The sequence below is a fragment of the Phoenix dactylifera genome, chromosome 3 (assembly GCF_009389715.1).
Source record: "Phoenix dactylifera cultivar Barhee BC4 chromosome 3, palm_55x_up_171113_PBpolish2nd_filt_p, whole genome shotgun sequence".
NCBI lineage: Eukaryota > Viridiplantae > Streptophyta > Magnoliopsida > Arecales > Arecaceae > Phoenix > Phoenix dactylifera.
Genome location: NC_052394.1, coordinates 5,659,582 through 5,783,983, shown reverse-complemented (window position 1 = coordinate 5,783,983; position 124,402 = coordinate 5,659,582). Strand labels below are relative to the sequence as shown.

The following is a 124,402-nucleotide window of genomic DNA, read 5'->3' as shown; positions in this document are numbered from 1 at the left end:
GCTCTGACAGATTACTAAGAACCTTTTTTTGTTCTCTAAGTATCGTCCTCGCTCAGGCATCGGAGAGTCTCCCGTCGGATACACCCTGGCACAGAGGACTTTTTTTATTTGTGCTATTTCAAATTGAAGTACGATCGTAAACTAGCATTCCAACAACTACTGCCCGTGTTAGGTCTCAACCCAGTCCAATTTAAGCAGCTGATCGCCGAGCTCTCCAACACCCACACTCCACTTGCTCAGGGCTTAGGGCAAGCCGGTTTCCAGCCGCAATAGGTCCCAATTTGATTAAATTTTTTCCTACTAATTAAGAGAGAAGAGACTTGGTGTGGAGGTATATGTATTTTTTGAGTTTGATATCTTAGTCCATGGCGCAGAATCGAGGACGACTTGGATGGGCATTAGTTATGTGCAACCAATCCAAAGAGTTGATTTCATTTGCAAGATAAATAGGGGTGGCAGTTACTCATCTTATTTTGCAAGACATTTAGACGATGGCAAGAGAGGATGCTTCTTTCTATGCTAAGTATATTTATTTAAAGATGAATATGGCAGTGACCTTCTTCATGATTCAGAACTCTAATGAGGTATCGTGGATCGAGTTAGCGGCAGCCCTGACAGCTCTTTATAATATTTTATTTTTTAATTTTATTAGATATATTTATACTAAATTAGTGTGAGCAGTCCGTTCTATATATTAAAAAAAAAAGGTTTACATACTTCTAAGAAACTGCCCTTTTAGTGTTTTTTTATTATGGTAAGTGGTGATATAAGCTGTAAAACTTCGTTTTCCTTTTTTTTATTTTCTGAAGAAAGAGTCTTGAGCTGCTGAGGTTTGTTCATCCTGGGAATGCAGCCAAATTTAATTTTAGTTTAGAGAGATTTTTCCATCTGTTTTATTCTCCTTCTTTTCCTGGGCCATCATGTCTCGCCAGGCACATACGTGGGTTGCCCGATTTGCAACACGTAGTGACCGACCGAAGCTGGCAGACAGGCTAGGCTTAATTAGCGGGAAACACATGCAATAGATTCGATTAAAAATGTCAGAATCTAGGGCTGAAAAGGATGGTGTTGGCGGAAAGCGGAAGAATTGGGTCCTTTTCGTGCTCAAATGCATCAGACCTACCTTCGAGCATGAGCGATTCATCGGGAAGAGATTGCGTGGTGAGCCCAGGATTTTGCCGTAATATGGGGAGAGCGAGGAAGTCCAAATTAAGTTAAAGCGGAGACAGGTTTGACGCGCCTTTTTTCTCTCTGAGAACTCTCTTATTAGAGACCTTCCCTGTTAAAGACTTGTGGTGCCTACTAATTGAATGCTCTACATTGAATCTTCTGTGCCTCTTAAATCCCCAGCAAAGGAACTTGGTGCCAAATAATAGTTTCAAGTCATCATCAAGTGTTGCTGGAAATGCCACAAAGAACTCGTTTGATTCGCATAGCAATACCAGATTTCATGTTTCCATATTGTGGCCCCAAAATCATTCGAGGGTCACTAAGTCAACGAGGGCGACAAGAATTTGATGACCAGAGTTTCCATAGCTTGTGTCTTCTATTAATTTTCTATATCTATATAGTGAACATCTAACCCTTACAAGGTCATTATTATTTATGAAACACAGGAAACAAAGTTTATAACAAGGCCTAGATTCTTCATTTCCATATTGGCCCCAGAACTGCAGTGGTCACAATACTAAGCATTGCAAATAGATTTTTGATGACTAATTCCCCTATAAAATGTCATTCTAATTTACGGCCCTTCTCCAAATATCTCTAATCCCCTAAGTCTTGGTGAAGGGTGTCATTTGGTCCAACTGCTAATGACTTTACCAGTTTGATAAGCGGAGACTTTTAGTATAAACTTAAATCAGGTCATTGCATGGATGTTTATAGCGGCATTCTTACTGGCAGAGTAATATATTTTACAAATTATAATTGCAAATATTTTTCAGCACATACAAAGAGCATTTCTCTTCTAGAATTTTAATTGCATTTCTTGCAAAGGTCGAAATACACATCAATCCTGTCATCGCAAGACATCAACATGGAGACGCATTTATTTGCAAATCCTTATATGATTTGATGCAGTCGCAGAACCTAAAGTCTTGCTTATGGAATTCTCCTGGCGAGTTATCATCCAATAGATGCATCATCTTGTCAAGAGGAATTTAGAGAACTGCAGTGAGAGACTAAATGCTGCGAATAGGCAGATGATCAGGTTCTCGAGGGAAGAGGCAACTATCGTAAAGAACAAAGGATGTTATCGAAATGTTTTAGATCATACAATACTGAATAATTAGGAGAAAGATTCCTTCTAAAAAAATGTTTAAAGTAAGTATACGAATCCTTTTAGGATTCCATGAGCCAAAGTTTCCTTATTAAGAAAATAATCTTTCTCCCACCCGTCAGCTTCTTCCCCACCATCTAAACAGGCAAATGTTCTTGTCTGCTGCTACATCTAAGCATATGATACTCCTGAAGAACACCTCAATACATTGCAAAGACTTGCATCCCTCTTAAACCCAAAATCTTAAACCATGGGTGAGGTATGGTTCCCAAATCTAAAGCATTCTCTCGTTACCTAGTCAGACAAGCAAATTTAGTCTGAAAATTTTTTGTTGAAAAAAAAAAAATCATGTCTTTTGCTAAGGCAAATGATTTGCTAAATATGTGAAAATCCTTTTGCATGCAATACATCCGAAAGAGAGGAGAAAGAAGAGAATCATCAAGGTCCAGAATTGGAATTGGAAGGTTGTTAATCCTGTGATCTAGTAATTACATCAACCTGTGCATATGCCTGAGATGGCCCCATGGGCGATATGTGTCATAGCCGACAGCCAACAGTGCTCTAAACTACTTCAAGATAAGAGATTGAGCTGATTTCTTATCTCAACGCCAGCACAAGTAGATGCTGAGAATAAATTATACATATTATGCATACCATTTGGAAAGCTAGAAGGTTATAGACCGCACTAAGATATAATGACCAAGCCCTGAGATTCACCTTTGATTCAGACATCAGCCAGTTCTCCGAAGTTGGCCTAGCAGCAGGGAATGTATTTCAGACGAGTCCCAACCACCAGGTCACACTGCAAGCCTTCACAAAATCCTGCAGATTAACAAGGGGACAGAATGATAGAGCATGAACAATGAATAAGTCGATGAATTGGAAATGAATCTTGATTCATCCATTCATGATTCCCTTGATGTCGACAGAGAGGATGCTGATACTGCAAGTCTCAAATGCCTTAGCAAGAATCAAAGAGGAAAGATTTTTCATGGCTTTTTTTTTATTAGATATTATTGCCAACATTTGGCACGAATACAAACACCAAATACAAGCTTGGTTATGCCGCCTATTTGGCTTGAACTCAACACCAGAACAAGATTTAGCATCGAAGAAACATGAACCATAAAAAAGAGGAGCTGGAATTTGCCATCTGACCGGCACTCGACACCATCCAAACAAAAATTTTGTTTCACAGAATAGGCAAAATCATAACTATCACCTCGACCAAAGTCATAAAGAATTTTCAACCCAAGACCATAGAAATGTCAGGAATGACGGTACCCGTGAGTTAAAAACGCATTAACAACAGGTATTTTCCTACCATTATTTCACTCATAAGAGGAAGCCAGGTTATTTATGACTAACATAATATGAAGACCAGAGTAGCGACCAAGAGGCATGACAAATGCTCCCCATATGAACAGTTTTGAAACCAAGCAAAGCCATAATTTTAAGCCTTTGATTGAGTGGAAGGTTCATCCTTAGGAGCAGGTTTCGAAGTAAGTGCCTCTAACGTCTTGTAGAACTCTTCTGGGAGTGGAGCAGGTCGGTGTTGAGGAACATGTTTCGGAATTGGAGTATCGTCTTCAATGACTTCACATTCAAAATCATCTGGAACACCCCAGGGATCCCATTCTGCATTCAGCATAACAAAATTTAAGCTGCAGCATACAAGTCTTATTACATTAGCAATGAAATAAACATGACTTCTTCCTTTCTGAACAACTTGTTTACCAATTATCACATGCACTAATCCACAGTAACTTGGGAAAAGTCACTTGCAGCTATATCCTAGAAGGCAAGCCGTCAAACTTTAAGGGTGAGACCTCTGGTTGTAGACGCTCAAAGCGATGCTAGTAATACAGTGGAAGCCATATAAGAACTGTAATACTTTAACAGTACCTATCTGCTGCCAGTCCTTGGTAGTGCACAATAACAACTGTCCTTGCTTTTTAATAGGCTGGGCCTGTGCTGAGAAACTAAAATGTTTTCTATAGACCTATCTCAAGAACTGGCTCCATATACCATAATATGCCTGCTGCCAGCCTGCTTAACAGTTGCACTGTTGCAGTCCGGGGCAAGAGTCATGGAAATAGGATTGCACAAACAAAAAGCTTTGGACTCACAGTCCCATTGCATATAAAATTCAGGCCAATAATCGGAACCAGAAAACCACAAGAAATCATTTCTCATGTTCTGTATAACTAAGTAAATGAATTCCCAAAAACAAGGGTGGTCCAATGCATAAGGCCCCTACCACTGCGAGGTCTATAGAGGGTCAGATGCATCCTCATAAATCATCCAATGTGGGTTCAAGTTCTATGACTCCTTCCCCAGGCTCTTAAGATTGAGCTCCTTATCTGGGTAGCTATCTCTCTGATTCTTATTCGCAGACTTGCAGTACATCTCAAAGCAGCGAACCCACCATCAGTTAATGTATCACCGCAAACAATATGACAGGTGACCCTGGCTCTTTTATTTTGGAGAAGGGAGGGAGGGGGGCGGGGCGGTACGGGAATCAAGCATACCAGGGTTCATTGCAATCCAAAACAGAGAACAGGCTTTTGGAATCAAGCATTCACATACTCTTCGAAGGCTGACATTTGAGCAATTCTTCCATCAACTGTCTCAAAAGAGCACTAGAAGCAGCTTACTGTTTTCAGGCACCCTTCAACATTTAGTCAGATTTGGGTCTGAGAAATTTAATTGGAATAATACCAAAAGAAAACAGGAGCCAAATACTAGCATAATCTGATTACTGCTTCTGGGAATCAAACACGCACATCCTCTTCTGAGGCTGACATTTGAGCAACACTTACTTTTAATTCTCTCAAAACAGCAATAAAAGCACCTTACTATTTTCAGGCACTCTCAAACAATTGGGTTAAATTTGGACCCGAGAAATTAGTCCGAAAGCTAAGCATAACTGGTTCAATAACTTCAAACATGCCAAAACTTAAGCAAATTATATGCCAAATAATCTACTAGACACGCCCAACATGAGCTATCCAAAATGATGGAAACAATTACTTGCCAAACTAAAGCTTGTCTACATTCATAAGAAATATCATGTATATACTTTAAATGACGATGAATATATAAACTAAGATTATTAATCAATTAGAATGTATCACAGAGAAGAAAAAAAAAATTCTTGTATGAAGTTCTGTCACAGATGGTAATATATTGTTAGAGAATTTATCTGTCCAACCATAGTGCAGTGATTAACACCCATAACCAGGATGTTGAGGCATAGTGGAAAGAAAATATTGAGTTCAAGTATTTGCTCCTCTATTTCATAAGAGTATCAAATGGTATTGCCGCAAATTTCATTGGTTATAACTAGTAGCAAACCAAGAGGTCTATGTGTTAATACATAAAACAACCCTCCATATATATCACAAATCCTCACACATGGTACATACTAATGCAACCCTTTCACGGAACTTTGGGCATCTCATTCCTCCAAGATCATCGCTCTGCAGACTTAGACAATATCTCCAAACTTCAAAACATGGGCTCAAAACAAACCCAAGCCAAGCTCTGGAAAGTAGTAGGGACTAGCAAATAGTGTGTCTGATCACACAAGTGAAAGGTCACAGCAATTCTACACATACACACACAGATGGAAGAGGAAAAATGTCTAGCCCATCAACGGATCTGGACAACAATGACAGCTACAAGTGTTCCCATTTTCAGGCCAAGCAGCTGAACTTGCAATACTTACTCATTTTAGAAATGTCTAGAACAAGAAGAATGGGATCCCTGATCTTATCTTCAGAATCGTGGTAATTCTCTTTATTTCAGGCACTCTAGCAAAAAACATGTGGTATGATACTCTTCTCTTTTGAGATATTCGGTCTCTTTAACCTATCAAGTTTTTCAAAAAGATTGATAAAATTTAATCATGGACAACCAAATAAAATCTAGGACCTCTTCCAGAACCCATCAAGTACAAGGGCCTAGAGCAAAACAATGCATCACATTCTCATTGATCTGCCAGCATAGTTAACATCCTTGGAAAGGTCCAGAACATAACACTATTGTTTTCCTTAGCCAAAATACTTCCATGTCTATTTCCACATGAAGACCTAAACACCAAAAGACCAAATCATTCTGCATGTCCCCGTCAAAAGTACAACATATTACTATCAACAAGGAATATTCTTGGACAGATATTGACAGCCTACCTAATTTCTTTTTCTTCGTTCAGTTTGCTCCTGCAATTCTAAGCAATTTTAGCAAACTCAGCAGATATGCTTCCTGCTAAGCCTCAGTAAGAATAGGACTGCTAATAATCACTTCATCTTTCAACTTCACATAACCAGAATAAAGGAATATTTGTCTAAAGGCATGCAGCAAGCTAGACAGAAGAAAGATAGACAAATCTAACTGCACTACGACATTCTGAAAGAGCAACACCTTAGCAGAAAAGTCCATTGTAGTCGGAATATCACTTTTTATATTCTCAGTATGTTTAACTCATCTTCTACTTGTTTCAAACTTGATGCTTTTCACTCTTACCAAACACCACCTTAACATTAACATCTTCAACATCGCCCACCTTTTTATCGCCTAACAATCCAATGGATACAACAAAGTGAATCCTACTATAGCCCTACACAGTTGCCCCTTAAGTAGCATACATACAACAATCACATTGCACCACGAAATCAACGCTTAATAATGTGTATCGAATACCACAAAATATCATATAGGCACTGATGCTAATTGCAATATGAATATTTATTCTCGTAATGATTTTTTCTTAACACTTTGCTTAAAAATGTAGCCTTTGACAAGAATGAATGGTTAAGATGTGTCACTAAGCTTAAATCAAAAATATCAAATATGGTAGTTCATTACAAGGCCCTCCATAATTCCAATTTTAGAATGTAAAATACACATACATTCAACAGTTCCCTTCCTGGTTCCAATTTAACATCAGAAAGTGTGGATATAATAACAAAGAAGAGTACAAGTAAAAATACTAGTTGAATATCTATGATTACTTCGTTGAACTAGAATTGTTATAATATATTGCCTCAGTGATGTTTAAAGATTATCAAGAATGACCTAGAATAATGAAAAGTTACCTGAACTTTGGCGCCCTAAGATAGTTGACCTTAAAGAGGCTGTTCTTCTCTAAATCTTAGCTAAAGACTACAATATGCAAGTCAAGTTTTGGTTTTTCTTGCTCCACAAAAAGATAAGATTCAAAGCTGTGTATGACTAGTTATATTGACCACTTGAGGAATCACAGAACCAACAATTCTCTCATAGTCATCTGACAATTAAACACAATCTCCACTCCTCTTAGTGCTAAAAAGATAATCATTATTTGCTCAAAATCTTAAGAAAACCAAACTTCTTACACTTAATGTGGTAAACAAGGTCACTATCTTTTTTCCCACATGCTTTATTACAGTGGTACTGTACACAGAAATGGTTGTAAGGTCGGAGCTTCAACCCATGTGCAGTAGTCACTACTTGGTGTTGCTTGATAATCTCCACCTTCTTTGTGAACATTATGGCACTACAGGCGGCCATCATCATCATGCCATGGTTGAAGATATCCAAACTTTAATGTCTCGATAGCATTTCCATTACATTATGTTTACTCATGTCAGTCATACAAGTACTGAATGCAAATGAGAAATGTGCCACCTTCCGCTCATCTTACTGAAATACAATTCATCTCAAGCACTTCACACATTAATGGATCCTGGGCTTTATCAGTCAAAAAAGGACATTTTAAATTTCTGTAACATTCTCATTTCCCAGGAACAAAAAAGAAAACCCGTTCATAATATAAAAATTCGGAAATCCTTCACTACCGATAAAGCCTATAATCGAGTAAAGTTCATTCATTGCCTCAGAGTTACCATCCAAAAGACAGTAATTTCTAACTTTCACCACTTCAAAGGGGGCCCAAAAACTCATTGATGCTACAAAGTTTCAGAAAATATGAAGGCCAGACAGAACCTAACAAATACAAGGGAAAAAAAAAGACAAGTCAAAATAAAATAATCTTCCTTTTTCTTCGAACTCTCCCAAATAAAAGTGCTTCCTTCCATTCTCAAATGAGAATACAAGGAATTCCATTTTCATACAATCTCTTAACAGAATTCCATGTGATGATCAATGATTTTTTTTTTTTCAAAGCTATACACGATCGAATGCACTTCACTCATTTCCACGACTCTAAACAATCAAATCCCTAATCCGCACAGCAACACCACTAGAAAAAAAATCGATATTTATGCTATAAAATACGTTCCTTCCAGAGAAAAACCTAACCAAGGGAAAGAAAGAAATCGACTTTCCAGATCAAATACTACTGCAAGATGGGTTTATTTTTTTTTTTGCATAATAAATGCAAAAATGAAAAATCTTTGATCAGATTATTAGAGGGATAGGGATGCATTCCGAGATGACGAATTCGGGTCTCAAAGAACAAAAAAATGCAAGCAATAGAAGGAGAGATTAATCTAATAAAAGTAGAAAGGAAGGGGTGGGGACCGATCATCTTGTCGATGAGCTTGAGCTCGTCCTGGGCCTCCTCGATGAGCTCCTCGACCTGGCCGCAGCCGATGCGCTTCTCGATCACCTCCCAGTCCTCCTCCTCGAGGCAGACCTCGAGGCGGTGCCGGGTGAAGCTCTCGACGGCCTTGCGGTAGCCCTCGTTCTCCGGCACGGCCTGGATCTCCTTCAGGGTCCGCCTGTACAGCGAGATCAGCACCTCCCGGGCGTTCGGCACCACCTCCAGCCCCACGATCCCCGTCGTCTCCTTCACCTTCGCCAACAATACCGCCCCCATCCCCCCCGTCAAGATCCGCCGCAGGAACATCGCACCGCACTCGAAAGAAGCTCTTTCTCGGACCCCTACCACTTCTCGCTCGCTCGCTCGCTCTCTCGGCAGGGGGAAGAGAAGAGGGCAGACTGGGGTTCAGGGATTAAGCGGCCGGAGAAAGCCACGTCGGCCGCGATTCGATCCCGATCCAACGGCCGACGATGGTAAGGCTCAGCTCCAGGGGATTCTGTTGAGATGAACTAGGATTCGCTGTTTGGCTCAAGACATGACTGACTGGATCTCATCGATCAGATATATCATTGCTTCTTTTTTTATGTTCACATAGATTTAGGCCGAATTCGATCGCACACTCCGCCCGAAAAAAAAGCCAGACTTTCCCTCAGCATGCTCTAAAACCTCTAACCAGCTTTTAGGACAGTCCTGGTTTGCATACCAGCCTCTATGGGTTCTCATAAATTTTTTTCCTCAAACAAATCCTCTCAAAAGCACGCTACGCGGGGGGCAAGCCCGGAGGGCTGGGCCCGAGGAGGGCAGAGATGCTTCTTTCTATGGCGTGAGATAGTGACATACTTGCCATTAGTGTCGAGTCACACCCGATGGCTGATAAGCGACGGACGTAGCATCGATGTAGCTGGAGACCCATGGGTCGACGGCCTCCCGCTACGGCTTTGGCCGACTATGGTTAGTGTCGAGGCTGGGGAGGGTCTACAGGTTTGTGATCTCATGACCCCCGGGGTGGCTGGCTGGGATGAGATTCAGTTGGCCCGTTTGTTCGGGCAGCATTTGGCGGAGCGGGTCCGCTCACTACCGTTACCACGAAGTGGCGGACTAAATGTACGTGTGTGGGGTTTCTCGACCAGATCCAGGGTCAGGATGGGCGATCTCTCCCATATCCTTCGGCAGGATTACGAGCATGGCCCGAATTTTGCCTGGATTTGGCGATTGGGGCTCCACCCGAGGGTTGCGTTGTTCCTCTGGAAGGTGGCCTGGGACCGTCTCCCTACGAGAGCTATACTCGCAGGTCGAGGTGTGAGGATCTCATTCGTGTGTGGGGCTTGTGGTGTGGCCGAGACAGTGGACCATGCCCTGTTTCGGTGCACATGGGCTAGGGGCACTTGGCAGCTGGCAGGGGTCCCATCGGTGGTATGGCGATGTAGGGACCTGTTCTTACAGGCCATGCGTCAGGGATCGGAGTCCCTGGTGCTTCGTCAGGAGGTTGTCCGAGCTACCTGCATTGCCTACCAGATCTGGTTGGCCAGGAATGCTCGCACCTTCAGCGAACGACGTATGTCGCCACGATTTGTTGTCGAGAGTGCCCGCGTTCAGGCGGTAGAGTTGTGTTACACTATCCCTGTTGGAGGGACCTTGATAGCTCGGAACACCTGGGGTTCCCACTCTGCTTCGGCAGTCTCTCGTACGGTGTTTTTCACCTGGGAGCCCCCACCCCCGAGTTTCCTCAAGGTCAACTTTGATGGGTCTGTTTTGGATGGTGGTATGCGGGGAGGCGCGGGTTTTGTTATCCGGGACCCGTGTGCCAGGGTTGTGGCTGCCGGTGGCAGTCAGTTATTTGACACTTCAGTTCCGAGTGCGGAGCTGACAGCAGCCTGGGCAGGCCTTCGCCATGCCCGGTGTGTCTTACGGGCTAGGTCCATTATCCTGAAGGGTGACTCAGCCACCGTTGTCAGTTGGATCCAGGGGGGTCCAAGGCGTGGCGGTTGTGACCATCCCTTGCTCCGTGACATTTGGGTTATGGCGAGGGATGGATGGCCCTTTCAGGCCAAGCATATTTACCGTGAAGGTAATGGTGCTGCGGATTGGGTAGCTGCGTATGTAGCTTGTCACTTCGGAGGCACCTTATGGATTGGCGATGGGGAGTTGCCCTTGGCACTCCGAGGTATTCTATTTTTTGACTTTATTGGGTGTATCCGGTCCCGTCAGATCCACCCGCATTAACAAAAAAAAAAAAAAGAAGCACGCTACGCCGGTCCAAAAAGCGCAATCAGAATGGTCAGCTACGGGTGGAGACTCTTAAGTAATGAACGCTATGTGGGATAATGTAAGAGATGAGGTAGAGTCCCAAGTGCTCCGAACTATCAAAGATTCTCTAGAAGAATATGAGTAGATGATCACAGTAGCTTAAACTTGAGTCCTCTCTAAGATGAACCTTGGCAGTTGATTGCTCTTCCTAAAATTCAGCCATTTTTGGCCAGCTATATATGATAGGTAATATAAGCAGCCATAGAAAATAGTATTTTTCAAGAGTCCTAAGTATATGAAGACAAATACGAAACATCTTAAAAGAACACCATAGCTCCCACCACGTCGTGAAGGCTTCACTCTATCACTTTGATAGAATCTAGCTTTACTCAGCCAACTCCTAAAATTCTCTTTCAAATAGAGTAAGAGAGCAACCGACTTGAGATAACAAAAGCACAATTTTGCAGATATAAACAGCTCACGATAAAGAATGGGGGCTCTCGAAGAAGTTTGTGCTTCTTTCACAGTGAGAGGGGTAACAAAGAGTAGTTGAGGAGGAATGACTTGACTTTCGATTTATCTAGTCCGACTGATCCAAATAGCCGTACCTTTTGATCAATGATCTCATCATGGTCTTACAGCAAGTCAGAGTTTCAAGCAGGGAGTACTTTGTTCAACCATCCGGGAGCACAGAATCGTCAATGAACAATACTGGTTCTCACAAAACTTCAGCATATGCGATGCAGATGGCTGATGAAATTATTTGATAAAACAGAGATGTATTTGATGAACGAGTAAATGACAATGGATTACTTTGATAAGTATTCCACCCAATAAGATTTTCTACACTGATGAAATCCAAAGGACAAGATTTGCCATAGTGGCCCTGCACCTGTTGGGCCATAGTATTGCTTCTGAAAGATCTAGCGTGCAGAAGAGTGGTTTAATTATCTTGTGCCAACCACATGAAAAAGTACAGACAGATATTACGACAAAATAAAGAACCTCCTTGGATAATGAGCGTTAGAAAAATACTTGCATTGTTTCAAAACTAAACGCATAGACCAAATAGTGCTTTCTGCCATTAACAAAAAGCAAAACTCAATCACATTCTTAATCAACAAAATCTGCTGATTAACATCCCATAGAAGGTATATAACATCCAAAACTAATAGCACTTTTGAGATGTTTACAGAGCCTACAGGACAACCATCCATAATCAAAATTCTGGTCATTAATCTTTTGCCAGCTGATCTCAAGATCCTGTTCTCTGGTCATATGCTCCATAAGATGCTGCTGGATGGGTCGACACCAACACTGCAAACAAAAATGCCCATCAGCAAGGTTAACAGACAAATCCACAGTTCATAATAAATCATCTTCATTGCAGCTGAAGCCTGCATGTTATGAAAGCATGCACAAAGCAGGCGCAACAAAAAAAGAGCAAAACTCCTCATGCGTAGCAGTCAGAATCTGCCTCTGCCTTTAAGTGAACAGGTTGTCAGAAAAATTAGGAGAAATGAGCTCTTGTATAGAGGAGGAACATTTCAAAAATCAGAATTTTTGACTGTTGGGATACCCTTAGAATGCAAAGTGGGCAACTTCCTCATCTTCACCCTCATCTTCTTCCTCATCCTCCTCTGAAAACCTAACATAGTCATCTTCTTCCTCTTCTTCTTCCTCATTGTCATCTTCCATCATCCTGCTAGCAGATTCCTTGTCCTTTAAACCAGTGCTTAGCACCACAGTTTGTCCTTTGGTTTTTTCCATGTCTATCCGTAATTTCTCCATGTTTTCCCTCCTGCGTTCTGCCTCCAGCCTTTCCTTCTCAGCCCGTCTCTTGTCAAGATCAGCTCTGCACAAGTAGAATAGAGAATGAATTTGCATCCTGAATTTAGATAAAACTAAAATAATGCAGCAAAACCAGCAAGAGGGTTGATACTTGTAGTTCTCCATATATTCTTTAGCACTTGCTTCTATCGCATTAAAGAAGGCTTCCATTCCAAAACCTGAAATGGCTGAAACTCCAACCGAGCGCAGATTTTTATAAAACTCATCAAGTACCAGAGAAAGGCTTCTTGTTAAAGTTGATGTATATGATGTATCAGTGTCTACCGCTGTCTGAAATGCCTCAAAATCTTCCATCCACTGTTTCAAAGACAATAAGCAGTATTTATTCATTGTGTGAAGAAAAGCAACGCAAAACTCATTAATTGCATGGATAACAAAAGACAAAAATTGCATAGTAACTACTGTATAGTGGCTTTGTTAGAATATTTTCTGACTTCTACCAGTCTTATTACTTTTTACCTGCAGTATGAACATGTGGATGTCCAGAAAATGGTCGAATATTCCTTATTGTTATGAAGGCGGCACTTGTAGCACATGAAGATAGCTAAAGAGCCACAAGCCTTCAAATCATATAGTTTTTACCCTACTCTCTTGAAAGCTGAAACCCTATTAGTCTATACTCGAGGAAAAACATACAGTTTTTCCTTAACACTGATTGTACTTTTGCATGGAAAAAACTTGAAGTTCAATCACATAAACATGGCCTCCAGGAAAGATATTGCATCTTTATACGAACAATGCAGCACTATACCTTATCTCTAAGATTTCTCCAACAGAAACTCCATCAAGAATATCAATGCAAAGTCAAATTACTGGAAATTTCTCCAGTTATTCAAAAATAATCATTTTATAACTCATTATTCAAGTTATTCATGAATTATATAATTATTCATCACACACAAGCTACTCAATCAGTTATGATCTACTCATGAAGTATGAAAATGTTTCTTAAATCCATGTCCCATAATGAAACCAAAATAGTTCTCATACAGGGTGGTCATTTTTCTTAAGCTATTCCATCATATCAAACTCAACTTCAAAGAATGGCTTGCACTTTTAATACCATAGGCCACAGGAAGAAGACAGTAGGTCCCGAGTGTACTCTGGTTCCTTCGAATGTTCCCTTAATGAATAAGAGTTACATCTACTCACCTATTTCTTTACCTGCATCTTCCACATGACTTTTCAAAACTTTGGGAAGAATTCCAAAGACTTAGGTTGGATTTCAAATTAGCACCTTCTATAATAATTCACACCTTTTGAAATAAGTCAAATATACCCATCAACTGTGAAATTAATTTGGTACTAATGCAAACACCAGTTTCCACCAAGACCTGCTCTTATGTGGGGATCTGTTCTTTAACCAGATAGCCACATCTTTCAGCACTACTTGTGGCAACAATTTTAAAACACCACCTCCCTTTATTTACCACACCTACGAGCCTTGAGATCTCACCAAAACTTCCTAGTCCTATAAAATTTTTGGCATCTATGACATTCGTTGCACAATGCAAAGTTATATAAGAAGATCAAATGACTCAAGAAATGGTGTTATTAATTTTAATACATACAACCTAGCAGCACAACAAGACTGTATATAGGGCAATTAGTCATTGGTGATTTGTAATAAACAAATGACTAGCTTATACATTTATGGAATTATAATTGTTGACAAAAAGAATAAAAAGCAAGCACATCAGAAGCAGCATATGTACTGTATTAATAGGGTAAAAAAAAAGTCATGGAAGAAGAAATAGTTTAATATTCTTCTAATACCTCCAATGCAAACTCATGCTTGGTCACATCAACCTTGTTAAATACCAACACTAAGGGCAACCTTGTCTTGTAAAGTATGCTGCACGCATAAAGCATGTTACTCATGAATGTCACCGGGTTTGCCGACCGAGGTGTGTCAACAACATAAGCAATGATTGTTGGAAATGTGGAAGCGAAAGCTTCAGTAATTATTGCTCCTGAAGCTGACCAAGTGAATATCTCAATCTGACCAGGTGTATCCACCAGAACATAATCAAGTTGATCCGCCCGCTTCTCAATGACAGATATAACCTAAAACCAGACAGCATCAGCAACAACCCAGAACAAAATATGAAGGCTGAAGAAATTAAAGAGTGGAAATCTTATCAGATGCTAAATCCACCTCATCAAACTTTGTGGAGAAAAGATTTAACGATGTAAGAATTCCACCATTGGGACCAAGATTGTACTCCTTCATCACTTCCTTGTAGCGAACAGTGTCTCTTATATCGATGTTGGCACCAAAAGGAAGCGTCATAACAGCTGGGTCAAGGTTCAGAACATATCCACGGATATTGGAGGATTGTGTGTGACAAACCAACCGGTGAAGAAATGTGGTTTTACCACTCCCTGCAAGAAACAAACCCCAATTGGAGAATTAGGTTGGAAAGAACTCAAAAGCTAACAATTTTTTTTCCCGAGAAGCATTACATGCCTGCCATCCCAACAACAATGATGATAACTGGCTTTCTTCTGAAGTTCCCATTTGAGGACGATTCAGATATGTGCAATTTCTCTATCGACTCGGAAAGCTCTTCCTTTTCTTTACCCTTTGAATTCGACTAACAAATACAAGATGATGAACAATAAGAAGGGCTACGAAGAAAACTTTATCCTCGAAAAAAATCAAGAAAATTGAATAAAAGCATACCCCACTCTCGCTAGGTTCCTCCAAATCCATTTGCACCGCCTTGCTTGAGCTCGAGCCCGAATCGATGTCCATTACAAGTGTTGGAATACCGCTCCAAGATTGCTAAACAAAGGGAAAATAAAAATAGATGCAATCTAACATAAAAAATCGCAAATAAACGGGAGAGAAATAAAAGAAATCACAAAACTTTTGAGAAAACCCTAAATTTCCCTTTGCACCCTCTTACTAGAATCGGAAATCAGGATGAGAAGGCCTAGGGTTTTGAGGAAGAGATGAATACCGAAGAATTAGAGGGAGGATCGATGGCAACACCAGGTAGAGTTTCCGACTCCAGAGTCTTCCTTCGTCTGTTGCTCGGGCTGGAAAAGAAAAGAGGTCGCACGTCCGCTTGAAAGCATCGCCACTTCAGCTTCAGGCAGAGGAGTGTCGCTGCTGCCACTGAGCCTGCGCATATATCCGCATGAATTCCTTTATACGGACTATACGATTCCCGCATAGAGACTTTACGAGCAGTCCGCACGGGAGACCTGTCTTGCCATTTCAACCCCAGCAAGTTCTCTGCCAGCTAACGTGCATGGGTCCGCAAAGAACTTTTATACGGATTATTTTCTGCATAGAAATATCCCTTGTACATCCGCACGAGTTGTTAAACCGTGTGCAAATAAACATCCGCATAGACATTTATATGCGGACATCTCCATCTGCAAGAATATTATATAAGCTTTATGACCTAATATAAGTTATATGCGGATATATCTCCCAAAGAAATTTATTTGTCTTTATGTATGTTTCCAATTGACAGATTTAGCAAAGCATGTTTTTTTTTATTTTCTTGGTACGGCATCTCACACCAATCATATATGAGTATAGCCAAAAAAAAATCAAAAAAAAATAAGTTGGCTAAATGAGTAGGTAACATCCGTCTAGTTCATCCAAAAAAAACTTTCAGAGTGATGCACTACGTAAGAGATTACCTAGTCAGCAACTGTGTTAGCCTTCTAATAAATAGCGGAGCATGGTTCGGGCTGGAATTATGGTTGTATAAGGCGAGTCCATGATCAAAGAAAAATGTATGGGAACTAAAGTGCATTTTGGTGCAACCCAAAGTTGTCTATGTTGGATTCATCGCATCCACCAACATCATCAAGGTTAGGGCCGCACGAAGATCAAGGCAATTATTGAGTGGACGAACGCTGCAATTATATATGAAATCAAAAACTTCTATAGGCTGGTTATGTTCTACTGGTTCATCCGTATCTTCAGCAGCATGATGGCTCCAATATCGAGTGCATAAGGAGAATTCAATTGGACAGAGCCACCGATCAAGCCTTCGGAGATATCAAGTAGCAAATAACTGAGGCTATGGTTCTACACCTACTTAGCTTTGAGAAAGTGTTCGAAGTCTTATGTGATGCCTCCCATGTTGGGCATGGATAAACCCTTAGCAAATAAGGATATCTGGTGGTTTATTTAAGTGAAAAAATCGATAATACAAAGTCGTTCTACTCTGCCTATGACATTAAGTTCTATACTGTGATTCAGACAATAAAGTATTGGAAGCACTACTTCATCCACATAAAGTTTGTACTCTACTCCAACTACAGACCCTTGCGCTATTTACACCCCTCGGATTGAGGTACAAATAGGTCTAGTCGACCCACGTCATAAGTGACTCTAACCCGACTTGGTCTTTTTTTCGGATCCTAATGTTGGAACCAGACCCGACTCAATAGAAGATCAGGTTGTATCGAGTCAGGCCCATGGCCAAAATTTTTGGCCCAATGAGTCATTCGGGTCATGTTAGGTCCATGTATAACCTAATCCCAATCAGAAAGACTCAGATTTAGGTCGGGTTCGGGTCACACATATGGAGTTCTAAAGTAAAAGAGTAAAATTTAGATAAAAGAAAATCGTAGCTTCATCATAAAATATGATTATCTTTTTGGAAGCATATTATGACATATTTAATATTATAATTTTTTCCAATACGAGACTCAAAAGATAATTGAAAAGAGTTCCAAAAGTTGAGCATTCTCTACGGATTATATGAACTATTATGTTTAAAGATATCTAATACATTGAAATAGAGCAAGGATAAAATGTCAAGTCAGTCGCATTATCACTCAGCTATGTAGAGTACCACAACATCTCTTATGTTATGTGAATAAATTCAAATTAAAAGGCTTGGATTGGTGGGATAATGATACAATTTATTTGAAACCAATTAATTGATGATGTATGCCACCATTATATAGAGCTAATCTCCAATTGAAATTTCAAAATAGTAGACTGTAGACGGTAGATCGGCTTAACACTACCCACTCTACACCCCCCCCCCCCCCAACTTCAGGTTAACAGGTATTTGGGGATTGGATAAACTCGAGTAATAAGTTAGAAGACCCAAATTAGACCTATATAGCAAACGATCGGATTATATCAGGTCGGGTCTGACCTTAATAAACCCAAACCCGACCTGAAATATGGAACGTGCCCAAATTTAAAACCTAGTCCGGCCCCATAAATCCTTAAATCGTGTATAGATTGAATCAACAGGTCAAATTAGGTGATCTGACCCGCAATATAGAATGGGTCCAATTTTGAAACCCAATCCGGTCTCACGGATCCTAAAATCGGATCCGTATCGGATTTAAGTAGGTTGAGTTGGGTCAGGTCATGGGTCAACTCGATCCATTTGCAGCCTTACTCTCGAAGAAATTTGAACTCCAAGCATGCCAAGTGGAGTAACTTCTTGCAAGAGTATACCTTCAACTTGGTCCACGAGGCAGAAGTTCAGAATAGGGTCATCGATCCCTTTAGCAAATAAACTTATTTATTGATGTAAATGTCAGCTAAAGTGAACAAGTTCCACCGGCTTAAAGGACTGTATAAAGTTGATCCCTATTATAACAAGATTTGCAAAATACCCAAAGGAGAAGGTCAGGCCTATCCAAAATTCCTACCACAAAATGGCTACTTGTTTGAGGTTGATCGACTCCATCCTAAAAACTTCCATGCATGACCAAATCATTCACGAGCTACATACAAGAGATTTAGCAAGCTACTTTGGTCAAGAGAAGACTTATGGCTTTTCTATGTGACATTCTTGTGTGTCATTAGCAAGTAACAACCTGATATCTAGGACATAAGGTTGGTCATAGAAAAACTACAATGTGGGTCTTCATATTTGTTCATTTTCATTCATATTTATTTATCAGACCGTGCAAAATTCTAACATCAAATAATGTTAAAGCATATGTACACTAAGTATTTATAGCTTTTAATATCATGTGCATTTTTCCTTATCATGGTCTTTATTATTGATTAATATGTTACAAATTAGTTTTCTATATTTTCCTTTCTTTTTCTTGGTTTTTTTGTAAGTTGTTTTTCTTTTGAGATTAGGGGGGCTAATACCCACCTCTTATATCCTATATTTACCCTACCCTTGGGAGGCTGATTCCACAGAATTGAAACCCATATCCTTACCTAAAGGGCAAAGAATGATACCATCCAAGCAAGCACTTGATGATTTTTTTCTATTTTAATCAAATTATTTTAACTTAATCTATTGGAGGTTTATGCACAGTCAATGCATAGCATTTCTCCCTATAGGATTTGGGCTGGCCCACTCCAAAGCTACATCTGGACATTTATGAATATAGGCCTAGCTTAGTCTATGATCCTATAATTTTGTTAATTGTGCTAACCTAACTCACGAATCTCATAAAATTTTCAGCCCAATTATCCAAACAGATTTTTAAGGCGCTAGCCCTGCAAATGTTGATCCACACACCCAATTTTGGCATATGTTAGGCAGACCAACTTTAGCCCTGATATGATTATGCATTCTTATTTGCTAACTTTCATGTATAAATTCAGCTTGAACCTGACCCGTCTTCCCCATTTATACTTCTTAAGGATGGTGGGCTCTAGAAAGTAATGATCATTTTTATTCAATTGGCTGACTGGATAAATAGATTCGCACTTTTCTTCATGATACCTATTTAGCAAAATTGTAAGAATCTGTGTGTAGGGTTGGTTATGCACCGGAAAGATCTTGAAATTTATGCAGGGCAAAGAAATCTAAATTATTCCTTCTGACTAACTCTTTGGATAAAATCTTGAATTGTTGTAAGTAGCATTAGAGCCAGATCCAGTATGTATCGCAACTCTTCTTAATTAATTATGTGGGCCTCAGGGTCGAGGAGGATCTTATAAAAGTCGAGTAGAGCTCAGGCCATGAGTGGGCTTTTTCTCTCCAGTGGAAGCCAACCGTGATGAGAGCATCATGATGCTAGATAGGGAAGATCGACGTAGTTCCTCTTAATCTTTTGAACTAGGAGTCTGGGATAGAAATACTTGTCCAAAGAAGTTCGTTAGATCTCAGGTAATATTTCTAAGGTTATTTGATATGAAAAATAGAAAGAAGTAGATGTCCTCTGCCGCTTGTCGTGTACTCGCATCACACATCTGATAGAATTTGTAAAGCAGTTTAGCTGAATGCCGCATAGAAATAGGAACGAGAGTACGAGATGATAGTCCCATTCTTACTATAATATAGCGCGTGGCTGCCACTAAGCCGGCATGGAAGAGGCCACACTGTAAGCGCCATTAAAGATCTAAATTCAAGTGGCAGGGGCATAGTGGAAGAGAAGGATAGAATCGAAAGGATAAAGTAATGGAGGTGGGCAGTCTCATGCCTACTAAATCCATATCATATCTACTAAATATATATCTTCTCGATATACAATGAGAAAGCCATGGAATCCAGCATTCATGTTTGACTCCAGCAAGCTCTGTTATACACACCTGATCTCTTTAAACCAGCGCAAGCTAGACTCCATACCTCTGGAGACCACTAGAACTCTGGAGTCCAACATGCGCAGATGCACATCATGCTCAAGGGACTATATCTTTATAAACGAAAATTATATTTTCCTAAAAGTTAGAGCACATATCCAAGAACAGGCCTATGTTAACTTATTCGATGAAGAGTGTGTGTCTCATTAATGGAAGGCTCTATGTTTGCATCATAGAATGTTCTGAATTGCCTAGATGTTTAATGGTCATCACTTCTCTTATTAGCTTTTAGAATTAAAAGAGTGAACGGAATTTTCATTTCAGATGTATACTTGACAGAGATGAGCTAATGAGAGGGATAAGCGCGCTCCCCACCCCTCCCTTAGCATGTAGCTTGGGTAGACTACAATCATATATTGTGTTATATGGGCCAGCAATCAAGCCTAGTCCTATGATCATTGCACATTGGATGCGAGCATCCACCTAATGCATTGCCTTCAAATAACACCCTACTACGCAAGGCAATTCAAGTACAAAATTGCATTTGAAAGTGAAGGTAGGAAGCCAACCGCCAACAATTTTAGCAATGGCAAACCAATTTTTGTGTTGATCCGGGATTTTATCCGAAAAAGCTAAAATAAAGGTATTATTTAGCTTTTTTTTTTTAATTTCGTATAAGTATCCAAAATCTATCCAATGTATAGTTAGATGCTGAACTAAGTTTATGCATGTATGGATCGATGATAGATAATCTGCTCTACTATTCGCTCTGCATGCACACAGACAACTATAATCAAATACCTGCGCATCGCTCAAGTCATTACCATCGCCTACTTATTATGGATATGCATCAATGGCACAACACAATAGCGCACAGAGGTTATGAAGGGCCTACTGGATGGTGCATACCCCATCCACCGGAAATGGTCCGGGCTGACTTCCAGTGACAAGAGAAGAGACATGGGGAAAGATAAACATACTATTACTCGAAACCCCAGAGCCCACAGAGTGCACAATCACCATGATAAATTCTATTAAAAAGATGATTTAAGAAATCACAGTTGTTCAAGCATTGCTAAGCTTTCATTTCTTCTATCGCGGCGGTCGAAATATTATATCCACAGGAATAGCATATTCAACGATCCAAACAGGCATGAAGTGCACTTGATCGGTTGATCTATCAAACCTTATCCCCGCCTTGTCCTTTGGGCCCAGTCCAATGAGAGAGAAAATAAACATCTGGATTCTGGAACCATTGAATACTTGTTTTATTTTGGTGAATAAACAACATTGGGTCTTTTTTTAAACCCAAAAAAAAAAAAACCATTGAGTCATTTTTTATTCATTTAGTTCTTTCTTTATTTATTGATGGAAATTAAACCATTGAGGCTTTGATAAGAGCCACAAGTTGTCCAAAACACCCTTTCACATTCAAACATTTTAAAGCTTCTAGTTGCACCGCTAAATGCCATGCATCTCCGACGTCTTTTTTTTTTGCTAAAAAAAAGGGAGCAGGGGGAGGAAGGGACAAGCCCAACCCCACGTAGCAGCCCCTACTGGGCCCCCCACCCCGCCAGGAGAATGTTCGATGCGGGCAAACCGGGTCGTGTGTTGGGCACGCCGACCTATTTTACTTATACCCTCCCCACCCGTGAGCCGGCTCGGTTACCCGACCCGACCCTCCGTGTGAGTACGTCACACCTGGCACCACCCAGGCTATCAGCCGACCAGTAGCACTTCCAGACCCCGTGTCCAGGCGTGGAGCATTCGGTCCCCAAATTTAATCGACGCCCGCGCGTTTCGAACCTAGAACCACTTGATTGGAAGTAAACGCTCCGTTCCAACTGAGCTACCACCTTGGTGGTATCTACGACGTCTTTCTAAATCATCTTCATGTGCAACCTTTTTCTGCGCTCCTCCATTTGTCTTGTTATAGGACCTTTAATTTTTTTAATGACTACAAGATAGCCATGATGGAGTGGCCGTTTGACTCATAGACATCTAATAATATAATAGCCAGCACCGCATCCCAAAATCCTCTTCAAAAACCTGCAGCCACTTTACGAAAGCAAAGGCTCTAACTTCAGACAGAATGAACACGATAATAGTTGGAAATTGGCATTTGATATAGTAGAAAATGGATCTGATGATACAGCAGGATTAGATTCATCCACAGTGCGTGATTGATGTGGCATCTGGAAAACACCCTCCAACTTCTTGACCAGTCAACTCTAACCAATCTAAAGGCCAAACCGAGCAAACCAGCAGAAACATTCAAGATCACACACCATGTGGTATCCAAAAAAAAAAAAAGTTTCCGACTCTAGTCCTCTTACCCTAGATTGTTGTTCCACAATTTCGTATAGAAATATGCTTCTTCTACTATGCCGAGAGTTAAAAGTCTATAATAATGACCATGGACGGATACTCCTTCTCCTTAAAAGGTTACACCACATTCAAAGATAATTATAGCTCGATCTTAGACGATTACAGCACGATCTTCAGCAGTTGTTGCACGACCACCTCATTCCATTACAACACAACTCTTAGAAGATTTCGAATCCCACGAGTATACATATAGATTCCAAATCCCTCCATGAAAAATACGGTGGCAAAGAGACTTACAAGCCTTTCAACCCTCCTATTTTGCTCCTTATACTTCTCCTGGACTATCATAAACTCTTCCTAGATTTAAGCATTGGACGGTCCAATTCTAGCAAATTCTCTGATTTATTGCTATTTTGCAGATCGATGAAGATGATCCAGCAATCCGAAGATCGTCAAAAAAATAGTACGTACCATACAAGATAAAGCTTTTCTCTAAGACAATATATAAGTTAGGATCTGTTATTAACAGCTTCCGCGAACCGGATCACACTCCCCTAGATTTGTAGAACACCCCCTAATAGCCTTTGACTGAAAAATAAAAACCTCTTATTTCTGAAGAGGGAGAGAGAGAGTTCAGAGATTTGACCGAAATTATTCCTGACTATAACTTTTTTTGCTTTGTGCTCTGTGCATAAGAGAGGAACAAATTTCGTGAAGAAAGTCTTGCTGAAAGAAAGGAATGAAATCAAGGAGAAGTAAAGAAGAAGAAAGACACATTCAAGATCAAGAATAAAATCTTGTCGAGCATAAAAACGTAATGGACAACGCACGCAAAAAGCATCCGAAAGGGTGGAAAGGAAAATTAAATCATGTCGTTACATAGGGGGAAAAAAGAGAAAAAAAAATGTATTCATCGTTTTGGACCCGTAGATGAGTGTATATATTTCGAAAACTTCGCGACGCTGCCAAAAATTGTTTCCGCAGATCCAGTGTTTTGAAATTTGCGAGGCTGCCAAAAAACCGTTTCCGCGGATCCAACGAGAGAGACTTCCAAAATTCTCAGTCAATTCAACGTGTATGTATGTATATATATATATATATATATATATATATATATATATATATATCAGATATTTCTGAATCATAGATGAGCATGTATATTTCTTAAAACTTGTAAAATTTGTCGTCCCAACTAAAAATTGATTCCTATGATCACAGAGAGAGAGAGAGAGAGAGAGAGAGAGAGTTTGAAAAAGTTGTAAATTTCTCAGCTATTTCTTTCTTAATTACAAATAGTATTGGGAAAAAAAAAGTAAAACTCTTATCATCATCTAATTCAATAGCTAAACTAATAAAATGAAGAAAGCACTGAAATTTCTACCAAAAAGCAGCTACTAAATATATTTCTCTACAGTAGTCTTCAAAAATGATGAGGTGCAACTCAAACCAGGAGAAAGCTAATACTTAATCGTGTATTACCTGCGACAATCAATCCAAGCAACACCAATTCATACATGTTTTGGATGCGTGAATGCTGTTATCCATCCGTATACTTGCATATCTTTATCCTTACGACGTGGCAGTTATACGTGTACACAAAACCACACACCAACATAAATGAAAGAACACCTCTCGTGTTCTCGACAATCGGATACCGCTCTATCGCTGTCCGTCCACTTCCTTCCTCATTGATCTCCTGCAGCGATTCTATGAAATTACTTGTCCAGCTATAACTGGCAACCTTATTTACTCATTGCCAACATTCCTAGCAACCAGAACCCACCACCAGGATAAGGACACTCCCCCCTCCCAAATAAAACCCACATCAAAAAACATTAAATCCATTTAAAGTAGGACAAGCAAAAGAAAGAGATCTTTTTCCATGTTTTTCTTTTCTTTCTCATATTCTTGTACCATGCTTCCATCTTTCAAAATTCTGTGCACTTAATTTAAGATCTCCCCTTCCGCCACCCCTATTCAATGAACCTAAGCTACAGCAAGCAAAGGAACCACTTGTCCAATTGTGCTCTCGCTCTCGTTCTCCTCCACATTCCCCACACTAGACCAAGCCTTAAAGTCTCGGAGTTAGCCTGCCCTTGTCACCCCGCCCTCGCCTTTTCCCAAGATCATTCTACGGTTGCTTTCGACTTTCCCTCGAACGGGTCTCCAATCCTTTGGCACGGAAAAAGCTGCCACCTTTCCACCCCTTATCTACCCACCAACGTCCACCCTTACATCAACAACCACCCTAGAACCCTAACCCTAATCCTAATTTCGAAATTCCAACCCCCATGAACCCAGCTCGGTGCAACTCACTCCCACAAATCATACACAGAAAAAAAAAAAAACAATTTTTATCCCAAAATACAACGCTTTGAGAAGAAAAAGAAAAAAGTAATCATCATACATAGTAGTCGCAGTAGTAGCAGTAACAATACATCATCAGCAGTGGGTAATCTGTGTACACGAAATGGACGGCTCTCCAACTTCCATCAGTCAGCAATAATCCCCCCCAAAAATGGAGAGGAAAAAAAACAAAAAAGAAAAAAAAAGAAGCCAAATATAAAGGAAGACAAAGAAGAGGTAACATACCAAATATCTACTCTTCCTTCTTCCTGATATCCGATGGAATCAGGTCCTGAAGCAGCCCGTGATCCCTCATCGGAATATCGGCCGTCGGATTGCAGGGTCTCCGATCGCCGGGTGCCGACGCGACGATACCAGTAGACACGTGCTGGAAGTCCAGCGGCGGAGGGAGGTAGCTGGTGAAGTAGGGGAAGTGGAGATCCTTCGCCTGGAACGAAGGGAAAACGAAGCCGAGCCCCGGCGGCGGTGGGGCAGGCTCGGCGGCAAGCGGAGGCTGGGGTGCTGGATGGCCTCCACGTGGCACGACGGGGCAGGGATGGTTGTGCTGGCCCTCGTAGGTCGTCACCACCACCGCCGGATCCTCCGACGACCGCTCGACGCGCTTCTTCACGCCGCACGCGGCGTTGGTGCACCGGTAGTAGCTCCTGCGCCAGAATGACGATCGTACCCCCGGACGTGAGAGTTAATTACGAGGGTGGGAGGGAGGAGGAGAGGAAGGGAGGCAGGGGGAGTCGAGAAGGACCTGGGGAAGGGGCTGTTCTTCACGGCCTTCTGTCCGTACTTGCGCCACCTGTAACCGTCTTCAAGGTGATCCACTTCGCTCTTCGTCTTGAAGGCGAACCGCGGCTCCCTCTGACGCTTTTGCCCCTTCTTCTTGATCCCTTCCTTCGAGCCACTACTGTAGGTAGGTATAATTTTTGGTTTTTCAAAATATAAATATAAAAGAATTTAACCGGAATGATTCCAGATAATTCCATATTTGGAAATGTTTTGTTTTAATTCTCAACAATAAGAATATCGCTTACGTTTTCTTGGCTTTGCCAAGCTCCTCCTCCTCGGGGTGGGGCTTGGCCGGATCGGCAGTGTCAGTGGCGGCCTCGGTGGAGGAGGAGGAGATCGAGGACGAGTTCGGGGTCGCCGGGAAGTTGAGCACCTCGGAGGACTCCGGCGGTGGGACGGAGGGTGCCGCGTCCACCAGCGGCGCCGGGACTGGGATGTCGAATAAGGGCCCGGGAAGGTCGTGGAAGCCGAGCAGCTCGAGGAAGCCCTGGGAGCTCTTGTCTGCCCCTCTGACGTCGAAGGCCATGTCGAAAATCCCACCGATCTGGTCGGCGAAGAACGGGGAGACTCCGGCCGCCGCCGCGACCTCCATCTCTTCCTCTCTCTTCTCCATCATCATCGTCGTGCCGCTCTCATCGGATTCTCAACCCCCTCTCTCTCTCTGTATCTCGCTGTAGTCTCAGCCTCTCAGGATTAGGGTTTTATCTTTCGTGCTAAAGAAGATACAACATGAAGGGAATAAGCGTGTGTGCGCGCGAGGGAGAGAAAGAGAGAGAGAGAGAGAATGGAGTGAGATTTTTTAAGGGGTTTAAGCTGTGGGGGGGGGGAGGAGAAGGGGCCGGGGAAGGTTAAAACTAGACTATAAAACGCCGGTAGATGGATGGTTACCGGCGATCGCAGGTGGAGAGGTACGGAAGGCCGGGGGAGCGGGCAATGAATGCGGGCGCCTGTCTCGCGAACATGTTGGTCGGCGCTTTCATACGGGTTGCAAGTTTGCTTTGACCGGTTACGGGGACCGTGTGAAAGAGGTCCCCTCACACGTGTCCCAACTACGGCTCCACTGCCGGGAATCCCCCTCCAACGTGTGCCTCCATCCTTTCTTCCCTCCGTACTTCCCCGCAGCTTCTTTCCTTTACTAAAAATACCCCTCGATCGGATGGCTGCGGATGGGGATCGGAATCATACGATATATGGACCGTAGGGGCAGCGTGGGAAGTGGGGAAGGCAGCACACGTGCGAGTGGGGTGTCAAGTCGGTGCGGGCGACGGGAACCGCTTTCCGACGGTGTGGAATGGCGGGGAGAGCACGTGTGGTCCCGGCGTCTGACACGCGGATCGCGTGCTGACACGATCTCCGCGTCATCTTCTCTCGCTTCCTCCCGACACGCCAACACCGTCAAATAAAAAGACTCGTACTCTCCGAATTCATAAAGCAATAAACCCCCCCCTCACCCTCGTTCCCGCACGATAAAACTAAACGTTTACGTTGTCTCTCCAGAACAGTCAGCTTAACAAGGAACACCAATAAGCGAATGCCACGAAGCGTTGGAATGGAGGAGCACGGAAGTGGGATCGAAGAAAGGAAATGAGGAGTTTATATTTGATCTTGGGAGTTTATATTTGATCTTAGCAGAGCACCGATGAGTAGAAGCTTGATGGGGGTCAAGCTTGATATGGAGAGGGTTTATGACAGAATGAGGTGGGACTTTGTGCAGCAGTCTTTGCGGATATTTGGGATACATGAGACATGGATCAGGTGGGCGATGGGTTGTATTAGGGTGCCCTCCTTTGCTATTTTGGTGAACGGTACGCCCTTCCTTTTCTTTACGTCGTCTGGGGGTTTGCGTCAGGGTTGTCCCCTTTCTCCTCTGCTGTTTATTATCTGTGCGGATGCATTGTCTCGATTATTGTGGCAGGCAGTGTCGAGTCAGGAGCTGGAGGCTTACAGACCGGTGGAGGGAGCAGTGGCGATCTCCCATTTGCTATTTGCTGACGATTGCTTGCTTTTAGCTAGGTCCTCGAGGCAGTCGGCTCGAGTTATAGATCGGACTCTTCGGGATTACTGTGCTCTTTCTGGGCAACAGGTCAATTTGGACAAGTCTGTTGTGATCTTTAGTCCGAAGACACGCGGGGCGTTGAAGCTCTCTATACTGGAGGTTCTAGGTGTGGGAGAGCAGGGGGGCCTGATGTCCTATCTGGGGGTGCCTTTATGTGGACGACGACTGAGGATTAGGGACTGTGTGTCCCTTGTGACTAGAGTCAGATGCAGGCTGGAGGGCTGGCAGTCTCATTCATTGTCTATGATGGGGAGGATCATCCTGGTGCGCTCTGTACTCTCATCTGTTCCTATTTATCTTCTATCCCACGTCGATATTCCGGTGGCAGTCTTGAGGTCCCTTGAGCAGTTGTTCAGGAAGTTTATCTGGGGGAGGAGTAGCGGCAGAGGCGGGATCCACTTGGTGGCCTGGGAGAGTGTATGCCAGCCGACCAGTGCCGGGGGGCTGGGAGTGCAGTCCTTGATGACGAGACGGGAGGTGTTAGCGGCGAGGCATGTAGTCAGATTTGTGCTTGAGCCAGAGAGCATGTGGTCCTCACTGATGAGGGCCAAATATGGTGTCTTGGTGCCTGGGGGGCGGGTGGAGCGTCACCACTCTCCGACATGGCGTGTGATGTGTGCCAGGGCTATGGTGGTGCTCCCGGAGATTAGATGGGTGATTGGTGATGGGCGCTCGATAGATGTGCTGGAGGACAGCTGGGTGACCGATTGGCCGATATGTCGATTACCGACCATGGTGGATTCTGCGAGATTAGCTGGGTGCAGGGTCAGGGATCTGCTGGATTCTGAGGGGAGCCATTGGAGGGTGGGGTTGATCAGGGAGGTGTTTGGTGAGCAGCTGGCGGAGTTGATTTTGGCCTTGCCAATCCCCTCTGGAGGGGTGTCAAATAGGCTGCTTTGGACTCCGACGGGGCGGTCGCGGGTGAGGGCCAGGGATCTTTTTGCGTTGTTCTGCAAGACGCCAGCGCGACAGATTGTGGGAGGATGGATATGGAGATTACGGATTCACCCACGGGTGGCACTTTTCATCTGGAAGGTGGCTTGGGGATGTCTCCCGACTAAGAGTTTGCTTGTTCGGCATGGGATGGGGGTATCTCAGTTTTGTGAGACGTGCGGTGATATCGTGGAGACCATCGAGCATGTTCTCCTGCTGTGCCCTAGAGCTCGACAGATATGGCAGTGTTCTTCGGTTCCCTTGTTTGATGCGGCAATCTCGACACAGGATTTGTTGCGGATGTTGAGAGATTCCATGTGTAGGCCCAGGTTGGCAGCGAAGGGTATACTGAGGGCGTACCTGTCTTATCACATTTGGTTAGATAGGAACGCAGGCATATTTGAGGGGAGGCGGGTGCCTCCGAGGATGGTGGTGGACAGAGCGGCACGACATGCGAGGGAGGTTATGGCGGCTGCCACTGAGATTTCTTCTGGGATGGTCAGGGACACCTGGGGTACTTCTTACGCTGTTTCAGCGCCCCATTTCGTTACTGTCTCTTGGGTACCCCCACCCCTTGGCTATCTCAAAATAAATTTCGATGGCAGTAGGTCACTAGACGGTTTGACTGGAGGGGTCGGCTTTGTGATCAGGGATCACGGTGGTAGGCTGGTGGCTGCAGGTGGGCATCGGACTCCTGGGATCACAGTTGTTGGTGCGGAGCTGCGGGCTGCTTGGGAGGGCTTATCCTATGCCAGGCAGGTCCTTGGAGCCGAGCGAGTGTTCTTCGAGGGAGACTCTGCGGTGGTGATCGATTGGATCCGGGGGACGGACAGGTACGGTGACGGTCATCCCCTTATTCGGGAGACTCGGAGGATGGCTCAGATGATGGTCGGTTTCCAGATTGGTCATGTGTTTAGAGAGACGAACAGGGCCGCATAATGGGTCGCCTCTTTTGTGGCCCGGCATTCCGGGGATGTTTTATGGACGTCTACTATAGACGCTCCTTCTCCTTTGTTGTCTTTTATTTCTTCGGACATGGCGGGTTGTACTCATGTTAGATCTATTTGAATGAGTAGCTGTTTTTACCTAAAAAAAAAAAAAAAAAAAAAAAAAAAAAAAAAGAAAAAAGAAGAAGAAGAAGAAAGGAAATGAGGTACTCGTGCTTAATTCTCGAGCGGAAAAAGGAGATGATGATTTTTTTAAGAAGTAAATTTGGGAGTTGTGACGTGCACGGACCAACTTATGCTCTTTTTTGACCAAATTCGGCGGTCAAACAAGAGTGACAGCTCACCAACAAAACCGTTCCAGTGGTGTACGGGTTGGGCTTGAACTGACCGGGAGGCGTTGCGCACAGTTGGGATGGTTCATCATCTTTCTTGGATCGGTGATTTTTAGCCTGTAGGCGAGAGAAAGCCTGATGTTTGATTTTGATTGAGATTTGGATGGTGGGGCCATGAGTAGGTATTGGGCCATGGCTTTTTCCAGGAAAATAACTGTGGTTCTCATCAAATCCACAGTGCTACCATTTACATGGAACCCTGCTTGCAGCTGTAATCTCCAAAAGACCATATACTTGGTTCAACTACTTATAATTCACGGCATTCAAGCTACACCTTACTATCTAAGGGTGCAATTTTAGCTTCTTGGTTCTTATTTTATTCATTAATGCACGTCGAATCGGGCTACAGTGTGAAAAGCTAAAGCCAGCAATGAGCAGCATGCATGAAAAATACTTCACCATACCTTTCCATTTGTCATTTCAGTCCCCATTGCTACATGGTGATACTGGTAGGATGATACACGAAGCTTGGCTGTCATCCATATATGCGAGCCCCATGTAACCACACTAGCTAATCACCGGATACCACATGAGAGGATGGTGATCTCAACAAGCAATAAAGTGGTGCTTGAGAGATGTATAGTGAAGAGAAAGAAAAACATTTCGTATGAAGAAGTAAAGAGAGGGATGCCACTCTCTTCGAGGTTTGTTTTGTAGCTTTACCCCGATTTTTGGACTCGCTTTTGCCTTTCTTGTTTTTTCTAGACTTTTTATAAAAATATTGACCATTGAATGTTTGACAAGCTGCTTGTAGTTTTACTACATGGGATAAAAAAATAATAAACTACACCCACTATTTTACAAATGTTAATGTTGGTAAAGTAAGTTGTACCAACTATTTTATATGCTAGACCCAGCATCATTTTCTCGATATACGATAATGTTCCTTTTGGTGTGAAACTAATTAGATTTTTTCAAATATCTAATTGTAGGAAATATATGAGAGAGTCCATTCTCTTCTATATTTTTTATTATTGCTCGATTGTTATATCTGAGTGGGTACGTGGCTTTTGGCATGGCACATGCTGCTAGGACATAGATGCGATGTATAGTCCTCATCTCTTGCATTATTTCTTCTTATAATCATTTTTTTAACAAATTCAATTTTTTGATTCAGCAAATATACTCATCAGTCTAGAGAAATAGTAACACATAATCCAAAAATAGTGGTATATATTTTTTTCTTATAAATATTAATGGCAATTGATTAAGATTCTCTACCATCAATGGCCCATACAGTAGTTACCATAAAAATAAAGACACTATAAATTCTTATTAAGCATTGTTCAATCCTACTTTCACTTCAAGCTTACAGCAGTAGAAAAATTATTTTACAACTAGTTAACATAGATTTTACAAAAGGAAGGATAAGTTTCTAAATGTAAAAGCCACTTTCTTGTTCAACTGCCTCTTTCTTATTTTCTTTTTTTTTGGCTTTTTCTGTTTCTTCCATTGTAAAGTCGCCCTGTCTTCATCTCCTCAAAGAAATCGAGGGGTGGATCTCAGATCCTCCTCTTCTTTAAATAAATAAATAAACAAATGTAAAAGAGAAAAATGTTTTCGAGTTTATAGGGAAATATAATCATACTGCACTGGGACTTGGAGATGAATACAATAAAAGGAATGGAAGTAGAACTTTTTTTTTTTAAGAAAAAAACTACCGTAGATTAATTACGTACGTTTGAGAACTAAGGGCTCGTTTGGTTCGCAGGAAAAGGAGAGGGGAAAGTGTGGTCAATGGGAAAGTAATGAAATGCCTCTTGTTTGGTTGGAGTTTTCAAAGGAGAGAGATGGGAAAGTTATATTCCCATGGGAATATGATTCCCACATTTCATGGGAAAGTCTTTCCCATGAGAAACATGGGAAAGTTACTTTCCCATGAGGTGGGAATCACTCCTTTTTTATTTTTTCCCAAAAAGACCCTTCAGCATTAAAGAAGCATTAAAGAGGCATTAAAGACCTAATTTCTATTAAGGGCATAATAGGAATTATACATAACTTTCCTAGGAAAGTTGATGGTCAACCAAACATAAGCACTTTGGAAATTTGTCACTTTCCCATGGTTAACCAAACATGCCAAAAGTACTTTCCTAGGTATCCTCTTCCTAGGAATCTGATTCCCAGGAATCATATTCCTAGGAGGAAAAATACTTTCCGCGAACCAAACGAGCCCTAAAGGCCTCCAGTAATTCAGACAAAACCAGTGTCTTTCGTATGGGATAAAGACGAAGACTAGTAAACCCTTTCCGTGAAACGAACTCGCCACCATACACGGCCCGGGTCGCCGTCGCCGTCGCCGTCGTCGTCGTCGTCGTCGTCGTCCCTTGGGATTCGACGCCCGACCGCTCGTCCCCGTGCGACCAGCACACGTGTACTCCCGCGGTCCCATCCCCTCCGTCCACGTCCCCCCCATCGGACGGCTCCCCGCCTCCCCCGTCCCCCACCCTCTCTCTCTCGAAACCCGTGCAGCGTTTTCCGTGCCTGCTCTCTCGATGCCATCAAAATCTCCTCCCCCGGTTGCTTGCTCCGCACGTCCCATTTTTAAATCATTTTCCCCGTTATTAATTATTATAAACTTAATTCCGACGGAATTAAATCAATTTATAATTATAAAATATTTGAATAATGGGAGACTGTTGACTCCCTTGCTTGGTGGATACGCTTCGGGTTGGGAAAAATTATTATTTTTTAAGAGAATGAAATGTTGGTCAAAGTCAAAGTCTGGCGAGGCGGGATAAAATAATGGGTGGGAGGAGTGAGTTTGACCGGCAAACGGGGCCCGCAGTCGCTGGGCGGGGATCCAAGGTTGGGGAGTTTGCCGACAGGAGGGTGAGGTGTCCGCATCAGCAGCCGTCCAATCGACGGGGCGTCGGCAGAATCTGATCATCAAGTGTGTGCCGTCTGATCTTTGGTAGGAGGTTTCGGCGGGGAGAGGTGGTGGAGTTGACCTACTTGATTTGGGGCCGGCCTGGATGGCCAAAAAGTGTGAGGTCTTAGGTGGGGAGGAATAGACGTGGGGTTAAGAGGGAAGTGGACATGTGAACATGTGTACTTTTTGGAATTTAGATAGTTGAATTCCTCTTTTTTTTTTCTTTTTATTATTGTAAAAAAAATGATGAGAAAACGAGAACTTATGTAGTAGGATTTTTTTTTTATATATTTTTTTTAAGTTTGATGATCATGATCTCTTGAGGTCTTAGGTGGTTTTAAAATGAAATATAGGTGTGGGACCATGTGTTTTCTTTCAATTTTTTTTTAAAGAAAGAAAATTTTGATGAACGCTTGGTCAGCTGGCAAGATTTGATTAATCATAAAGAAGCATTTATGAATTAGACAATTATTGATGCAACAGGGAGGAATTCATAGGCATCGACATATAGATGTGTCTTAATGTTATATAGTAGGTATTAGACTATGAAAGGTAACTACATTAAATGGTAGACTAGTGGATCACGACACTTGCCTTTCTAAGGTTAAGGAGATTGCTGACAAATGCACCGTTAATTGAGGACGGAATTGTGGTGGGGCTAGTAGCAATGATCAAGTTATCATATAATATTATTCTTTGAAGTTTTGAAACTATAGTTAGCTTAAATTAAGGGATGCATCAAGGGTTGAGTCGGATGAGAGATATGGGTTGGGCTAGATACAGGTCAAAAACTCTATCAATTCGATCCTAACTTATTAATTAAATTGGTCAAAAATTCAGAACCGAACCTAATAATCTTATTAAATAAGTAATTGAAAGTGACCTACAATAAGTTGAATAAAGTTAAATGGACTAAACATTGTCACCCCTAGCTTATAACCTATTTGGCTTGTTCTTGATTTTATTTTTACCTTTACTGGCAGTAATAAAATATAAGAAACATTTAAAGATTTTATAAATAATTGAAAGTTTAGAGACTTTTTTTATCGTATATGTTGTTTAATCCGATAAATTTTTCTTCTTAGATTTATAAAGATATAAATATAAAACAAAAGCAATACTAAGTGGTCCATAGTCAATCTAGTTCATAAAGCATCTCTATTTGAGATAGCATACAGGGATGATTTTATTAGAAGATATCTACCTACATATAATAGTAATAATAGTACTATCACTTTCGGGCAGCTTTTCTTTTCCAGATCTATCACTAGATTGTTGATGATATCTTGTATAAAATTTTGCATTATATATGATTTTGAACATTTTACAAAGACAAATTTTCAGGATACTTTGCCGCTTTACGAACCTATAAACCTTTTTAAGCCATATCATAACCATAGTTGACATTGACATCATGATCGTCGCTATCATCATCGTCGCTCTCTTTTTGTTGCTCCATGTCTACTAATTACACAATACTGCAAGCCAAATGAATGAAGTGCGTTACACTTGCAAATGATGGATATAGGCATGATAGGTCCATTTAAAACAAACCCCTGAATGGTTTTGTTCATGCACTAGGGACTTTAGTTTTACAAAACAGCCATTTATGTACTCACAACCCCTTTCATCCATCTTCACGGCTCTACATCGAGCTCAGAGTCCATATAATGCCATGATAATACTTCTCATAGGCATTAACAATGTCAATCTCGAACTTTAGAAGGCCTACATGTAGATGTCCATGATCTAACACATGCATCATATCATGAACTTGCTACTTTGTCATCTCATAGTCAATGAGGAGATACATGGAGGGCATTGTAATTAAAATCGTTAGCAATAGCACTAATATGAATAGGTCCCATCCCTATGGTTCTTGGTTTGGATCTACTTGTGGGTCTGGCACCCGTGAAGGTTCCGTTGATTAATTAAGTGATTGACTCGTTGATTGATCGATTGATGAACTAAATGATAAAGATATTAAATGTTTGGATAATTCCCTTCAAACAAATCTTTAATTTCAACCACGATATTTTATCAGTTTATTTGGAATGAGTTGTGACCAGTTAGTCGTTAATGATTCCTTTTCTAGATGCACATTGACATCATACTTCTGAAGAGAGTAAACTAATGGGTCGTTCAAAGATTCAAAATTAGATAATAAAAAATTGTGAAGGATGAACGTGACCCGTAGACTTTAGGGTTAATTAAAACAGGATTTTCATCTATGATCGATCGGATTCCTTTTCCTCATTTAAATTATGGTGAGGACTGCAAGTGGTTAACCACATGCTAAGATTCCCCTCAACTCATCTTTTCTTTACACCGATTACTGGGAACACCAAAATTTACATGCACTGATCTAATTCCTTGAAGTCCACTATTCTTTCAGTTTAAACTATGCAAAGTAAATGATTTTCAAATCAAACGATATTGTTTCTTAAGTGCTAAAGAACAATATTACCCAATGTTTCCAACCAAAACGAAGTCCCCCAGGGAGAGTATTGTTAACAATATTTGCTCGACCTGACAGAAATTTTACATTAGTTCAAAATGAATAGATTCACAATACAATTGGGCGAATACAAAAAGATGAGCAAATCAAAAATTTTATATAGATATTTTGTTATTTGCCGCTGTATTCTCTTATCTATTGTCTTTACATTTTTTGTATATGATTGAGCACTGCTTGCTTGGATGATATTATTTCTTGCCTCTTATGCAAATGTTTGATTCTAAGTAGTGCTAGCTCTCACTTTAATGTTCTGATAATAAAGTGCTGGTTCCATTAACTTTGACTCAATTAGCCTAGGGCATAGACTCCGGTCTAAATAGGGTACAATGAATGCAGGCTGCAAACAGAGATAAGCTCCTCCTGGTCCCAAAAGAAAAAGGTCAAAAAATATAATATTTTTTTATAATTCTAGTGACAAAACTATTATTTTTTAGAATAAATATTTTTTAGAAGAATATTTTAGAAATAATATTATAATTAGTTTTTACTAAAAGAAGAAAAGTGAATTGTGAATTCCAAACTCCGGTCAGGTGAACTAAGAAAATAAAAAAAAAGGAGGGCAATTTCCATAGCTTGCCTCAAATTATATGGCAACATTGACCCACCAAACCATCGTTTTATCCATCCACATCTTTATTAATGCAAGCCAAATTATTTTTGTCCCCTTTTCTTTCATTTACTCTGTATTTGCACATGTTTTGTTAGAACGTCACACTCACTTTTTTGTTTCCACCCCCCTTTTCATTCTTACCAGAAAATGGGTATCAGAAGTTTTCATTATTTTTTAAGCAATTAGGTGTGAGGAGTGAGGACCGTATGGATGTGTGTTTAGTCCTAGATCGATTATTTGTTGAATAAATTTTGGATATTTATACGGTATCAAAAAATCCAAATAATATTTTTCGGCTAATCATCTTTGTTGTTACAATAATATCGGATCCATTGAAGCTCATCATAGACCGATCATGATATTTATAATTAGATTTGAATGGATTTGAATTCTTAGCCTAACAAAAACATCATAAATTGAAAAAAAAAAGTATGTAAAAATCTGAATGAATAAAATTAAAAAATTTAAATAATATTTTTTGGCTAACTATTTTTAGATAAAAATGTTACCGGTGACGGATCTCTTGTCTACCATATTAGCCTCAATTTGTACATGCACTTGCGTGTCATAGGAGGCACCGCATCCACTGCTCCAGAGCTCACATGCCCTCATCTTCCTCGATCACAGCCACCCAAAAAAGCCGCCATTATAGTATACCAGTGGGTCCCAGTCTGATGGGGCATCTAGAAGGCTGGGTCTCACACGGGATTCGCGGGTGAGTCCAATCAAGGGGTCCCTTTCTAGAAGGGTCAGAGTCTCCCGCGCGAAAAATGTTCTCATTCTCCTCTCTCCCACGTCTCCCAGGCGCGGTGGCGTCCTTACACTAATTTGCGCCATCTCTATCTTAACCTTGTCTTTAATATGCTAAGGAGATTAATTAATTGGATGGATTAGTTAATTAGATTTAATTGTTTGTGGAGAATGGGATTAGGTTGGCCCTCGTGGAGAAGTCAAAAGTCCAACGTCAAAGAGATCACGGGGATCGGAGGGATGGTGGTCAAAAGACCCGAATCAAAACCACGAGGACACGGATCCTTTACATACAAAAATGTTTTGGATAGGACAAAATCCGCCTCGGAATTCACCAGCCATGCTCGCAAATCATGTAAAGAAAGACCAGGTGTTGGTAAAATGTAGCAATAGCAATTGAGAGGTTGAAATGCAAGCTTTTCGGGCTTTATTTTAGATTTGAAGTGCGGGGGGTATGATCTTGTAACTAGTTTGGTTTGCAAAATAATAATAATAATAATAATAATAATAATAATAATAATAAAAAGATTTTTCATATTTAGTTAGAGTTTTTAGAGATGAGAAATAAATTTTTTTTTACGAAAATAAGATTCTCATATTTTATGAGAAAAAAATCTATATAGGATATTAAAAAGTCACTTCTCTACTATCTCAGAATTAGATTTTTTTTGAAAAAATATCTTTAAGGTTTTAGACAAAAAAAATTTAACAAAATTTTTCTAAATAAGTAAATACTCAACTATACAAGCTACTTTGCATTATGTTGCTTTCATATGGTCAACCAAATATGTGAAAATAACTTTCTCGAGTATGATATACCTAGGCATCAACTTTTCAGAGAAAGTATTCCAACAAAAAAAAATTCTTCTAGAGAACTAAACGTGCCCATAAATTTATTAACATGTGATAAAGAAAAAAAAAAGGGAAGGGTGTCATTTGGAGAGAATTGGCAAGGAGGGGGAATGCAGTGAGATTCAGGGGAAAAGGTGTAAAGATTGGATGTCGCTCTCTTCTTCTAGTTGCTGGGTCCAGCTAGAGCCTAGAGCTATATAGAACCGTCTCAAATGGGCGAAACCAAGCGTGCTGAATTCACACGAAACCTTGTCATTCTTATCAATTCAGCAATTTTAGAAGAAAACAGGATGCCTGTGGTCGGATTATGACCCGATCTATAATATATTCCAAAATATATTTTATCATCCCGCTAATAGTAAAAGAATAAAGAAAAATATTGACAGCAAACTTTAGTAGCATATGATACTGTTTGATGAATAATTTTGTTACTAACCTGATTACGCCTAGCACCTATAATGTTATGGTACTTTATATATACCATTACAGTCATAGCCATTCAGGAGTTGGTTTCATGAAGGTACTTCGAGCATGGGAAGGACACTTGTGGAAAGGGCTACTATATACGAGGGAGAAAAAGATTTAGACTGCTCTGGTCGTCACATATTTCTTTAGGAAAAAAAAAAAAAAAAAAAAAGGGAAAAAAGAGAGAAAAAACTACTTAAGACCAAAGAAAAATCCGCTGGTGCAAGGAGAGATCGACTAGAGACCATTTCCTTTTCTTGCCACGTGCCGCATGGCACCAATCTTAAAGTGGAAACCAAAAAGATAAAGCACGATAGAACTCCTACTAATCCCCCCCCCCCCCCCCCCCCCCTTCTTCTGTTCTAAAAAATATATATTGATTTGTCCAGGGTTGTGCATTAGGTTTAGGCTGTTGAATGACGAATTTACCAAGTATGTGTTACATGACTAAGGACTGTATATTGGTAAACACAATATTCTAGAAATTGTGTATCGATTTGCTTGCAAGTATGTATTACATTATTGAATAATTAATTGCTAGGTGTGCATCATTTGGTCATGTACTATGTACCAGTGAACATCCTATTGTAGAATCTATATAACGAATAGCTCGAAAGTGTGTATTAGGTAATCGGATAATTTATTTGCCAAATGTGTATCTAGTGGCCATGGACTGTGTACCAGTGAAAAAAGAAGGTAGGAAAGAATTTAGAGAGGAGAAGAAAGGTCTCATAGACGGACAAGGAAGAACAAACAGCTGCACAAGAGCGTAAAGATACTTCACGTATTTCCTTTTTTTTTTTTTTGAGAAGCTACACTACGTAGGAGTCGCCTTGCCTCTTCAGTTTCTACTTTAGAATCAACCACGGGGTACATGGTAAAAAAGAAAGCGGTTCCCATGCAATCTCCTCAGGTGCATGTACCAGAGGATTATGGTTCGTGACCGGAATGCAGCCACCATACAGGAAAAAGAACCAAGGCAAACATGGGTCTTTATTGCTCGCGATCTCCAAATCTGGTATACTTATAAGCTTTACTTGTAAAGGATCATTTAGGCAACCCTTCGAAGAACACGGGGACTAGTTGAAGCAACGAGTCTCCAAGCAATCCAGAGCTATGATGCAAGTTGTGGGGCTTGTTCATGTTATGTGATTCATCACATTTGGGCAACCTCAGCCAACACACCATCCTGGCATTGAGGATATAATCAACGGGCAACTCGGCTTTGATCCACTGGTTAAAGCAGTCCCCTGTTCGAAGATTTACCTCTTCTCCGGTGTTTCAGATTTAATCGGCAGTGCCCAGCTGAGGGTTGTTCATGAGAGATTTGAGACCCCTTGCAAGGAAGTTGATTGTTTGGGTTGTTGGGTCCTCGAATTACCAGAGCATCTTAACTAAAACCAACCTATTTGCAGCGTCGTCAATTCTTTTTGCAGTATCCGGTCATTCCGTAGAGAAAAAGTCTAGGCCTTTCAACTCGAAATGAATAAAAATTCTGAGACCTAGCTCAAGGTTGGCTGCAAATCGTGCTTCCCGCAATTATGAACATAAATTCATCATGGGCCAGCATGTAAGTTTTGATGGTGCACAATACGACGTTTCTTTGAATGCTTCATCTACACTACTGCAAAACAACTTGAGGCATCCATTTTTCTCTCTTCACGCACGCATTGCAGGATCTTAAACTTGTTCACTGCTGGAGGCAGGACAGACCATGCTGAAAGAATATGAAATCGAATTAAATCGCTCATTATCATATGCCAAACGCACAACAAGGGAAAATTTAAAAAAAAAAAAAGACGAAAAAGAAATCCAGTATAAATCATGAATAGATGTAGAATAATGGAACTATAAAGCATGCAGTTGCATGTGCGTGGGAAACCAACGACGAAGAAATGCATCACAATTTCATCCACTCAAATTGATCAGCTCAGTAGCGATCAAATGACACTTCTGAAGATGGTAAATATATCTAAAATAGGATTAACTCTGATGTTATCCTAAGTTTCTCCATTCATATTATCATAGGTCTTTTTCATCTCCTCTTAAGGAGGATAGCGAAAATAATAATTGAACTGGACCACCAGCACACCACAGTTTTGATAGCACGTTGAATAAGCAATTAAACCCAATGTTAAGTTGATCGAGAACGGGTCAACAATCTATACCGTACTTACATGTCGCACCTATCAATGCCATCATAAATGATGATGGAGGTGACGGCCGAAAGTCATTGGTGGTAGAAGACCCTATTTATTATCTCCCACCTCACTGCAATGTGACGGACCACTAGCCGAACAGAACCCTGAGTAATTTACAAGAAATCCAATGAACTCTTGAAGCACCGAGAACGGGAAGTGGTTTTGGCGCAAGAAAAGCTCTCCGACAATGTCGGATGACAGCATCCAGTCCTGATGTCTCGTATCGCGAAAAAGATTGACCCGCATGCAGCACAAAGCAACGACCAAAGAACGTCATCGCAATAAGTCGGTAGATGTCATCGAACTTTCCGGTTGAGGAGATGAAACGAACGATAAGGTTCCTTATAAGCCACCATTTCCCGACCAACTAATAGGGCTTCTTTACTTGGTTTTTTATGAGGCAACCTAACGTGAACGAAAGTAGATTGGCAACCTCATGTGTTTACTTAAAGGCATGTTCCATCGACATAGACGTTCAAATCCAGCTTCTGTTTCTTGACTTAAAGTTGTCTACTGCTAATCTATCATCTCTATCCATCATCTACTGGTTGCTCCATATTATCGTTTATCCACAAGAAAGTCTAATTATCAATGACTCCTTGCTCCCAGCTTAAATTATATGACGGTTCACGTGGGACCAAATCAAGACGCTTTAAACAATCACACAATAGGGAGGAATTTAAGGCTGTCTTTGTAATTCGAAACTATTCTGCCGAGCCTGTTCATAGCTCTGGATGGACCCACCTATGCTCCATTAACGTGTAGATGTTTCCGAGAACCAACGGGGGTTCACCGCTAGGTTCTGATTTAAGCAGTCGCGATTCTAGCTAAAAGACACGCAACTCATTTTAGAAAAATTGCTTCAATGTCCATAGAGAATCAGAGTTTCCCAACACGTTATTTTTTTTCGGTGCCAGTCTCAATTATATAACGATTATGTTCTTTTTTTTTTTGATCGCTACACTAAAGGGCAATTGATCTCGGGAACCTTAGGCTGGCTGGACAAAATGTCAATTAGTTCCCTGCTCGGGACATAAAATTTTAAGACAAACTACCGAAGTATCAAAGCTGCTATAGATAATCGTGATGATAAAGTTCGAAATGGCTTATCGAACCATAGCTCTACTCGATGCATGTCAAGAGAACAAGAAACCCCAAAACAAATCTCTAAGTAGCCGTCTTGCAGTCGATGAGTTATAATATTTTATAGAGCCACTAGGCTGGTATTACCCGACCTACTAGAGAACATGAATGCCATCTGAAAATCCAAGAAAACAAAAACAAGGATTCGCTATCAAGCTCCTAACTGGAAGGAACAGATAATAAGAAACCCGTCTTCTAACTGAAAAGACAATATTCTACTGCAAATGGGACAGCCGGGAACGGCAGACCACAACCAAAGGAGAGGCCATAAAAGCCAAATTAAAAAGAAATCCAACTTTGTTCCAGCGGGCTGTAGTGGGTAAAATAGAAAACACAGTTCGACTTGAACCATAAAAATTTACAAGACAGTCCAGCAGCAAGAAGGCAGAATCATTACTCAAATCACAAAGAAAGCTATAAATAACTCAAAAAAACCGCGACTGAGACATGAATTAGATAAAAAGTAACAACGAAAGACCAGGACTGTTGACAGAAAGCTCAGCCTTTGAACTCTCCTCGCATTTCACCTAAGCAATCTCCCGAAACCTTGCGATTGCCTTCTTCTGGATAATGGTTCGATAACTATCCCCTGACTGTGCCTCCAACGAGGGGTCTACTTTTCTCTGTTGACTACCAAGACCAGACCTATCATCCACAACTTTTGCTTGGACAGGTTCCTTGATGCCGCTTCCATCCTTACCCAGTCCCTGAATATTTAATGGAGGAAAAAAAAAAGAAAAAAGAAAACAAGAATCCAAATCCCCAATGCAGACGTCAGACAAGGCAGCTATAACCAAGCTAACACGCATGACCAAACTGCAGAGAGCATCCCCGTAAACGGCCATGACAATCCAGGTTTAGTAGCTAGTTGAGTGAACTATAATTTCTTTTGCATCTCTAAAATTGGTAGTTCAACATTCATTATCCACACCCTCGATTAAAAAAAACAAATCTATTATATGATAGAAACTAACTAGAATTGCTACAAGCAAGACAAATGCTTTATGTCCTATTAGATATTCAATAAGAAATAAAATAATTCAAAAATGCAGAGAACCAGCTATAAGTACTAGTCGGCATCCAGCTATAAGTACTAGCCGGCATCCTATTTAAGGATTACTTTTCTAACATAACCTTAAGGATAATTTGCAGAATGATTCAGAAAAATAAGAAAAAACTGACTACCATATGAAAATTAGATTAAAAGACAACTAAAGGGTCAAAAGATTAATACATTATTGAACTAGGTAAACTTTCTACTTAAATATAACAAAAACCAAATATAGAACAGTTAATAAATTCATAAGCTGAAAAAAAAGGTGCCTTTGTCAATGTAAGTGGTAATTTCCTTTAATGTATAACACGATCATAAAAACCAAGAAAGGGATGTACCAGTCCTTCTTGCCAGCCCATACTGCGGAGCATCCTGTTACCCACATTGTTTTCATCAATGGCCCGATCAGCTGTGATCACCTCATAATTTTGGGTGCTGCTCAGTGTATCACCAGCGGCCCGCCCACCAACTCCTGGGGGAAAGGGCATTGCCCCTATTTCAGATGAAGATACCTTACGTGGATGGTCACAACCTTGACAAAGACATCCACAAAGTCAATGTATCTTGAAGTAACTCAACAAAGTATCAGTCGATGAATTTGGCTGATTGATAAATGAAAAACAAATCCTATCATCTGCCAGAGCCAGCAAAAATACATCAATTTTGTTCATGACACCCAGGGGCAGCCCAATACATTTGGAGGCCTAAGGCGAATTTAGTGAATGAGGCTTTTTTTTTATAATAAATTTTTTTAATAAACATAAAATACTTAAAAAAAAATATGAAAATAGATAGCTGTCAAGCACATTATTTCAACAAAGATACATGAATGCAACAAAGACAGACAAAAAGCCTCTTCAGTTTAATATAATTTTTGAATGGAAGCACGGAAAAGTAATTACGCTAAAGGAAGGGCTATGAAACTGATTAAATAACTGAGATAATGCTTGGCAGTACTGTTTACCATGTCAAGCAAGAGCAGAATAGGAAAAGGTTATCCCATGGCACTTCATGGTCAAGGCAAAGGAAAGAATTTGTCCAGAAAGGGACTTCTCTATAAGAGAAAGTAGGGGCATTATGGGAAATTCACTCCTAATTACTAAAAGTCCCATCCCACCATCTCCCCTTCAAGTGAGTAGTACCCAAGCAGCAACTGCAACATCACAGCACAGCAGCCATTCAATCCCCCCTCCCTCCTTTTCTCTCTCCACCAACGAAGAGGGGAGAAGAAACCGAGAAGAGAAAATTAAAACAATCTCCACCCTCCAAGAAGTCCATCTCCAATCCCCCTATCTTTCTTCCTGATGGCCCAGCTGGATCAGGAGTAATGTGAGGGAGGAAAAACCAAGACCAAAACCAAAAAAGAGAAGGGATGAAAGATAAGAGTGGCTTCAGACACGTGTATCAAGCCAACGAAACCCCTCCTCTCTCTTTCTCTCCACGCAAAACAAAACTACTGTCCCCAACTTCCCAAATTGCCCCTCTGCAGGCCAGGAAACTCTCCATGTCCCTTCCATCAAGGGGGAACACTCTTAGCCAGCTCCTGTTGCTTCCTTTTGGTCACGGTCAGACACAAAAAACAGGGCAAGGAACCTCTCTCTCTCTCTCTCTCTCTCTCTCCTCTCCTCTCCTCTCCTCTCTTTATTTCATCGCAAATCGGTGCCTTTTTGCCTTCTCCCTTCCTTCTGTGGTTATCTTCCCTTTGCCTCCCGGAGGCCTTCCATTGGCCCGAGGCCTTAGGCTCGGGCCGGCCCTGATGACACCCTTCCAATCTTGGCCGATAAAGCTCATTAGCTACAATTATATTCAAACTAAAATGACATTATTCATCATTAAACAATGGAGGATCGTAAATTACAGCTCAACTTGACGGGTTAAGGCTTGCTCTCTGTGGCTATAATATGGCTGATTTCTTAAAATGCTCCACCATGGAATAGAAATATAATATATAACAAAAATCACAGGTGCTTACTTGAATCCCCAAGCCCAGACTCCGACAGGTCATCCCCAACAGAAGATGATCCATACAGGCTTCTTCTCTCTGCTGCCCGATCTCTATATGCTGTCAGAGACTGTTCTCTGTGAGTTGATTGCATTGGTGTCTCAGAAAACCTCCGCTTGCCTGTCCCAGTAGCCACAGTTGACCCGTATGAACCTAGTGCTGATGCCTCTGTTTTGAAGGGAGTAGCAGAAGCAGGTGCATCAACATTCATTAAGGATGTTCCAGTGGCACGTGCAACAGCGGTTGATGCAAGAGTAGCACCCTCATTTGATGATCCAGAAAATGTTGTATCTGACTTTATCAACCCTCTCCCAGAACCTCTTATGACACCCATGATGGTGCCTCCTAAACTATTACTTACAGGCCTCGGCTTAATCAGAGAATCCATATCCACTGTTTGAGAAGGGAGAGATTGAGCGGCCCCACGGCCAACAGCTGCAGTATAGTTTGAGCTGCTAGCCACCTCCTTTGCAGTTGAAAAATCAGATTTCGGTTTGTTTTTCACAGATATGACTGCTGAAGCATTGTAGGAATTCCTCTGTTTATCATCAGTTGAGCTGGATGGCTCATCATCAAGAACAACACGAGCAGCCTGCCCCTCGAGATTTCTTTGCTTCCACATTGCCAACACGTTATTGATCTTCTTCTTATTAGCCAGAAGGCTACTCTTTGATGCCCATTTTATCTCTTTTAATTTCTCTTTTTCTTTTTTTTCTGCAGCTAAGGCTGCTGTAGCAGCAGCTTGGACAGCATCAGGCAATGAGGATTTCTCATTCAATTTTATAGTAGCTGCAGGAGCAGATATCACTACTTTCCTCTTATTAGTTCCATCTGATGCTTTTAAAGCTTCATTAGCCGACTCTTCGGATGGCTTATTATTGCTTTGGTCCATACACGGGACATATTGCTGACTTTGATGATCATAGGAATACCAAACTCCATTGTTACCATCATAATAGAGGCCTGCATGAAACAAGAGAAACAATACGGAATAAAGAAGTCAAAGGTAACGACTTAAGAAAGCCTAGCTGGAAAGTATGACATATCCCTAGTCAGAGCCTTTAAGACAAGCAATAAATACAGACAGTTTATCTGTTTTTTTATGGAAAAAAATGAGAAAGCAACTTCATAAGGCAAAAGTAATAGATTTCACAAAATGGCTTCCAAGCTGACACTGGGTTGTCCGAGAAATTTGCCCAGGATACCAATAAACACGAGACTAACCTGTATTTCCATCATAATAGAAGCCAGATGCAGCATCATAATAATAACCAGATTTCTCATCCCACACGAACCCAGACTGGGGAGCTGAACCACCTTTTTGGGCTTCTACTTTTGTATTTTGCTCCAAAGCACTAGTAGATTGCTTCTCATCAGGATTGTACTCCTTGGGTGCCCAACCAACAGCATCATACTGAAAAGGGCAAAAAGTTAAATAAATAAAGTAAGACGAGAAGCGACAAATGTTTAATTTCTCTTTACACCTCAGCAGAGATTGTACTTGCTAGCTGCGTCTTTTATATTAAAGAGTACTTAATATGCTAGTAATTAACCACCGAAAAATGCGGGGTGGGAGGGGGGTTTGATATTCTAAGGATCAAATATGCTTTCTAGAATTGTCATGAGCCATGTCATTGCTTGCAGATAGGGATCAAGTTTTGGCTCAAGGATTCATTGCCTAAACCTGCATAGCGTGTAAAACAGTATACACAAAACTCAAATTAATTAAAATTCAATGCAGGATCAAGATCCATCCATTTTTTAATTGTATAAATTCACAGATGAGAGAATACATATGTTAAGGCACCAGATGAGTAAATTATTACAAGAAACACTAAATAACACGCAAGCACCAGGAATGTATATATGTATCTCAGCACGAGAAAAGATTTTCAAAAAAGAGAGAAATAATACAAATAATGATGGCATTAGTGGAGGAACAGAAAATATGCTTAACAAGAGTTGTGAGATAGCACCATGCTCGAGGATAAAAAAAATCTATAAATATAGAAGTCAAGCAAGTTGGCATAGATCAGAATGTGGAAAAGCAGAGATTGAAATGTCAAGTGCATTCAATGCACAGATTAAAGTAAAAGAAGATGCAAAGGTAGTGAACAATTGGGGTAACAATATGAATTGTACATAATGTATGCTGGACAATCAGGAAAAGCAACTATGTGAGAGGTCAAGATTGTAACAATCAGGAAAGAGAACTACAAGGAGAGAGGTCAAGATTGTAACAATAAGGAGGCAACTATGACAAGTGAGGTCAAAACAGTCATGGGGAAAGAACTAGAAACACCTGTCCATGGGGCAAATGGAATCTAAAATATCCTATATTCACAAGCCAAACTTTGGCTTCTGGATCAACAATTTTAGCATCTGAGTTAACCGGGTAATATATAGCAAATGAATCAAAAGAACAAGCTAGAGCATGTCATTGTATAACTTCCGAGCATGTCACTGTATAACTTCCAATTACAGTCAATTATTAGGAAACAGTAACATCTACTTGATGTAACATTGTCTATGGAAAGAGTCTTCTAAAAAATTTCTATTAAAAGAAAAATCACACCAAATCATTTATTGAAGATGTAGTGCAATAAGCACTATAGCATATAGTGGTAAAAATTTGTCAATGAAAAATAAGACACGACGCTTGTAAGACGGACAAAGTAGGATAGTGAAATCAATTGTGAAATATAACAGAAGATAATAACACTTCAATCTACCATAACGCTACTGTACTTGGAACCATCAAAGAAAACCAAACTGCTTCAATATTCTAATCATTGTTAAGTAGAAGGATCTAGAGACTAGAGTTCATAGGAGATAGCACACTTAGAAATTGCCGTAATAAGTTCTTGAGGAAAAAAAGAGGAAAAAAGTAGCCAATTATGCTAGAGTTACTAAAATTATACGATGATGGAGACAGGTGCAAAAGACCTGTTGAGCAAATGTTGCTGCTTCAATTGCAGCTGCTGCAAGACTGCTTGACTGTGGAGCCCCCGACCCAGGTCCATGTATGCTTTTTGCATATGCTACACGTAACACTTGACCATTTTTCTCAAGTGTCATCCCGTTCGTTGCTTCAAGAGCTTTTGTAGCATCCTCCACCTAAGATCAACATGAAAGAGAAAATATCAGAACCTGATAACAAGAAAGATGGGAGAGAAATTAAGCAAATGAATCATTACCGAATGGAAATGCACAAAAGCAAATCCCCTGGACACATGGGTGAATTTATCCCTAACAAGGCGAATATCCTGCAGACAGGAACAAACTACAGTAGGAGCTAACAAGACAAATAGTATTGACCAAGCAAACCAGCAACATATCTTACCTTTATTGGAGCATGCTTGGAGAATTCATACCGAAGCATTTCCTCATCAGCATTTTCACCCAACCCACGGATGACCAAAACATGAGTAGGGCCTGAGAATTGAAATTGTTTGATTAGTGGCTGAATAGTAAATATATAACATAACAAATCATGATGTCAAGAAAAAAATTCCCACCAGCCTCTGATCCCCTTTTCCCTGGGGGTATTGGATTGGCTGTTGCAATATCTGCTGGAGGAGCATCCTCTGTCCGAGCCTCATTGCACTGAATTGTAGAATTATAAGACACAGATGACCAACAGAAATATACATGAATGTATATCATATATGGATTATATAGAACCATATTATGTAAGGTGAAATTTCAAAAGAAAAAAAAATTGGTTGCCAACCTCCCGTTCTTCCTTGGACTTCAGGTAGAATTGGGATTTGACTGAAATCTAAAAATGTCAAAGGACATGCTACTAAACTACTTTTGTCAACCCCCAAAATGCATATAACTCATGCTACGAATCAGCCAAAGAACAGGGGTCTTCCTGGCAAGTTGGCAAAACTTTTCTCCTCTATTCAGGCATGGGACTCACATTTGCAAAGCTAAGGGATAACCCAAAAAGGAAATACAGTAAGATTTTAACAAATGGATCACATTCACCATGAGAATCTGTAGCCTTGAACAAAGAAAAAGCAGAGTACAGAATGCCAAAGCAAAAGAAATCCTAACTAGCTTTTGTGCCAAAGTTGAATTTCTAACCCTAATTTTTGACCCAAGAATTGTGCGCACACCTATCGATGTGATTGAAAGACTAAAAACCCTGCTAAGATGAACAAACTTTGTTATCCTGAATAACTAGCAATAACAAATTGCTTCAACATGCTTTTCCTTGGACAAATCCCATGCAGGAGAAACATTGCCTGATCAAAAACCAACACAAAGCATGTTTATTTTTGGTACTCCAAAATGCATTTCCATCAAACAAACAGAATATATTTGACCACTTCTTCTTCCCCCTTTCCATCAATGTACAAAGCAAATACCTTGCTTGTCCATATACAACACCTCCCATCAAGTTAGTTATAAAAAAAAAGCAACCACTCCACATAAAATTTAGAGAGAACACTGTGCAATCAATTTATCTAATGATAGTATGGTACAATTAGATGAGTCAAAAATCCAGCAAGCTATACATAAATATTCTTGCTGGTTGCTGATAACCTTGCTTAATGCAGTGCATGTGATGAGTCAAACATTGGCATGAAAAAGTCAGGTAGAGTCAATTTGTTACTTTCAGATATATTGTAACGTCTGAGACTGTAATGGAGTGATAACACATTTAGCAATATGTGGGAAAATATAAAAAAGTGGCATTTTTCAACATGATAAATTCTTTCTCTAATAAACAAAAAGAAACATTAAAATTATCCAAACATAAATAAAAGAAATAGAAGAGTTTAAGGAAAAATAATGTTAGATTATTGGTTCAGTGTGTCACTGTGTTTGCTTGTCATCTATCATACAAATTTTAATTTAAACCATGACACTTCTGCAAATGATTCCTTGAACATAAATCATACTAACAGTATCGAGACACACCTGAAAACAGGATGTCCGGCGTGCAAAATTTACACAGCCACAAATGGTACAAATCCAGTCACAAGGTGCACCTATTCTGCTGTATCCATGACTTGACTTTACCGTGCTTTCTTGTCCTAAAGATGGTGCACCTGCCCCACCAGTTGGCTTACTACTGCAGAACAGATGGTTATCAGTAAATAGTGTATAAAACAGCTTACAGGTACCAAGACATATTTTACGGATGCATGGCCAGCAAATGTTTGATTGAAGCCCTAATCTGGAAGTAATGATGTAAGAAACATTTCTTCTTTGATCTGAAGTTTAAGTCAACAGAACCAGCATGTCTAGCAATATGCCAGCACGCTGATCTCCCAAAATTCAACTTTTTAAATTGCAATTCTTATTTAGAGTTCAAATGGAAAGAAATAAAAAAGGATGAGAGAGAGAGAGAGAGAGAGCATCTTCCGAGATGCATATGCTTAAAAGAAAACAAAACAAGTTATTAGTAAATTAAGAATAGTGACACGAACAAGCCTTAGATGTTGACTTAACATAGTTTATGTCCTAACCCACAGCTGGTTCCTACTCGAGCAGGACTCTCTAAGTAGGGTACACCTTAGCATTGCTATTGCTAGATCAAATTAGCCAACCTCTTTAAAACATTTAACCCACCCAGTCTTAAATCAATCAAACCATAAATTTCATTGGTCTGCGCAAGCCCAGCCTATCCCAATTTCAATTCAAGGCTGCCCGAACCCAAACCAACCCAAAGTTCAGGTTGGCTCGTGATGGGTTCAGAACTACCAGAACTAGGTGTAAGCTGCTCTCTCTCTCTCTCTCTCTCTCTCTCCCCCCCCAACAGAGGTATGTGCAAATAAAATAGCCAGCCCATTTTTTATAAAGTCATCACGGTTCATCAGCTTGATACTTATTTATTTACAGTTATTTATTTATGATCACCAGTATTCACTTCCCCTGCATGCTGTTTTTACTCCCCCTTCCCGTGGGTATGCTGTTTCAAGGTTGGGGAGAAAAACGAGGGAGAGATATGTACTGAGATGGCGAACCTTGCCAGATACGCTTTTTCAAGGGCAGAGCTATGTCCATCTAATCATTTGGAACATTAAATACAGGAGAAATCTTCCCCTTAAAAAATGGGCACCTGTATTCAAAAAACAGTTTCCTTGCATCAATTACAAGACCATTCTCTCCAATACCATTCATCATGCTGCGAGCAGCTTCCTGCACAACAGTATGAGCATGTAAGCACAGAACCAGTTGACAACGCAACTGCAAATAGATAAATCAAATGATAGATACCACAGTCGGAAAGTCAATAAAAGCAAATCCACGAGAGATGCCAGAATTTCGCTCTTTAATCACACGCACATGACGAAGGGGTCCCCACTCAGCCTACAATAGGTTGGAACAGCATTAGTAAAAAGAATCGATAAAATTTGTAATGAAGCAGGCCATTTCCAAGAAGCAATTCATACAAGTATTTGATACAGATCTTCTTCAGTCGTCTTCTGTGACAAACCCTTCACAACTACTGTGGCTGATGGAGCCTGCAGCAAACAAAAATTTTCATAATCTTGGGTTATACATAAAGACATAAATGCCCACACACGTATTTAAGGTAGCATTTGAGCATACAACTGCAGAGTCATTGCGACTTTTCTCATCACGGTAATGATCCCTTCTTCTCTCGCTCCTCTCATATCGACTATCATCATAACTGTCCTCCCTTTGACTCCGGCCATGACTCCTACCTCGAGGAGATCTTGATCTGGACCGATCATCATGCCCATGGGATCGAGAGCAGTCATGACGTCTATATGGACTTTGGTCTCTTTCCCAGCTCATACCCCTCTTTTCACATTCACGATCACGGGATTCACGTCTTCTCCAACTACCATCCCTCCTGCACCTCTCATGGTCGGACTCATAATTGTATCGACCATAATCATAATCTCTTTCATGACTGTTCTCCCTGCTACGACGAGATGCACGATGTCGGAATTCATAGTCACTGCCAGTCTCATCATGATCTCTACCACTCAACCTTGCATGCCTATCATATCCATAACTACGGTAACCATCTGTGTCATAATACCTGTCAACATTGCGGTAATTATCACGAAATTTATCAACTTCATGAAAGGAATCAATTTCATGATACTTCTCTGTGTCACGATAACTATCCATCTCATGAAATGAATCGGCATGTCTTCTAGAGTCCCTGATGAGTGCATATTCTTCATCAAAACTTCTAGGCTGAGGCCAGATGCCACCAACAGATGCTGGTGGTGGATAGACATCCCTTTCAAGTATATCCCGGTGGAGTGCACTTGTTCCATAAACAGATTCTCTAGAGTAACTTTCATTCAGAAACGTTCTACCACCATATGACCCACCAGCCCTGTCAAAATAAGTTAAGTAGGGGAAGGAACAGAATGACAAAACAAGATGGCATATCAGAAGAAAACAATTAGCTTTCAGCATTATATATTGTAGATCAAAAAGTCAAAATTACATGGAAACGTCATGTCAAAAATAACCAGCATAAGCTAAGAAAAGTAGTGGATCTAACAAAGTTGATATTTATTTATGAAAGATATGTCTAAAGTCATTTCTAGCCCACAAGCCACTTATAATAGATGTAATTAATTGATCATCACTCACCTGAAATCTGGCTCATGGACTGCACCGTACCCCTCCAATGCCTGTGGATTCAACAGAATAACCCAAGTCAGCAACAAATATTTATGGACAGCGTAGGGAAGTCCATTCCATATCAACACTGGCCCACGGCTTCCTTCCACAGTTCATTTAGAATGATATGCCAGGAAACAAGGAGGACAATCACATGAGCCATAAAATCTGCTATATCAGCCCGGATAGGTAATAAAAGAGAAAGCTGCAATTACGCTATTAGTATCCCATCCTTGTTGTAGAACATAACGCCCAGGGTCCATTTCTTGCAGGCTGCACCAGTGTTACCCTGCAAGGTTCTTGATGATCTTTCTCGGGTTTTGGGCGCAGATTGTTTGGATATCTATCCTGTAATGGATGCACAAACAGACACAGTTATACTGGTATTAATAAAAAACCAACCCTCATGGCCAGCCTTTCTAGTGGAATCTTCAAAACCAAACTGTCCAATAAATATCCCATCTTCAGGCCCTTACATCGCAATCATTTAAACCTTTGAAAGCTTGAAATTACATACTACCAAAATAATATTGTTCTTCAGCATTCAACGATAAAACAAAGAATAGAGGACTTCTCAGAACTACTACATGTTGAAATTCTGTAGCTTGAACCACTGAAGTATTAAATATCATATTCAAACACAGTGAACTTACCAAAAAACCAAAAAAAGGGGAAAGAAATCACTTAATCTGCTGATGCAAAGAAATTTGTATTTCATTTGCTTTCAAATTTCAGCTTGAAACGTGATTTCAATCTCCGCAAACAAAAAAAGATGCAAAAAAACATACTGGAGGCATCAAAAATTACTGCTTGAAGCGAGATTAAAAGGAAGAAGAATGGGAAGGCAGATCAAGCATTAACAAAAGGTCAATTGCCCAAAATCCCTAAGAAGTGTCAATATCCAATAAGCATATAGCATTTGACTGCATACACATACAAATAAGTACATAGATATACACATACATATCAAGCAATTATGTGGATGAGACCAAGACCCAACACATTATGTGCCATAACATTCTCAGTCAGCAACCAGCATGGCATGCTTATCGTACACTGTTCATGCTAACATGCAACAAAAACCTCCTGGGAATATATGCTACATGTCGAGAGAGGCATGTTACAATATGCCATAAAACATATTACCGCTTGTAATAACGCAACTTAGAATTCTCTCAGGCAAAAAAGTATACATGCTTTAAACTAAAATGATTTAAATCATCCAACTAAGTATGGTATCCTAAGCCATAGGAAAGATACCAATTCCCATATATTAAGTCTTGAACATGTGTGCTTCTAAAACAACTTACAAGCTAGTTACCGTGATACCCAAATGCATGCGTGCACACAAAATACCGGTTTAGCACTTAAATGCACTCGTGCATATATGTGCCAATTGGTACAAAACACGCACCCTCCCAAAAATAAAACAAACAAACAAATGAATAAATAAATAACAATCAAGTGGACTATATGACAGCAAAACACATGCAGTATGATACTTTTAAGTTATGAACCAACACTTTATTCTAAGATGACATGTTTGCAACTAGAGACCCTAAATATACTTATAAAACAGTTATTGCATTAAAAATATGCAGATAAACACAAGTGTTGCATGGATAATGTGCACTGGCAGGAAATTTTGTGATATGTATGGTAATAATTGTAGCTAAACCTCATCTGAACACCTTTTGTCCTAGCAAATTATGCTGTCCTAATATTTGAACAGCTGAATTATGTTGCTCTTAAGACCCAACAATAAGATAATAATTGAAAGCTGAAATGGATATAGAATGTAATTCTGGAATGTTAGAATGGGTGGAAACCTGTACAACAAGATTTCCAAGCCACCTAGTTAATCCCCAGTATTTTACCTGGTGTTAGAATTACATATAATTCATTAAACCTGGAATTATAAACAACAGTGTCAAAATACAGATATCTAATATGTACATTACAAAACATAGATACAAAGAAGGAAGCATGGAGGAAAACATAATAAGAAATTGTCTCGAATACAAAGATGTTAACAGCCTTTTATGACCTCGATCTCCACCTTCCCTACCAAACAACCTCTCTCCCATTGTCCCTACCTCCAGTCCCTCAAGAATCCCTTTCCTTTCAATATACTCAATTGGAGGAGGTGACATTTGATGGAAAGTACACGTGATGGATTTCATGGATGCATCAACTCTCATCAGTCAGCTAAGACATTTCTAGATAAAATCAAGATAATGTATTTATGAAATAAGAAAATGTATTTAATAACCCAATCAACACATTTGCACCAAACTTCTGTCGTCAAACTCTCTAAAAACTTCTTTAGAATATTGGCAGACAAGTCTATTATCAAAAGGAGTGCAGATTATCATCATTTTTATAGTAATAAAAGAAAAACAATCAAGCTACCCTTAAGTAGCGGCCCATAGTCAAAGTGGCAGGCTGAAAACCAAAATGCCTCTGGTTGCAAAGTGCCCACATCAATAGCAGCCTAGGATCTTCAAGCTAGCTACCTCACCTTGAACCCATGAAAGCAGTATAAACTACACCAAAATCTAACACCTAGCCGAACAATCTAAGCCCACATGGACATGGACACAGGAATCAGATTCAGATGTGCACCCAAGTACCTAACTGAAGAAGAGGGAAAAAAGGGAAATGCAGTAATACGTATAAAAGGATAATTTTAATTTAAAATATACATATATATATATATATATTTACATTGTATAAAAAACAAACAAAAATATCATGTGTCAAGATTTTCCAATATGCATGTTTCTCATCCAAACCTCCTAATTGGTCTAAGGAATTTTGAAAAATAACATTTTACAAAGTTATTTGAGATTTTCAGTCTTAACCATTCCCTAAAATAATAAAAGGTGCAATTAATTTTTTTTTATAAATATACTGGATATATATCCTACATGGATTCTAGGTTCTGGATGCTAGTGTCGAGGTAGCACAGGTAGCCAGTCACCTTCAACAACCTTGGCTGGAGGTTTTCCAATATGGATTGGAGGTCTTCCAATATGGATTTTGGGATATCCATAGACATATCTTATATGAGGTTGTTCTGTAGTAAGTGATCAATTCCCGGATTCAGTGCCAAAGATTTCCATTTTGAATAACTTCCATATATTTCTCGTTGGACAAGAAATCTAAAGCATTTTTTCAAAAAACTTCTCCTGAATGCTCAGCACCTTTGGTAACTAATTGAAGAGAAGTATCAGATCCTTGAAATGTCAATTACTAGCTTTCATCATGCCCCTAGTTGATGTATTGTTGGACAAGAAATCCAACTCAATGGTACCAGTAAAACACCAACACCAAATGACCCTCTAGCTTATTTTTGATAACCAGAAAAATATCTGACGATAAGCGTCCAAAAATGTAGTGTCCTAGTCATGTTAGACATAAGCGTCCAGTCAGCAAAATTTTTTGAGGGTTCCTATCAAAGGCTGTTTCATTGCAAGTATTCACAACATTACGTTTAATGATTCTAATTGCCAAATAAGGACGACTTGAAATGCTTAGGCACTTCTAGTGAAGCATAAAAAATTTTACATCTTTTCCTTAATAACCAATGCAGCATGAAAACAAGCTTTTTAAACATAAGGAAATATTTACCAGTCAATGTAATGTACTAATAATGCAACCATAAATACTAAGAACACATATCTACATATACACACATTTAATATATACATGTAAATAAATTAACTTAGTCAATAGTGTTCCCTTTTGTAGTTTTTTCTCCACAATTTAAGGTTTCGAGATGCTTCCGAACACCATGATGCTTGTCAAGTCTGCCAAGTGTCTAGGTAACATAGACAAAGATTGAAGAGGAATTTGTTAGCCTTCTTTATTTCCATATTTATATAGTTTCGATCTCTAGACTAAGGCACAATTGCCACTTTTCTAATCACAAATTTTGTTCCTAAAGGCCAGCTAGGCTTATACCGAGGACAACAATACTTATTAATCAATGTGCCTTCATCCAACTACCAAATGACAGTCAAGGTACCTTTCTTACTAAACAAAACCAGGCAAATGTAGAATTATAAGCCATTATCTACTTGCCATACCTGAATCTTAAATCAAAACATCATAAAATTCATTCCAAAAGCAGTGCTTTAGTTGTATCTTGGCTTTTTATTTTATCAATAATAATATTTAAACCTTATCTACCTTCCAACAGGTTCCTAAGTCAAAAGGAATTTTTTATTGGTTCAAAATCAATCCCTCAAAGCATCAAATGATTACCTATTAATAAACCCATTAGCAGAAATCTCACATAATGCATGGCTACAAATTAAAAACGTTAAAATTTCTGAAACAAAACCTAGCTTACCAAACCTAACATAGACCACCTTTTGTTTTGTCCCCATGTCTACTAGAAGCATCCTCCCTCAATGGTTGTGCACCAAAAAACAGAAGACCTATTAGCCTACCATCACTAACCATTTTAGTTCCTTATTTTTTTGGCAATTAGTGAAAGCTTCATTTTGACATGATTTAATCCTTTGAAACAACTCCACAAGCACTTGCTATTTTATCTTTCAATTACCTGGTTACAAGCCCAAGATTTAAACATTCATATGCAAGTTAATGCATCCCTCCTCTTAATGGTAACTTCATAAGTGCAGGAAATAACTTACATACATACACATACACTTACACATACATACATACATATAGATACATATATATATATATATATATATATATATATATATATATATATATATATATATATAGGTACATAACACTTGCAGCTTGTTATATACCTAACCTCAATCTTTCTTTATTAAACTCAAAATTTCCTCTCTATTATTTTGTGTGTTTCACCCCTCTCTATCCACAATTGGAAAAGCAACACGATCAAGTAGCAAAATCCCAATTAAATAACACATCGATCGCTGAATGAGCATAATCCACACAGGAAGTAGACCATATTCAGAACAAAAAAAAAATCCAAAGAATTCAAAAACAAATCGGGGTCCGAAAGCATAGCAAAAGAATCCCCCAAGAATAACCAATGCAATATAACTCGGGGTTCTTCGTTACCTGAAGGCGGCTGCGGAAAGATTCCACAGGCTAGGGTTCCGGCCGGGCGGCGATCTACTAAGCTACCAAAGAAAAGATAAGGTATGAGTAGATCGGCCATGGTTATCACAACATGGTCTAGCGTTTTGACAGTAAAGTGACGTCATCGAGCTCAAAGACGCGATGTTTCCGCCAACCGCTCCGGAGGAAAAGAAGGTGCGGGGTAAAATTTCTTACCTTCGGAGGCCGGAGAGGGTGACTGCAACGATGGCCGCTCGCCGGAGCAGTCCTCGATCGATCGATCGATCGATCCGGAGATCTCGGGGGGGGAGGGGGGGGGAGTGGAGGGGAAGAGGAAGAAGGGGAGAGAGAGGGGCGATGAGGGTTTCGTTCGGCGAGAACGGGGACGAGCTCTAGTGTTGATAAAAAAAACGAGCCGAGGCACTGATATGGGGCCGAAAGTTGCAGTCCAACCGCATCATTCACCGTTACATGAGCTCTGACGGTTAGTTTTTCATGGGAATCCAAACTCGTCAACTGATTCCACGACTTCTCTCTCCGATTTTTGCAAGGTGAGTGGGCCGATGTCCTATGGGGATCCCTTTTTTTCTCATGTGACGCCGGAGGCGAAGGATGGTTCGTTCCGATTTGGAGGGCAGCTTAGTTGATCGGTTATGCTTATGGGTGGATTTTATTTATTTGGAGAGCAACTCGGCTATCGTAATTGGTTGGATCTATGGGCAGACTATGGTTGCAGACAAATATTTTCTTGCTTTGAGATATCTGATAGAATGTAAAAAAATGTTCCATCTTTAGAACAAACCATATTTATCATAAGACGAATAGACACAAAACGAATAGAGCGGGGGATTGGCTTGCATCATTAGTTGCCGATCATTTTTATGAGATACTTCAGATGGATGGTGCACTCTCATCGCCCTTTCTTCGGAATATTTTATTTTCTAGCTTCTAAAAATGTACTCATACTAAATTTGTATGATTCATCCATCTTAGCACACACAAAAAAAAAAAGCTCTAAAATTACTTGCTGTATAGCCTAACGAACGTACAAATATTTTTATACATCAAAATAGAAATAGTTTGCCATCATCATGAGACCAAAATGTGGAGGGATTTTTTTTTTTTTGGACATGCCCGCATGTTGAGAAATTTTGCCTGCCTCAACAATATGGCAGATGCTACTGAAAATAGCATTTCTAAATTTACTGCTCTTATAGAAATAATATTATTGGTGAATTATCGGACCATAGAATACAGATATATTATAATTGTGGATACAGAGGTACTGCATGAGGTTATGAATTATCTCCATCCCATGCTCTTTTCAGAACTAATCTGGTATAGCTTGAAGCAAGATGATAGTACCGAAAGATGGCTTGTACTATAAAAAATGAAGTGAAAATGAGAAGTAGTATCTCTCACGTGAAAATTTATTTCTTATACCGTGTAAAATTTCTTTTTTCAAAGGACTATTTGTCAAAAATATTAAGTTATCTATGAATTTTGTTCTATTCATAAGAGAACAATGTTTTGCTGCCTTCCTGAGGCAACGATGTTTTGCATTATTTATTGTCGTCTCTTTTATGTTAGTAGATAGATAGATTAATGAACATAAAAATAATGATACACTTTTTCTCGCTAAATTTTTCTCGGTTTTCTTTTAAAGATACTTCGGTTGAGTTTCATGTATTTTCTATTTTTTAGATGCGAAACTTCAAACTTTCTGTCCTTTATACCTTGAGATCTCCAGGCTAAATTTCACCAGTTCATGGTAGGGGAATAAAAGTTTATAACAATATCCTCAAGGAACAATCTTCAAGGGTCCGGCATCATACTAACAAAGCAATGAGATATTTCAAACTCTACTACAGGAAATAATAAATAATGTACATTTAGTAGGTTCCTAAGTCTAAGAGGATCTCTTATTACCTCAAAATCAAACTTTTAGGTAAATCGAAAGTGAGCTGAGAAGTGCTTGGAGCCGATGTTACATTTATCAAACCAATGGGTCTCATATGCTTGGCCCATCTCACAACTCATCTTGTTCGCAAAACTTGGTACGTCATGGATTTATTACATGATCTTTGTAGGACTCGCATTGGCCACCTTGGAAGGCTGCTGCAGCTACCTTCTTTTCAAAGAAAAAAAAAGAATAAAAAGGAAAGAAAGTGCAGCCAGACCTTTAACTCTAGTTACTCTCTTTTAAGTGAATCTGTTGTAAGGATAAAATTTTCAGATTTGGAGGCTAGGCCTCTGCTTGTGCCCCAAAGAGAAAAGTAGGAGGCAGTGGTGGGCCGCTCGCGAAGTGCCAAGCCCATGAGATGAGGTTCCATAGGCCTGGCCCATGAGAATGGGACAAGAAGGCCGATCGCGTTTAGCAAGCAAACCAAGCCTACCTCAAGGACTGCAAACTAAAGTTATACTTGAAAATTAAGTACAAATAATTTGCAACATTTGTGAAAAATAAACCGAACACTTAGGAAGCCGGGAAGTTTGGTGGGTAATTCTTAGGGATGCATGGCAAACAAGCAAGCTGATTGCAAGCTAGTTTTTGTTTGGCTCGCGTTTAGGTTGCTCGGTTAACAAGTAAACCAAGCTGGAGCTGCACTTAGCTCACTCAAGCTCGGCTTGATTTAGCTTGAAATATAGATATTTAAATATTTATGATATTTTATACATTTATAATTAGTAATATTAAATTTTTTTTATTAATCTGTCATGAATAAACATAATTTATTAAATAAAAATATATTTTTGTTATAAAATTAATATATAATTTATAATCATGATATAACGAAAAATAGTCTAAGCTACATAAATAAAAGCCTTGGAAGATCAATATAGTTCAGGCTGAGGCTTGGCTCACTCATGTCAATTCATTCGCACTCCTAAAACAAATTTTATGCTGGAGAAGGCGTGGTCGCATAGTGTTTAAGTCATCTTGATATACAAACCATGCTCGATCCAATTTTGATGCCATCAAATTTGAGGTACACCACTCATCATTGGGATAGCTTAGGGCCTACGAAGAATCCATATCTATAAAATATCTAATTATTTATAAGGCCGAATTGGATACTTCACTACGATACAACCTTAATTGTTAGTCAAGATGCAACACTACTCGTCTAATTCCTACGATGAATGCAACCATCTATTCCATGGCACCCAACATATGAAATCCTAAAGATCATTCAACCTGTCAACCACCTATCAATCATCTATTCAACCACATATCTATTCCATGCATCTTTGTTATTTACCCCTCCCCATCCAAATTATACATGATTCATTTGGATGTCAAGCGAAAATAAAACATTTTATGATTTTGCATGCTATTTGATATTTGTGGTTCCAAATAGCTGTTCAAACGTGTTGGTAATTTCAGTAACAGTCTTGCAATCATGAGATTGGAAATTTTCAGCAGGACTGGATCGATGGAAAAGTTCCAAAACTTTGTTTTATAAAAGTTTTTTTTTTTTGAAGTTCATTTTCTTTTCTTAAAGATCATCTTTAAGACATTTTCTCTTTTAACAACAAAACATCTGGTAACAGAATCTCAACTCTATAAATCAAAGTTTTCACCAGTGTGTAAGATGGAAAGGAGTAGTTCCATTCAGGCCCGGATGCCTTCATATGGGCTTCTCGGCCTGGCGAGAAAATGGAGGGAAAAGGGCTGGAATTCAAATTCACCAGACGTAGTGACCGTTGGCATTGCCACTAAGAATAAAAAGACGTTTATACACAACACAGGAGAGAATACAAACGGCAACACATTTCTCATGCAAGGCCATGAAGTACCATCAAAACAAATCTAAATAGCTATTCAGCAACGCCATGATCAAATCAGCTGCTCAAATCTTCCGTCGATGCATCCGATAACACCTTAACCATGATCCGCATCGACTTTACCTGCGCTTGCAAGCATGCGATGTACTCGACCGCCTCCATGAAGAGCCTATCGAGCTCCATGGACTCGCCATTCGGCACGAGCCTTTGCAATGCTCGAACTCTTCTCTCGACGTGGCTTAGGGGTCTTCTAGTTCCTTGTGGAAGGTCCCTTCTCACGGTCAAGTTTAGGGAGGCATCCATAGTTCTTCGAAGGACTTGGTGGCCAAGGACAAGACCCAAGGGCTTTATATAGTTTCTTAGAAGTAGGAGGTGGATAGGCCCACAAAATTTAAATTTTTCTATTGGTATGGGACTCTTGAGAGAGAGAGAGAGAGAGAGAGAGAGAGAGAGATACTGTTTCAAGCCAGGAAAGGTTCTTTGTAGCATGTAGGCCATGTTCGCCTAACTCAATGCACATGGATTCACATGCTTCCATCAACACGCCCGGCCTACTGATCCCATCCCTACTCCTCTCTCCTTCTCTACTGTTCCCATCCTTCTACTCATCGACACACCCTGGATTATTCCCTCTCGACTGTATTCTATTAGGGGCTGGATGGGCCTAATTCCTAACCTTGGTCCAGCTCATTCATGCTTGTCTTGGGGTCCCCTCGAGCTAGGTGGCTTGAGAAGGAGAGGTGTGGCTGGCCACTTAGGCTTGTGTTTCCCAATGGGGAACCCTAAGTTGTTTTAATTAATGAAATGGATACTTTTGGGTGCTTACATGCCTGTCAATGCATGAGGTTGCAAAGTGGATGAAGCCTAAATATTATTCTTGGGATCAGGTTTGTTCCCTTAATACCAAAGTATCCGAAGTTAAAAATTATTTATGTTATTATGCTTCGACGTGTCTTGTGTAGGCAAACACGGCAGCGTAGAGTACACGTATCTTGTGTATTTTAAAATTGCTAAGTAGGAGGACAGAAGGGAATCAAGCAATTAGGCCAATTGACTCACATGTGCCATGAGGCCTCTTCTTGGATAACTTGGAGTAGAATCTAGAATGCATGAGGTGTGCATGCTTGCCAATGTATGTGGTCGCAAAGAGGAGGAAGCCCAAATCTTAATCTTTGGATAAGGTTTGTTCCTTAATACCAAAGTATTCAAAGTTAAAAGATTATTTCTTTTATCATGCTTCGACGTGTCTCGTGCAGGTAAACATGGCATTGTAGAGAACACGTATCTTATGTGCTTTGAAAATTGTTAAATAGGAGGACAGGAGGGAATCAAGCAATTAGGCCAATTGAATTACATGTGCCGTTAGGTCTTTTCTCATATAACTTTGATTAGAATCCATAATTGTGGGCTTAAAAGAAACATCTTAACAATAAGCCATTGTTTCGACACAAGCATGAGGTTGTTTCTCTCCATGACACATGCCATATAAAGGCTTATGCTTGCAAGCTCGAACAAAGTATGACCTGAGATAAATTTCGATACTAGAGTATTCTATATTTAGTTTAGCCATAACAAATCTCGGGATCTTATGTCCGTCTCTAAAAGAAACATCGATCCTTAATATTGAACAAGGGCCACTACATGCACTTATTTCCCATTGGCAATCAGAAGAAACTACAGGCTACGTTACAAAAGGGTAGATAAACTACGGATCCATGTTACGAGAGTCTTCGTCATTATTTCTCATAATCATGTTATAATTATTGACAGTTTTTAGTTGCGTTATTGATGAAATAGCTTTCGGAATTAGAGTGGAAGGTGGCTTTTAGTAGAACATTGTGCCTAACATCCGATTAGAAAACATAAACAGGGTGCAAAAAAAGGCATCCATGGCAAGTGCATCAGCCTCTATAATGGTACAGAGATGGGCTCCATTTAATGAACTTCTTGTTGCGGTGTTCACGTCTCAGCTACCAGGGCACATGCTCACGTCTAAATTGATTCTAATATTACTAGGATGGTCCAATGCTCCAAGCTTTCAAACTCTAGGCAATAATATTATACACTCTATAGTAGGTGGATTAGGGTTCTTTAATTGATGCTAGAAGTAGAGAGCTACAAGTAGGAGAAAATGGCAGGTCCCATCCCATGAACTTTCTTGTTGGTTTGTTTTAAACAAGAGATTTTGAGAGGTTTTGATGTATAGCGTCGACACAAAAATCAAATGATAGTGCCAGCCAACCATATGTAATTTCTTAGTAATTGTATTAACAATTAGAGGCTTTGGGACTGAATCCTGCTTTCATTAGAATTGAGGCAGTTTCTAGCATGTTGGTCTTTTTTGCCCTATAGAAAAAGAACAGAAGTGTAGACCACTCCTTGCACATTTCTCTTAGCATATTTCAGATGGTCGATGAGCTCTTTGAAGGGTGAAATTACTCGTGGTGTCTGGATAGATGCGAAGAGGATGAGGTCCGAAGGGAACCCCTTCTAATCCATACTATATATGGCTGTAAGATGAGCCAACTTGCAGACTACTTGAAAGCTCATCAAGGTCTAAAATGGCCACCAACAGTGACCAGCTGTACACCATCCTGAAGGATACCGCACTTTTTGTACTGTTTACTTTCACTTGTTCTGGCAGATTGTACTCACGTTAGATTTATATGAATGGAAATGCCACTTTTGACCAAAAAAAGGCATCTTTGATGAAAGGAATTGCGTCCAAGTATCATGCGATAGTTGGGAGTTCAACATCAAGTTCTGAAGATAACTAGGGTGCCTTTTCCCTTCATTATATACAGTTGATTTTTTTTTTTTAATTGGGTTCCACATACATTACCTTAATGCTGTGTTTGGTTTTGGACTAACAAAAATTTATGCTACAATTGTTTGGCTACAACTTTGGAATAATTTTGATTCTAGGTGTTTCTATCCATAATAGTATTTGTGAAAAATAAAGGAATGGAGAAATATAATGGTTTTATGCAAGAAATAGCTTATGACATCGTTCCATACAATGATTATGGCCCCGTTTGGCAGAGCTGTTGGCAGTAGAGCTTTCGGAAGTAGAGCTTTTTGAAGTAGAGCTTTTATAAAAAGCTATTTATTGTTTGGTAACTATATTTCTAAAGTGTTCTGAGACTTTAATATGTGTTTGGTAAACAAACTGAGAAAACACTTTTAGTCTAACAAAATGACTAACATTGCATAGTATTATACAACAGAGCATAATAAAATATAATATGTATTAATATATATAATATAGTATAATATTACTATAATGCAATATAATATTATGATAATAGAGTAATATAATATTGTATACTATAGCATAATAATATAACATAATTTGATATTATATGACATAATATATCAATGTATTATGATATAATATAATATTATATTATATTTATAGTATAATACAATAATAAATATATAAAATATTATAATTATTATCATTATATATTAATATTATAATTTTCTGTAATATTATATTTTATCATGGGTATTTTGGTCCAAAAAGAAAAGAAAAAAACTCAAAACAGCTATCGACGGGGTCTAAAAGTGCTTTTCCAGGCTGTTTTAACTTTCTAGTAAAACTAAAACAGTTTTTCAAATTTTTTACCAAATATCTCTATTCTATCTAAAAGTGCTTTTGGAGGACCAGAAAGTACTTTCTGGTCTTCCAAAAGCTCTGCCAAACAGGGCTTATATTTGATAGCTTGCACGCTTATGTATGCGAGATGCTTTAAAACCAAAGTGGCTTATTCTTTTGCAAAAATAGTTCAATTATTTGATTTTGTAATGGTATGGTTGGAAGAATGTTTCATAATACATATTAGAAAATATTAATACAAGAATTACTTAAAGACAAGAAGACCAAAATTTGAACAAACAACCTCCTCGCATATGAAGGAGGGATGCAACATAATACTATAATTGAATTGATTGAAGTCATGAAAATTATCTTTTAATTTAAAAAAAAATATATGCAAGAGGTGACAGAATTTTCAGATCTTGTTTGGATGGCCAGACATATTGTTTGTTGGACATGACTACTAACACAAAATATGCAGTGAGAGCGCATAGTCCCTGAAAATTATGATCATACACTTTATTAGGAGTGCAGTTTAGATCCCTTCAAGCTTGCCTATAATATATGGTAGACTTTGAGATTTGTATTGATCTTGTATGCCTGTATTACACCAAATCATTGCCATTGGGTGGATGCCTTTTAAATTTCGACATCCATTGTTTATTGCATTTGGATCCAAAGCACTCAGTTTTTGCTTTGAAAAGGACCTAAACTATACTCATTTCAAATATGGTTTAGGAAAGCCTAAGTTCTTTAAAGATTGCGGGTTCTTTGAATCCCCATTTACTAAACTCTGGTTCCTTCCCACTCGAAGTCCAAAACATTGCTTATCTAATATATTGAGCCGTCCGTGTTTATCTCGAAACATAATCAGGTGACTACTAAGACCCAAGATTCTTTGCAATACATCTTTTTGCACTGCAAAGCAATGTATCACCATAGGCATGGATAGCCACTATGTCGTCCATCTCAGAAATGGACGGCTAACGCTTCTCTAGGACGTGCGGTGTATGGCACCAAGTGTGATCGCTCAGATATCTGCAACAAGTGGCAACCATCCATCTCTGAGATAGATGACGCAGCAGCTATTCAGCATGATACATTATCCTACAGTACAAAAGACGCATTGCTGAGGATCCATACTATTCGAAGAACGCGTTCCATTTATCCTCTCTGTAAAAACTACACCATTTAGACTTCTCTACATTGGCAAGTACTATAACCATGCCATGGTAAAACTAGGAGAATCTCTGAATCATAGGATGTGTAGTTTTCATTGGCAAAAAACCCTTGGTCCCTCCAGACACATGTCATGAGACCACAAGTGCTTGGTCCTTTAAAACAAGAGACACCCAATTCCCCCACAAGGAGGAAAGGTTTTTTCCCCATTCAGGACCTGTTATCCAATGTGGGAAGCAATTTGGTCTAGTGGTGGATATCTTGTCCTCCCTTGTTTTATATTTCTGCAATACTTCGGCTTGCTAAGGGTGGCCGAGACATGATGCATGTGCTTTGAGACATAGGTCACAAATTGGGTGGCTAAATGGCATGGTCACCAATTTCACTCACCTACGGTGGTGCACTTGTCCGCGTTGCAACATGGGGAACTTTTATTTTTTTTCTGCACCTGGAGAAGCAAGCAATTGAGGCTTGTCGCACTCATATATTAAAATTATCCTTCAATTGGGAAAAGCTATTCTCCAACATTCTTGTCTTAATTATAACGCCTCCACATGGTCATGATCAATCTGTTTTCCATTAATTTATTCCTTTATTTGTTCAGAGAGACTAATCATCATCAATCTGAATGAGAATATTTGCCCACTTGTGCAACATGCTAGAAACTGCCCTAGGGCATGCTATGTAGAAATTTAGAGTGTTGGGTGTTGAGATGGTATGATTGATGCCATGAAATTATTGTTAATTAGTATTAAATTAAACCCTATATGAAAGAATATATTTTTTTCCTTATTGATTGCAATTCTTCTAGATTACAACCACCACCTGGATGGCTTTAGAACTATAATTATATGGCGTAGAATTATGGTAAACTTACCAAAAACAATAGAAAAATAACTCTATATATACTTTGAGAAGAAAAATGAGACACTCTTCACTTGCATCCTAACTAATTTGATTCATTATGACCACCATCATCAAACTCGAACTGATTAAGATACTATAGGATATCAACTAGGGTAATCCACATGTTATTGCACTTGGCCAGCTCAATCACTGAAATCCTTTGCTCCACCACCTTGACCATCACCATCTCTACCAGGACCAACCATGAGGCAATATGCTACCATAAGTGCAGCCAAACGCTCTCCTATCTTTTGGCCTCCATTTCCATCTTTATATCTTTTGCTGACGGACCATATCCCTCATGTGGTATAAAGCGTTACACGCAATGATCTAGTACCCTTTAAATCTTTCTTCTACATCATCTCTTTTGCTAGGGTTAGGGTTTGTGGCCACACAATGCTAGCCACGTAGCATCGGAGTGGGGCTAGGGAGGGGGGTGGTAACAAAATTGGTCCCAAAGATGGTTCCATGTGCCGGAAAATGTGGCCACATGCGGCCTATCAATGTCATCATGCCGCTCCACAAGAATCTTGGCCATGCCTTTGGCGATTTTGGAAGCCCACCATTTTTTTTTTGGGTACAACAATTGCTCATCCTACTTTAGTATAGGACCAGCTAACAGAATCAGAGACTAGAACTTGGCTCAGGTGCGAGCGAGGGCCCCCCGGTGTGGCCAAAGTACCTCTCCAGAGTGCTGCGCGGCGTAGGATGTAACCAAATTTTGGAGCACGGTAAAAAAAAGAGGAGAAGCTACAAAAACATCATAATACATCAAATTACCAAAAAAAAGCTAAAAATAAGAACAAAAAGAAAAATAAGGTAAGTATAGGATGGTAAGAGGTTAAAAGGCCGAGAAAAAAAAATCTAGTTAATTGAAAGAAAAACATGAATATGGTATCAACGACTCAAAAAGTACATGATTAGCTTAAATGGTAAGATAACTTTAACAACCTCTCCACCCCCTCCAGCTCCTATTTATCCGCCGTTCTTCACTTGATGGTATTTATTTATTTATTTATTTAATACCATCTCATGCTTTTTACAAGTTGTCATTAGTGGTAGGTACTGGGTATTAATTAAACAGCTAGTAACTTTATTTATTGGTTAGCTAGTAAAGGATAAATACGAATGGCTAAAATTTTTTGAGGGATGGCTAATAACTTTTTATTTATTTTTTCTCAATTTTGACCTTATTTCTTGATGTACATTAAAGAAAGAGGAGGAAGATAGCGAGGGTTCTATTCTAGGTCTAACATGCCAACTATTCAATTAGTTATACAACATAAATAAAATATCAACACTATTTATATCTCATTTTCCATCACAAAATTATTTAATATGGGACCTCTTATTCATTGTTTATTGCGTTTAAAAATGAAAAATGCTAGGCTAAAAGGTATCTCTTATAAGTGACCTTAACAAGAAGATGTCTGCCATGTGAGCAAATGGTTACCATTCTAAACATAGTAATTTAGATGCTACCATATTTTTTCAGAATTTTTTTTGAGAGTTGTTTATTAGTTTATCATATTTCTTCGGAAAAGATTAATTAAAACTTGCATTGAGTTACATGGACAATACTTACAGCTGCTAATAAGTAGATGCCTTGTGATAAAACAATGCTACTGCATATTAAATCCTATGCAACTTTTCCAAGATATTAATTAGGATACATAATATTAAAATTTTAAAATTTGGAGAGCAGTCAGAGAGAGCAAAATAAGAGAGAGCCACCAAGATGGTAGCCTAGTGGTAAGGGGCTTGGACTCTACCCGAGTTGTTCGGATTCGACATGTACGGGCGTTGATTAAATCAGGAGACCGTATGCCGCATGCCCTATGCCCGGATGGCTCTGTGTGGATATGGTTTCCTTCCATCAGTACTGAGGTGATGCTGGAGTGACGTACTCACACGTAGATAGCCCAATGGGGTTTCCCACGGATTGGGGAGGGCATGCAAAAACTTGCGACATGCATCGAATATTTTCTGATGGAAGGGAGGCCCAGTGGGGGCTGCTACGCGGGTGGGGTTCTACCCCTCCCCCTCCCCTCATATTTTTCATCAAAAAAAAAGAAGAGAGAAGTGGGATAAACTAGGTACGAAGGTTGAATATGCCTTACAATGTGTGTGTGTGTGTGTGTTGAGGTAAGAATGGAGGAAATGAGAAACTTTTCCCAAAATTTTATTAAGATTAGGAGTGTGAATGTGCAAAGAAGTTACAGGAGAGGTAGTGTAGAGGGGAAATTACATGAGAAGGGGCGAATAATATAATATCCTGAAATAAATGTCATTGTTAGCTCCACCTCCGACTCAATAATTCAAGTATCTTCTATAATGCGCGATTTCGGGTGGATGTATATTCCCGTTCATCCATTTGGACCACTCCATATAGGAATAAGTGCAAATTAAATAGGATCATAAACGCTAACTTGTTTGGTGGGGAGCAAAATATTACAATTCTTATAAACTAAAATCAGGCTCATTTATGAATTTATTATATTCTTTTAAATATAAAGTAGCTATAAATGCTTGCTTAATTTGTATCCTACATCATATGTACCATATGGCGATGCACCACGCCAATCACAAATGCTCGTTTTTGTAGGCCAATCACTGAAACCAGCACTTGATGAATGGTGCCTACACAAATGAGCATTTGCGATTGGCATGGTGCAGCGTCATGTGGTATACATGGTGTACGCTATAATTTCTCATTTTGAAGGAGGATAATAATGAAAGGGCAACCCTAGAGTGTACCACGAGTTTCTTTTTTTTTATTTATTTTGGTAAAAGCAGCATTTCATATCACTCTAACATAAGTACATCTTGCCAAATCAGAAGAAAGTAAATGGTACAGGGGTGAGAGTATCTCTGATACAGACATCCAGCTGACCTCTTCGATGTGCCGAGCAACAAATAAGACGACCCATTCAGCTGCTCTATTCGCCTTACGGAAAATATGAGCCGCCTGGAAGAAAGCCAAATCTCAAATCAATCTGCGTATCTTCCGGAGCAGGGGATGACCATCCCCATGTCAATCCACACCTCGGATCCAATCAATTACCGTGGAGGAATCAACTTCGAGGCATACCCTGTACGTACCAAGCATGCGCCTCGTATAGGAAATACCCTCCCAAGCTGCCCGAAACTCTGCCCCAACCAGAGTGAGACCAGGCGTACTCTTGCCACCAGCTGCGATCATCTGCCTTAGGTGGTCTCTGATCATAAAGCGCACCCCTCCCGATGCTCTATCTGTCGACATACCACCGTCGAAGTTCACTTTGAGATGACCAAGGGTTGAAGGTACCCAAGAGAAGAGGGCAAACTTGGGCACTGTGACAGCTGAATAGGTACCTCAGGTGTCCGTGGCCATCCCTGAAGCAAATGTTGCTGCAGCCGATATGACTGCTGCAGCATGATACATAGCTCTGTCCACCACGCCCATTGGGGTCGAGCTCCGCCCCTCAAACATGCGTGCATTTCTGTCCAACCATATATAGTACGCTAGGTAAGCATGCATGATCCCCACCTCTGCAGTACCAGGGCACCGCATGGTATCTCGTAAGTGGTGTAACAAATCCTTTGCCGACACCACCATCAACGGGAGAGGAGTAGATGACCTCTGTCAAATCTATGTAGCTTTGGGGCACTGAAGAAGCACGTGACATATGGTCTCCTCGGTGTCCGGGCACACGTCGCAGCACGAAGAGAGATCCACACCGCGTCTGGCTAACAGTCTCCTGGTCAGCAAACAACCCCAGGCCGCCTTCCAAAGAAAGAGAACACCACAAACGGAGAACATAACTGCAGCCAAATGCTCTCCCATCTTTTGGCCTCCATTTCCATCTTTTTATCTTTTGCTAACGGACCATATCCCTCATGTGGTATAAAGCGTTACACGCAATGATCTAGTACCCTTTAAATCTTTCTTCTACATCATCTCTTTTGCTAGGGTTAGGGTTTGTGGCCACACAATGCTAGCCATGTAGCATCGGAGTGGGGCTAGGGCGGGGGGTGGTAACAAAATTGGTCCCAAAGATGGTTCCATGTGCCGGAAAATGTGGCCACATGCGGCCTATCAATGTCATCATGCCGCTCCACAAGAATCTTGGCCATGCCTTTGGCGATTTTGGAAGCCCACCATTTTTTTTTTGGGTACAACAATTGCTCATCCTACTTTAGTATAGGACCAGCTAACAGAATCAGAGACTAGAACTTGGCTCAGGTGCGAGCGAGGGCCCCCCGGTGTGGCCAAAGTACCTCTCCAGAGTGCTGCGCGGCGTAGGATGTAACCAAATTTTGGAGCACGGTAAAAAAAAGAGGAGAAGCTACAAAAACATCATAATACATCAAATTACCAAAAAAAAAGCTAAAAATAAGAACAAAAAGAAAAATAAGGTAAGTATAGGATGGTAAGAGGTTAAAAAGCCGGAGAAAAAAAAATCTAGTTAATTGAAAGAAAAACATGAATATGGTATCAACGACTCAAAAAGTACATGATTAGCTTAAATGGTAAGATAACTTTAACAACCTCTCCACCCCCTCCAGCTCCTATTTATCCGCCGTTCTTCACTTGATGGTATTTATTTATTTATTTATTTAATACCATCTCATGCTTTTTACAAGTTGTCATTAGTGGTAGGTACTGGGTATTAATTAAACAACTAGTAACTTTATTTATTGGTTAGCTAGTAAAGGATAAATACGAATGGCTAAAATTTTTTGAGGGATGGCTAATAACTTTTTATTTATTTTTTCTCAATTTTGACCTTATTTCTTGATGTACATTAAAGAAAAAGGAGGAAGATAGCGAGGGTTCTATTCTAGGTCTAACATGCCAACTATTCAATTAGTTATACAACATAAATAAAATATCAACACTATTTATATCTCATTTTCCATCACAAAATTATTTAATATGGGACCTCTTATTCATTGTTTATTGCATTTAAAAATGAAAAATGCTAGGCTAAAAGGTATCTCTTATAAGCTGCCATGCAAGCAAATGGTTACCATTCTAAACATAGTAATTTAGATGCTACCATATTTTTCAGAATTTTTTTGTGAGTTGTTTATTAGTTTATCATATTTCTTTGGAAAAGATTAATTAAAACTTACATTGAGTTACATGGACAATACTTACAGCTACTAATAAGTAGATGCCTTGTGATAAAACAATGCTACTGCATTTTAAATCCTATGCAACTTTTCCAAGATATTAATTAGGATACATAATATTAAAATTTTAAATTTTGGAGAGTAGTTAGAGAGAGCAAAATAAGAGAGAGCCACCAAGATGGTAGTCTAGTGGTAAGGGGCTTGGACTCCACCCGAGTTGTTCGGATTCGACATGCACGGGCGTTGATTAAATCAGGAGACCGCATGCCCCATGCCTGGATGGCTCTGTGTGGATATGGTTTCCTTCCATCAGTACTGAGGTGACGCTGGAGTGACGTACTCACACGTAGATAGCCCAATGGGGTTTCCCACGGATTGGGAAGGGCATGCAAAAACTTGCGACATGTATAGAACATTTTCTGATGGAAGGGAGGCCTAGTGGGGGCTGCTACGCGGGTGGGGTTCTGCCCCTCCCCCTCCCCTCCTATTTTTCATCAAAAAAGAAGAAGAGAGTAGTGGGATAAACTAGGTACGATGGTTGAATATGCCTTACAATGTGTGGGTGTGTGTGTGTGTGTGTTGAGGTAAGAATGGAGGAAATGAGAAACTTTTCCCAAAATTTTATTAAGATTAGGAGTGTGAATGTGCAGGGAAGTTACAGGAGAGGTAGTGTAGAGGGGAAATTACATGAGAAGGGGCGAATAATGTAATATCCTGAAATAAATGTCATTGTTAGCTCCACCTCCGACTCAATAATTCAAGTATCTCCTATAATGCGCGATTTCGGGTGGATGTATATTCCCGTTCATCCATTTGGACCACTCCATATAGGAATAAGTGCAAATTAAATAGGATCATAAACGCTAACTTGTTTGGTGGGAAGCAAAATATTACAATTCTTATAAACTAAAATCAGGCTCATTTATGAATTTATTATATTCTTTTAAATATAAAGTAGCTGTAAATGCTTGCTTAATTTGTATCCTACATCACATGTACCATGTGGCGGTGCACCACGCCAATCACAGATGCTCGTTTTTGTAGGCTAATCACTGAAACCAGCATTTGATGAATGATGCCTACACAAATGAGCATTTATGATTGGCATGGTGTAGCGCCATGTGGTATACATGGTGTAGGCTATAATTTCTCATTTTGAAGGAGGATAATAATGAAAGGGCAACCCTAGAGTGTACCACGAGTTTCTTTTTTTTTATTTATTTTGGTAAAAGCAGCATTTCATATCACTCTAACGTGAGTACATCTTGCCAAATCAGAAGAAAGTAAATGGTACAGGGGTGAGAGTATCTCTGATACAGACGTCCAGCTGACCTCTTCGATATGCCGAGCAACAAATAAGGCGACCCATTCAGCTTCTCTATTCGCCTTACGGAAAATATGAGCCGCCTGGAAGGAAGCCAAATCTCGAATCAATCTGCGTATCTCCCGGAGCAGAGGGTGACCATCCCCATGTCAATCCACACCTCGGATCCAATCAATTACCGTGGAGGAATCAACTTCGAGGCATACCCTGTATGTACCAAACATACGTCTCGTATAGAAAATACCCTCCCAAGCTGCCCGAAACTCTGCCCCAACCAGAGTGAGACCAGGCGTACTCTTGCCACCAGCTGCGATCATCCGCCCTAGGTGGTCTCTGATCATAAAGCGCACCCCTCCTGATGATCTATCTGTCGACATACCACCGTCGAAGTTCACTTTGAGATGACCAAGAGTTGAGGGTACCCAAGAGAAGAGGGCAAACTTGGGCGCTGTGACAACTGAATAGGTACCTCAGGTGTCCGTGGCCATCCCTGAAGCAAATGTTGCGGCAGCCGATATGACTTCTGCAGCATGATACACAGCTCTGTCCACCACGCCCATTGGGGTCGAGCTCCGCCCCTCAAACATGCGTGCATTTCTGTCCAACCATATATAGTATGCTAGGTAAGCAGGCATGATCCCCACCTCTGCAGTACTAAGGCACCTTTTGGTATCTCGAAAGTGGTGTAACAAATCCTCTGCCGACACCACCATCAACAGGAGAGGAGTAGATGACCTCTGTCAAATCTATGCAGCTCTGGGGCACTAAAGAAGCACGTGACATATGGTCTCCTCGGTGTCCGGGCACACGTCGCAGCACGAAGAGAGATCCACACCGCGTCTGGCTAACAGTCTCCAGGTCGGCAAACAACCCCAGGCCGCCTTCCAAAGAAAGAGAGCCATTTGAGGATGTATCCACAACTTTCAGATCCACCCTCCATCAAGCTGCCGCTTTGGTACCCCACTGACCAAAGCATGAAAGTGCCTAGCACGCACTCCCGACCGCCCAGTCGACACCCAAACTAATCTATTTGACTCCTCTTGTGTCGATATGGGCATGGCCAATATCCTCTGTGCCAACGGCTTGCCAAAGGCCATCTGTATGAATCCATCTCTCCACCGACCCTCTCCGGGGAGAAGCAAGTCACTAATTCTGATACCAGTAAGTCTGGCCGTATTCACCATGGTCGGCGAGCGACTGGAAGGCAACTCGGTCACCCAATTGGCCACAAGTTTTTTTTAAGAGAATGACAAATGCCTTTGATCCTTGGGGGCCATAACCATGGAGCCCTCGTTTTCCTATTGGGGGTCCACGAAAGTAGGACGTGGACAGCTAAAAAGTGTTCGCTTCGTAGTCTTACGCCACCATTCCTCCCTCCTTGGTCCTTTCGAGTTTTTTGTGGCTGCAATTGTTGCCCAATCTTTTTCTCCATCTCCATCCATTTCCCTTATATGGGCTTGTATATGGAGCTCCTTTGACCTGCCATTCGATAAATGACAGGGTCTTGTCAGCTATCTTTGCATTTTCCAAGACCGTAAGATAAATAATGTTGTATGATCACATACACATCAAATCTTCCTCCCAAGTTGCAATGAAAAAAAAAATCCTTTGATCCTTATATTCTTTCAACTTTCCTTCTCACCAATATGGTTTGTGGTTTTTATTAGTGATAGAGAAGCTTCAACCGTGAAAAAAGTCCGAGTTTCTGATCGATTGTATCCCAGAAAACATTCTCATGTTGGATATGGACCTTTATTTAATACATAGATGAAGAAATATCGCATGGTTGGCTCATGAAAAGATTAGGTTCAGGGCATTCGATATTGACCTCTATTATTTCTCTCAATTTTTTTTTTAAAAAACCATTTAGTTGTTTATCATGTCATCTATCGGTCACAAGTGAAGCGGGGGTTCATTTGTCATTGACTCATTGGTTTTTCCTGTTCTAATTATTACCATCAATTTTCTTTTGAACTTTAGGTGGTCGGTTTGGATATTTTTTATATTTCTGATTGTTTTTTTAGAAGTCACTAAATTTGTGCCATTTTTCTTTTTTAATTTTGAGGTGAATAGTATGTTTTTTTAATATATTTTTATTTTTTTTTAATATGTGTGAATAGATAGAAGTTGGCCAAGAGCATGATCTTCCCTTTAATGGTTTTCTCAAAATAAAAATAAAGAAACTCTACTTATGAGTAACTGAATGATCACATAACTGTAAACTAACATTGTTTAGGTTTTAAAAATGAGAGGCCTGAAAGGAACATTTGTGTTCTCATTTAGGTCTCTATTTCACTGCGCCCCCTTAAAAGCTGTTTTATTTTAGTGTGCATGTCGTCTTCAATTGTTAAGAAAATGAATTATGGAAGATTTGGTTGTTTTTGAGAGCCAATTGGCATCCAATCCTTAAATCTTTTCACCTCTCTTGCTTATATAGCTGGTAATTAATATTGTTAGATATCTAAAACTCTCACCCAAATAATGAAGTTTGTAATAACAAGCGAGCATGCAATGTACTAATGACTTTTACCTGTCATTTAAAAGCCTTCTCTTTGAGTACTTGAAAAAGAAAGGTTTTGAAGGACTTGAGTGGTAATCGTGGACCCAAGACCTGCACTCTCTTTTACCTGTCATTAGAATTATCATGCCAAGACTGGTCATGATATAGATCTGATAATGGCCTTTGCTAACTAGGGAGAGTGGGCATGCTCGATGATGGCGGCCATCGATGGAAGTTGCAACAAATTGTTATTCAGGCCATAAAGTGAGCATAGCTTTCTGACCTTTGCATCTCTGGCCAATCTTGATTAAAGGGTGGATTGGATCCATCAAATCATCATCACTTTAGTTTGGTAGTCTTCATCGCTTTACAGAGCAGTCACATGAACTAATCCAAAGTACAAAAGAATCGAAGTCGGTTAACTATTAAGTATGTTAATATAAGGGCTACAATTTTACGCAAGAGATTAAGTTATATATTTCCCTCCATTCCTCATGAATGGATGAGTTAATATAGGGCCATCCATAGATATGTAACACCCCAAGGGAGAGCAATGTATGCATCATTTGCTAGCAATCTTATAGAAAAAGAGAGTCAAGCGTTAGCAAAAGATGAATCTGAAAGTCATCCGATAACTATGTTAAGCAACTGTGGCCATTTTCAATGAATTCTGGTACCAAACACCCAAAGGCGATTTTATATCAAAACTCCAGAATGAAAGGCTCATAGTTCCCCCATTAATTCTCAACCATCTCATCAATGATTCCAGAAACATGATCAGAGATTTCTTGCATCATGCTACGTCATTTGATATATATAAAAAAAAAAAATCAGGATAACGACAAGATTACTGGCAAACAGATCACGCTGGACCTGAGCACATGCACAATAGCCCTGTGACACAATTCAAGCATAAAATCGCAATACATAAACAGCAGTGACAAGAACAAGAATATGGGAAAGAAGAGAAGGATAAGATAACCCACGGGCCACGGACCACTGCCAGAGAACAGTAATCTGAGATAAAACACCCACCCAAACACACACATGAACCCACTAGTCCAACTTATCCCCATTACCAAATCAAGCTTAGCCTCTCATTTCTCAACCCTCCACCGCCCAACTTTTATCACCGGTCTCTGAATCTTTGAAGCCGAGCCGTACCGAAGAGGCACTAGAGTCCAAAGGACTTCACTTTTGCGCACAGGTCAGGGGGGGCACTAATGATCCATCCCACGTGGTCAGCTCGATGCCATCAGCAAAGAAGGAAATTCCAGAGGCTGGGCAGAGATAGAGATTGAGAGCAACAAAGATGAGGCCCATACGGCGATGTCACGGACTCAAAAAAGAAAGCAGGGAGAGGAAAAAACCCAGCATTGATGGGGGGTCACCACATGGCTCATGTCACACCGGGCACGCCCCAAGCACAGTGGAAATGCCCACCTGGGTTCAATGATGGCGCCGTCCCATCCACCGTCCATCCCTGCCATCTTAGGGCCCACGAGAAAGAGAGAGCCGGGTCCCTGCTCTTCTCTTTTGTCTTCTTCCCTCTGAAAAAACTGTAAAAAAAAGAGAAAAAAAACATATATATAATTTTTTGTTTGTTTTAAATTCCCAGCGCGGCCCGGAGATCCGGAAAGCCTTTGTTTTTCCCCCATAAGCTGTGGCTCTAATTATTACGTGACGTGCCAAGGGAAAGGACGCACGTACCCATGGTGAATCTATTGATAGCTCTCCATTCTTGCTTCCCATTAACCATGAGAACTTTTTTTTTTTTTTTCTTTCTCGCCCTTGGTATATTCCCGTTTCAAACATGCTGCGGTTTATATAAATAAATAAAGAGACACATATTCAAAAATTAACAAAATAGCATTATTTTACAGAAATGAAAAATGTGAGGATCCGAAGGTAGGTTTGAACACTCGTATCAAACTATATTTTAGTCCGCACAACGGCAATTTCTTTGTTAGGTCGAGCTTATCCGAAGAGACGAAGTGTGGCCATGAAAGACATGTATTTTACGCGAATGCCATTGAGGTGGCCTCAGCAGGCCGGAAGAACGAATCTGAACACACCATTTGGCTTTTTGAAAAAGGAGAGATTATTTTACAATAAATTACATGAATTTTGAAAGGAGAAAAATAAGGGGAAGAAGAAGGGAAAGGACGAGGGGTTCGGTTGGGTTGGGGGGAAGACCTGCAGCCGGCGCGACGAGGTCAGACCGGCTGGGACGAGCCGAGCCGGTCGGACGGCGGCGCACCGCTGCCGGAGGAAGAGAGCATCTCGGCGAGGGCGCTCATGACGCGAACCTGCATCTCGAGCGCGGGGATGTAGTCGGCGGCCTCCCCGAGAAGCGTAGGAAGCGAGAGCTTCCGGCAGCCCGGGACCAGCAGGCCGAGGACCCTCGCCTTCCGCTGCAGCAACGGCGATCTCTTCATCTCCGCCGCGCTGGCGAGGGGCTTCTTGGGCCGGACAGCGCCGGCGGGCCGCCGCTTCCGCGGCTTCAGCTTGAGAATCCGACTCGAGAGGATCGTGCGGCTCCACCGCGTCCGGCCACGCGCGGCCACCGCCAGCACGCGGTCCGCGGCCTCCCGGACGGCGCGGCTCCGGGGTGGATCCGCCGGCGCGGGGCGGCGGACGCGACGCAGTGCTTCGAGGAGCTTCGAGGAGTAAAGCTTCTGCTCCCTCTCGGTCCTCCACTTGGACGGCGACGGCCGGACCTCAGCGCTCCGCTTCCGCTTCCTCTCCCTTTCTTTCGCGGCGAAAAACCCCTCGGAATTCGAGATCGCCATCCGAGGTCGCGATCGCCGGGAGAATAGAGATCAGAATCTACGGCGAGAATCTAAACCAGAGATCTCGTAAAAAAAAAACCTACTCTCAAATCAAAAAATAACAATCAAAATCCAACAGTTAAGAGTTCCAATCTCCCCCAAAAAAATAAAAAAAGAAAAATCTTACCCTCCTCTCCCAAATCCGAAGTAGAAGAGAGAACTCTCGGGATCTCGGTCCGGCGACGAAAGAATACCGGCGACTTGAGAGAGAAGGGGAGAGAGAAATGGTTTGGCGAGGAGAAAATGGGGAGGGAGGGAGGGGATTTTAAAGGGGCGGTAGTCACTCTAAAACGACACGCCCGCCGAGGTTCCCATTCGCTATTTTTTTCCCCCTCCTTCTATAATCCCATTTTGACGAATTTGCCCTCGGTTTTTACCGCGTAGGTCTTATAAAATTTATTGTTATTACTAGTTAATTAAATTAATTTGGCGTAAAGTCAAAATGCTAGCCTCGTTATAAGTAATCGTCCGTATTCTTGCCCGATTTGACGGTTGCGCCACTGTATTTTCTCCGACCAGACTAAAATGCCCTCGCTTTTAAGTCTTACATTACGTTTCTGCCATTAGTGGATCCTCAAACATCAGACCGTCCATCCATCTGTCTGAATGATGGACGGTCCTGATAGGACAAGACATGCAAATCTAAATCGAGCGGGGCAGAGGGACCAGAGTCCCCTGTCCTGTCCCATGATCGCAGGCGAATGGGTGGTGTCGTGGATGACGTGGAAAGCCGCACGCACGTTGACGGTCACTTCCGGTGACAAAGAGCACGTGGACACATGCAGCGCAGTGCTCACGAGTAAAAAGTAATTTCCTTTTTGTTTTCTTAATGTTTGGAAACCATGATTATTAGAAAAACTTTGGTAAATATATATTTAATTTTCGTTTATAATTTTAATTAGCCAAAAATAAAAAAAATAAATATTTTATAATTTATTAATTACATTTAATTAATAAATTTCTTTCTATAGATTTAATCCACTGAGTTCGCCAAATAGTTATATTTTTAAAAAGAAAAGCCCAAAGATAACGATGCATTTGTGATAAAAGATTTTTTTTTTTTACAAGATTCTTATTATATCTTCTTTCTTGGACTTTTCTGATTGGAGGGCAAGTGGGTATGAATGTTTCGGTTGCTTCTTTTTTTTTCCCTTTAGCAAGTTGTATGAGCACCATTGACAATGATTAGATCCAATAAGCAAAGTCACAGTTTCCTTCCCATAGCTTTTGCATTGAACTTCAGGAGCAATATGGGCCCCATTGTGTCATGTGGAGCATGATACAAAAAAAATGACAACCTTCCATTTAGTATCTCCAAATTGAACGCATTGGTCATCCTAGAGAGTTATCTCAATCTTCTAGCCATGAATAAAACGACACTCTACGGACTGGGGATAAGTTTATGAAACTCATTCCATTGAAATACCTTTTATGTGAATTGACATCAATTTACTCTCCGAAAAGTTGCTGACCATTGGGGCAACAAGTTAGAGCATCAATCAAGGTTGCTGCAAGCGTCCAATACTGATGTCGTTTCACTTTGTTATCCTCAATAATCTTATACCATTACAAGGGTAACACATGATTTTTGCAGACAATCTTGACTAAGTTGTTCATCATTAGTAATCCTGTTGTCCAAAATCAAATGTATGGAATTCTTCGTGCTTCATGTTTCACATTCTTCACAATGAATAGCTAATTTTCTACTAGGAATCCATTTAGGTTACAAATCGCTGCAATTGCATAAGAGTACTTGCCAACTCCAACTTGCCATAATCAATTATGATTGCAATAGGTTGTGACCTAATAAAATACTCCCCTAGTACTAAAGATTTTGAATTTGAAAAGGCTAATAAGAAAGCAATTTGAAGTCGATAGATAGAATCACATGGTGCACCTATACCTGAATTAATTGAACCATCTGATATTTTTCTTATTGTTCCATTATTACATAAGAGCAACTATTTGAACGTGCATGGGGTGAACATTTTCCTTGAAGAACCTTAGAGGGAGTGGCAAAACAACTAAACAACCCTTTCTTGCTCATATTCGTTGGATTGAACGGAACCCACATAGCCGCTACCCTGTTTTCCCTAAGATTATTCCTAAGGACAAGGAACAGTCTCAGTGGCTATTCTCTACTATATGGTTCCCGTGGGGATCATAGCTATTTTGTTTTGTTCCCTTGGAATGATTAGTGCATGATGGAAACACACAAACCCACTTGTGATTGTAACCAAAAAAAATCCTAACCTCTTAATAATTATGTTCCTTTCCTCTCTTTTTTTCCTCCTTTTTGCTAGCTTTATTTAAATGTCATCTCCATGTTTTGGCCTTTTCCTGCTTTCTCGGAGTGGAGAGCATTCCTCCCCATGAAGACAAGGCAAAGATGGATCGAAAAATTATTTTCATTCCCTGCTATATTTAGAGAAAGCAAGTGCATCAACTAATTAAGTAGCATACGACTAAATTACCCTCCACCATGAATCACAATCTAGATTGCAATAAGTGAGGAATATCCCAAGTATTAAAACAAAAAAAAAAAAAAACTCGTTTCTAAATGATTGGGGTCCTCTATGTTGTATCTTAACTTGTTTATGGTTCAACTTAAATCTCCCTTTCCAATGTGAACCAAGTGAATCATGTAATACTGCACATGAGTCACGCAATGGCATTAATTAGGCAAGAAAACACATGTTTAAGCTTTTAGCGATTCGTTTCACACTAACTGTTGTCAATTTGATGCAATTTGATCATGATGTTTCTAATGTGGACTATGATCCTTAATAGGGCCATTAGTCCGAATAATCAAAGATTAAGCACCCAAAACTATTGTGATGTACTTTCATATCCTTTGCTTTCAATATTTAGGTGAAACAGGTCCATCTATTAAACTTGTTTAAGGCAGATGTTTTTATTTGATGGTTATCTAATAACCAACAGAACACTAGATAAAAGAAGCGAAACATCATCGAGGACAACGACCTACAAAAGAATTTTTAAAGCAAGACTCAGAGGATGGCTTTGATAGCCTCCATTACTTTGGTTGTTAAGATGCAGAGGGCTTTGGGTTCGGATAATAACTTCCAATACACAAGACCCTGCAATAAAGAAATGCATTCGTTGGTTATCTGAGACAACCGAGGCTAAGATAGTGACTTATGGGATGTCAAGGCTATTAATCTATTCATTCCACTGTTCGGACATGTGGTTCATGGGCCGCAGGGAACTTGGTGTCAATACCCCACATACTGACTTTTGTACGAGCATCATCGTGCCACGGGGTTATTGAATTCTCATTATATCGGGTCTCGTTTGAATGTTTCTATAGAATTAGACTGAAAATACCATAACAATCAAGCTCATTGATCAATCTAGTTTGCATTTCTTAGAAATATTTCCAAACTCAGCCTAGATCCTAACCTTTGTGCTGCAGGAAGGACTTCCTACGGGATTTGATCTGGACAGAAGTCGGCGTCGGCGATATAGTGCCATACTTAAATGGACAACCCAATCCATGAATACTGTAGGATTATCAACTCAATTTTATAGTAACAGCCAAACAAACCCTAATTTCAAAGGCTTACTTTTATATCTGTTCCTTTCAATATTTAGGTGAAAGAGGTCCATCTACTAAACTTGTTCAAGGCAAATATTTTTATTTGGTGGTTATCTAATAACCAACAGAGCACTGGACAAAAGAAAGCGAAACATCATGATGCACAGCGATCTGCAAAAGAATTATTAAAGCAAGACTAAGAGGATGGCTTTGAAAGCCTCCATTACTTTAGTTGCTAAGGTGCAGAGGGCTCTGGGTTCAGATAATAACTTCCAATTCACAAGACCCTGCAATAAAGAAATACGTTCCTTCGTTATCTGAAACAACCGATGCTAAGATAGTGACTTATGGGATGTCAAGGCTATTAATCTAATCATTCCACTGTTCGGACATGTGGTTCATGGGCTGCAGGGCACTTGGTGTCAATACCCTACATACCGACTTTTGTACGAGCATCATCGTGCCACGAGGTTATTGAATTCTCATTATATCGGGTCTCGTTTGAATGTTTCTATAGAATTATACTGAAAATGCCATAAGAATCAAGCTCATTGATCCATCTAGTTTGCATTTTTTAGAAATATTTTCAAACTCAGCCTAGATTCTAACCTTTGTGCTGCAGGAAGGACTTCCTACGATATTTGATCTAGACAGAAGTCGGCGATACAATGCCATACTTAAATGGACAGCCCAATCCATGAATACTGTAGGATTATCAACTCAATTTTATAGTAACAGCCAAACAAACCATAATTTCGAAGGCTTACTTTTATATCTTTTCCTTTCAATATTTAGGTGAAAGAGGTCCATCTACTAAACTTGTTTGAGGCAAATATTTTTATTTGGTGGTTATCTAATAACCAACAGAGCACTGGACAAAAGAAAGCAAAACATCATGATGCACAGCGATCTACAAAAGAATTTTTAAAGCAAGACTAAGAGGATGGCTTTGAAAGGCTCCATTACTTTAGTTGCTAAGATGCAGAGGGCTCTGGGTTCAGATAATAACTTCTGATTCACTAGACCCTGCAATAAAGAAATACGTTCCTTCGTTATATGAAACAACCGATGCTAAGATAGTGACCTATGGGATGTCAAGGCTATTAACCTAGTCATTCCACTGTTCGGACATGTGGTTCATGGGCCGTAGGGCACTTGGTGTCAATACCCCACATACCGACTTTTGTACGAGCATCATCGTGCCATGAGATATTGAATTCTCATTATATCAGGTCTCGTTTGAATGTTTCTATAGAATTAGACTGAAAATGCCATAAGAATCAAGCTCATTGATCCATCTAGTTTGCATTTTTTAGAAATATTTCCAAACTGAGCCTAGATCCTAACCTTTGTGCTGCAGGAAGGACTTCCTACGGGATTTGATCTAGACAGAAGTCGGCGATACAGTGCCATACTTAAATGGACAGCCCAATCCATGAATACTGTAGGATTATCAACTCAATTTTATAGTAACAGCCAAACAAACCCTAATTTCGAAGACTTACTTTTATATCTTTTCCTTTCAATATTTAGGTGAAAGAGGTCCATCTACTAAACTTGTTCAAGGCAAATATTTTTATTTGGTGGTTATCTAATAACCAACAGAGCACTAGACAAAAGAAAACGAAACATCATGATGCACAGCAATCTACAAAAGAATTTTTAAAGCAAGACTAAGAGGATGGCTTTGAAAGCCTCCATTACTTTAGTTGCTAAGATGCAGAGGGCTCTGGGTTCAGATAATAACTTCCAATTCACAAGACCCTGCAAGAAAGAAATACGTTCCTTCGTTATCTAAAACAGCCGATGCTAAGATAGTGACTTATGGGATGTCAAGGCTATTAACCTAGTCATTCCACTATTCGGACACGTGGTTCATGGGCCGCACTACGGAATCGATAAATCTTTAGCACTTGGTGTCCATACCGTACATACCGACTCTTGTCTCGGCATCATAATGTCACAAAGATACTGAATTTTCATTATATCAAAGGCTCGTTTCAATATTTCAATGAAATTAAGCCGAAAATGCCATAGAAATCAGACTTATTGATCCATCTAGTTTACCTTTGGACTGCATGAAGAAAAAAAAAATCTATATAAACTTTTTTTTCTTGATTCTGGATTTGAGCTAGATAGAATTTGGCCGATACAGTGCCATGCTTAAATGGACGGCTCAATCTACTCTACGAATACTATAGAATTATCAGCTCATAATTCTATAGTAACAGCTAAACATGCCCTAAGTTATTTATTAAACCTTTCCGTTGATCGGTGACGTGGCTAGCCATAAACTATCTGAACATGGTGCCTTGCTCAACATGTTGTCAAAGTGGAAATCATTATCCATAATTTAGCCGCACTAGAAACCTAAAATTTCCATTAATTAAGGCCTCCACTACATATGTAGAAATTACATTTGTTCCGATTCATGAAGGTTAATGACAACAACTTATAAGCTTGGAAGCCAACAAATTGATTTTGTTGCTTGCCCTAATGTTGAAAAACTAACCGATGCACCCGAATTTGTTAACTTCTTCAATATGGAAAGCAAGGACAAATTCCCTATAGAACATGTAATATTGTGTGCACCTGTGTCATTCAACTGGATCAGGAGTGAATGCAGTCAGACAGACCTAATTATAGAATCACCACCCGATATATCCCCAAATGACACCTAGTGTGGTTACTCTCCCGGGAGAAAAAAAAAACCAATATTGACTGTGAAAAAATTGACATTAACTTGGATAAAGATTAGGTAGAATGCTTTAAAGACAGGATTTCCTGTTCTGCCACTCTATTTTGCTTTCACACAACTCACAGGGCAAAGCATATCACAGCTGCGGCATAATTAAAGCTTATCAAAGGTTCGAAAGCCAGATTGAATTATAAAACCTTCTCTTTGATGTATTGATCCAAATCTAATAATCGTACCTTTGTATAGACCCGAATCATAAGCGACAGGAATTTATATGAATCTTTTGGATAATGTGATCCAGATGAACAAGCATTGTTAACTACTGTAAATGTCAATTAGTAGGGTACAAAGCAGATCACAACCATTAGATAACAACCATTAGATAACAACCATTAGATAACAACCATTACCAACCTAACTGTTCCGTTGATAAGCAATAAAATTCAACCTTATTCTAATGTATATCCAACTCACATTCCTGCTAATCCTCCGATTTCCTATTTGTTTCAGATCAGAGACCAGGACCAGTTTTGAAAATCATATGTCAGGTCTCATACTCTCAATCAGAGAACATATCAAATGACTGCCTTACTAAAAAGTTTAGGTACATACCATGTCTACAGTGTTTAAATACCTTAATCATGCAATAAGAATATGGCTAAAAGGAGTCTTCGGTTAGATATGTCCCTATATTCTATGACCGCACCTGTACAAATTCCAAAGACACATAACAAAACAAGTTCTTCCTGAGCTATCACTGGCTGTGTAAAAACACAACAACCTAGTCCAGAGGCTGACACACAAAATAAGAGATACAGCACAGTGAATTAATGTTTCAGATCTCAGATTAGGATAAGGGAAATGATTTCATGCTTACCCACTCAATGTAAGAACTTCTCTGCTAATTTCATAAACCCAACATTCTCAGCACCACGAATTGGAGAAGAAAACAAAAGATGCTTGTGGTATCTACTGTGATTGTGGCTTTATGACTTATGAGTTCAAAACATGTCAATGAGTGAACAGAACATGCAATTGTTAAACCTGATTTTTTTCGATCCCACGTATTTGGGGAAAAAAAAAGAAGATAGCTCATGATATTAGTTGCCATTATGGCTTTACAAAATAAGTAGAAGATATCAACGAAGGAACAAAACCTACGGTTACTATGTCATATTTTTAATGGCCTATTTGCTAAATACTAGCTCCGATGTACCTGAAGGGACTTTGGAAGTAACAATATGCAAGTGTGAGATTTTGACCTTTGAAGGCTCTGATTCTCCTTGTTGGAATGATTCATCGAACACCAGGGAGAGATTGGAGCAGGCAAACTTCGCCCTCCTTACAGTAGTAAACCAGTCAAATGCAGCAGCACCTACTCCATTGTTAAGATAGAATCGGTGGTCAGAAATACCACTGTTAGACTCCTCTCATTTATTTGTCTCCAATAGCTTCCATGATTAGCAGTAATACATCTGCCATTTCCTAATGAAGTATCTTATTATATGTTGTGGGAGGGCCCGAATTTAGTCCCATATCGACCAAGTAGCGGAAAGGTCTGTGCCTTATAATGGGGGCTCAAAGCCTTTCCTTTGGGAGGCGCCTTTTGTGGGGCAAAACTGTGAGGGGTGGCGGGTGGCTCCCACCACGAGCTTAGCGCCAGGTGCGGTCTACGATCCCCGATCTCCAAAGCGGATAATACCTTCCAGAAGGACACAACTTGCTTTCCCTGCTCGGCTCGGTGTGGGACTGTGCTGTTGACTGGGTCAGCCCGGCAACAGATGGCGCGCCAGGTAGGGGGTACCCTCCCCCACCTCCTTCCGAGGACTGGGGGGCTGCGTCGGGAAAAACCCGGCCCAGGACTTTCCCGCTAGGGGGGTTATGTTGTGGGAGAGCCCAAATTTAGTCCCATATCGACCAAGTAGCGGAAAGGTCTATGCCTTATAATGGGGGGCTCAAAGCCTTTCCCTTGGGAGATGCCTTTTGTGAGGCAAAACCTTGAGGGATGGCTGGTGGCTCCCACTACGAGCTTAGCACCAGGTGCGGTCTACGATCCCCGATCCCCAAAACGGACAATACCTTTCAGGGGGATACAGCTCGCTTTCCTTGCTCGGCTCAATGTGGGACTGTGTTGTTGACCGGGTCAGCCCGGCAACAGTATATGATGATAATGATGTGATATGAGTAGTTCTACTGACAAATGAATGCACCAAGTTTGTTATACAGGTCCACCGCTATCTTTCCGCATGCTAATTGCAAGGCTCTATTAACAACCCATAGAGTTTATGCAATCAAGAATTGCAAAAATTAAGGCAATTAATCGCCGAATCTCTGCTATTTACGCATTTTAAAGCCTATTTTTGCCATGGACTAGTTGAGACATCCTAATTTGTTGACCATTCATATGCTCAAGCTTGAAAAAAAAATCAAGGATAGATAAGTATGCTCCTCTTAGTGTACAAAAATTACCTGAATCTTGGAACCTTTTGTCAGAAAAAAATACCCTGCAGATTATTCTACCAGTTGCGGGTGAAGGAGAAGTTCTCTTAAATGAAGCGATGCAGTTCCATCCAGGTTTAAATTTCCGTCTGATGGTTCAATATTAATTGTATTTGCAGGCTCAGATTCCATGTCAAAATTGCTAAGAGCTTCCTGCAATTCATATTAGAATAAACTGTCATGCAAATCCCGTTAACGATAACCATGAATGTCTCTTAGTTAACTATTGCTGGAAAACAGACCCGGGGGCGACCGCGAACCAAGGAGGAGGAACTTCTGCTGTAGTGCGGTAGCGGATGGTTGTCTCCAGCGGACCTGCAAAAAGTCTTTGGCCGGAGGATCCGGCGAAGGCCCTCCGATGCTAAAGTCAGAGAGGGATCTGGAGATATTTTTAATGGAGATATGTTTTCTGGTGAGGGGAGAAGATGCTCCTCTCCCCGGAGTCCCCCCTCTTTATAGGAGGGGGTGTAGCAGTTACACGCCATCAAATGTGATTGCGCAAATCTTGGTTTAAATGAATTACCTTAGATGACATAAGATTTCAGGCTAGCTGGCGATCGGTTGAGATTGCGAGGATTTAAATATTGATAGCCGTTGTGGCGGAGACTACGGGATTTGATTCCGGATATGGAGAATTTGGTGATTCCTTCTTTAAGCGGACCGGCTTGACTGTTGGTGACGTCGGGGTCGGTCTCAGCTTCTGACTAGGTCTTCCATGATCTCGAGGTCAATCGGGCTTTGCTTAGCCGAGGTCATGCCTGCCGAGGTCGTGCTTGCCAAGGTCCTACCTGCCGAGGTCGTGCTTGCCGAGGCCACACTTATCGAGGTTATGCCTGCCGTCGGATTCGGGTGCTTTAATCGTATGTGTGGGATGGTCCACTTTTCCCCCATCACTCCATTTTGTAGGCTTCAAGAGGAACCAATATACAACACTGATAACTATCTTGCGAACTTCAAAATATTCAGGGCATGGACTGCAAGTAAACAACAAAGTTTTACCTGAACTAACTCTGGTATAGCTTCTTTGGCATAAAAGATGCTTAAGCTGGAGTGAAGGAGCAAATTTTGGGGTTGGTTTAAGATTGGGTGTTGTCCTATGAAGCAAGTCAAATGTCTTAGAAACACTTGCTCCTCAACTAATATTTAGAGAGCGAGGAGTCACTTTTGCAGGCAGTCCATTGAAATACCTATCATGCCGGATTAGCTGGTCCTTGGTTCGTATAAGTACAAACTTCTGCACTGATTCATCTCACAAGGTATCAAATTCTTGACTAGAAAGGCCTACCATGGAAGATTAGCTCATCTTTGTCTTCTAGCACTACAATCTCCAAATGATGAACAATTAAAATACGAGCTACAAAGATGCATGGCTTGTAAGTCCAGAGTACCTACATTATCAACAAAAAAAATAGCATTAGGCTGCTAATCTTCAACAAATAGTATCAACAAAACAAAGTGCACACACAGTTACCAAGCAAAAGAACCGGAAGAAAGCCTGGAATGTCTCGCATCTATTGCGCATATAAGGAGAAATGATGACTGCAGAGCTCGAGCAAAGCTTGTGGCTTTGTGGGCAACAAAAAGACATTCCTATCTGTTGCATACCTCATATGTGCAGCTTTTGCAGCTTGGACTCCAGCAAGAGCATCTTCAATCACTATACATTGAATAACTTCCAAAGTTAGAAATCTCACTCTAAATTTTAGTAGAATCCATAATATTTTGATGAGCTTTCGGGAAAATTTTATTGGTTGTTGTAAACCAAGCATGATTAGAGCACCAAGAAAGTGATTATGCACAAGAAATAATGGCATCATTTGAATACTAAGACCATTCCCTAGAGAAACTGCACAAGTTATTGTGGACTAAAATGTGTATCCTTTCCTTAATTAGGCTGTTGAAGAAACTAAATCATTAATTTAATCTATATGCATGGAGTCTTCTTTATAAAGCGGAATATGCCACCTGTATCAAGTGCAAGCATGAAGGACATTCAGAATTACCAAACCAAAACCATAGCTAATATGCCTTAACCTAACTATAAGGAATGCACTCATGATTAAGTGCAAACTTTCTTACTTCACTAACAGATTTCAGTTCATGTCATGTTATGTATTTTCCTCATATTTTCATATTTTTAAACGAAGAAAACAGGATCACTCTGTCACGCCACAGATTCGGAGCATGACATGGCCGTGCTACCGAGGGGTACAACCTATGATAACACGAAGCTTAACATTGCATTTAAATTTCAAATCCATCTTAACTTCCAAATTTATCTCAAGAAAAATATAATAAATAAAAGTTCGATTTTATTATTCGATAAATGCAACCAATATTGGTGCAGAGCATCTACATCAAACATAAATATCAACCCATAATTCTCAATATTTAGAAGATTATTAAGCTACAAATTCATAAGCAACTAAAGAACTAAAGTTTTGCTATATAATTCGCCAAGTTTCCTAGCACGAACTTGAAGCTTGGACCATTCTTCGTCCTTACTGACCCTATTTGCCTGGAGAAAAAAATAAAAATAGAGATATATGAGCGACATAGCTCAGTAAGTAGATCTTACTCGATTTTACAAGATCAAATATAAGTTTTTTCATATTAATGTATCGTTCAAAAATAAACATATAATATAAAATAAAGCATTTCATAGAACAGTATATTAAAAATAAATCATAAAGCAAATTATGCATGAATAATTCATCCATCTTTTATAAACATAGTTCAAATTTTAGTTACAAACAAGTTTGTAAACCATTCTTCATATTATTTAACCCAATTATAGATCAAAACATTGCTTATAGATATTCGTGCTATGATCACTTTATATCTGTTAAGACCGTAATTGACTGCATGTCACAATCAGCCAACCATTATACCCGCTGGCGGGCCATTACCAACTATCACACCCACTAGCGAGGACCGTTACCAACTATCATTCTCGCTGGTGGACCATTACCAACTTTTGTACCCGCTAGCGAGGACCATTATAAATTATTATATCCGCTAGCGAGGGTCGTACATAGCTACAAGAGCTTTTAGAATATTTATATTTTTTTTAAAAAAACATACACATCAATAGATGAAAAACACTAATGGTATGAACATATTTATATTTCATAACAAAGCTATTTTATTAAAACATTCATAGAATTATATTTCATAACAAAAGCATAATTTTTATAGCACATATGTTGATCCATAATTTTTAAAAAAACATGATATTTTCACAAACGAATCTTGTGCAGAAGAAACATGATAATTTAAAAAATAATAAGGAGTGTAAGATCTACTTACTTTTTTGTCTTAGACTATCAGACTTCGCTAGGCGACTCCGCTAGACCTATTTAAAATATTAACAGCAAAATTAATTTTTAATTAATAACTTTAATAAAATAATTTGAGAATACTTGATCGAGCGTATGGTGGTTTCGTGTAAGGTAGGTCTAGATGATTCGCTCAATGAATCGGACTCAATTAGGGCCAAGTTCAATTAATATGGTTCATAAATGGGGTTTCGGGAGCATTCAATAGGGCTGGGGCGATCGGTCTATTAGGTGTCCCGGGGAACAAAATAGTTCAAGGCTTCCTTTTAGGAGTGAACTAGGGTTCATAAATCAGGTTGACAAGACCCGATACTGGGTTCTATAGATCTTTTAGAGAGAAAGTAGAGAGAGAAGAGAGAAGAGAGAAAATAGAGAAGAGGAAAGAATCCTTCTTTCCATCTCTCTTCTTCTCTCCCTCATCGAAAACAGGTGGCAGCAGTGGTGGCCTAGCTGCCCACCCGACGGCGGCCGCAACCCCCGCCAAACTCGACGGCTAGCATTGGCTAATCACGGTGGAAGGAGACTAAAACATGGGTGCTCTGTTTAGGATGAAGCTTTGATGATTGCATGCTCAAATCCAAGGAAACAAACGCCCAAAACACTAAGAAAGAGAGACAAGGAGATGAAGAACTCATACCTCGATCCAATGAGGCTTTCCAATGACTCTTTTTGGCAAAAATCGGAGGAAGAACTCCAAGAAGAAAGTTTGAAATTACGAGAAATCTAGCCTTATTCTCTGATGGATCTCAAAAGGGGAGGATGGAGGATCTTAAATAGGCAAAAATCCGAGCTTTGCGGTGTTCGGATTGGCTTGAAACATAGCTATTCTGACTGCGATCGGAATTAGAGAGGAAGGAGACTCCCAACCGGAGTCTTCCTCTCCTGATTCGTCTTGTGCAGCGCACGTGGATGATTGGGTTGGCCACTTCGGGCCAGCCCACAATTCCAAGATAATGTGCGGACTGATCAATGGACCGGGCCCTCACACGCTCCATATTGAGGCCTCCTCAAATTTCACTATACATGCAACAAGCCTATACAATCTTAAATATTCTCAATTACTTCCTAAATTGTCATGACTCTTAGGTTTTCTCCAATTTATTCATTTCATGCACTATCCATTTGATTTCACTAGGCCTCAACTCATAAGCCAAAATATGTATATCAAGAAAGACGGACTCTTGCTTGAGGATAAAGCACTAAAGAACAATAGAAAGCCCAAGATCGGCAAAGACTCCATGTTCACAAACCTAGCAACTCTTAGCAACTAAACGTGTTCACAGCCGTCCGACGACCTGTTTGAGCCCGAAGCATTTTGACACTCTTGTGCCAACGGTTTAGGCCCACCAAGCTAGGCCAGCCTTAGAAAATAGGCTTGTTTAGCTCAGGCTTGGGGATTAAGGCTTGGGGATTAAAGCTTGGGCTACGCTTGAACTTGGTGATTGAAGACCGTTGGTGCCCAGCCCGACCTAATTTTTTTATTTTTTTTATGTTATTTATTTATGTTTGATGTTTTTATAGATTTAATTGACAATTGCTGTTGATGTGTGAAGTTAATGGAACATATTGTCGGTTGTTGGCAATATTTTATCATTCATTTTAGTATTTTTAAGAATATTTTTAAGTATTTTTAGTATTTTTTAGTATGATTTAAAAAATTAAATGGTTATGAAACCAAGATTCGGCCTGAAGCTTGAAGCCCAAGTAAGAGCCAGCTCGGGCCTAAAACATAGGCCCAAAGATGAGGCTGGGCTAGGCCTAGGCCTAAACCAATATGAACAAGTCTACTAGCAACACCTGGTCAAAATATTAACCCGAAACCCAGCTAACTCCATTGCTTAATTAGCCTATCCATTTTCCAACAGACAGCCAGTATTGTTTCGCGCGCGTCTGATGGTCAGTGGTGCATTCTGGCCGGCCCTCCTTCCAACCTATTGCACCACCGCACCGTGGCTTTCAAGGGCGAGTACGACTATCCCATCTCTTCTTTTGCTCGCCAACCAAACTCGCACCTCGGCACCTCCCCATTAATGGTCGAAACCTCTCTTCCTTCTCTCTTAAGGTTTAACTTTGGCCACTGGAATATAGCTGACACAACCCACATCTACCTTGCTCCAATAAGGCCACACCTGCAACAACCACCCATCCTCTTATTTCTTTTGCCTCCTCCAGCAGCCTGTCTATTGTAACAACGTCGATCTCCCCAATGTTAACACTAGCCAACATTCCAAACATCCCATGCATAACTCACCTTCATTTATTTATTTATTTATTTGATCTAGTGAAATTAGTATATAATCTCTACATTTGAACTAGTCGAGCAACATAGAGAGAAGCATCAAGGTGGAATGCTGAGATGATTATTCTTGTTTTTATACCATCCCTGCATTTAAGTAGGGCATGGTGGTGATGTTTATTATGAACCACCATCTTCCCTTTCCCCTTTCTCTTATCATTCATAATATAGCCACTCCTTGCTTAGATTCTCCGAGGCTCTACTTCATATTTGCTTACTTTCTTGACTCGCGCTTGTTCATCAGGTTTGCCATAATTTTAACCCACATCGAAGGCATCCTTGAACTGGCAGCCATGTATCCGAATGCGAAGTTTCGCCTCGTCGAAGTTGCTTTGAGGAGCAATCACTTCAGATTTCAACGTCATCCTATCTGTAGAGTAATATTTCTGCTTGCCTCCCAGTTTCATCCCAACGATAGGCCACAACATGCGTGCCATACTACAGAATGGTTGAACTGTCGGTTTCCACAGCTGTGTGTTCTAGCATGTTAAGAAACAGCACTGCAACCCAATTATCCTTCCACCAAATATGAAGTTAGTCTACTATGAAATTTGTGTAATCCACAAATAAATAAGTTTTTTGCCAATGTATTAGCTCCCATACGATCTATCAGCGTCAACCCGAGGACCGGCAGCACTCCTAATGCTTGTAAGGATAGACCTGTCAGTATATCCTAAGTTCAGGTTCAGGTTGTATCTTTCGCACGAAAGAACGATTAATCTTCTTTCGTGATATCCATTGGACCATAACCTGGACAAATTTCAAAGCATTTTGAACTTTCTTCTATTTATCTACATAAATCTCAAAGCAGCCATTGTGTGATGCAATAGGCGATTCATGCAAAGAAAGATGAATGCTATTTTTATTTGATTACTTAGATCTCGAGGTAGCTATTGCACCATCTAATAATGGATCCGGGCAAAATGGAAGGTAAATTCTTCTTTATACAAACTCTTGTTTTGATTCTGTAGTAGCAATGCAAATACATTAATAATCCAACCCAACTAAATTGTTCTGGTGCAGGCAGAATTTTTCAAGAGGATGACAGATCTTGCTACGGTTTCTAGATTGCTCATGTTATGTGTTAAAGACTGGAAATTGACACGATTTTAGGTGATTTACCTTCGTTTCGACCGGATATCTACTGTGACCATTACCGTTCCATTCAGAAACTGTATTTTTTTTGCAAAAAAAGTACAGCTATTTCATTTCTTTCATGGAACCAATGCGAACCGACCAACCACATTAATCAGAACCGTCCAAAAAGCAAACGTCGTACCCAGATAACACGTGCGGGGTGGAGCTATGAACCCCGCGCGGGTGCATTCGATTCAATTCCCGGAGTTGGCGAATCGACGGCCACGATCTTCGCGAAGGCGTCGAAGCGGACCCCGTCGGCCGCATCGCCACCGCCCATCCGGATCATCGCCCTGATCTCCTCGTCGCCGGCGGGGATACCCGCCCACCCCAGGAACGCCTTCAGGTCCTCGAACCCCACCTTCCCGTCCCCATCCCGATCCATCACCCGGAACGCCTCATCCATCACCGACCCCGCTCCGCCGATGGCGCTCCGGTGGCCGAGCACGCGCTGGAACTCGTCGAAGTCCACGAACCCGTTGCAGTCGGCGTCGGCGGCGGAGATCATGGAGCTGATGTCGTCCTCGCTGGGGCCGGAGGCCACGAAGCTGGAGTAGAAGGCCTTAAGGTCGTCGCGGCTGATCTTGCCGTCACGGTCGGCGTCAAGGACGTCGAAGGCCGGCTGGATGTCCGCCGCCGCCGCCGCCGCCGCCCCGGTGACCGCATCGCGGCGGCTTGGGTATTGATCGGAAAAACTCATTTCGGGGGCTTTCCTTTTATTATGAGGAGGAACTGTTGTCTCGATTCTCTGGTTCTTGGGTTGGCGTTGCAACGAAGCGGTGGTTTTTATAGGATTAGGACTGGTAGGTTCGCGAGAAGGGTTGCTCGGGTGACGTCCTCGCTGAGGGAATCGGCACCTGGTTCTCCTTCATAATTGGCCGGATATTCGTGGCTATTCCAAGGCTCGACTTGGCTCCTTACAAATGGGGGTCTTCTGCTTTTTATTTGGTTTTCCTTTTTTTCTGAGTCGAGGAGGTTGGAATGATTGTGATACGCTTGTATCAGGAGATGCGATCGTTTCCCAAGAAGGAAATAACATTTAGAGCTGGTTTGATTCGGAAAGCTTTTTTCCTCCTAGAAGTATGATTTCTGAAAAACAAATTTATAAAAAAATAATACTTAATAAAATATTTTTGGCATGTTTGGTTGATCATGAAAAAAATGACAAATTTTCAAAGTGCTTATGTTTGGTTGGCATCCACTTTTCTGAAAAAGTTGTGTATAATTCCTATTATGCCCTTAATAAAAATTAGGTCTTTAATACCTCTTTAATGCTTCTTTAATACTGAAGGTTTTTTTGGAAAAAATAAAAATAAAATGATTCCCGCCCATGGAAAAGTAACTTTTCCATATTTCTCATGGAAAATACTTTCCCATGAAATGTGGGAATCATATTCTTATGAAAATACAACTTTCCCATCTCTCTTTTTTGAAAACTCCAACCAAACATGAGGCATCTCATTACTTTTCCGTTGACCACACTTTTCCCTCTTATTTTCTCGCGAACCAAACGAGCTCTAAGAGAGTGCTTAGTACAGCCTGGTGGTCCTATTAGATAACATGAATGGAGCTGATAACTGTATTTGATTACACCAAATCATCTCTATTCCTCAACTAACCATCCAGAAATGTCCATCCTTCAAATCGAAAATCTAAGATTACCTCAAGATTCAAGACGATAGTAATTTTGGGCTAAAAGTTATCGGCAAAAATACTCCTCACTTTAATAAAAAAAATTGATATATTATATTATATTAAACATGATTTGTAGTGCCTTGAGCTTGATTAGGTGATATAGAAAGAAAATTGTTTAAAAAAATTATCATATTTTATCTAGCCTAGATTTTGGTTTGATATAAATCTCTTCTATGTAATTTAGTCAAGTTTCAATGCCCAATTTTGGGGATTTGGTTTGGTTGGGTAGAATTAGTAAGGTATTTTGTAAACCAAAGTTGACTAACCCATTCCAACCCAATCCGTGGTTGGAGGATTGGAGCGACTGATGGTCGGTGTAGCCCGGCTTGCATTAGCATTACAATTATTGGTTCCACAATGCTATTGGAGTTCTCATCAAGAGACTTTTATTTGCTGAGCTGACCACAACTAGGAAGATTCCATCTTTAAATATCTTTTTTTCAAAAGACACCACTTTTAAGATGCATGCTATTTGCATGCCGCGTCCGGCAATTTATAACACTACTCATCAACTTGATCAGCAAACTACTAATTTGAAGTAGAAAATAGGATAATAGATGAGCAGGATTCTTAATGTAAAAACTATTTTGAGATATAATTTTAAAATTAACTCGAGAAACTTTTTTAATACAAAAAAAAAATGTTATAAATCCTATGCATAAGAAAGAAATATTTTAGAAAGTAAAATCTCTCTCTACCGAATTAAGGAAGAGGGATCCTTATTTGCTGAGGAAAAAAATATTTTAAGAAGCCATATATATCTAAATATATTAGAAATTACCACGCAAATGAAAAAAATATTTTGGGAAGAGCAATCTCTTTTTACCAAATTAAGGAAGTGTGATCTTTATCTGCTCTGAAAAGAGTGAGGAGAAACAATCAAATCGATCAATTTTTTTTTATTTTCCATAGGGTCCAACTAATTGTGAAGTTCTTTTTGGTTAATATATAGCCTACCCCATATATTATAATCCAATTTAGGAATAATAGATATAAAATGATCCTTCTGAAATTTTATAGGTTGGATCTAATTGATTTATGGTATATAAATTTAAATGGCATCCATGGCCATTCTAAAGCCCATTGCCACCCTACCAATTTTATGTCTATCAAAAATGCTTCTCATCTAATCTAAGCCTAGCTACTCTCAGGCTCACCACTCGAAGAGTTAGGTTTGACTTAGGTAGAGCTTACTATAAATGAAATCATGTTACTTTTAGTATAATTTCACATAACAATTTTTTTAATTAGAGTCAGAGTGTATAATATATTTTGACATAATATCAGATATATAATTCGTGCATTTGAATATCAAAATATGAAAATGATCAAATAGGAAGAGTCCCGGTCTGGAAGTTAGTTTATTATAATCAAATTTTGATATCACAAAGAAAAATAAAACAATAGACGAGTAGGGTTCTTAATATAAAAATTAAGTTGAGATGTAAATTTGAAATTTAGTTCAGAAAATTTTTTTGTACAAATATATTCTAAATGTTTGAGGAAGTAAATTCAATTGGTAGGATCCAAAGATGATAGTTGATGGGGGGCAAAATGGATCGTCCTGCTCACTACAGTAGGGTCATCCGATTCTAGCCAAATAAGCCCCAACATCGGTTGAGCCAAGCCTCGGCCCCGCTGAGAGTCAATCCGAGCTCAAACTTCGTTGAAGGCTCAACTGACCTTAGACAAGTCTCTCCGCCGCTACAATCTACGTTAGTCTTCTTCGATACTCATAGCAAGGTGCCCAAGGTGCCCCTCGTGGGACCAAGCTGTGAGGGAAAAATTGTCGTGCACGAGCCGCGCATGATGTTAAGCACGTGCGTGCTCCCCCGAAGCGGACAATATCTTGCTCTCCGCTGAGCTGCTCTAGCACTCTCTATAGACAACGCGCTCTAGTCGAGCTCAGGGCGCCCCTATATTCCCCGATGCAACCCGACCGAGCTTAGGGTGCCCTATCCAATAACACGTCCCAACCTCCGAGCTCGGGGCGCTCTATTGAGCACATCTTGGAATCAGGAATGCCGAGCTAGCCTTAGCACCTGTTAAGTCGACCTCGCGAGTATATGATGCGACCTTTCAACGAGCTCGGCCTCACCCACAGCCGCATCTACGAGCGTGCTCACGCCCACCTACGTGGCCGTACATTGCAACACCTCTGTGCCATGCTTTACTTGCTGGCGAATAACAGTCAAGGACAACGCTATCCTACTCCTGCCGTCCCCTGCTACGACTGTCAATGCCTTACCGTTCACAAGAACGGACTCCACTGCGCGCCACAAGCAAGCCCTAGCTACGCACCGTCTGGCTTAAAGCCATTTTCTCTTATGATGAGAACGGGCCATACCTCCACCACTTGGACACCTCTACAAAGACTATAAATAGCCCCGTATAAGGTAGCGTAAAGGGGGACTTTTGGAAATACATCCTAAATCCACTCTCTAATTTGATCGTCGGAGGGCTCTCACCGGAACCATCGGCGAGCCTTTGTGCAGGTATACGATCGCGCAGGAGGGGGCTTGCCTTCTTCCTCGACATTCCGGCGGCTTCCTCGACTTCTCCAGCGTGGTCACCCTCGGGCCAAATTTGAACCACAACATTAGTGTTTCTATCATTAGTCAATACATGTTTGTCAAAAACATACATAATAATAATTTTATGTTGCACAATATTGTTTCTATCGGTGAGAAAAAAAACTTGAAGATCATCAAGATAATCCATTACCTAACTGAAGTGGTATAAAGATGTAAAAGATTATGAGGTACATAGTAGATCGACAAGCGTGTGGTAAAGAGCTTGAAGAGGAGGGATGGTTTATAGACTGTTGAGAGAGGAGAGAATGGCAAAAGGAACAAGTAAATATAGACTTTGGGCTCGTTTGGTTCGCAGGAAAACGAAGGGGGAAAGTGTGGTCAACGGGAAAGTAATGAAATGCCTCTTGTTTGGTTGGAGTTTTCAAAGGAGAGAGATGGGAAAGTTGTATTCCCATGGGAATATGATTCCCACATTTCATGGGAAAGTCTTTCCCATGAGAAACATGGGAAAGTTACTTTCCCATGAGGTGGGAATCACTCCTTTTTTATTTTTTCCCAAAAAAATCCTTCAGCATTAAAGAAGCATTAAAGAGGCATTAAAGACCTAATTTTTATTAAGGGCATAATAGGAATTATACATAACTTTCCTAGGAAAGTGGATGGTCAACCAAACATAAGCACTTTGGAAATTAGTCACTTTCCCATGGTTAACCAAACATGTCAAAAGTACTTTCCTAGGTATCCTCTTCCTAGGAATCTGATTCCCAGGAATCATATTCCTAGGAGGGAAAATACTTCCCGCGAACCAAACGAGCCCTTTAAGTTTAGAAAGAGGCGCGAAAAATGAGGAGTAATAGAATGTGGTGGGTGGATAGGAGGGGTGGAGAGAGAGAGTGAGTGAGATATGATTTTATTCCCATTTTTTTAAATTGATATATATATATATATATATATATATATATATATATATATATATATATATATATATATATATATATATGAAGAGATAGAGAAAACCACTGAATTTTATGGAGATATAGAGAGTGGTATGTGGGGATATTTGTTACTTTTTTTTTAATTTTTAAAATCTGCAAAACTTCAATGGATATAATAAATTTGGTAAAGCTTTTTTAAACCTTTTGAGTTAAAAAAAGTGGAGGGCTAATTACTGGAGGTGGAAAAGAAAATGTGACATATTGGGACAAAGAGAAAGTCACTAATTAGAGGAATGGGAAGAAAGTATGAGTACATAGTTTTCTAATAAAAAATAAAAATATTACGGGCATAACACGAGAAAACTTATAGCAATGAAGGAAATTCTATAAAATAAAAATCTCATGATTGCTAGAATTTGCAGAATTTTCCCTTTTATTTCATAAGAAAAAAAAATGTTGTCCAACCTTTACATGAATCACATTCTTCCAAATGACTTTTCCTCAATTTCTATTTTATCTTAATTTTGATTTTTTTTGTTCATAAATAAAACTACTTAAAAATATTATTTTAATAAAATAACTATTTAAATAAGAGTTTTATTTGCCTTATTTTTGTAGTTGTGAGGGTGTTTGAATTTATTTTATCTATGAATGTTATTTTTTTTGTTAATAAGTTATCTGAACTAAAATCATCAATCAATTATTAAATACATTCGGTTTAAAATTTATATATTATTTTTTAAAAATTATTTATTTTTCTGTTACATTATTGGAGGGCGGCTTTCGGCCCCAATTCGCCACATTAAGCCTTGCACTTTTGCTCCTTGGGGCCGCTATATAAATTCATGTTTGTACAGCCCAACAGGACAATCCACCTCCGGCCGTCCGATCAGCTCGACCCCCACATCCAGTGTTCCACACGGATCTAGAGGTTTCTAGACCCCCCCGGCGTGGCATTCCCGTAATATCCACATCGAAACGAGGTCTTTATTCCTTAACTCGGACGAAGCCCTAATCTCTCGAATGCTCTATAAAAGGAGTGGTGGGTAGGAAGGGAAGCGGGTTCTCCGGCGGACGGCGGGTGGAGGTTTGCTCTTCTCTCATGTCCTATAATTTCTTCTATTTTTCATCGAATGGATATGTTATTTTGCTTAATGTTCTATCAGTCGATATAGAGAAAGCCCTTTTGATGAACCTGTCCCTTTCTTCGATTTCTAGGGATAGGATTTTCGACAGGGCTAAATTAGTATTTCAGGAGGTGTTGAGTCGCTTCACCACTCGATATCACTGTGAGGTGCAGCGAATAATTTCTCCAAAATTTATTTGATTCGATTCGATGGATTCGTAATACTTCTTTTCTTTCCAATAATTCTTTTGTTTTTGTGTTGGATTTGATTCGGTTTTGTGTTTGGATTTTCGACGGGGATCCTATGATGGCATGGAATCTTTGAGACCTGATCTTAAATTTTTGATGAAAATTATAAGCATAGATCGCTGAGGATCCCTCCACAAGAGAATAAATATTTTCGTTTTAAAATACTTTGTTGGTTGTAAAGATTATAATAGGATGATGAAATGCACTGGGCTCTGAGCAGTGAATCTGCAAATACTTTTGATAGAAATGCACTTGCCTAGAAAGCATTGTCTGACATTATTCTCTCTTCCCTTCAAATTTCTTGTTATGCATTTTATCTGATTCAAGTCTCCTGGTTTATTAAAAACTTTCATTTTTGAGTTCAAAATTTGGAAGAAATTCGAGGGCCGGTTCTTTGGGGCAAATGAATTTGTCTGGATTTTGTAATCAAGAAGCGTGCATTTGAAATATGAAGATTTAGACATTTTAAGCCTGTAAGATTTTGTATAATTCTGCCCTAATCAAGAGGGATTATTAAAGAATAGTTGTTTGATTTTACCTGTAACAGATCTTCGTTATGCTTAGTTTCTGGTTTCCGATGGGCGTGAAATAGCCGTAAACTTTGCTCTGATATTCCTGGTCAATGTGAATGCTGGGTGCTAACTGCTGGATTATTAGGTGCAAGTGGCGTAGAGCAGATTTAAGTCCCAGCTCGTGCTAATCGGCCACTTTTAACAGTGTAGACAGGGACACAGTAATAAAAATCTTTCGTATGTCCAACATCATTTATTTAATGGAGCAGGGACAAATAGATATCTTTAATTTGGGTTTTATGATCATTTAAACTCTGCATTACGGAGGCGATGATTAATTTGGGTTTTATGTCCCCGAGCTTTATGGCTGCTGGGACGAATGATTCCGAACTTGACATTGTCTTCCGCCTCTAGGTGGAGGCGGCCATCGCCGCCTCCCTCGACCACCACCTCCTCTGCCGTCGCTGACGCTGCCCCGATCCGGCGAGAAAGATGATTAGTTCTGTCAGATCATGGTCCTCCCTCCATTCCCGCATCTTCCGGTCTCGAGCCCTTGCTCTGACCTCTCTGAAAGCTCTCGGGACGCTCCGAACTTTGAGCGTAATAGATGCCATATATATATCCATACCGCGAACCATATAATATGCAAGGCAGCAGTTTATATTAAAATAACAATAATTTTTAATATTTATTTAAATAAATTTTATAATAGTTTCAAAATGTTATAAATTAATATATATTAATTATTAATATAAATTAAATAAAATATTTTAACTAAAATTTAATATTTTTAAAACATCTACTGTACTGTTTAAGTTTTGAGCAATTATGTTTCTAGATTAAAAAAATAGAGAATATATTAATTACTATAATACATCAAAGTGGGTTATAAGCATGATAAATAATAAATTAAAAAGTAAAATATTTATCGAAAAATAAATAAAATTTTAAATATTATATATGTATATTTGAATATATTATTATTTTAAATAATAGGTGATGGCTATGTAATCGATCTGTTCCCGGCAACATGCTTGCCACCCCTTCTCTATTGTTAGTGACCGAGTAATTAACTTCAATCTTCTTGTAAATATCCGTGGGCTTTCTGGTGTTCTTTTTAGTGTCTTGCAGTACTTTTACCAATAGCAACCGCTCTTACCTGCTGCGGTAATAACTTGTGGATAAATCTGGAAGAGGTGTAGAAAGATTTAGTGTTAGCATGGCATGTAAGGTTATATCAGGTAGGGGAAGTGAGGATACCAAAAGGGACGCCATATGCTCTCAAATGCCCAAAAAAAGAAAAAACAAAAGGTGTGAAGATTAGGCTTTAACTATTTGGGATTGTATGTGGGTTGCACGGTATAATTCTAATTCCATACTGTTGTGGGGAGGGGAGGGGGCCTTTGTAATAACCCCCAATTTTTTTTTTTTTTTTTTATATATAAAAAGGGATAGAATAGTCCTTTAAAATTGATATAAGGGGTAAAATTGGAAGGAATCAAAAGATAATGGCATAGTTGTAGATGCATTGAAGTGGTAAGGGTAAAATTGGAAGGAATCAAAAGATAATGGCATAGTTGTAGATATGTTGAAGTGTTAGGGGCAAAATGGGAATTTAATAATATTAAACAAAGGGTGAATAGTGTTTTGATGTGATTTAATTGGAGGGTTTGAGCTGGTGAAACCGAGAGAAAGAGGGAGGGGGTTCTCAGGCGTGAAACAGAGGAAAGAAAGAAAGAAAAAGAGAAGAAGAAGAAGAAGAAAGAAGAAGAGGAAGGGGATTCAAGGAGGAAAGGGATCCCGGTTGCACTTCCAGCTGAAGGAAAAAACGTAGATCTCCTTCCCCTCTACGCAAGGACCTCGATTTCTAAAAAGAAAAAGGTAAATATCCATCCCTATCTAGTCTTTTGATGACATTAGGCTATACAAAGGGTGGATATAGTCTAGAGGGGTCGGATAAGGGTTGTAGAGGTGGTTAAAAGAAGAAGAATCGGATTTTGACAAATTTTTCCGGCACTACGGAAAAACTGTGTCGAAGTCCCAACTTCGGCAAATTATTTAGGGGGTCAAACGACCTCCGATGATGATGCATGTTATCTCTTTGGAATTCTCTGTGAGTGTAGAATGTTAGGTAAAAATTTCATCAAATTTGGAGTCCTGAAAGTGGATCAAAACCGGGATGAAGTAACCCACTGTCAGTTCGGGTTACTGTTCATCCGGGTGGAAAATAGGGGATTTCATGCTATAATAGGGTATTAAGCCTAGATCAAGCTAAAAGGGACCTTGTACTCATACAAGGGAGTCCCTAATACATATAAATGATGAGTTAATTAATAGAAAAAGAAAAAGAGAAAGAAAAGAAAAGATTTAGGGAACGGGGGAGTTGAATTAATTAAAGTCCCCTATATTATAATTGGCACGTAGATTATAGCCCTTGATACAAAACTAAATGTATTGTAAATGCATGTCACAGTTGGGCAAGAAGCTAGGGAACAAGAGGAAGAAGTTCCCCACTGCCAGCTGTAGATTTTTGGAGGCGTATCAGGGCTGTGCCAGATTGACAGGTGAGTGGGAGTCATGTACTTTGCACCATGAGCATCCTTAATTCATTTTCATGAATGTCGCCAAGTGTGAATTGATTCCACTTGAGTATATTGATTGATATTGTAGTAGATTTCTCTATAATCTTGATTCTCTATGCTTGATTATTCTATACATGCATTTGAGGGAACATTGAGAGGAATTACGAGGGGTTGATGAGTAATCAAATTGATTCCGAATTGTGAAATGATTTCTTTTGTAAATTGATTTCATTTATCTATTTCAAAGACTTGTGAGTGGGAGTTTGTACTTTGCACCATGAGCACATTCCTTATTCATTTTCATAAATGTCGCCAAGTGTGAATTGATTCCACTTGAGCATATTGATTGATATTGTAGTAGATTCCTCTATATTTTGATTCTCCATGCTTGATTATTCTGTACATGCATTTGAGGGAGCATTGAGAGGAATTACGAGGGGTTGATGAGTAATTAAATTGATTCTGAATTGTGAAATGACTTCTTTTGTAAATTGATTTCATTTCCTCTATTTCAAAGATTTGTAGAGCCTTTTTAGTGGTATATTGAGTTGTATTGCACTTCCTTGACCCTCACTCCTAACCCTGATGTTAGTTTATGATTGGGTCATGATCGAGTGAGTGGTAATCTTGATTATACTCCTTTTTAGTAGAGTATTGGGAGGGTGCATTATGGCATTTATGCATGGCTTGGCAGTATCTGCAGGACACCTATAGTCGATGGGGGTTGAACATCGGCCTTTGTGCACATAGTAGCCTTCTGGGTGGGCGGAGCCCAGTCCCTTCCTAGGGGGGGACACGGCCCTAGGCGTAGGATCGGCCGGTCCTACGACTTATATTCTGCTTGCCGCCGGGCATAGTAAGACCCCGCGAGGTGCAGTATGGCTTTCCGCGGATGTAGAATTCCCGCGAGGTGCCGTTTAGTATGTAGATGTGAGATGGATTTCTGTTCTGGATACTGGCCAGCATTTATATGATCAGTGTGGTGTCTTATCCTGCATATGCATGTGACAGTAGGGAGTTGTTGCTGGTTCGCCTGGGGCGTAAAACCCACCTCCCGACAGCTGTCTAGCATTTATGTTATCGGTATGGTGTCTTATCCTGCATATGCATGTGACAGTAGGGAGTTGTTGCTGGTTCGCCTGGGGCGTAAAACCCACCTCCTGATAGCTGTCTAGCATTTATGTTATCGGTATGGTGTCTTATCCTGCATATGCATGTGACAGTAGGGAGTTGTTGCTGGTTCGCCTGGGGCGTAAAACCCACCTCCCGACAGCTGTCTAGCATTTATGTTATCGGTATGGTGTCTTATCCTGCATATGCATGTGACAGTAAGGAGTTGTTGCTGGTTCGCCTGGGGCGTAAAACCCACCTCCCGACAGCTGTCTAGTGATGATTTCAGCATATTGACACCTGATTTGTATGTTCCAGCATTATGATCTGTTGAGCATATTCATGAGTAGCATATATGTTTGCTTGATTATTCCATATATGCTTCAGATGAGTTGATATTGATTGTGGTAATATTGATGATTTATTCCATATTCTCTATGTTGAGTTCATGTTCATGTTGTTATTGATCTTGAGATTTCATCTCGAGCCATGATTATATTCTGTCTCATGTGCATAGTACTCTCTACTCCACTCACTGAGTATTTATATACTCACTCCCCAGTTTGGTGTTTTTGATTGCAGGGCAGGTATTGTATAGAGAAGAGCAGGATTAGTGGTTGCCTGCTAGCTGTGCCGCTCCATAGTATAGTATAGTATAATGTAAATAGAGGTTTATACCTTTTGGTGTATTATAAACCTTCTATTGTATATAGTGCATAGTTACAGTCATAGATCCTGTTGTGGATATGGGTTTGACCATGGATGGAATGGAAACCAGATTTTTATACAGATGAGTTATATGCCTGAGATAATGTATTGATATATATTGTCCAGGTTCATTATGTGACGGATTATGTGATTGCTGCTCTGACAGGTAGTGTGTTGTATGTATTGAGATAATCCTGACAGGTCACTATAGGAAAAGTGATCATTTTGTGCATGTATCATGCCAAATTTTTCAAGATCTATTGATGATTGATAGGTAGTAGGGTTCTACGCGGTGGCTGGTGGCCTTATGCCTACCCGCACCCTAGGACCGTCGCGGCGGCCCGCCGGGAACGGGGCGGGGGTCGTGACAAAGCTTGGTATCAGAGCAAAGGTTAAACAAGAGTCCTGTCAGAGCAATAGGATGAGTCAGGATTAAGTATAGGATTATACTATGGAGCATAGGATTTTTCTGTATGTTATTTTATGAGTCATTTACAACTCAGTAAAATATATCATGACTCAGTGTGTAACGACCATCCTCTCTTTTTGACTTTTTTAGAGAGATATAAAGAATACCTCCAAGGAGAGGACCTGCTCGTCCTGGAAAGAGGATGGAGCCAGATATAGCATTGGATGCGGGTTCCGCACATGTCGAGCCCCAAAGAGAAAAACCTCCTCCTGCTGATAGACGGAGGGTTGATGATCAAGGAGATGTAGGAAGTAGAGATGCATTGATGGAACAGTTACTGGCGGAGAATCAGGCTCTGAGGGAGCAGATTGCTCGGGGGAAATCTCCTGCCCCGTCAGTAGTATCCATCCCACCTCCTGTACCTGTGCCAAGAAGTTTGGCCAGGCGGGCTCTAGATGATGAGGGGATTACTGTACAGGAATTTCTTAGGCTCAGAACCCCGGAGTTTAAGGGGGAAGAAGGTGAAGATCCTCAGAGATTTCTGGAGGAGACTGAAAAGATGATACGGAGACTGCCCTGTTCTGATGCAAGAGCTATAGAACTTGTAGGGCTTACAATGAAGGAAGATGCTTGGGACTGGTACCAGAGACAAGTGGAGGACAAATTGTACAGTAGGAATCCTCCAACCTGGGAAGAGTTCAGGCAAGCAGTGATGGATGAGTTTTTGTCTCCGGTTGAGAGGCAGAATCGGGCTCTTCAGTTTGAGAGGCTGAAGCAGATGCCCGGAATGAGCGTATCTGAGTACGCTCGTGAGTTCACTAGATTGGGGAAGTATGCTCCTTACATCATCCCCACTGAAGCTGCCAGGATAGAAAGATTCAGGCGGGGTCTGATTTCCCCGCTTTATAATGCAGTACTGGCAGTAGAGGTCCCCACCTTATCTAGGCTGATTGATAAAGCAAAACAGTGGGAGACCAGAAACAAAGAGGAAAGAGCTGAAAGAGAACAGAGGAAAATGAGTATGGGGAAAGGGCAAAGCAGTAGAGGTAGATCTGAGGAAGTAGATCTCTCGGAGGGCCCGACGGAGCAGTCTGTACGCTCAGCTCCACCTGCCCCACGTAAGAGGAAATGGAGGGAAAGAGGTCAATCACAAGATACTTTTCTACCATCAGTACCTCGTCCTCCAGTCACTATGGCCAGAACTGAATCTAGGTTCCAATCATGGCCAGTATGTGGCATATGTGGGAAGCAGCACCCTGGCAGATGTAGAATGGGTCAGGGAGTGTGCTACAGATGTGGACAGCCGGGTCATTTTGTCAGAGAATGCCCGCAGGGTGCCACCCAGCAGTTTGTGCCTTTGGCATCCTATCCTTCTGTGCAGATGGACAGGCCTAGTAGTAGGGAGCCTGTAGGCAGAGGTAGAGGTCAAGCACAAACATCACAGCAGAGTGCTGGACCATCTCAACTGTCAGCTCCAGTAGGCAGAGGGCAAGGAAGGGTGTTCACGGTAAATCCACAGGAGGCACAGACATCGAATGCAGCTATGACAGGTAATTTACTCTTTTAAATTCGAGGACGAATTTTATATAAGGGGGGGAGGATGTAATAACCCCCAATTTTTTTTTTTTTTTTTTATATATAAAAAGGGATAGAATAGTCCTTTAAAATTGATATAAGGGGTAAAATTGGAAGGAATCAAAAGATAATGGCATAGTTGTAGATGCATTGAAGTGGTAAGGGTAAAATTGGAAGGAATCAAAAGATAATGGCATAGTTGTAGATATGTTGAAGTGTTAGGGGCAAAATGGGAATTTAATAATATTAAACAAAGGGTGAATAGTGTTTTGATGTGATTTAATTGGAGGGTTTGAGCTGGTGAAACCGAGAGAAAGAGGGAGGGGGTTCTCAGGCGTGAAACAGAGGAAAGAAAGAAAGAAAAAGAGAAGAAGAAGAAGAAGAAAGAAGAAGAGGAAGGGGATTCAAGGAGGAAAGGGATCCCGGTTGCACTTCTAGCTGAAGGAAAAAACGTAGATCTCCTTCCCCTCTACGCAAGGACCTCGATTTCTAAAAAGAAAAAGGTAAATATCCATCCCTATCTAGTCTTTTGATGACATTAGGCTATACAAAGGGTGGATATAGTCTAGAGGGGTCGGATAAGGGTTGTAGAGGTGGTTAAAAGAAGAAGAATCGGATTTTGACAAATTTTTCCGGCACTACGGAAAAACTGTGTCGAAGTCCCAACTTCGGCAAATTATTTAGGGGGTCAAACGACCTCCGATGATGATGCATGTTATCTCTTTGGAATTCTCTGTGAGTGTAGAATGTTAGGTAAAAATTTCATCAAATTTGGAGTCCTGAAAGTGGATCAAAACCGGGATGAAGTAACCCACTGTCAGTTCGGGTTACTGTTCATCCGGGTGGAAAATAGGGGATTTCATGCTATAATAGGGTATTAAGCCTAGATCAAGCTAAAAGGGACCTTGTACTCATACAAGGGAGTCCCTAATACATATAAATGATGAGTTAATTAATAGAAAAAGAAAAAGAGAAAGAAAAGAAAAGATTTAGGGAACGGGGGAGTTGAATTAATTAAAGTCCCCTATATTATAATTGGCACGTAGATTATAGCCCTTGATACAAAACTAAATGTATTGTAAATGCATGTCACAGTTGGGCAAGAAGCTAGGGAACAAGAGGAAGAAGTTCCCCACTGCCAGCTGTAGATTTTTGGAGGCGTATCAGGGCTGTGCCAGATTGACAGGTGAGTGGGAGTCATGTACTTTGCACCATGAGCATCCTTAATTCATTTTCATGAATGTCGCCAAGTGTGAATTGATTCCACTTGAGTATATTGATTGATATTGTAGTAGATTTCTCTATAATCTTGATTCTCTATGCTTGATTATTCTATACATGCATTTGAGGGAACATTGAGAGGAATTACGAGGGGTTGATGAGTAATCAAATTGATTCCGAATTGTGAAATGATTTCTTTTGTAAATTGATTTCATTTATCTATTTCAAAGACTTGTGAGTGGGAGTTTGTACTTTGCACCATGAGCACATTCCTTATTCATTTTCATAAATGTCGCCAAGTGTGAATTGATTCCACTTGAGCATATTGATTGATATTGTAGTAGATTCCTCTATATTTTGATTCTCCATGCTTGATTATTCTGTACATGCATTTGAGGGAGCATTGAGAGGAATTACGAGGGGTTGATGAGTAATTAAATTGATTCTGAATTGTGAAATGACTTCTTTTGTAAATTGATTTCATTTCCTCTATTTCAAAGATTTGTAGAGCCTTTTTAGTGGTATATTGAGTTGTATTGCACTTCCTTGACCCTCACTCCTAACCCTGATGTTAGTTTATGATTGGGTCATGATCGAGTGAGTGGTAATCTTGATTATACTCCTTTTTAGTAGAGTATTGGGAGGGTGCATTATGGCATTTATGCATGGCTTGGCAGTATCTGCAGGACACCTATAGTCGATGGGGGTTGAACATCGGCCTTTGTGCACATAGTAGCCTTCTGGGTGGGCGGAGCCCAGTCCCTTCCTAGGGGGGGACACGGCCCTAGGCGTAGGATCGGCCGGTCCTACGACTTATATTCTGCTTGCCGCCGGGCATAGTAAGACCCCGCGAGGTGCAGTATGGCTTTCCGCGGATGTAGAATTCCCGCGAGGTGCCGTTTAGTATGTAGATGTGAGATGGATTTCTGTTCTGGATACTGGCCAGCATTTATATGATCAGTGTGGTGTCTTATCCTGCATATGCATGTGACAGTAGGGAGTTGTTGCTGGTTCGCCTGGGGCGTAAAACCCACCTCCCGACAGCTGTCTAGCATTTATGTTATCGGTATGGTGTCTTATCCTGCATATGCATGTGACAGTAGGGAGTTGTTGCTGGTTCGCCTGGGGCGTAAAACCCACCTCCTGATAGCTGTCTAGCATTTATGTTATCGGTATGGTGTCTTATCCTGCATATGCATGTGACAGTAGGGAGTTGTTGCTGGTTCGCCTGGGGCGTAAAACCCACCTCCCGACAGCTGTCTAGCATTTATGTTATCGGTATGGTGTCTTATCCTGCATATGCATGTGACAGTAAGGAGTTGTTGCTGGTTCGCCTGGGGCGTAAAACCCACCTCCCGACAGCTGTCTAGTGATGATTTCAGCATATTGACACCTGATTTGTATGTTCCAGCATTATGATCTGTTGAGCATATTCATGAGTAGCATATATGTTTGCTTGATTATTCCATATATGCTTCAGATGAGTTGATATTGATTGTGGTAATATTGATGATTTATTCCATATTCTCTATGTTGAGTTCATGTTCATGTTGTTATTGATCTTGAGATTTCATCTCGAGCCATGATTATATTCTGTCTCATGTGCATAGTACTCTCTACTCCACTCACTGAGTATTTATATACTCACTCCCCAGTTTGGTGTTTTTGATTGCAGGGCAGGTATTGTATAGAGAAGAGCAGGATTAGTGGTTGCCTGCTAGCTGTGCCGCTCCATAGTATAGTATAGTATAATGTAAATAGAGGTTTATACCTTTTGGTGTATTATAAACCTTCTATTGTATATAGTGCATAGTTACAGTCATAGATCCTGTTGTGGATATGGGTTTGACCATGGATGGAATGGAAACCAGATTTTTATACAGATGAGTTATATGCCTGAGATAATGTATTGATATATATTGTCCAGGTTCATTATGTGACGGATTATGTGATTGCTGCTCTGACAGGTAGTGTGTTGTATGTATTGAGATAATCCTGACAGGTCACTATAGGAAAAGTGATCATTTTGTGCATGTATCATGCCAAATTTTTCAAGATCTATTGATGATTGATAGGTAGTAGGGTTCTACGCGGTGGCTGGTGGCCTTATGCCTACCCGCACCCTAGGACCGTCGCGGCGGCCCGCCGGGAACGGGGCGGGGGTCGTGACAGCCTTGAATTTAGTCCCACATCGGCTAGTAGCGGAAAGGTTCCATGCCTTAAATGGGGGGTGGAAATCCTTTCCTCTCGAGGCGCCCTTTCCGAAGGGACAAAGCCGTGAGGGGTGGAAAGGGTGGTTCCACCCGGGGCGCCACAAAGTGGACCCCCGGGAGCGGTCGACGATCTCCGATCCCCGAAGCGGACAATACTTTCTGGAGCAGAGCTCTGCCACTGAGCTACGGGCGCATCCTACTCAGTTGGTATTCTCCTCTAGGAGGCGCCTTTTGAAGGGCAAACCCGTGAGGGCACCAGTCTCCCCCCGTCAGCGCTGGACGCGCGGGCCGGAGCGCCCAAAGCGGACAATACCTCGGGAGGAACGTGGTCCTCTTTCTCTGCTAGCTTAATGTGGGCTATGCTGTTGCGCGAGGCTCCGGCCAAAGCGCCGTCCCCGCAACAGATGGCGCGCCAGGTAGGGGCGCCTCCTCCCTCCATTGACTACCCTTCAGGACTGTGGGGGCCCCCGGCGTTAAAAACCGGCAAGGAACCTTCCCGCTGGGGGGGCTATGTTGTGGGGAGGGGAGGGGGCCTTGAATTTAGTCCCACATCGGCTAGTAGCGGAAAGGTTCCATGCCTTAAATGGGGGGTGGAAATCCTTTCCTCTCGAGGCGCCCTTTCCGAAGGGACAAAGCCGTGAGGGGTGGAAAGGGTGGTTCCACCCGGGGCGCCACAAAGTGGACCCCCGGGAGCGGTCGACGATCCCCGATCCCCGAAGCGGACAATACTTTCTGGAGCAGAACTCTGCCACTGAGCTACGGGCGCACCCTACTCAGTTGGTATTCTCCTCTAGGAGGCGCCTTTTGAAGGGCAAACCCGTGAGGGCACCAGTCTCCCCCCGTCAGCACTGGACGCGCGGGCCGGAGCGCCCAAAGCGGACAATACCTCGGGAGGAACGTGGTCCTCTTTCTCTGCTAGCTTAATGTGGGCTATGCTGTTGCGCGAGGCTCCGGCCAAAGCGCCGTCCCCGCAACACATACTATTGAGAAAGTTGTTTCTTTCAACAACTTTTTTTGAAAAAAATTAAAGGATCATCCTTCCAAGTTTGGGCCAATTTATATTTAGACCATTAAAAGTCAAATTAGCTATTGAAAGATTTAAAAGTGTCTCTTCCATCTATCTCCATTTATCATGGAGGATAATGATTAATTTTTTTTAAAGTTTTAAAACAGCCTTTTTCACTAGCTTAACAAGAGATTTTTATTTTGGCAAAAATTGAAGGAAAGGGAAGGAAGAGTGATTCTTTATGCTTGTGCAAGTAGATGAATGATAAAGAATGTAAATTTATGCATGTAGATGGATGATAAAGATTGAAACATTTTGAAATTCATGTAGGGTGATAAATGATAGAGGATGGGATGTTTTTGAGATATGTTTAGGTGGATGAATGATATAGGATGAAGTGCTTTGAGATTTGTGTATGTGGATGGTTAATAGATGATGAAATTTTTTAAGATTTTGAATAATAGAGGATAGATTGTTTTAAAATCTATGCAAGCGATAAATTATAGAAAATAGAATATTTTGAGATTTATGTCGGTGAATGGATGATAATGGATAGAGTGTTTGGATATCTGTGCACCAATGGATCAAAGACAGTGCTTGTGTGGACGAATGGATTATAGATGGAATGTATTGAGATTTGTGCATGATGGAATGAAGCTCTTTTGAGATCTGTGCGTGGAGATGGATGATTGAGTTCAGAGTATTTTAAGATTTGTGTTGGCAAATGAATGATAAAGGATGGAGTATTATGCATATGGATGAATGATAGTGAATTAAGCATTTTTAGAGTGTGTAGATAGATGAATAACAAAAAGCAACCTCCTTGGATTAAGTATATTTTTAATTTTTTTTATGGTTTCATTAATGGTAGTAAGATCTAGATAAATGGTTTAGATATAGTGCAAGCAATTTGACTTTTTAGTTGTTAATCGATATTTTATAAATTTATAAGGTTCATGTGTAAATGCCTAAACTTGAAGAAACATGCTTATAAATTTTTGGTTACTTTTTTTATCCCTATCCATTGCATAAGCGCATCTCAAAGTGAGGAGGAGGTTCAAGTCATTATGAAATTCAATACATGCTCCTATCTTTACTATTAGCTAAACGCTTGAAGTTTTCTTTTTTTTTTTTTTTTTCCAGATCCGGCCCACAATTTTATTTTACAGCAATTATTATTGACGTTTATTTTTTCAGGGGGGCCGGGGGACTTTTTCATCTCTAATTTTCTTTTCTTTTCTATTAACTCCTTTGCTCCTCCTGTGGCTAGCCCATACTCAAGAACAAAGATAGCGTAACCCATACTCCGGCCGGGACAAGTCGGGATCCGGGCGGAATTGGCGAGAGGGGAGGTGGAACTCGTACAGGAGGATGAAGGTAGTGTTCCTGTGGGAGTAATGGTGAAGTGATCGGTGGGTGAGCTTGAGAGCGGTGAGGCGTGTGCGGGCCTAAGCAGGCAGTGGGGAGGGTTGTTATGGTTCCTGCGATGGTGTTGGGGACGACTAGGTACGCTTAAGGATCCAAAAACATGACAATTCAACTTAAGGATCCAAATTAAGTTTTTGATAACGATGTTTGTTCAAAGTCGGATTCTATATATAGGATCCGATTTCTTATCGATGGAATTTGGATGTAGCTATGTTTCATTAAAAAACTTGACAACCTGACCCGGCTATATGACTTGTGTTAATTAATTTTTTTAATTTAGATTTACATCTAAATTCTCCTAAACTCTTGCCTACTTTTACTTCATTTCCAAAATCTGAGTCGATACTTAGATTTTGATATTATTTAGATTAAATAGATTATAATATAAATTCAATTCTATCTCAATAGTACTTTGGAATTTTTAAAAATTCAATATTCCACATGCTATATCATGCTCTTTTCCCGTTCTAATATGCTACAAGTTCGCTATATGGAGGACCATTGTGATAAGGGTCGTTTCAGCTTGGGAAATTATTAACTTTTGGTTGGTTAGCCCTCTAAAATCATGTGCCAAATTAAATTTAGGAAAACTCGAATCTGATTAATAATCAAGTTTGGATGCTTTAGATCTTGCTCATTTTAATGTTTCAGAATTTGAATCTGAGCTTGGTTTTTCTTGTCGAGTTTGGATTCAAATATAGCATGAACTCAATCAGAATTTGACTAGTTTACAATCCTAGCGACATCGAGTTATGTTGTGGAAAAGGAGGAAAATAGGATCTTTTTGGTATTGGACTACGGTTATGAGTAATACATTCATTCCTTTTCACCTCTAGTTAATGACGATTTGTGGTTAATTGGAGGCATGGCAAGCTAACAGGAGGGGTCTTCTTTCAAATTTAATTAACATAATTCAAATCTATCCATAAAAAGAGGCAAGATTTTGTATATAATTTTGATAAAATCTTGTCTGTGATATGCAAAAAAAACAAAAAAGAATAGGTCTCTCTCTTCATAATTTATTCCTTACCCTATCAAGTATTTTATTTATGGTATGCTTCTCTTAATAACAACCAGTTTTTTCTATTACATTCCGCGGGAAGACAAGGTCCTAAGGAACTCAGAATAAAGAGATTCAAAGTAGAAGGGAATGACTTTGACAGCAAAGGAAAGAAGATATCCACATTGTTTATACAATTAGGGGTAAAAATGGATTGAATAAAAACCAGTCGAATTTATTTTTATATTTGAATTTATCAAGATATAAATAAAAATTCGAGCATTCGGTTAATATTTGTATTTATATTATATTTGTCAAAGAAAAAGCACCCGATTTATCTCTAAATATTCAATTGTATTTGTAACTCTATTTAGTTTTATATAATATTCATAAACTTTTAAAAGAAATAAATAACCATATTAATACGATATTAACATAGTTTATTATCTACTTAGTAATATTTTTAATTATATAATCATAAAGTTTAATTATCAATTATTACATCCAATTGACATCTGTATTTCTATTTATTAAACAAAAGAAATATAGATAATTAAACTATTGTAATAATTTAGAATTTAATTCAAAAAAACTAGTCGGAAGGTTTTTTTTTGGATTTCTTAGTTTTGTATAAGTACGCAGGATCTTTTCAGCGAATTACCGATGTGTAACTAAACACATACCCACACGGGTTCTCACATAATCACATTCTTCCTTCGTTTAAGTCGTGACATTTTCGTCAGGCTAAGCGTTAAAATCCAGAAATATTAGTCGGAAGGTATTTTTTTGGTTCTTAGTTCTATATAAGTATCTAAAATCTCTTCGGCGAATGTAAATATCTGTGTTGGTGTGTGTTTAGTTCTACATGAGTTATTCGCTGAGGAGATCTTGTGTGGGTGAGGTTTTGGGTTGTTAGTCCTACTATGAAATCAATGGAGGAATCTTAATTGTTTAGACATCTTTGCGGATGGTTAATTTAGATGGTGCTGTTGGTGTAAATAGAGGCTGAGAGTGGTTTTCTAATTAGAGACCAAGAAAGTCAGAGTGCTTTTTATGGTCAAAGCATTTACCTCCTTGTACACTGCTGCAAGGGGAGTCAAGGGCAGCATGAAAAGTATTAGTTGCCGCTAGATGTTTGTTTGATCCTCCCTATATCCTCTTGGAAGGTAACTCCATAGCAATACTTTTTTTTTTTAAATTAATAGTCCGCAGAAGGCCACTTATGAGGAGCGTTCACTGCTGCAAGATATTCTACAAATTAAGAGTCTTTTTGGATTTTTTTATAGAATTGGGTTAAAAGTCCTATAATTTGTGAATTGAGTTAGTACAACTAAGAAGATTCCAAAACTATAGATTAAGCTGAGTTTTTTTTTTTTATAATGAGATTTGGGCCTGCTCATTTCAAAACTATTTCTAGGTATTTTATAACTAGTAGCTGAGCCTAGCTTAGCATGTGGTCTTGTTAGTTGTAGTGGCCATTGGCCAATCAATGAATCCTACAAAATCTCATTCTAATTTGTAGAAAAATCTAAATAGATTCTAAAGGATTCCCTCCCTGCTGCTCATTGTCTGCTCATACCTTTATCCCATCGCATCAGGGCTCACTCATCAAACGATCTTCGCAGTGAAACAGAGGAGATTGGGATCGAGTTGCTGCTGGCAAGGTGTCGTGAGGCTGGAATCTCCCGAGCATGTTCATATGGATGCCCCAAAGAATCTCCAAGTCCCAGGGCCAACACTGAGATTATGGAGATAATTTATAAAACAAAAATGGAAGAGAAAAAAAGAAAGCTAAAACACCCTTTTTTTATTCGTTCAGGTCACTCTCGATCTCTCGTACGACAAGGAAAAACAAATCTTTCAAGGAGGTCAACTCGGTCAATGAGCCAAGAACGCCGTAATAATGCTTATCCCGTGCCGTGTGCGTGCCTGGTGTTCGCCCTAACCCGGCGAGGGATTTGCCGGATTCGTTGACAAAATTTTCACTGTTTCTAATTTCAAAGCTTCAGACTCCCTCCTTACTCATTTCCCTTCGCTTCTTCTCCCTTGTCTCGACCTCCTCCTCCTTCCCTCCCATCCTCTCCGTTCTCGATCTAGGGTTAGGGTTAGTTTCTTCCTTTTCCTCTATGGAGAATCCCACGCTGCGGCTGGTCGTAGATAAGGGCCCGAAGGAGGGCGAGACCCTGGAGTGCAGGCCCGGTGCCCTCGCCCGCATCGGCCGTGTCGTGAAGGGCAACACCTTCGCCATCCGGGACCCCGGTATCTCTCAGAAGCACCTCTCCTTCGAATTCCTCTTCGATACCTCCCGGTGGGCTGTCTATGACCTTGATACCTCTAATGGCACCCTCGTTAACGACGCCAAGATCGCGCCCTCCGCTCCCTTCCTCCTCTCCGACCGTGACTCCATCAAGATTGGCGAGATGACTTCCATATCGGTCAGGATATCCGGGGAAAGCCCCCATATTGAGGCGCCGCCGCCGCCGCCGGAGGAGGAGGAGGAGGACAGGACTTGGGCTCGGCGGCGGGGGCGGAAGAGAGGAGCGCCTCGTGCCAGATCTGTGGCCGAGCCGCCATCAGATGCGGTCGTGGAGGAGGGAAGTGAAGCGCCAGCGAGATATGGTGGGAGGGGGAGAGGGAGATCGAAGAAAGCTGCTGCTTCTGCTATAGTCTCGATGAAAGATGAGATCTTGGATGCGGTGGTGGTGGAGGAGAGTGCTGAAGTATCAAAGAATGCAGGGAGGGGGAGAGGGAGGGGGAGAGGGAGAGGGAGGGGAAGACGGCCTACGACGAGGGCTTCTTCTGCTAGGGTTTCCAAGGAGGAGAAGCCTTTGGTTTCAGTTCCAGTATCTAATGCAGAGGCTGTGGAAGCTGCTGAGAAGGGGGATTTAAGGGTGGAAATTAATAATGCTGGTGATGGGGTGAAATTGGCTGAGAGAGGAGAAGGGGATGTGGGGCAAGAGAAGGGAGAAGATGATATGGATAAGATGACACTAGGGGAGTGGTTTGATCGGATGGAAAAGTTCTTGCCTATGATGATTGATGATATATCAGAGGAAATCATTTCAAGCTTGAGGGAGAAAGCTCGGTGCTTTGATGAATTCATAGCTCAAAGTACGAATGCGAGCTAATTTGATATGGGTATGTTAACGCTCTTAAGCAAAGAACAATTTCTTCCTATATATTGACCATGAAATTTAATTTCTTGCTTCACTTATTTCCTCATGACTTGCTGAGTGATCGAATTCATATGGCTTTTTACGATGGTAGTATTTATGCATTAGATGAGAGGAACGGGAACTTTACTGGTTCTAGTGTTTGGTTTGTTATGATAATGAGAGGAATGATTTGGATGGCATTTCTTTCCTTCTAGCAGGGAAATTTTCTTGTACAAGACAGGTACAGGTTTGGGCAAATGACCAAACAGGTTTAGAAGTTCTAGGAGGAGCCTAGATAGAATGGTAGGTCTTGGGGCAAGTTTCTCAGCATCTAGGGTTTCTTCTTTCCCATATGCGACACCTTATATAAGTTTATCTTTATCAAATATGTAAGCTGTGAAGCAATTATCTTAGAAGAAAAAAACAGTCATTATGCTTTTTATTTTTTAAGAAAAAAGATGCTCACGATGGGAGGGAAGAAGAAAATACTTTATTACAAATTTGCACGCCTCTCTTTGTTGCTTTGCTGAGTTGATCTTTGTGTAGTATTTGGATAAATAGCATATCATAGGCATATGACTTTGTGAATGAGTATGATTCAAGCTTATATCACATATATTATTGTTCTGTGTTGTTTTTGACTTCTAAGTTGCTTTTCTAAACTGAGCAATATTCCTATCACTGCAATCATGTATATGGAGATGGTTTGCATCCATGAAATGCATGAATTTCTAATTCATGAAGCCAATTGCAGCATGCCATCCATCAGCATTATTCAGGAACCATTTACTTTGAACTTGCCAATATATGCATGCACTATCACTTTGTCTTCCTCGATTCTTTCCACGTTCACCATTTTCTTTGATGCATGAATCTTTGCTATCTGGCATTCTGAAAATGTAAGAATCTTAAGGCATGCAATTTTTAATTTGGTGGAAATGGAGTTTGTAGCAGCCAATCTTTTTATTGGTCTTCTTTACAGATAGTAAACCATTAATGGTGATTCTGTGTAAGGTTCTCCACATGCTTATCCAGCTGACTCGGTAACTTCACAATTAAAGGCATTGAATAAGATTTGTTGCATGTGTTTGAGTTGGAACTGTAGGTTAGCTTCCTCTATGAAATTGTTAGCTGTACCTTGTACCTTATTTGCTTCTTCCATAACCAATGATATGTGCACCACCTAGTTTCTGTGTACTGCTTATGAACTCCTTGTTTGTTTTGGTTAAATACTGACCTACTGAATATTGTAAAGGAGCTTAATCAATCGATCTGTGCTTCTTTTGGTCCATCCGCACATCCGAAACTACTTGACAATCTAGTAAATCAAGCTTACCCCTGTACCTGTGATAGCTACTAGGCCAAACACTGAAGCGTGAAATATGATCATCATGAAAGAGAAACTTTTGACATCAGAAATTTAGGGCAATCTGGTCCTGACCCAAGTTTTTAAACTCGTATTGATATCTTTTTCCTTCCAAATAAACAGAATAAAGTAAATAAATTCAGATTTTCTACATCTTAGAAGATAGCACTATAACAGAAACTTGTAAAGAAAAGGGACAAGGAGTTATCATCGCGATATTAACACTGGAAAAGAAAAGGTTCCATTTAGGTCACCAATTGCTTTTAGAAAAACATAGACTGCATTAGTAAGCTGTATGTGATAATGCCAGATATCCATATCGATAAGCAAAGTTCGTATTCAAATGCATATTTCTTTCTCTTTGGTTGCAGCTATTCTTGTAGCATTTATTAATTATTGAAAGGAAAAGAAAAAGGATGATTTCTTTTGCTTGATTGTTGTTGCAAAAACTTGCAGTTTTAAAATGTCTGAGGATGAGTAAATCCCTTGACCCTGAACTTTAGAAGTCAGAGGGCATTGTCATACATTCTGTGGGAAACATTATTTTCACAGATAAACACGGTATTAGTAGAAGCAACAAAAGCAGTCATACACTGTGGAGGCAAAACCCTAGACATGCTTCCTAATCTATATTTGCCATCATGATGACTGTAGTAACATGCTCTTTTTTGACTTGGACACTGCAGTATTGGTTCTTCTCATCACCTTCATAGCTCAATACCAGTCATAGTGATGCTTGGTCATTGCACTATTGATTGTTCCTTTGCATCACCTACATAGCTCAGTACCAGTCATAGTGATGCTGTGCATCTCTTAAGTTCACCAAAAGTCCATGCAAGAGCATTTCCCTTCTTTAAAACAGTGGTAGCGGATGCGATCTCTCACAACTATCTCTCTGTTGTACACACGTGAGATTAGCTTTGTTGCAAGGTGACAATCCTCACATACACGTAAATTCTTTATAATTCTAATGGTTGTCCCAGGGGTGGTATTAAGCAACCCAAATGCAATGGCAAGCTTCTCACTGTGGTAGCTAAGTGCAGTCTCCTTCTCTTCCTCATCAATATCAAACAACACCTGGCTGGTGTTTGGAGCATAACCCTCTAATTTTAGCCGTTCCAACATCTCCTCTATCATCAAGTTAATCTCCTTTGCACTTGGATGCGTACAATCTCCTACAATAAATTTGTGAATCATGCCATCCAATTCTATCAAGCTGCTCCCTGGAATAGTTTTTACTCCTCGATCCTTCATCAGCTTCCTCACTTTTGAAACATCAACCCACCTCCCTGCTTTTGCATAAATATTTGACAACAGAGCATATCGGCCACTATTCTCTGGCTCTAATTGAAGCAAGATATTTCCAACCTTCTCAGCCAATTGTGCATTCCCATGAATCCTGCAAGCATTTAACAGAGCTCCCCATACAGCAGCATTTGGCGTCATGGGCATTGAATGTATCATCTCCTCGGCCTCCCAAAATAGCCCTGCTCGGCCTAAAAGATCCACCATGCACCCATAGTGCTCTGCCCTAGGTGTAATGCCATACTCTTGCTTCATTAAATTGAAGAATCGCTTGCCTTCTTTCACCAATCCACCATGCGAGCATGCACTTAATACATTCACAAAGGTTATCATGTCTGGCCTAAACTTCTCCCTCTCCATCCGGAAGAAAAGCTCAATGGCCTCCCTTGCATGGCCATGCATTGCAAACCCTCCAATTATGGCATTCCATGAGAAAATTTCTTTGCTTGCAGTTTTCTCAAAGACCTCCGATGCCAAGTCCACACGGCCACATTTCGCATACATGTCGACCAGAGATGTCCCAAGAACAGCATCAACCTGAACAGAGTTCCGTTCGATATAAGCATGGACCCATCTACCTTGCTCCAGTGCACCCACATTGGCAGAAGCCGCAAGCACGCTGGAGAAAACAAACTTCTTCGGTTTAACCCCCTCCATGAGCATCTTTTGGAATACAGCCAGGGCATCCACAAAATGACCCCAATGCACGTAACCATCAATCATGGCGCTCCAAGAAACCTCATCTCTTTGGGGCATCCTATCGAAAAATCCTCTTGATTCTTCGATCATACCATGCCTTGCATACCCGGAGATCATTGCATTCCATGATCCAATGTTTCTGCGAGGCATTGCATCGAACAAATCTCTTGCTGCCTCCGGTTCTCCTTTTCTCATGTACCCATCTATCATCGCATTCCAACATACAGGGTCTGACCCATCGCCCGCATCAAGCATTCGGCGTGCTTCAATCAGCATGCCGAAGGCAGCATACATCTGAATTCCAGCACTTACTACATACCCATCTTGCTCGAGTCCATGCTTGACGGCACTCGCGTGCAGCTGATATCCTTCCTGAAGAGCCTTGGCGGCAGCGCACGCCTTGAAGAGGGATGGGAAGGTAAACTTGTTGGGTGCGGAACCGCCCCGTGCGATCATGCCGCAGTAGAAGGAGATGGCTTTGCGCGGCATATTGTTATCGAGGGAGCCTCTGATCAAGGCGTTCCACAAGAAGGCATGTGGGTCGGGCACTTGGTCGAACACTTTGATTGCGGAGTCGAAGCTGGAGAATTCGGGATCGGCATAGTTCCTCACCAGGGAGCCGGCCAGGTAGCCGTCCCGGGGGAGGCCTTTTTTGATGAGAATGGCGTGGGCTTGCTTGAGGAGAGGGAGGGAGCGGTGGCATTTGGTGTCGAGGAGGTGAGCAAGAGAAGCTCTATTGGGATTTTGAGATAGTGGATGAGCTGTGGTGGTTGGAGGAGGCTCCGCGGCCACCTGAGCCATCGATGATGGAAGGGAAAGAAACCAGTGAGAGGGGCTGTTATAGCCGTCGTGAATCGGCTATATCTCAGTCATGATAAGGTGGGCCAGCCTTGCAGGACCCACCATATATCATCGGCCGCACCAGTTTGCAAGAGCTCCACTTTAAATTAACAAATTTATCTAATGCTCCACGAATGGCCTCGGGTCGTGCTCTCATCGAAGATGCTGGTCTTCGGCCTTGGTAAGCATCGGACTCAACCGTAGCCCGATAGATGTCCATAATTTAGTCAAGATTTTTATTCCCCTCTCTAACTTAGTGATTTTAATATAAAAATATAACTGTCAATGACTGACAATAGTACGTACTTTACAGATACATTAATTACCATGTCCTTTTTGAGCTCCGGTACTTGCTAAATCGACATATGAATTAAGCTAGGGGGTTCTATTTTTTTTTCTTTTTTTAAAAAATAAGAATCTGTTTGAAAAATTTAGCAGAAATCAACTAGTTTTTTTTGTTGGATTTATGGGATGGACAGCCTATTTGGATAGATCCATATCAACACATACCCAACTCAGCCTAAATGTTGGGGGAGGAAAAAGATCTTTAAATTTTTTTTTTCTTCCCGCAGACCAATAAGCTCATAGATGAGATTAAGCTAAGATTACTATAGGTTTTTTAAAAGATATGTGCTGGGAAGACCAACAGGTCCAATTCTTGAAAGAAACTTAGCTCAGTTTTACTGGATTTTCCAATTAGGCTTTGAAGGAGTTTGGCTACCCAACCACTGGTGAAGATGGGATTGGAATCCAGGTTATTGGTACTATGACTAAATAATTTTACGATCTGTAGTATTTAGTATCTACGGTTTAAGAAACAGTTGATGGATTATTATATTCTTTTTATCACCATGATATTAGCCAAGCATGCAAATTGATGTAGTGTTGATGGAAAAATGCAGGCCACATCAGTCATCTCTAAATATTTCCCCTTTTTAAGTTTCGCCAGCATTGCTATTTATGTAACCATGGTCAAGCAAAGTCCACACGCTCCGGGAAAATGCTCTTTCGGTTGTATTGTTACTAAGTCGTGCAATCCATGCCTTCCTGCACATCCATTTCAATGCAGGAAATAGTATATATATATATATATATATACACACACACACATATATATATATATATATATATATATATATATATATATATATATATTTGTATGTATGTGTGTACTTGAGACCTAACTGATACACAGCTTCGGCCACATTGTCGCCTTTTGTCTGGCTCATCAAACCAAAGTGAATAAAAATGTCCATGGAAAACCCTGTTCACCTGTGGTTCATTTCTAGTTTATTCCAACATTCAACTCTCTCTGCTACTTCTAGGGCGCGTGGATCAACTTTGTGGTTAAAACGTACAAATCTGAGAAAATCCGTAAAGGTCCGAGCTTCTGAGGACTTGGATCATGCAGCTGGATATGACAAATGGATACGAATCGAGTGGGAGACATCTGGCTTTGGAATCTCGTGGTCGTGCAACCCTTGGGAGATGATAGCCGCCTTAAGGGCACGTACCTCCAGGTCCAGCTGTATGGCGATCGGAGGTCCATTGAATACTTCTGCTGCTTCGTGGCAAAGATAACGACATTGGATTAACGAACCGAACACACAACAATCTTTTAAAACTACATTGTTACTTCATCATCATCATCAAAAAAAAAAAAAAACTGCATCATTACTTCACACCACAATTTTCAGTTTATTCCAAGTGCCTTTTTCAGTTTTCCAGGAAGACTATAGTAGCGTTCCAGATAACAAGCAAATCGTTTAGTTAGAACGAGATTTGTATTACTAATTTCGATCATATCTAAGTTTTCAAAAATCCAGCACTACAAGCCTCTAATCTTCAGGCGCATGTTTCTTTCAGCGGACTGGTGAAGAAAAGAAAATAACAATGAAGTATACAAAAAATCCAGCTAGAAGAATCCCTCCATAGACAAAGGCCTGTGATGACTGTTTGGGATGACTATACTCAATGCTGCAGCACATCATTTTCTCCTCCTCAGTTGCCAAAACACGCTCTACATACCTGTTGCAGAAACAAGACAATAGATTAAGGATTCAAGTGCCGATACCACAAACAATGAGCCAAACAACAAAGAAAACAAATCCATCCAGCTTGCTTCAGTAAAACAAATGTACTGCTTTGATGCTGTTAAAATATATAATCTAACGAGTTATCCTAGACATGTATGTCTGGAAAATTTAATCCTCTATATTGTTAAAAAAAGAATTCAACAAATTTTCGATCCAAGGAACAAGGAAAATATCTACCCACCGCTGTGTAAATATAGTGCTTTGAAGTATGTCAGAACTGTTCTGGTATGCATCCTCTAGCTGATGATCATATAAAAGCGAAGATAGATCCACAAGTTGCTCCTCCATTTTCTGATATAAAAGAGTAAAAATTGTTGAATGCAAACCACGTGCCTCTAGACTAAATCCAACATATAAAAGAGGCATCATATACTCACATCTAAGTACTGCTCTAAGCGCTCAACAAGCTCATGTGGGAAAGGCTCCGGTAAGTTGGTTACTTTCTTATAAAACTTTTCGACCCACAGCTCGGTGCTCGACTTCTT

General features: G+C 40.3%; 9 protein-coding genes and 2 non-coding genes across 17 annotated transcripts in view; 3 read left to right on the top strand and 8 right to left on the bottom strand.

Moving 5' to 3' along the window:
- Window positions 1-3,255: 3,255 nt before the first annotated feature.
- LOC103701009 (probable NADH dehydrogenase [ubiquinone] 1 alpha subcomplex subunit 5, mitochondrial) lies at window positions 3,256-9,555 on the bottom strand. The gene is made up of 2 exons (XM_008782934.3): window positions 8,807-9,555; window positions 3,256-3,919 (listed from the first exon to the last, which is right to left on the bottom strand). The coding sequence occupies exons 1-2, from the start codon at window positions 9,132-9,134 to the stop codon at window positions 3,735-3,737; spliced, it is 513 nt and encodes a 170-aa protein (XP_008781156.1). The 5' UTR covers window positions 9,135-9,555; the 3' UTR covers window positions 3,256-3,734.
- A 2,506-nt stretch (window positions 9,556-12,061) lies between these two features.
- LOC103701008 (GPN-loop GTPase QQT2) lies at window positions 12,062-16,053 on the bottom strand. Its single transcript, XM_008782933.3, has 8 exons — window positions 15,893-16,053; window positions 15,613-15,714; window positions 15,397-15,523; window positions 15,085-15,311; window positions 14,703-14,993; window positions 13,018-13,223; window positions 12,655-12,930; window positions 12,062-12,392 (listed from the first exon to the last, which is right to left on the bottom strand). Exons 2-7 carry the CDS (start codon window positions 15,682-15,684, stop codon window positions 12,657-12,659), a joined length of 1,197 nt encoding a protein of 398 aa, XP_008781155.1. The 5' UTR covers window positions 15,685-15,714; window positions 15,893-16,053; the 3' UTR covers window positions 12,062-12,392; window positions 12,655-12,656.
- Window positions 16,054-25,091: 9,038 nt separating this feature from the next.
- On the bottom strand, window positions 25,092-26,699 carry LOC103701007 (probable WRKY transcription factor 48). 2 transcript variants are annotated; one of them, XM_008782932.4, is made up of 3 exons: window positions 26,133-26,699; window positions 25,850-26,005; window positions 25,092-25,751 (listed from the first exon to the last, which is right to left on the bottom strand). In XM_008782932.4, exons 1-3 carry the CDS (start codon window positions 26,504-26,506, stop codon window positions 25,340-25,342), a joined length of 942 nt encoding a protein of 313 aa, XP_008781154.2. In that variant the 5' UTR covers window positions 26,507-26,699; the 3' UTR covers window positions 25,092-25,339. The 2 variants fall into 2 exon arrangements, with proteins under 2 accessions (XP_008781154.2, XP_038980307.1); XM_039124379.1 differs by having other exon boundaries at window positions 25,850-26,002.
- Window positions 26,700-41,868: 15,169 nt separating this feature from the next.
- On the bottom strand, window positions 41,869-57,780 carry LOC103701005 (SUPPRESSOR OF ABI3-5-like). 4 transcript variants are annotated; one of them, XM_026802196.2, is made up of 17 exons: window positions 57,598-57,780; window positions 57,382-57,443; window positions 52,524-52,656; window positions 52,279-52,319; window positions 51,250-52,015; window positions 51,090-51,161; window positions 50,914-51,006; window positions 50,756-50,835; window positions 49,612-49,762; window positions 48,198-48,285; window positions 48,023-48,114; window positions 47,877-47,945; window positions 47,626-47,796; window positions 45,904-46,093; window positions 44,650-45,642; window positions 43,016-43,209; window positions 41,869-42,330 (listed from the first exon to the last, which is right to left on the bottom strand). In XM_026802196.2, exons 3-17 carry the CDS (start codon window positions 52,569-52,571, stop codon window positions 42,151-42,153), a joined length of 3,228 nt encoding a protein of 1,075 aa, XP_026657997.2. In that variant the 5' UTR covers window positions 52,572-52,656; window positions 57,382-57,443; window positions 57,598-57,780; the 3' UTR covers window positions 41,869-42,150. The 4 variants fall into 4 exon arrangements, with proteins under 4 accessions (XP_026657997.2, XP_038980304.1, XP_038980303.1 ...); XM_039124376.1 differs by having other exon boundaries at window positions 49,612-49,765; window positions 52,524-54,185; window positions 57,598-57,779; XM_039124375.1 differs by having other exon boundaries at window positions 49,612-49,765; window positions 57,598-57,779.
- Window positions 57,781-77,792: 20,012 nt separating this feature from the next.
- Window positions 77,793-78,932, bottom strand: LOC103701004 (transcription factor bHLH148). Of its 2 annotated transcripts, none has more exons than XM_008782929.3 (2): window positions 78,754-78,932; window positions 77,793-78,666 (listed from the first exon to the last, which is right to left on the bottom strand). In XM_008782929.3, the coding sequence occupies exon 2, from the start codon at window positions 78,585-78,587 to the stop codon at window positions 78,012-78,014; it is 576 nt and encodes a 191-aa protein (XP_008781151.2). In that variant the 5' UTR covers window positions 78,588-78,666; window positions 78,754-78,932; the 3' UTR covers window positions 77,793-78,011. The 2 variants fall into 2 exon arrangements, with proteins under 2 accessions (XP_008781151.2, XP_008781152.2); XM_008782930.4 differs by having other exon boundaries at window positions 77,793-78,637; window positions 78,754-78,899.
- Window positions 78,933-93,951: 15,019 nt separating this feature from the next.
- LOC103701140 (calcium-binding protein CP1-like) lies at window positions 93,952-94,924 on the bottom strand. Its single transcript, XM_017841318.3, has one exon. The coding sequence runs from the start codon at window positions 94,851-94,853 to the stop codon at window positions 94,320-94,322; it is 534 nt and encodes a 177-aa protein (XP_017696807.2). The 5' UTR covers window positions 94,854-94,924; the 3' UTR covers window positions 93,952-94,319.
- A 5,404-nt stretch (window positions 94,925-100,328) lies between these two features.
- LOC103701139 (FHA domain-containing protein At4g14490-like) lies at window positions 100,329-119,279 on the top strand. Of its 2 annotated transcripts, none has more exons than XM_039124374.1 (2): window positions 100,329-100,404; window positions 113,299-119,279. In XM_039124374.1, exon 2 carries the CDS (start codon window positions 116,583-116,585, stop codon window positions 117,582-117,584), a length of 1,002 nt encoding a protein of 333 aa, XP_038980302.1. In that variant the 5' UTR covers window positions 100,329-100,404; window positions 113,299-116,582; the 3' UTR covers window positions 117,585-119,279. The 2 variants fall into 2 exon arrangements, 1 of the variants encoding a protein (XP_038980302.1); XR_005510951.1 differs by lacking the exon at window positions 113,299-119,279 and adding an exon at window positions 101,240-102,514 and having other exon boundaries at window positions 100,350-100,404.
- On the top strand, window positions 100,744-100,819 carry LOC113462342. Its single transcript, XR_003384531.1, has one exon. It is a non-coding gene; the product is annotated as a small nucleolar RNA R66 (small nucleolar RNA).
- Window positions 100,881-100,969, top strand: LOC113462344. The gene has a single exon (XR_003384533.1). It is a non-coding gene; the product is annotated as a small nucleolar RNA snoR118 (small nucleolar RNA).
- Window positions 119,280-119,451: 172 nt separating the features above from the next.
- Window positions 119,452-122,008, bottom strand: LOC103701138 (pentatricopeptide repeat-containing protein At5g48910-like). Its single transcript, XM_008783112.4, has one exon. It carries the CDS (start codon window positions 121,780-121,782, stop codon window positions 119,797-119,799), a length of 1,986 nt encoding a protein of 661 aa, XP_008781334.2. The 5' UTR covers window positions 121,783-122,008; the 3' UTR covers window positions 119,452-119,796.
- A 1,487-nt stretch (window positions 122,009-123,495) lies between these two features.
- The window catches only part of LOC103701003, a 15,746-nt gene continuing 14,839 nt past the window's right edge, over window positions 123,496-124,402 (bottom strand). The window contains exons 14-16 of the mRNA XM_008782928.3: window positions 124,295-124,402; window positions 124,099-124,208; window positions 123,496-123,849 (exon numbers count right to left, since the gene is read on the bottom strand). The exon at window positions 124,295-124,402 is cut by the window's right edge and continues 66 nt beyond it. Coding sequence (XP_008781150.2) covers window positions 123,684-123,849; window positions 124,099-124,208; window positions 124,295-124,402 — 384 coding nt within the window. The 3' untranslated portion in view covers window positions 123,496-123,683. The remainder of the gene's footprint in view (window positions 123,850-124,098; window positions 124,209-124,294) is intronic.

Bases quoted from the DNA above. Each gene is read 5' to 3' on its own strand.
- LOC103701008 (XM_008782933.3), bottom strand. From the start codon at position 15,684: ATGGACATCGATTCGGGCTCGAGCTCAAGCAAGGCGGTGCAAATGGAT. The intron at 14,994-15,084 runs GTGGATTTAGCA...GTCTGGTTTTAG, and splicing joins TCTCCACAAAGTTTGATGAG to GTTATATCTGTCATTGAGAA. The intron at 13,224-14,702 runs GTATTAGAAGAA...TCTTTGAAACAG, and splicing joins AGCATGAGTTTGCATTGGAG to TGGATGGAAGATTTTGAGGC.
- LOC103701004 (XM_008782929.3), bottom strand. From the start codon at position 78,587: ATGGCGATCTCGAATTCCGAGGGGTTTTTCGCCGCGAAAGAAAGGGAG.
- LOC103701007 (XM_008782932.4), bottom strand. From the start codon at position 26,506: ATGATGATGGAGAAGAGAGAGGAAGAGATGGAGGTCGCGGCGGCGGCC. The intron at 26,006-26,132 runs GTAAGCGATATT...ACCTACCTACAG, and splicing joins CTTGGCAAAGCCAAGAAAAC to TAGTGGCTCGAAGGAAGGGA. The intron at 25,752-25,849 runs GTCCTTCTCGAC...ATTCTGGCGCAG, and splicing joins AAGAACAGCCCCTTCCCCAG to GAGCTACTACCGGTGCACCA.
- LOC103701005 (XM_039124376.1), bottom strand. From the start codon at position 52,571: ATGGACCCTGGGCGTTATGTTCTACAACAAGGATGGGATACTAATAGC. The intron at 50,836-50,913 runs GTATCTATCATT...ACTGTTGTGCAG, and splicing joins TTATTGACTTTCCGACTGTG to GAAGCTGCTCGCAGCATGAT. The intron at 47,946-48,022 runs GTAAGATATGTT...TCCTGTCTGCAG, and splicing joins CCAAGCATGCTCCAATAAAG to GATATTCGCCTTGTTAGGGA.
- LOC103701138 (XM_008783112.4), bottom strand. From the start codon at position 121,782: ATGGCTCAGGTGGCCGCGGAGCCTCCTCCAACCACCACAGCTCATCCA.
- LOC103701009 (XM_008782934.3), bottom strand. From the start codon at position 9,134: ATGTTCCTGCGGCGGATCTTGACGGGGGGGATGGGGGCGGTATTGTTG. The intron at 3,920-8,806 runs GTCCCCACCCCT...TGCTGAATGCAG, and splicing joins GCTCATCGACAAGATGATCG to AATGGGATCCCTGGGGTGTT.
- LOC103701140 (XM_017841318.3), bottom strand. From the start codon at position 94,853: ATGAGTTTTTCCGATCAATACCCAAGCCGCCGCGATGCGGTCACCGGG.
- LOC103701139 (XM_039124374.1), top strand. From the start codon at position 116,583: ATGGAGAATCCCACGCTGCGGCTGGTCGTAGATAAGGGCCCGAAGGAG.